Here is a 144,179-nt window from a genome sequence, read left to right as displayed (position 1 = left end):
AAATACGTTTCTGGGGTTTGTTAACAGAATATGTAATGTAAAAACTTGGTTCCAGTTAAGGCAATTTAGTATCTGTAGCTCTTTGTAAATACCTTCCAGACACACACCTTGTGTGTGGTTCATACAGCTATTAGAAACCAAACCAGAATATATCAAAGCACCAGAAATAGTGATGGAAGATGCCAATGAGTTAATAGTCGAGGACAAAGATCCTGGATAAACATGACCACAAGTAAATCTTAGATTTACTGTTTTCTTCTGTACTTTCTGAGATGGTGATTTGCCCTGCACAGCAGAACAGATCTTGGCCTTTGTTTTCACTTACTAGAGGATTTGCAGAGCAGGAAAAGAGGATTATAATTCCTCTCAGCAGAAAGTAGTCCTTTTATGCTAGGTATGTCAGCATTCATTGAGAAGTGTGGGAAAGTGCATGCTACTTAAAATACTTGACAGGTCTCAGAGAAACGTGGTGGCAGGAAGATGGGAACAAAGCCCCCAGTCATCATTACAATGGCCCACAAATTAGAGACTGTTGGAGGGAGCAGTGAGTGAGGGAGCATCAGTGGACTTATTTTAATATTTATCCAACTTGGTCAATTCACAGTGTTAAAGTCCAGAATTATAACCTAGAGTGGTATTTGTTCATTCAAAACTAATAGCAAATAAATTTTGACTTTACAAGGTCACTTCAGTGAGATGGTGGCCCCGTCTTGTAATTTTACAGTGCATCACTAGCATGTTAGTGAGGTGGCCCCCATAAACTGATGGATCTGCTATACCTGATACATATTCTGAGCAACATATAGTTCCTTCAGTATATATCTGTTCTGTTCAGAAAGTTATAATCTGATTATAATGGTCACACCAACCCAAGATAGATTCTATAAATGAGTTTCATAGTATAGTTTTTGGAGTCTGAGGACCTGAATGGAGACATTATCAGCACCTTTATCATCATGGGATGATGAGTAAGGTCAGAAACTATTCTAGACTTGGTTGTTAAAAAGTAATTCAGGATTAATATGTAAGGATGAAGTTGAAAAGTACCTGGAATCCAGATAAACCTCACCTGAGCAGCTGATGAGATCCTACAGACAAGGCAATGACACAAAAACTATTGGGGGTTAAAAAACCTTTGAAGTCATATGAAAAAAGGTAAAAAAAAATGGGCAGGAATACAGTGATGGAAAATACACACTGAGAACTATCTGAGGTACAGCTGCAGACGAATTAAACAAATTAAATTTAAACCCCCCCCCCCCCATTTCTAATAAAGCAACATAAAGCGTAATAGCTGACACAAAGGGCTTGAAAACACTGGGAAAGAGAACAATTGTGAAAATACAAAATTAAGTGGAAAGTTAACAGAAGAAGAGAAACAAAGCAACAAATTGCATAAAATAGCTGAAGATATTATCGGGCAGTTTATAGTGTATTTGTAAGAGCATAATAGCCTCATATCTGCTGTAATGGAATGCAATTTTATTCACCCTGATTTAGCACAGGACAGTCAACACAGTCATTTTAAATCTGTTGTTCACTATCCAAGATAGCATCTTGACAGCTATTAACAAAGTGTTTCATAATGCAGACTGCTGGGGACAAGTGAAAGAACCAAACCCAGGGTCAGCAGTGGAATACATAAAATACACTTCTTTCAGGAATGTTTCGCACAAGATATCTTTATTCTTTCATATTTTAAAAATCTGCATTTCAGTTTTGCTGACATTATACATAACTCCCCCATTTTGTTCAGTAGACTGAATTCCCTCCTCCCCACCTCATCCTCAAAGCTTCTTATTTCTGCAGCCTGAGTGACAACTGCAGGTGCCTCTATAGTGGTTATTGTAGTGCAAACCAGTATTTAAATGGCCTGCTTTGGCTAAATGGTTCTTTGCATGTAACTACTTTCCTCATGTTCCCTCCTAACAAATATTGTCCATATGGCTGGAATAGAAAGGCTTGGAAGTGCTCACATGGGGAAGTACTTACTGAGGCTCAGATCCCAGGATACATGGAGAGGCTTTTCTATGTTTTAGGGTGGCTGTTCAGAGAGTGGCAAAGACAACCATTTCTCATCTGTCTCCACTTTACTACAAAAACATTATTTTTCTCTGACTTTTATTTTAAGTCAATATTTAAAGTACAGTAGTTAAAATAGCCAGTGAAGCCTGGAAACTTACCACTGTAGGCAGAATGCATTTTGCAAACACTGAAGCTACTTCACTGCCAATCCCAAGAGGTCACTCTGTGAGCCACCTGCAGAGGCCATCCTGTTGAGATGGATGATGTGCTTATGAGGGAGAAACGTTCAGATGGAGGAATGGGAAAAAGGAAGGGAACATTAATCACCTTAATCATGAGAGTTAATTACACCTGTATTGGAGAGTGCACCACTCCATTACCACAGCTGCAGCAGGGAAATACCATCTCAACAGGTTTCTGCCAGATCTGCTTCACATTCCATTAGACAAAGGAAGACTGACAGTGCCAGCAGCACGGGGGGGAAGCTGTGCATGGACCTCTACCTCAAAGGATCACCCGTCTTTGGGAGCACATCTCTGCTCAAAGGGCTTATTTTCTCACTGAACTACTCAGTATTCATAGAATCATAGAATCATAGAATAGCTAGGGTTGGAAAGGACCTCAAGATCATCTAGTCCCAACCCCCTTGCCACAGGCAGGGACACCTCACACTAAAGCATCCCACCCAAGGCCTCATCCAACCTGGCCCTGAACACCGCCAGGGATGGAGCACTCACAACCCCCCTGGGCAACCAATTCCAGTGCCTCACCACCCTAACAGGAAAGAATTTCCTCCTTATAGCCGATCTAAATAAAAATAAAGTGCTTAATCTAGTAACACCCTCCTTGATTAATAAAGGGACACATAGAATCATAGGATGGTCCCAGTTGGAAGGAACCTTAAATACCATCTAGTTCCAACCCTATTATATTGTTAAGTTTTGAATAAAAATTAAAATTCTTAATCGAGGAATACAGGTTATTCAGAGGAAAACAGAAAAATAGTTTCCACGTCTTTATTTTCATTGTTCTTCCTTCCAGCTTCAGCTGGAAGAATACAACATAATAGGAAATTGTTTGGAGGAAAAATGCTTAAAAATATATTTTTTTTTCAATTAATTTTCTGTAATTTGATTTATTTTCCACTCTTGCTGTTGAAAGAAACCAGCTTTGCTTCCCTCACTTCCACCTTTAGAAGTTGCGGCTGCTTCAACCCCGGCAGTGTTCAAGTTGGATGGGGGTTTGAGCCACCAGGTGTAGCGGAAGGCATCCCTGCCCATGGCAGGGGGTTGGAACTGAATGATCTTTAAGGTCCCTTCCAACCCAAACCATTCTGTGATTCTATGATTTCACTTGCACTGTTGAAGTTAAGGGCAGTTCACCTGGAAGCTGGGGAATGCTCCCAGACCTCATTTAAAGCTACATCACGTCCATTCTTCTTGTATTTCAGAGTTGTTTTGAAAGCCTTAAGCTTCACATCCACACTGCATAAGTAAATGTTTAAATTACTTGAGGATGAAGGGAAGCTGTGGCTGCCCCATCCTTGGCAGCGTTCAAGGCCAGGTTGGATGGGGCTTTGAGCAGCCTGGTCTAGTGGAAGGCATCGCTGCCAATGTCAGGGGGCTGGAACTGGATGATCTTAAGGTCCTTTTCAACCCAGATCAGTTCAAGATTCTATAAAAGTGTATTCCACCAGACAAGACCGCTCCTTTCACACTGACGGCCGTTGCCATGTGAGGGGGGTGCAGCAAACCACCGACGACACTGGATGTTGCCAGGGGACCCCTCAGAGGACCACGATCTCACAGGAGCATCCCGACAGCCTCGACCTATCCCCAGCCAGGGCACACGGGATGCCCCGTCCCCATCTCGCCTTTCCCGCAGCCACTGCCGGCCGGCTCCACCCCCCGGCTCCTCCTCCATCCTGCTTCTCCTCCTCCCGTGGCAGGGCGGGCGGTTCCCTACGCCATGGTGCGGCGCGGACGGCGACGGCGGGAGGCGGCGGCGGCGGCGGCGGCGGTGGTGGTAGCTGTGAGCCGCGGGGAGGTGAGGCGGTCGGCGGGTTGCGCGGGCCGGGCAATGCACGGCCGCTGGGGGAGGACGCCGGCCTGCCCGTTCTCCGCCTGCCCGGGGCAGCGGCGGCCTTTGTCTGCTCCCCGCGCCGCCGCGGTCCCAGTGAGCGTGGAGGCCCCTTAGTCCCGCCGGGCGCCCTCCACGTGGCGCGGGGGCTCTGAGATCGCAGAGCTCCGGGAAGGGTTTGGAGACCGTCTCTGGGGCGGTGAGAAAGCCTCTGCGGTGATGGGTCCTGCAGCGTGTCTAGTAAGGGCCAAGCGTAGGTTGCTGGGGAGGAGCTTTGTAAATTAATTACCCTGTGTGTGTAAGCTTGAGGGCGTCACTTTAAAATAGCTAATTTTTAATATTTTATTTTAATTCTGTTCTTTTTTTGTTGAAATGGCGCGATGCCACAAGCATTTATTTGAGTTGCGTGAGTATACACGTGTGTTGGTAAGGCTGGAGGCTTAGGGACAAACGCAGGCGTGCTTCCAGAGAAGCTGTGGCTGCCCCATCCCTGGCAGTGTTCAAGGCCAGGTTGGACGGGGCTTTGACCAACTTGGTCAAGTGGGAGGTGTTCCTGACCATGGCAGGGGGATTGGAACTGGATAGTTTTTAAGGTCTCTTCCAACCCAAACCATTCTATGATTTTATCTCTGCACCCAACTATGGTCTGGTCCATGCCTGGTTCACACTTGCATCAGGCAGTTTTCGTGGTTCCAGTCTTGGGAAGTGGTGTGGTGAGTCTTTCAAGTAGTGGGAAGGAGGGAGACTATCAGCATCTCTGGTCAGCTCTTGCTGATGGAAAGTTAGGGCTTTATGTGAATTTTTGTTAACAGGAGGGTTGTAGTGACACTGAAACATCCATTAGGACCTCTGTCCTCTCAGGGACTTTGTAAAGCTTCCACCTCTGTATGACCTCATGTTTGCCATTTGCAGTGGGGAGATAAAGACACTAGAACATTTTGGGAGAAATCTGATTGACATGGTACAATAGAAGCAAATGACACTTCTCTGGTGCTGTAATGAGAGGCTCTTACTGTCTACTACTCACCTTTCTGCTGCACAGGTAAAATGGTGCACATCATGATTCTTGTAAGGCTCAGCAAAGGGGAGAAGGACACAGGCTGTTCTCAGTACTGTTTCTCATGGAAGCTTGTTTTTAGCTATCTTTGCTGGCTCTTGCTCCTCTTTATGGCACACTGGTGAGCAGCAGGGATGTAAAGGTAAAGGTTTTCTTGTCCCTAAAGTCACAGGTCTGCTGACTGGTGGGCTAGCTTGAGAATTTGTGCCTCCATTTAAAGCAATAGCCAAGGAAGTCAGCAGTACAAACTTGCTTCAGACCTGCAGTTACATTTCCCATCCCAGGGTCCAATTTCCCATTCCAGGGTCTAATTGCTGTGCTGTCCTTGCACAGCAGTTTCAGCACATGGAGCTTGTTAAAGGACTGCTCAGAAAATATGAATGCTAGTAATCCAGACATGAAGAAGGTACATGTTGCATGCCTGTTGCACAAAAGTATTTTCCTTGGAATGCCTGGGGCTCAGGTAGTAACTAGGCACCACCACAGAGGAAAGGGATGCTGTTGAGTCATGCAGAATTAATTCTGAAATAGGTGTTAATATTGTATGTATCTGTGAGATACTAGATAATACAAAAGAAGGGACAGTAGTAGCTAACAGAACATTTGGACTGTGTTTGTATGCAGCATGCTGATATTCCCATTATTATCAGTGTTTTTGAAAAGTAGGGGATAGTTTCCAGGTAGGTATTGTCTGTAGAAGGTAACATTTTAAGTAACTTGCCTTGTGATTATGATGGTTGGGCATCCTATACTGTAGGATAAAGTAGCTTGATGGATTTTAGTTTATTTAATTATCAGTTTAAATGAAGCATTGTAAAAACCATACTGTTCTGAAAATAGCTGAGTTTACTAAAATTTCATGGAGTACTTGGCTTTAGCAGTAGGTTGACTGGAGTGAAAATTGCCATAACTTTTCACAGGGACAGGTGGAACCACCCTGGAAGTTCCAGGAGTTGTTGCTGTGACAGATATACAGGCACAGGCAATATCTATCTTCACCTTCCGTGGAATCAAAGTATCCCTGCAAAGATTATAAAACTGATTCATTTTATCACGTGTTCCTTCTCTCTGTACACTCACTTGACTTTCACCCTGCTGTCACTTGTGCTAGGAATATACTGCTCTGACCAGCAGGTTTTGGGTTTTTTGCTCTGGTGCTGTTGAGAAATTGTGGAGCTCTTCTGGGATCTCCTGGCCTTCCTAAATTGCATTGTTGCCCTCAAGTTTCAGGCCGGCTAGTGCTGACAGTCCTTTTGACTGTACATCTAGTTGTGTGATTCTTTTGCACTGCAGTACATGCCTTTGCCTCTCTTTGCCTTCCACATCACACATTTGTATGATGTTTAAAATTAAGCTTTTGTACAATGTTGTTTGCCTTTTATGATTCCAGTGAAAGACCAGGATCTTGACTTATAAGTAGTTTTGGGGTTTTGGTTTGGCAGCTGTCGGCATTCTGTCTGGGGCCCTCTATTCTTGTAGTGCTGCCCATAATTGTCAGCCTTGGAGTGCTTCTCCATTTGGTTGTTATTTTGGGGCTATGAGTTGCAGACCCAGTAACCTAGTAATGCAGTTCCAGTGGCTGTAACCCATGGGTGGCATGCCTTGGGCTTACTTCCATACTGAACCTGGGACAAGCATTTCCAGTGTGTGTTGAAGGTGTGACTTTGCACAAGTTTGGTTTGTGTGAGTACTTGTTGGAGAATAAACTTGGATAATTTCAGTTTGAACATTACTGAAATTATATGTCCTCTGCTTCAAATAGGAATGCCCATGCATTGTGCAAACTTGAATGAGGGGAACACAGCACAACTGATTTTTTTTTCCCATGGTAGGAGCAAAAAAATAGAGAATTACATCTAACCCTGCTTCTTCCACAGTATGTTCCCCTGATACATTGTCAGGGAAGGATGTGCTGGTGTGACAATTGGCAATGGAAGTGACATGTACAAATATCTCTTAAAAATACCAAAGAGGGTGGACAGTGATGTAGAAATAACTCTGATGCTTCCCGCTGAAGCTCTGGGCATGCACACACAGAAGCAGTTATCTCCTCACAGTCTGCCGGAGAGTTGCCTTGCAGAAGGTCAAATTGCATCTGTTTTGGATTTGGTATCAGGAAAGTTGCTTTTTCACTTGAGACACCAGGATTCTTCCTGTTGATGTGGAAAGTAAATAACCTCAGGCTTTTCTTTTTCTCCTTGCCTAACAAAGGGGGTGGAATTTGTGGGGATGGCAATAAGAAAAACATTGGTTTGACTGGAGGGGGACCTTAGGTGCCTTTTTTCTCCCATCACTCATGTGGATGTGTGGGAGCATTGCTGAAACAGGTCTGACATCCGTCATCCTTCACCCTTGGTGCCAGACTTACCAGCCCCCACAGGCACGCACAGGCTGTCTGCTCCCAATTCTGCAGGAGCAGTAACTCTCCTTCATGCGGCCCAACAAATCCTGGTGCATTCCTGGGTGAATGGGCAGTATTTTGAGAAATTTAGAGATGGGGAAACTGAGAGATGGGGATGTCTTGAACCTTGATCTTCCGTATGAAAAACTTAGATGGTTATTCTTGCAATAGTTGGATTGGGGGTCATTTGTAGCAGGGAATGTTTTCCATTGCTTTTGAAAAGTACCTTGTGGGTGTTTTAAACAAGTAAGTGTTTTTTATGTGCAAAAATAACTGCGCTCAATAGGTATAAAATTTCCTACTTTGACTTTTTCAGCAGCAAGTAATTGTTTCCAGCTTTTACTGGGTTTTCAGTACTTAGCTTTTGACTAGTAACTTTAAAACATAGTATTTCTCACATCTCTGCAGCATTTCAGCAGACCACTGTGTCTGAACCTGTGGTCTGTTCAGGTTGAAATATTTTTCCTGAGCAAGCCTGAAATGTGCATTGCCTTTCTGCCTTTGTGTCTTCAGGGGTTTAGTGCCAAAAGGTTCCTCTCCTGAAGTACCTGGATTTTTAGGTCCCTTCCAACCCAAACTGTTTTAATCTTCTGTAATTCTGTGATCTTTCAAGTGTTTAAACATGAATATTTTGACATTTTGTTTAGGCAGATATGTATTTTCTTTCTTGGTATATGCTACTTTGTTGACAGTGTTATAGTGCTAGGCTCTTATGTTGATTATAAATCAGTTTCTGAATGTTGTAATTGAAAAAATGCAAATGTCTGTGGCTTTTAGAACTACACGATAACAGTAAAACAGTGCATCATCGCAGAGGTGGTTAGTGCAAGCTCATCCTTGATGTTTGTCTGCTGATGGCAATGGATGCTGGGAATAAAGTCAAGGATGCTCTTTTTGAACTTGTAGAGTATGCCCACCTCATGTGTCAGGTGTTGTCTATTGTTAGCCTAGGCCTTTTCAGCGAAAGGGAGACTTATCAATGACTGAATGAGATTCTTCATAGTTGGGCTACAGGGAGCAAGGCGCAAACTAAAAATATTTTAAATTCTGCAATAAGTTACTTACATCAGTATCTTAGTGTTTGGGAATGCATAAAGATCAAAAAAAGGTGTTCTATTGGGAAAGAATTTTTTGGTTTCTTTCTTTGTTTAAAATCTGTAATTACACCCCCATAATGGCTCCTCTGGTGCAGATCTAGAAGTAATAGACAAAGAAGAAATTAGTTAGGCATAAAGTAATCACAGCAGTGGCTAACTTGGCTGTACAATAGCACAAGAATTAATGTAGTGGCTCCTGGAAGCAGTTTATTCATAGCAGTGAGGCTCAGAGCTCCTTATATGTTTTTCCATTAAAATGCATAGTGCTTTATTTTTAATGCTGCTCTGGACCGAGTGAATTTCAAGGGAGGTGGATTCTGGCCATTTGTGTAAGAGGTGGGGGTAAGGGAACATCCAAAGGGGTTCAAATGTGGGCAACACAACTTCTGCAGTGCATTGGATCGTGCAGTACATTGGGTTGTGCATTCTGCTCTTGCTCAAGCAACGGTGAATCAGCTTTGCATCAGTCTACACCAGCTTAATAAAAGTGGTTCAGGAACAAAGTTAAGCCCATGTATACCCATTAGTGTAGCTTGTTTCAGAGAGTGAAGCTTTGGTCAAGGTGCTGTTTGCTCTTTTAATGGGGAAGGAATATTGTCAACAACATTACTTCTTGGAGAGTGAGCTGCCTTTGGGCCATGTGTCTTGGCATAAATAAATAAAGGATAAAATAATAGTAGAAACAATCGTTGTACAAGGCCCTGTATGAGCAGCCTTGGTTGTCTGTGATAGTGGACTGGACTTCATGTTGGGGATTTTTGCTTGAATATTTAGGGTTAGAAACTACCTCCTTTGGAAGAGGAACTGGCCTCTCTCACCAAGCAGCTCTTGATCTCATGTTTGTGAGAGTTAATGAGAGGAGTGGGAAATCCATGTATGACTTTAGCACACAGCAAACAGCAGAAAGGCTTGCTTCGATTAAGAGTATCATGTGACGTGTACATGTGGTCCTGGGGATGTAGAAGATAGATGTCTGGGTGCTGTTGAGTGATACAGGCACTTTTCTCCCCAAGCATTCCTGAACGACTGAATGGTTTTTCGGATGATACTGGGTGTGTAAAACCATGTTCTGAAACTTGGCAAAATGCCTTCTGCCTCCATTTTTAAGGCTGGATTTGTTCACCCTGTCCTTCCACACACCAAATCCTAAAAACAAGCTAGGTGGAAGCTGTCTGAAGGTGACTGGCTTCAGGTAAGCCTCTCCATGTAATGAGCTAGCCTGTTACATAGAGAGGCTTACCTGAAGTGCTTGTTCAATGCATGTGGTTAGAGGGAATGGTCAGATGTGGTGATATGAGTCTCCTGTGCTAGGATCAGACTTCTTGAACTCTGAAGTTGGAACCTTGGTCACATCAGAAAGTGCCTCTCCCTGCCTTTGGCAGTGCTTCCTCCTGGTGGGGTACACTGTGGGCTTCTTGCAAACAAGAAGTAGTTTTGGTTAAAATAGGTCTTCACTTCTTACCAAGTGTTGTGGAAAAAGCTCTGCAGCAGTACTGACAAAAGAGAATGGGTTGCATTGGTTTTATTTTGGGAGTTAGCCAAGTGTCTGCTAAAATACGTAATGGTACTGTTATTGCATCTAATATTAAGGTTTCTATGTACTTGATTAGGATTTTGTTACATTTGAAGGTGCATTGCTCACCATTGAGAGGAGGAACGGTGGTGGGTTTTACTATGGATAAAGGATGCACTGAGCATATGCTTGCAAAGATGAGACATACGTAGTTTTGCATCTGAATGCTGTTCTGTGGAGTCGAACACCCTGCATATCGCATCCCCTCCCTAGCCCCAAATCTGGAGTCTGTATTTAGGGATTAAAACAGTCTGTACTGAGTTTTCCTGGAGTTTAGCTAAATAAGGCACAGTTTATGCATAGCATATTTCGTGAAACAGATTTGCATTTGCATAAGAGTATAAAAGTAAGTTGAACTGTTGCTATTTTGAGTTTTCCTAATAAGTTGGCATGTCTGACTCATATCTTCTCTCTTGTTTTGAATCAGAAGCAGCTACCCAAGGATGTGGCTGACATTTTTAATGCCCCCAGTGACAGTGAAGATTTTCTGGGCTTCCAAGATGATGCTTCCAGACAGAGGTTGTTATCAGAAGACACCTATGCTAATTGTGATTCCCTGGAGCCAGGAAAAAAGGTAGGAAGAGATTGCATTGGCCCAGTTACGCTTTCTGGGTGCAGTAGTACTCTGAGCCTGTGTCAAGGCTGTTACTCTCCGCAGACCCCGTAATTTGCAGTTGTCATATTAAAAATGAATGTCAACAAACTTGCTATGTTTTTTAGGGTTCAGTGATTGCTTTTAAAAACTGTTTAATTATAAAAAAAGGAAAATGAGTTTCATTAAAAGGCAGATTTAAGTGAAGCAAATAGGAAAGAGAGAATTATCCTGGGCTGATACGTTCTCTGACTACGTACAACAGTGGAAATGGATGATAATAGAGGGGCATTTGTGAGTATGCGGACTTCAAGGTATTTCTTCCAGAAGTTTATCTCGGTTCTGTTTCTGCACTGAAATCACATTTTAGTGGTGGTGACCCACAGAAACTACCAGCTCCAGCTGACGATTGTGAGATTTGCTGGATCTCTGCTGTCTTAATGGTGAAGTAGCTAGATCAGCGTAATGGTTTGTACCTGCTTAAGAGGTGCTGAAGACAAGGATGATGACTTGTGTTAGCAAAGGAAACAGAATGAGGCTTGTATGAGTGTATACTATTTCTGAGCCTTTGTAGGCAAATGGCCTCGGGAGAGTGTAGAAGCCTTTTGGGGGTAGAGCCACAGTCTGCTATGAAGAAAGACAATGGCTAAAAAGTAGTGAAATGGGTTCTAAATTGCTTTGTAGTGTTGTTGCTAGATGGGAGTACTGGTAACTTCAGAAAACCAAAAGGTGGCTTGCTGCTGTATTTGTGGCTTTGTGTGGAGCAGAAGGATAAATAAAGAGGTGGTGATGGAGCAGAGTCTTGTGTGGGAGCCTGAGCTTCTGCTGCCTGCTTGGAACAACTGGCACCTTACTTTACTTCTCTCTGCCTCGGTTTCTCAACCTGAGAGATGGAGATTATGATAATGATCTTTGCTACAAATTTTTCAAATGGAAAATGCTGTGGAAGTGTTATGCACTGTTAGTTTAAAATGTGTTACTGGGAACCCCATTGAGACATGTTCCAAATTTACAGCTGGCACTGCATTCTTCCTTACTATTCGTGTGTTTCCCTTGGGCTGAGAATTATTTTAAATCTCCATCAGTATTAACTCCTTTACCACTAAATGGTACAATAAACACACATTAAGAGCAAAGCAATGGGAAATTCAGAAAAATCGGGCAGTTATTAGGAGAAGAACTGCCCTGCTAGGGGGTGAATGGGATCTTGATGCATCAGGTGTTCTCTTGGATGCTGATGTGCAAATGTACTAATAAGTAGCAACCTCTGCATGTCTGCTTTTCCGTAGGGCTTTCTGCAGTTCTCCTTCCATGATCGCTATGCTTTCGTGGAGTTTCAGCCATTTCTCCTGCAGTTATCCCTGATGCCTTTTTTGTGTTGTGTAGACCATTCTTCATAGGTGTAACAGCATAGCTCTAGGTGTGTTATTTTCAGTCACTTCAGCTAACAAACAGTTTATTTCCCTCCTCCCTTTCATTGCGGAATTTCATGAAAAACCAGAATGCATAACAACTTTGGTTTCCCTCCAGGAAACGCAATTTAACTTTAAAGTGACTTCCCTATTGTGTTTGGTCCGTTCTCAAGCAGCTGCACTGCAGCTATCAACAAAAGAATAAAGCAATTTTGCTCAGGGAAAACTTATTCCAATTACCCATAATAATTTGTAGGAGATGTTTAAGTGCAAAAAACCAGCATATGCACTAGTTCTCCCCTCCCATTCCCGTCTTAAGTTTTTTCACCCGTGTATTGTATCTGTTTTTCACCAGACATTTTAAGGTAAAGAAGGGTGTAATTAAAGTCATGGAAGGGAGAGAATTGAAAGGAATAATAAAGATATTTAGTAAGTGTATTGTATGAAAGGTGATTTTTGTATCTCGCATGAGAGGAAGAAGTAGCAGAAGAAAACTGGGGAAACTAGTGTTGCTGGCTTTCAAGAGGCAGGTGTGGTGTGAACATGAGTTATGTTCCTATTGCGAACAAGTTTTTCAGGAGACTAATGGGCAAGTTGGCAGATGGTCTTCTACTAATTCTGACTGGGAGTATGGAAGTACATTACAGATTTAGTAAATGCATTGTGTTTAATTCATATATTATGTGCATATTGTGAAGAGTGTTTTAATGAAATTTTAGTTTCTTTTTCATGGGCTGAATTTTCACTGCCTAGTCTGTAGGCAGAAATTTAGGATCTCTATACCCTAGAATATGTTTGAATGATAAACTGCACCGTTGAAACAGTTGAACAGTTGGAAAGTGGAAGGATATTAGTAAGGCTGTTCAAAGCTCTGTGGTTTTGTGTTGGTATCTTGTCACTTCAGTGATGGTGTACCAGCATAAGAAGGAGCAGATGCCATCTCGGAGACCCTTGAGTGCTGCTGCAGCAAGCCCAGAGGAGAGGCTTTTTTATTTTAATTTTTTTAACTGTGTTTGTGGTTCATATTTTCTTCCATTTGTCCATGATTCAGCACTAACAGTTGTTTCTCCTTTTTAGTAGCTGTTGCAGTGCTGTTTTGGCTTCAGTCTGAGAACAATGTTGATAACACATCAGTGTTTTAGTTGTTGCTCAGTAGTACTTATCCTTATTAAGGACTCTTCAGTCTCTCATGCTCCGCCAATGCGAAGGGGCGCAAGAAGCCAGGAGAGAGCAGAGACAGGGCATCTGACCCACACTATACCACAGCACATCATGCCCAGTTTGTAAACTGGGGGCAGTTACCTGGAAGGGCAGATCTCTGCTTGGGTCAGGCTGGGTGTCAGTCAGCAGGTGGTGAGCAATTGCATTGTGCATCACTGCTGGTTATTGTTGGGTTTTTTTTTCCTTCCCTTTTTAGTTTCATATTTTCTCCCTTTGTTATTTCCCTTATTATAATTATTAGTGGTAGTTTTGTATTGTACTTTAGTTGGTGAACTGTTCTTATCTCAGCCTCCGGGGTTTACATTCTTTTGATTATCCTTCCTGTTCCACCAAGAGCTGGGGAGGAGGAAAGGGGGAAGTGAGTGAGAGGCTTCGTGATTCTGAGCTACCAGCTGGGCTTAAATTACAACACCATTCAAGGCCTGTTTTTTTAGATCCAGAAGAAAGCACAGCATGATAATTTACACATTAAAAAGCAGATAGTTTATTTTCATTGGGTAGTACTGAAGGAGAAAGAGACAAAGAAGAAAGTTTTCCCTGCAAGAAGCAGCTCAATTAAAGCCCTGTGCTCAAAATGAAGGGGGAAGAAGATAAATCCTAAGCTAAATAACTTAGTGCTGAAATTGTATGTCTTCTGCTTTCTTCTTTCCACAGGCTTTGCCTGCAAAGTGCTTTCACTTTGCAGTATGTGCCATCTAATTGGTATCTTCTTGAACCTCAGAACCTGTTTATTGTGACTGTGAGACTACTGTGTATCTGACTGTCTCTCATAGCTACTGGCTGGTGTTTTTAACAGGGGGTTCAGTTTCAGTCCAGATACCTCACTGCAGAGCTGCAGAGGATTTTTACAGAAGACACTGATTCTGAAATGGAAACATTTGAAGGCTTTGGTTCAAGTGAGGTGGATGTGAATAAAAAAGGAGTTCTGGTAAGGCAGTTACGTACTTGTGAATGTATATGTTGACTTCTGTTTTTTTCTGTTTCTTCTGTGTAAAGCTCCTGTTCTAGTAGGAGTGTTTCTGATACACTGTGATGTTCTTTCTTCATGCTGAAGAAAAATATTTTAAAAGAGATAAAAAGCTTTATTTAGTGTAATATCACATATGAGACACGAGGACTTCTTCTCCTGCTTGTAGACTGTGCTGGGCAAGAATGTTCCTTTGAAGACAACCATGTTTGTATCAGACTATTAATATGTAGATTTTGTATCGGTCTCTGCACAGGGAGAAGTGGTGTACTGTGAACTTCTAAACATTTGTTGGTTTAGGTGAATTTATGACTGTGCCTTTGGGTGGTGAGGCTGCTGCCTAGAATTAGTGATTTAAAAATGACCTTTTTTGTGTCACAGCCAATAATGTATCATGGGGTTCTTCCTGCCTCCAGGTAGCAGAGTCGGTTTTGAGTGATGAAGAACGTGATAACTTATTGGGTAGCGAGGAAGAAGAGGAGGAAGAGGTGAAGAAGAAAATTTCCACCAAAAGAAAAAGCTTTGGCCTCCGTGTTGCCTTACAGTTTCCTACCAGAAAGTTGTCTGAGAAAAAAGTTCCTGAACAGGAGTTTTCTAACTTGCCTCTAAAGGAAAGTGAATCCCTCGCACCTCATTCAAAACAAATAAGCTGTAAGTGGTGGGATAAACTAGAGGGCTCTGCTTCAGAGTCTGAAGAAGACATGAAAGAAACACAGGAGGAAAGTTCCAGTGCGCTGCTTAAAAGAGCCATGAATATTAAAGAAAATAAAGCTATGGTAAGACTTAGAGGACTTAATGTCCTCTAATATTTACATCCTAATACTTAGCTTCAGCACAGTTGAATGCTGGGGTCCTTGCTGGTGCTGTGCTGGGACTTTGGGAAAATCTTGTGGTGGTTTGTGTTTGAACTTTTCTGCCTGGAAAGACCCTAGAGGACCAACAGCATCCAGACATTAACCCCTAAAATAGCCTCAAGTAGGACTAGCCTGCTAAGACCAGTCATTTTGCGTGTGGATGTGAACAAAGTTACAGATGCCTGAGCTGTAGTCTCATTCAGAACATGTCAGAAAAACAGCATGTCCCTTCAAATGGTTCATGGTATCATTTGCACAGCAGAGTTTATACTTTTCATTTGTGTCTGACAGATCTGCTGCAGTTAGTGATTGAAAAGCCAGCTAAAAACTGCTAAGGATGCTAAAATGTAATTTTTCAGTTGTGTGGGATGCGTTTACAATTATGCTTTGCTTTAAAACTACTGAAAGTGTGTGTTTGTGTGTGTGTAGGTCCGGAAAAGAAAGACATTGATCATTACCTAATCCTTTTTCCTCCGTTGTCCATCATGCCACCAGCTCTCTATCACACAGCCATGTAGATCCAAGTTGATGTTGGGTCCTCAGTGGTCCCTTTAGTTTTACTATATTCCTGGAAAAGTTGTGGCTGCCCGAGTACAAGTACACCTCTTGGGTGTGTAGGCCTCTGTGTAAAAACTTCTTTTAGTTTTGTACCTGTGTTTCTAATGTGTTTTGTATCCTCACTGCTGTTTGTGTTGGTCTTGCTGCTTTTCCACTATTCTCACTCGTCTAGTTCAACCATTGTGAAATTCATTGGCATCCTAGTTGCAGTACTGCAGTGACATTGAATAGGTCTTAGTAAATGCCACACTGAAGTATTTACTGAGAAATGCTGCATCCATTAGCATTACTGTCTGTGGTTTGCAACATTTGTGAAATCAGTGCTATCTGTCATGGTTGAAAAAAGGGATGTTCCTAGTCTTTGCTAGTAAGGACTACTGAAAAATTATAAGGAAAGTTCCTCTGCTGCAGTGTCACTGTTTAAAGGGATACTCACCCTGGCAAAAAGCACAGGTGTATCAGCAGTCATTCAGAAAAATAGCCCATAGGGAACATTCAATGGTCTTCTGGTCAAGGGCACCCTGTCTTCCTTCTCTCCCTCCTGTCATGGACTGTGATTTTCTTATTATTTGTCATAGATGTTGTAACTGTGTTGTAATGTGCTGCTTCAGTGCTGTTTTGACAAGATTGGGTGTTATTCTAGCTAATTCAAAATCCCAGTAAGAATTAATGGGAGCTGTGAAGGTAGTGCTACCTGCAGAGTTTTGCTTGTTCAGGGGTAAATTAACTGCTTTTATGAGCCCCACTTAAATAAAGTGCCTCCAGAAAGATTTAATGCGAAAACCTGAAACTTCATGTGTTTAGATATAATTCAGAGTGTATGTGAGGAGCGGATGATTGGTGTTGCTTGCTTGCAAGTTTGCAGTGAGTTTTCAATGTGGCATCACTGTTGATTTCAGCTTGCTCAGCTGCTGGCAGAACTGAATTCTATACCTGAACTGTTCCCAGTGAAAACCCCCACCTCAACTCCTTCGGTAAGTCTCTGCTACTGGCTGGAGGTGACAGTCGTTTTGCTAGACTTATGATTAATGTGTTACCTGATGAAATGCTTTCACCATGATTGTTTTGGTTTTCTTTAGTTTAGTGAAGCAATTGAACCACTTCAACATGAACCAAGAATGATACTAATATTATTTCAACTGACTTTTCTTGACTAGAAGCAGAGACGTGGGAAAATATGAATATTTAGCTTATGAAGAGCAGTGAGAGCTAGCTTCTGCCTTAATATGCCATACATAAAATTTTGGTACTGTTCTGTGGTATTAATTGGAATAGAATTAGACTGTTATTCTTCTCTTTCTAGAAACAGAAGAAAATCCCAAGGAGGACATTTTCGGAAGGCCAGCTAGCACGTCGCATGAACCCAACCAGAAATGCTCGTCCACCAGAAAAATTTGCCTTGGAAAAGTTTACTGTGTCAGCTATCAAATTTGCAGAACAATTCAGTAGCTATAGACAACAAAACCTCCTGAAGAAGAGACTCAGTGTGGTATTTGCCAGACTTTGACATCTCCAGTAGTCAGGGATTAGGAAACATTTAAATTGTTGGCCGGCACTTAATCAGGCACCACATCCTACAGAAAGTTAATGAGAAGCTTTGGTTGGGATTAGCTACAGAAAAGTTATCTTCAGGCCTTCCTGCCTCATCTTTCACCTATTAACTGGGCTCTACTTGTGACCTGTGTTGTCCAAACATGACAAGGCAGTTTATAAGGTCTATTATTTATTCATTATTTGAAAATTACTAGAGCACACAATGTAGAAGGCCTTTGAGTGGCAAGGCAGTGGGGCTGGTGGAGGTGGCAAAGGAGATCTTCTCTATCTTCAGACTCAGCAAAAAAAATAACAAATAGAGGTAGAAGTTATATAGCTGAACCGAGAATAAATGAAGGGAATTGCACCAACAAACTGCTGCCGTACTGGTTGGCTGTTCAAGAATTGTAGGTTTTATTCTTTCCCACTTAAAATCTGGTTTTTTTTCTCCTTTGGCTTATGGTGGTCGTTTGTCTTGGTTATATTTATTGTATAGCTTTTATGAGGAAGTTTGCATCTGCACAGGCTGGATTCCAGTTCTGCTTGTAGGAATGAGAGCTCGGCATAGTTGAAGCATTATAGAGGGAACGTGTCTATTAAGAAAATGGAGTAGCATTAAATGAAGAACCTGGGCTGGTAAATAGCTACTTTGGAGAGAAAAGAGCTGATCTTGGGTGGAGGATAAATGAGGTGTTAAAGAGTGGGATAGGGAGAAAGCTAAGGATCAGATGAAAGTCGTACATGAATAGGGGTCAAAGAGAATGATATTTGGAAGGAAAAAACCACTTACATAATAGTGAATGGAGGACTCCCTTCTAAATAACAAGCAGGATAGTAAGAAATTGTTATTGGAGAAAGCAATTAGAGAGTATGCTGGGAGTATGGTGGGAGACTGAAGGAGCAGAGAATGGGAAGGCAGAAGATTATAGTTCCCTCTTTTAAGAGGAAAGAAACGGAGTATGAAAAGTTACAGTAGACATGTGCAGGGAATGCAAAGAAAAGGATGTAGCAGAAAAATATGTTAGGGATTGTAGAAATAGAAGTAGTAATGGTGGGAAGAAAGAACACAGAATGAATAGTAAGTGGAGTATAGAAAAGATTACGGAGGAGGGGGAGAGAAAGAGGTGGTGATGATTTGGAAACTCTATTCGCTGTTCCCACTGTGGTCCATGATCCACCCCCTCTAGACTGCATACACATTATAAATGAAAGAATGTGTCACCAAGTGTGGTGACAGAATCTTCATAACACCAGACAAAAAGTGTTGAGATGAGTTTGTTTAGCAGGGGAATTGTGGAGTGCGCAAAAGGAGGAGATCATCAAAGTATCCATCCCACCGTCCAATAGAGGATATTACTGAGGAGGACTTGGACAACATTGCAATCACTGTTAAAGATAAAATCTATGACAAAGTTCTAGTAAGTGGCTGCTGTTCTTGAGTGTGACCATGTGCTTAAAAATGAAAGTTCTTAATAGTTCACTGGTATTTGCTAAAAGGTATGCTTTCCTGCATTAGAGAGAGCAGCTTGGCACTGTAATATTACACAAGCACAACTTTGAAAGCTTTGCCAGGCTTCTGTGGTCTTGCCTCTGCTAGTTGATATGCCCCACCAACTTTTTCCTCAGCAAGGAAGTACTTTCTTCATTGAGCTGCTAAGTGGGATTTGCTATAGCTGAGTCACCACTGATGAAAGTCGACATCCCTTTGATCTCTTATTCTCAGTATAAATGTGGTGGTGGTTGAACTATTAAATAATAGTGATCCCTGCTGCTCATTATACCCCATATACAGACATTTCTGTATGGTTTGGGTAGTTTCCACAGCTCTTGATGAAGCTTGTACTTCCTTTCTTTCATTGGGTTTGGCTATTATTAATTGTCTTAAAGATCTAGATGGTCAGCTTGCTATTTCATGCCACATTACATTTGCAGAAGTGAGTCACAAGGTCATTTTCTGAATAGTATTAGCTCTTTCCAAGATAGATAAAGGATCAGAACTGTGACATGAGGTTTGAGTTTGAGACTCCCAGTGCAGCTGAGGCTGGGCACTGTAAAATTCCTAGCATCTCTCCAGAGATTAGTTGTAATAACAGAACTTATTGTTATGACTGAAAATCTGCTGAATTTGACTTCAAATTGCTGAATTTGACTTCAAATTGCTGAATTTGACTTCAAATTGCTGAATTTGAATTGAAAACAGAAGTTTGTGCTTTGCTATCAGCAGATATACTAGCAAAGGTCAGCAGGGAGCATTTAAGATGTCTTTCGGACATACATGTTTCTCCTCCTTTCCAACTTTAGGGTAGTACTTGCCACCAGTGTCGACAAAAGACAACTGATACAAAGACAGTCTGTCGCAACCACGGCTGTGGTGGAGTAAGGGGACAATTCTGTGGACCATGTCTTCGAAATCGATATGGGGAGGATGTGAAATCAGCACTGCTTGATCCAGTAAGTATTTCCAGGGCTTGAAAGAAAGTGTAATGAATATCGTTTTGTCAATAAGCTGAGGAGCACTTGCTCATGATAACATAGAGTTCAAAGCTTTTTGCCATGAGAATATCTGTAGTTACTGTTAAAACTGACACTGATCTTGTTGGAGCTCAAGTGGAACATGCTGAACCTGGGTTACAATCCATCCATCTTCCTGCTTTGAAGCTCCCATTTCTTACCAGATAGTGGAGGGAAAGCATGACAGCTTTTAAAAAAAGAAATCTGTCCCCTTTCAGAAGAATGCCAAAACATTCCCTTTTTTTAATGCTCTCAGTCATGTGACATGCAAAGCAGGTTCCTTGGTTTAGATTCCAGTTTTTAAATATGAAAAAAAAAAGGAAAAGGATACCTAGAAGTCTTAGGGTTGGTTCACTCTTCTCTGTTGTCCCCCAAGGCTCTGAGGAAGGAGGAAGCGCAGGCTGCTGCTAGAGAATGAGGCATGTGGTTACACAAAAAACCCTCTGCAGAATAGTCCTCCCTGTGTTCAGCTTGTTCTGGGGCCTCTTCTCACCCTCCTCTGCTTTAGATCTGGGTTTCTGGACTGTTCTGAAAGACAGTGGAGGGAGTAATGGTTCTGATTTACTAGCCCAGTGTAGCAATGGCTGCAATTCCGTAATGCAGGCTGTTAGAACTTGCCTGTCAAATTGCTGAGCAGCTGGGAGATCTTTAACTTCATGTACATTCTGGGTAGTTCAATCCCAGGAATCATGCTATACCAGCAGGCAGAGCCAAAGAAACCTGTCACAAGGGGTTACTTGTCTTTGCTAGGCAGTTCGCTGCAGTCAGCCTAGCACAGATGAGTTACTATTAGGCATTGCGGATGCCTTTAGTCTATTTGAAAATCAATACTTGAGTACATCTGAGAACCTGAGTCTTCAGAATTTAGAAGTATTCAAGCAAACAGGGTAATACTTAATCATTTATTTAATCTGCACAATTTGGAAAGTGTTCATAAGATTGGTTGGCTGGTTGATAGAGGTTTTTAAAACCTTGTGTCTGAGTAATGGGAAGGTGACTGTAACCTTACTCATGTCTTGCCTTTACTTCCGCCTTCCACCCTCACCCCCTTGCAGGCCTGGATCTGTCCTCCTTGTCGCGGGGTGTGCAACTGCAGCTACTGCCGTCGGCGGGATGGACGCTGTGCCACCGGCATGCTTATCCACTTGGCCAAGTTCTATGGCTACAACAATGTTAAGGAGTACCTGGAAAGGTGAGGGTTGAGCCCCATGGTTATTTTCTTTTAAACTGTTGTAGCCCTTTAAACTATACCTGACTTCTGTGTCCTGGGGCAGATCCTGGACCTATGCAAAAGAAATCTTTTGGACTTGAAATCAGCTTCAGTAAAGTGAGTCATATTGTCTGTAAACAACTGATTTCCTTAAAAGATTGAAATGCATTTGTCAATTTGAAATCTGTATTGATTGCTTGGAGCATATAGAAGTGCTATTTTGAAAGTTGTCAGCTTCATCTGTGGTAATTTTCTGTTTATGGAGAACCAGAGTTTCCTAGAAAGCACTAACACTGTTTTCTCACATTTTCTAGTTTACAGAAACAACTGGAGAATGACAAATGAGAACTCTGAGCTCAGCGTGTGCCTGCAACTGATTAATATGTTGACAATATTTGACTTCAGAAGGTTATTACCATGTTTTATAAAAGATAGAATTGTAGGGTAGAGTATATGCATTTCTTCATTTAGAACTTTGATTGATGTGGTCTTATGCAAAAGATCTCTCAGGAAAATATTTTGGTAGAAAAATCTACATGCACAGACCTATATGTTAAGTAAAATGGCACTCTTGAACTGTGAGTGGTTAATTTTTTATAGAGCTACACAACCACATGATTGAGAACTTGGTTAATTTGAGCAGTATTTTCATTTATATAATTGTGCAAGTTTCCAGAAAGGGTGTTTAATAACTACCTGTAAAGCATATCCTGTCTTTAAAGAAACAAAACGCCCTTTGTGTTACAGCTTGACCCTAAAGATTCAGTTTTCCAAACCTTTCTGAACCTACTCCAGCACCTGTGGTTTATGGAACTTTCCATGCAAAGAAGCTAAGGGTGCTTTCATTTGAATGCCATAATATTTCAGCCAAAGCTGATGCAGCTTGCCCGTGGGGGATGATTTATTATTTTTTCATTCCAAAGTGCAATTAGTAACTGAAACATGAAAATGGAAGAGTCTTTTGAAAAAAAAAATAAAAAAAAAAAAAATTAAAGAATTTTAAACATCATCCCAGTCATCCCAATACAGAAAGAGAATTGTTCACCTATGATTTTCATGCGATGTACCTGCTGCCTGAACCAACTACCTTGCAGCAGCTGGAACTGGTTAACTGGTTTAAATCACAGAGTTCAGGATTACTTTTTTTACGTACATATCGTATTTAGATGGTTTTTTCCTATGTACAACCAAACTTTCAAACTTTTTTTAAATGCAACATGTTTGTATTGCAGTATGGTTATGTTAAATTCTTGTAAGATACATGTTTCATTTTACGTAGAGAGAATAAAAAGTAATGACAAAGAGTAATCTGTGAGTTGAACTACACCCACATGCTAATGTCTCCCATTTATTTTCCATAGCTGCTGTAATGAAGGAATGTTTGCAGATCAGTAATAATTATGTGAAAAAAAACATGAACACAACACTGACAGATGAGGATATAACAACATAGAGCACATAGAGTGTTATAGGAAAGATTGTGGTTTTGGAAGGCAAATCTGCTCCAGTTGATTATGAAAAATACCTCCTTTTGCTTTAACTTAACCTTGGCAGGTTAAGAAAGCAGTACATAGTAGGGAAAGCTTAGTACTAAACTGCCAAAAATAAAGCTACATCTGCTTAGAGCCCATTTAGGTGGCTTCTTCTTGCTTTTTGTAGTGAAAGTCCAAACATAAGTTGGCCCTCTGCTTTTGGTTTTAGTAATTGGACATGGAATGTGAATCGGAATATAACACACCCATTTTACCAGTAAAGAAAGCAGATGGGAAAAGCTATAGGCTAGTTCAAGATTTAAGAGCAATAAATAAAATAGTAGAAGATATTCACCCTGTGGTGGCTAATCCATATACTTTATTGACCAAACTAAAACTAAATCAGAAATGGTTTGCCGTCCTGGATTTAAAGGACGCTTTCTTTTGCTTGCCATTAGCCAAAGAAAGCCAAAATTTATTTGCTTTTGAATGGGAAAATCCTGATACAGGAAGAAAAACCCAATTAACTTGGACGGTATTACCTCAGGGGTTTAAAAACAGTCCAACAATTTTTGGAAATCAGTTAGCACGAGAACTAGAATCCTGGAAGCCACCTACTCAGACGGGGACTCTGTTACAATACGTGGATGACATGTTAATTGCTACAGAAACAAAGGAAGAATGTATCCAGTGGACAGTGGAATTATTGAATTTTCTGGGACTGAATGGTTATCGGGTATCCAGACAAAAAGCCCAACTAATCCAAACCCGAGTTTCCTATCTAGGATATGAAATAACAGGAGGACAGAGAGAACTTGGAACTGCCAGAAAAGAAGCCGTTTGCCAGACTCCTCGACCATCAACTGTCAAGGAGCTCCGGACATTCCTGGGAATGACTGGATGGTGCAGACTTTGGATCCATGATTATGGAGTTCTGGTAAGACCGCTATACGAACTGTTGAAGGGAAACCCTCCCTCTTTGGACTGGACTGATAAAGCAGAGGGGGCTTTTAGAAATTTAAAGATAGAGCTAATGGGAGCTCCAGCTCTGGGACTTCCGGATGTAACTAAACCATTTTGGCTATATTCCTATGAAAAACAAGGAATAGCCTTGGGGGTCCTTGCTCAGAAACTAGGACCATACAGAAGAGCAGTGGCGTATTTTTCAAAACAACTGGATGAAGCGAGCAAAGGATGGCCCGGATGCCTAAGAGCTGTGGCCGCAGTCATCATAAATATTGAAGAGGCTCGCAAATTCACCTTGGGACAGAAGATTACTGTGCTAGTGTCCCATGCGGTATCAGCAGTCCTGGAGCAGAAAGGAGCCCACTGGTTATCTCCTTCACGTTTTTTAAAATACCAGGCCACCCTTGTAGAACAGGACGATATAGAAATTGTGGTCACTAATGTTGTGAATCCAGCATCCTTTTTGCAGGAACAATCAACAGAACCACTAACACACGACTGCTTGGCCACCATAGAGACTGTCTATTCAAGCCGGCCAGACTTGAAAGAAAAACCTCTGGAAGATGCTGATTCTTGGTTCACTGATGGCAGTAGCTTTGTGAAAAATGGTGAACGAAAGGCAGGATATGCCATTACCACCACTTCACAGGTAATAGAAGCTAAGCCTTTACCTGCAAACACCTCTGCCCAGAAGGCAGAAATAATAGCATTAACGAGAGCCCTGGAATTGGCTAAAGATCAAAGGATAAATATTTGGACTGATTCTAAGTACGCATTTGGCGTGGTACATGCACATGGAGCTATCTGGAAAGAACGAGGACTTTTGAACACACAAGGGAAACAGATTAAACATGCGGCAGAAATTCTACAATTGCTAGAAGCTGTTCAGCTACCTGAAGAAGTAGCTATTATGTACTGTAAAGGACATCAACAAGGTGACTCTGATCAGGAAATTGGAAATAATTTGGCTGATTTTGAAGCCAAATGAGTAGCTGAACAATCTCAAATCATGTCCTTAATCCCTGATGGCAAATTAATAATTGAAAAATCTAAACCTAGATATTCAAAAGAGGATAGAAAATTGATTGAAGATTTAAAGGGACAAGAAAATAAAGAGGGTTGGGTTCAAATACCTGATGGGCGAATTGTAATCCCCTATAACCAACTCTGGAAGTTAGTTCAGGAAGAACATAATAAAACTCATTGGGGTAGCAACTCTTTACATAAATATTTAGATAAACAAATTGTAGGAAGGAATCTATACACCACAGTTCAATTAGTAACAAAACAATGTCAGCTATGTCTTAAGAATAATCCTAAAACTGAAAATAGAAATCAAATTGGGACAATTGGGAAAGGAAATTATCCGGGACAGCAGTGGCAAATAGATTTTTCTGAATTACCAAGAAAAGGGGGTTATCGATATTTGTTGGTGTTAACAGATACTTTTTCAGGCTGGCCAGAAGCATTCCCTTGTAGGATAAGTAATGCAAGACAGGTGATTAAGACATTATTAAATGAAATAATACCTCGTTTTGGGGTACCAGTGACAATATCTTCCGACCAGGGTTCACACTTTAGTGCAAAATTGTTACAAGAAATTAGCAAAAAATTAGAAATCGATTGGCAACTACATGTTCCATACAGGCCTCAAGCCAGTGGGCAAGTAGAAAAAATGAACCATCTGATTAAACAACAGATTAGTAAAATATGTCAAGAAACAAATTTATATTGGTACCAGGCGTTACCACTGGCTCTATTAAGAATTCGAACTAAACCTCGGTCGAAAGAAGAGGTTAGCCCATTTGAGATTTTGTATGGAAGACCATATCAATCCCAGTTTAAAGGGGAAAGTCTTCAGGAAGTGGGAGAAGGCTATCTCCGACAGTTTTTGATTAATTTAGGAAAACAATTGGAAGAGATAAGTAAGAGAATAGTAGGGACAAGAGCAAGAGGTTTGGATTATCCAGTTCACCCTTTCAGATCTGGAGACTGGGTTTATGTTAAGAATTTTTCAGGAGATCCTCTACAGGAGAAGTGGAGTGGACTGTACCAGATATTACTGACCACCTTTGCAGCAGTGAAGATAAAGGAACAACCTGCTTGGATACATTATTCAAGAGTAAAGAAAGCACCAGAGCCACGGAAAACATGGCAGATCGAACCTTCAGGACCCTTACATATGAGATTGTGTCGATCATGATTTGGACTTATGTGATAACTGGCGCACAAGCTTGGGACCAGATTTGTACCTGAAATTAGTGCAGAATGTTACTAATATTTTTAATCGTAGTGACTGTTGGGTATGTGCACGGTTGCCTAAATCAGGAGAAAGCCTGGATCTCCCATTGATTGGAATTCCAATTCATAACACTGTCTCATGGGCAAATTTGTGGGTGAACACTAGTAATCTGTATCTGAAAGAAAGGTTAAAATTTGGAATAGTTAATCCAAGTAATAAATATTACACCTGTGCACAAAGATGTATTACACCAGGAACCAGGGTAGGAAATCATGCTTGTTCAAATGCCACAGATGTAGGTCACCATTCAAAATGCAATCATACTATTATTATAGATGGTATCATAGTTCAGTGGTGGCCTGTTCCTAAAGGGAAAGGATGGTATTGGTTATGTGGAGAAAATGCTTATAAGATTCTACCCCCCAACTGGAAAGGAGCATGCACATTAGGTGCTGTAATACCTAATTTTACTATTATCGACAGGTATCCTTCCGGGACCTGGATTAGAAGTTTTGCTAAACGGATTAAGCGAGGATTTAACCCTATTATTGAACTGCACACTGCATTTCATAGTTTTATAAGAGGGCTAATTCCATCTTTAGGAGTAAGTGAATTAGAAAAAGCAATTGTAAATATCTCAGCAACTATAGAGGAAATGGAAAATAAAAACACTGATATAATCCAGGCAGAACAACAAGAGATAACCAGCCTATCCAAAGTGGTGTTACAAAATCGAATGGCTCTAGATATGTTATTGGCATCACAAGGAGGGGTTTGTTCCATAATCAATGAAAGCTGTTGTTCCTATATAGACCAAAGTGGTAGAATTGAAACAGACCTGGAGGAAATTTGGAAACAAACTAAGATATTTCATGAAATGGCCATGGATGACACCTCCTGGGGTTTTGAAGAGATATGGAAAAGGTTAACTTCATGGTTACCCAATCTCTCCTGGTTAAGGCAACTGGTTGCAGGAATATTGATGTTGATTACTTTAATATTGATTACTTGTGGTATGATACAATGTTCCCTCTGGTATTGCAAACGATCTATGATAAATTATGAAGATTGGAAAAGAAATGAAATTAAGCACCAAGTAGAAACAGGAAATTATTTCAAAAAGATTTTTGATGGTAATGGTAATATATAAAATGTTGCAAAAGAATTTGCAAAAGGACAGAAAAAGGGGGGAGTTTGAGACAAGGGGGGGCACAAAATTACAAAATGGAATATATATAAACCTTTAGAATTAGTTTTGAGTAATGTTAAGTTTAGTAGCTTTGTAACAGTAGCAGTGGAAAATTACTGAGGTGCAGGAAGAAAAAAATAGAGTACAACTAAAGAACACACTGAGAATTCTCTCACAAGATAAATCGTTATAGTTGACATAGTTTTAAGAAAAATAGTCCAGAAAAACAGGATACAGGGATAAGGAGTATCTGGGAACGCCAGGTGTCCAGGATGGGCTACAGCTAAACTAACTGATAAGTAGGAGGATAGGAGTCTCTGGTGCTAACGAACCAATTAAACTGTTATAAACATCTACTGCGCATGCTTCAAAGGCTGCCAGAAGTGATGAAGATTGTTGGAAGAAGTAAACGACCCTCAGAGACCACCACCACAATTCTGTACGCATGCGGGGAGCTTTCTGGAAAATGATGTAATCAATATGTAGCCTCATGAATATGTATGTATGCCCAGTGACTATAAAAGGACAGTGTGTGTGGCAACTGGAGAGACACACGTTAGCTGGAGCTATCCCCGGTGTCTCTCGGCACCGCAATAAAGAATACCTGCTTGTCAGCTTGAAAACTTAGTGCTGTTCACAGGATTGCAACACTTTAGTCCAACTCCTGATGGAACTTACCTACCTAATAAAGGGAGTTACAGTCCTGAACTAGGTTACTGAGATCAAGCAATTTAAGCTTATTTCTTTCCTTACACAAAAAGCCCACAGATACAAGCTCCTTCCCTTGGTGGGTAGGCATAATCTTTGGTCTTTCGGGTAGCACCTGCAGTCAAGCACACCTTATCCAAAGGCCAGTTGTTCTTGCATGCCATGCTGTGCAGTACAGCTTTAAAAAATAATACTTTCAATAACTCAATATTCAGACAGCAATTTTAATGTCAGAACTGTTAATGTGCACCTCTTGGACCAGTAGTGCTCAAGCCTGAGACTGGCTGGGGTTTGGTTTGGTTTATTTTTCCTTTGGCTGTTATTTGAAGGAAGGCAGAAAAGCTGTGTGAATGCAATTATTTGGAAACAAAATATTCTGAACAATACAGAACAAACAAAAACTACCATGACATATGCACTGAATTGGTTAAATAAATAATGGTAGGAAAACTCTCACTCTGCCTTTTTTAAACTATAAAATTCAAGGTTTCTTTTCCTTAGCTGCTTTTTCTTCACACCTGATTAGGCTGAAGACAAGTCTTGATTGGTGCTCCTGCTTTCAGGAGATGATGGTCATTCTGATATTTAGGTGATTTTTCTCTTTTAATTAGACTGTGCTCAACTCTCCAAACAGCATCACAAACGCAGCTAACACCAATGGTGAGAAAAATCAATGGCAGTGAAACCATGACACCAAGTCCTTACAACCATCACTGCTTACCTGTCAGAAAGCACAGGGTTAGAAAGCACAGGGTTGAACAAGCCAGAAAGCCAGACCACTGCTGGCAGCGCAAGGTGCTGTGTCCAGAGGTGAAGTTCTCTTTTAACACATGAGATCGGGAACCCTAAAAGTGGCAATAGCTTCTGACTTAATCTGTATGTGCCACTTTTTTAACATATAAATAAATCACAGACTTCAAGTGTAAGTTCCTTTGTCTACAAGAAAAAGTACATGGCTGAAATAACCAGAAAGTACATGCTTGCATAAGCACAAGGTCATGGATTTAAGGGGATTTGCTGTTCCCCTGATGCCCAAAATTAGCTGTAGAAGGTGATCAGCATGTGGCAGGTTGCTGGTAACAGAGTGTGAGTATGATCAGACCTGTAAAACTTGTTGTCTTGGGGAAAAACCTGAACATGACCATCAGTCAAGTTAACACCATGAAAGTGTTATTCAGAAACTGTTAAAAATTGGTAACAACAGTTGTTGTTTCTTAAATGTAAATTGTCTCATACCATTTTCAGTAGTGCATTTAAACTTCCAGTAAGTCAGAGCAAAATACAAATTAGGAGCACAAGAGAGTCCGACAGATGTTGAATAATGGCATGCTGCGGCATACACTGCCAAGATATCAGAGGAATTTCCAAAACACTGCCTATTTTATCCATATCTAACCACCTGCAAGGGGATATTGCTGGTGACAGGGAACTGGAAAAGGAATCCTACAAAATGCTGAACATCCCTAGTACTTAGGATAAAGGGAGGTGACAAAGCCTTCACTTTAGCCAAGTGCTTGGCATTTTTGCAAAACACACTTCACGGTAAAAATGACTTGCATTACAGCAAAATTTAGACAAAAAAGTAAATGGAACAACGCTGCTGGATTTAGATCACTGGAATAGCTCTGTCCATAGTAGTTAAACCCTGTTACTGTTACTGAAGGGTACTTGCCAATGGGAAAGGTAACATGCTAGTTTAGTCCATAAGTCTGGCACAGCATCATAGAAGAGTGCAGATTGTGGGGAGACACATCAACTCCAAAAAACATACTAGCATCATAAAGAATAGCTATTCCATTTCCAAAAAAAAAAAAAATCCCACAACAAAAATCCCTAAAATACATAGAACAGCAACAGTAGCGTTAAAAAAGTCACTTGCCTTCAGCCAAGTCCAGCTGTTTAAAGAGACTTATGCATCTCTGAAAGGAGAAGATTCATCCACTCACACCCTTGATGGCAAATAAAGGTGTAAAGCCTACAGGCAGTAGTGCTCTGCATGATTCTGCTATACTAAACTCCTTGGGAAGCATCTGCAGAATATCATCCGGGATGTTCTTAACCTGTCCAGACCAGTAAAAACAGCCATTAGAAATCACTGCAATCAACTCATTTTGACTGTTCTACTTTGAAGTCTGATTTCTTCTCCAGGAGAGAGCAAACATCCTATTTTCTTAGGCAGATAAAAACCAGAGATTCTCTCCCACCTTTGCTGTCTCTTTGACAACAACATTGAGAGAAATGACTGCAAACTTGTTAACACTTGGCGACTTCTATTTAGCTTTATAGTTTCAAGTAACATCAACCACCTGTGAGAGACTGATCTGAAATTAGACTCCACTGTCCATTGTCTCAAAGACTGATACGCGAAGTGGAGATTGAATTCCACCAATGCATTGTCTCAGAGATGGGTAGGAGGATTTGAGATAAGACTCCAATATCCATTGCCTGGGAGAAGGGTGTGAGGAGCTGGACTGGGACTCCACTTGCCTGAGGGATAAGTGGGAAAGAGCTGAGATAAAACTCTTCCATCCATTACCTCTAGGACTGGTGTGAGGAATTGCTGCCCATTATCCCAAGAATTGCTGATGACATGCGCAGTTGAAGATCTGGCTTTAAGACCAGGGAAACTGGTCCACCAGGAATGTGTAATATGTGACATGAAGAACATTAGAACTCATTATAAAAGGGCAAAAAGGTAATCATGAAGAGGAGCCATTGCCATGAGGAATACTCCAAGAAGGACCATAAGGACAGTCCCCACCAATGACTACTATGGACCCTGAGGGACTCCTTCCATGAGACATCACCATGAGGGCAACTCCATCAGGACACCTCCAAGGGTACCTTCAAGGGGATGACTCCAGAAGGACACCTCCAAGAGGACTCCCACCTCTGACAACTACTACAGACTCTTGGGGGACACTCTGCTCCAATACCGACTACGAACCCTGAACCATCACCACCTCTGACGATGGATCCCCGGGACACCACTGGATCCACAGTGGTGACTATCTCTCTCTGTCTCTGCAACCCAAATTCTTGCTTCATTTCCACCGTTTTTCCAATCTGTCCTATTGCTATCTCCCTCCCTTATTACCGTAATTTCCCTTTTTAATAACAATTGTCTTTTTGTAATAAACCAACTGATCAATTATGGTACTTGACCTCATTTGCATCTTAATTTCATTCTTGGGATCATGAATGAAACAGGGTCTGACACTCGGGTTTTCTCCAATCAGACCCTGGCACTGCCAAAGCAAACCAATACGTCAACCCTGGTTTGGGATTACTGCTGTTACAAGGATGAACCCTGTGATTGCCTTGGGTTTCAGTTGTGTGATTAGTAGTTTGTGTTTCTACAGTACTTAATAGCTTCACCACTTCCTCCACCACCCACAGTCATTACTGTCTCAGGCATTAGGCAAAATAAAATGCAGGCACACACACACGTCTCACCCCCCAGAAGAGCCTCTCTCCCTCCCCACAGGCCTACTCTGGAACTGAGATAGATAGAACATAAATGAAGAACAACTCATAATGGTACTAATGAGCAGGAACAGATATCACAATGTCAGTGCAGCTCAGCCTCCATCAACCCTAGTGAGCTGTACACTCACTCCTCTCTTTTCCTCCCCGGGTGGGATGGGGGGGAGACTCGAAAGAATGTAAATCCCATGGGTTGAGATAAGAACATTCCAGTAACTACAGTATAATACAAAACTACCACTAATGATAAGGAAAATAACAAAGGGAAAGAATATAAAACTAAAAGGGGAAAGGAAAAAAAAACAACAATAAACACAAGTGATTCACTGCCTGCTGACTGATACCCTGCCTGACTCGAGCAACGATCTGCCCTTCTGAGTGACTCCCCTCAGTTTATATACCGGGCATGATGTTCTGTGGTATGGAATACCCCTTTGGCTAGTTTGGGTCAGCTGTCTTGCGTCTGCTTCCTCCTGGCTTCTTGTGCCCCTCTTCACTGGCAGAGCATGAGATCAGGATAAGTGCTACTGAGCAACAACTAAAACATCAGTGTGTTATCAGCATTGGTATCAGACTATAGGTAAAACACAGCACTTCAGCAGCTACAAGAAAGGTGAAAAAAATAACCGTCACAGCCAAAACCAGGATATTTGGCTACTTGCATGCAGAGCTGTCATGTTCCCTCCTGCAAAACCTCCATGATCTGATGGTGAGAAGAGGAAAAATAAAAACAGCATCCAGAGGAAAATGAGAGAGTAAAGAAAGAGATGGAGAACTGCAGAACAAGGGTGGCAGTCATGGGGGAGTTCCCATTTTCTGCAGTATTGACATACTGTCGCTGCTTCCTTCATGAGGGTGCCTGAATTTATTTTAAGCACTGTCACTACAGAGACGAGTATTTTTTAAGTACTGAATTTCTGCATCCCCTCAGCACACAAGCAAGGATTATGATGCCATTTTGCAGGTGAGAGTCTGAGACACACAGGACAGAGTCACACAGGAAACCTGCAGGAGAGGAGAACTGGAGCCTCAGCTCACCTGAACTCCCATCCTAATACATAAACCACAAGATTAATGCTATTTAGTGTATCGTTAATTAGGGGCTTTACACAAACAATGTGTAATTATAATGTGTAATCATAATAACCTTAAAGGGGTCACAGGGAGAGGCAGGTAAATGAGGCAGGTAAATGAGACAGGTAAGTGGAGTGTGGATAGCACATGTCAGTAATCTCATATTGTCAGAAACAATGATCCCATTTCACTTTCCACAGAAATGGTGCCACTTAGAACATTTCTTTATGTGTTGATGTTCTTTCCTTTCACAGTCAGGACATTTCTTTATGTGTTGATGTTCCTTCTTATCTCTTCTGCCTAACTGTTAACACCCAGGAGCTGGAACAGAAATGAAAAAAAAACTACTCCACTACATCTCTCTAAATGTAGGAGTCTTGTACATGGTTTTGTACTGCTGCTTTAGCCTCAGTGAGATAGACGGTGGTGATAATTTTCACAGCAGAAAAAATTAAGATCTCAGTCAGCTCAGTATTGAACCAAATACTATTAACTGCACTATTCTTACAGAACAGACAGGTCCTATCCCTGTCAGGACCTTAAAGATAAGACTCAGGGTTTTGGAGCAGCTCAAGAATTAAATAGGTATACAGAGGGCTATGGTGAGATATACTTTTGGTGGGCTGCTTTCCTACTGACATCACATTTATTTTCCAGGCTCCTCCAGCTCCTTCACTGTAAGGACTTCACTGGATTCAAAGTTTCTCTGAACTTATTGTCATAGGGCTGTCTGGGATTTAAACCAGACTTGCAAGTTGTTTTCTGCTGAAAAATATTTCTGGCTCTAGGTGGTACTTTTCACGGAAGCTATTTCTTCCTAATGCTGGGCCCACTCCACAGAATCACTATAAAACTTAACAGCTTCTGGCATTTAGAACAGTCAACAACAAGCTGCTTCTCACAATACCCCATTAAGCACTTATTTCTGAAGTAATTTTTGGTTCTGCAACCAGCCATTTATCTGCACCTGAACCTGCACCCCTAACCTCACCCACAATGAGCTATGTCTGAAGACGTCACTTTAAAGTAGTGCCGAGGTATTGAAAAAGTCCTGTTATTTACCTCGAGTGGAAGATCAATTCCGTCAGACAATCTGTACTTACCAGACTCTCTGCTGGCACTTAAATCAGGTTTTACTGTATTTGTGAGAGTCATGCACGCAGAGGGAGACAGCAGGTTACAGAGGTTCATAGCAGGAACTAGCTCCCCTTCTGTCCTTATGACAGATCCCAGATGAGGTACAGCAAAGCTGACACATAGTGGTTTATCCTAATGCACCTCTTGGAATGAATTTAAGCTAAAAGAACTCATTAGCAATACAAATAGGTAAAAGAGAGGGTAGCCTCCCAGCAAATACAAAGTGCCAGCACTGATGAAAGGCATTGTCATCTTGTTTGCATTCATTTGGCAGCCAGTCAATGAATGATTTCCTGGTTTTGCTGGTAATTCAGGGCTCTAACATTTTCCAATTATGGCAGAAAACTTGGAAAGATATCTCCCTGCTTAAAATACCAGTGGATTCACACTCGGGATTGGGTCCCTAAACTTTCCTAAGGCTGTAAGAATAGCAGTGATTCTGCTCAGGTTTCACCACCTATACTTATTTTACAATTATTTGAATGAAAGTTCAGGCTTGTGAAGGTTAATGGACTGCCTAAACTGGAAGCAGTAATTCTTTACTTATCCATAGGCTAGAGGCAGAGCCAGAGCTGGCAGGATGAGCTTCCCATCATGGCCCCGTGACCTCAGCTGTCATTTGGAGAAATCACCCTCCACCGAGGTCAGTAGTACAGTGGTGTTTCGCCTTTCCATCTCCATGGCAACTTACTTTTGGGCATCTTCTTCTGAGCAGTTACTTCCAAATGCCTTCATCTGAGTGTGGCTCTATGACATATGAAAACCCACTTGTTAGGGACCGAGGAGACACCAGCAAGCTTATCTTGCTCACAACCAAAAGTCAGCTTCAGCTGCATTGCCAAGGGTGAAACCAAAGTTGCTCAGAATAGATGCTGTTAAGAGAAACAAAAGAAATTGAAGTACTGCCTTTCAGTAAGCTTCATGGTTATATATTCACATTGATAGGTTTTGTTTATTTAGCAAATAACTACATTGAAACACAGATTTCTTTTATTTGAATCCAGTGAGAGGTATCTATATATATTGCAATGAAAATATCAACTTTGTGACTAAAATTCAGTAACAGTATGAAGTGTATCATTTGAGCGTTATGTCATGTTTTCTACCTTATTCCTTAGAAAGCTTTTAAGAGAAAAGTACATTTTCAAAACACCGCACGATATAAAAGAACATAACTCATTAACAAGTGCATGTATTTTCCCAAACAGACTTTTAAAAACATAATCTTCATGAGTGACAGGAAGGTAACCTACTGTGCCTTTCTTTGAAGAGAAATAAAAAACTTGTATCTGATTGCAGTCTTTTATATCTCCTCACTAGGAAGCACTCAGTAACAGAAATTCTACATTATTTGAATTTGGGAAGTATTCAAGAACTTTGATAAAAATTGAATTAATATTAATCCCATTGCCATTACATCACATAAGCATTATGGTTATTGTAGAACTCTAGTCATAATGCCACTGTTGTAGCATGTGGTTAACAATAGTAAAATATTTGATTCAAAGAACTACCTTCTTTCTCTTTTATTTGGCTTCACAGAGCTGGAAGCTTCTTTTTTTGCTACCCTTTCGTTTGCAAAATATCATAAAATCATAGAATCATACAATAGTTAGGGTTGGAAAGGACCTTAAGGTCATCTAGTTCCAACTCCCCTGCCATGGGCAGGGACACCTCTCACTAAACCATGTCACCCAAGGCTCTGTCCAACCGGGCCTTGAACGCCACCAGGAATGGAGCATTCACAACTTCCCTCAGCAACTCATTCCAGTGCCTCACCACCCTTACAGTAGAGAACTTCTTCCTTATATCCAATATAAACTTCCCCTGTTGAAGTTTGAACCCATTACCCCTTGTCCTATCACTACAGTCCCTAATGAAGAATCCTTGTCCAGCATTCCTATAGGCTCCCTTCAGATACTGGAAGGCTGCTATGAGGTCTCCACGCAGCCTTCTCTTCTCCAGGCTGAACAGACCCAACTTTCTCAGCCTATCTTCATACGGGAGGTGCTCCAGTCCCCTGATCATCCTCGTGGCCCTCCTCTGGACTTGTTCCAACAGTTCCATGTCCTTTTTATGTTGAGGACACCAGAACTGCACACAGTACTCCAAGAGAGGTCTCATGAGAGCAGAGTAGAGGTGCAGGATCACCTCCTTCGACCTGCTGGTCACGTTCCTTTTGATGCAGCCCAGGATACAGTTGGCTTCCTGGGCTGCAAGCGCATGCTGCCGGCTCATGTTCATTTTCTCATCGACCAGCACCCCCAAGTCCTTCTCCGCAGGGCTGCTCTGAATCTCTTCTTTGCCCAACCTGTAGCTGTGCCTGGGATTGCTCCAACCCAGGTGTAGGACCTTACAGTTGGCATGGTTAAACTTCACAACATCAGCCCACCTTATAAACGTGTTGAGGTCCCTCTGGATGGCATTCCTTCCCTCCAGCGTATCAGCCGAACCACAAAGCTTGGTGTCATCGGCAAACTTGCTGAGGGTGCACTCAATCCCACTGTCCATGTCAGCGACAAAGATGTTGAACAAGACTGGTCCCAACACCGATCCCTGAGGGACACCACTCATTACTGGTCTCCAGCCAGACATCGAACCATGACCACAACTCTTTGCATGCGGCCATCCAGCCAGTTCTTTATCCACTGAATGGTCCATCTATCAAATTGATATCTCTCCAGTTGAGAGACAAGGATGTTGTGTGGGACAGTGTTGAACGCTTTGCTCAAGTCCAGGTAGATGATGTCAACTGCTCTACCCCGTCCATCAGTTCTGTAACCCCATCGTAGAAGGTCATCAAATTGGTCAGGCAGGTTTTCTCCCTTAGTGAAGCCATGCTGGCTGTCACCAAGCACCTTGTTGTTTTTCACGTGCCTTAGCAAGTCTTCCAGGAGAATCTGCTCCAAGATTTTGTCAGGCACAGCGGTGAGACTGACTGGTCTGTAACTTCCTGGGTCTTCCATTTTCCCCTTCTTGAAATTGGGGGTTATATTTTCCTTTTTCCAGTCGTCAGGAACTTCACCTGACTGCCATGATCTTTCAAATATGATGGACAGTGGCTCAGCAACTTCATTCGCCAGCTCCTTCAGGACCCGCAGATGGATTTCATCAGGTCCCATGGACTTGTGCACATTCTTAAGATGGTCTTGAACCAGATCCTCTCCTACAGTGGGCCCAAGGTCTTCATTCTCACAGTCCCTGCATCTACCTTCTAAGACTTGGGTGGTGTGATCAGAGCCTTTGCCAGTGAAGACTGAGGCAAAGAAGTCATTCAGAACCTCAGCCTTCACCAAATCTAGGGTAGCCAGTTCTCCTGATAGCTTCCTCAGGGGGCCTATGTTGTCCCTAGTCTGCCTTTTATTTGCAATGTACCTATAGAATCCCTTCCTGTTATCTTTAACATCCCTAGCCAAGTTTAATTCTAACTGGGACATAGCTCTCCTAACCTGGTCCCTAGCTTCCCGGACAACATCCCTGTACTCTACCCAGGCCGCCTGTCCTTGCTTCCGCCTTTTATAAGCCTCTTTTTTCCTTTGAATTTTCCTCATTGGCTCCTTATCCATTCAAGGAGGTCTCCTGGCCCTCATGCTGCCCTTTCTTCTGGTTGGGATGCAACACTTCTGAGTTTGCAGTAGGTGATCCTTGAATGTCAACCAACAGTCTTGGGCCCCCTGCCCTCTAGAGCTATATCCCATGGAACCTTACTAAGTGGGTTCCTGAAGAGGCCAAAGTCTCCTCTCTTGAATTCCAGGGCAGTGAGCTTGATTCACACTCTTCTCACTGTCCTGAGGATCTCTACCACCTTATGACCACTGCAGCCAAGGCTGCCCTGGAGCGTCACATTTCCAACCCTCCCTTCCCTGTTGGTGAGCATGAGGTCAGTTTGTGATGAAGCCTTTCCAGACAGGAACCTTTACACCTCTGGGGGCACTATTTGCCTCCCAAAAGTTCAAGTAAAAAAATTAGAGTCTTTAAATACTGCATGATGTGACAGAACAGAACAAGTAAAATAGCTGCAGCTATTCCAACCTGCTTGCTACAAGTTTATTTCCATTTGAATATATGAAACTCGAATCCATCTTTTTTTTTTTTTTTTTTTAAACTGTTTTGAAGAGAATGATAAAAGAAATAAAAAAGAAAAAAAAAAAAGAAAGAAAGAAAAAAGGCACTGGAATATAATATGTAATGCTGCATGCTGGTGATGGGAAGCCTGAACAGACAATCTCTGTCAAAAATACCAACAACTTGGGTTTAGAAGGAAACATTCTTCCAGTTAGAATAAACCCACTTTTCTCTTCATTGACAACAGAAACACATTTAATATTTTTCTAATTTTGTATATATTTATCTCAGGAAATGGCTTTTTCCTTTGTGCTGTAGAAGAGTATTTCAATATCCTCAGTACAAGCTCCTACAGCTGCACACTTCTGGGGCACTGATTACACAGAGATAATCAAAGCTAGTGAAATAAAATGGACATTTTTGCTAGTGTGAGAGAACTGAGAAGTTTGCATTAGAAATATTTTGGTCTGTCAGGTTTACATAATTGCCACTGCAGTCTCCAGAAAACTGGTCTGCTGGACGAAAAAAACCACTGAGCCATTGCTCAGTGAATGGATATGGTGAAGATGGAGTTCACACTCCCTTCATAATGTCAAACAATAACTCTATGAATATGCGTGTGGGGATCAGAAGGCAGAGGGGAAGAGTGGGACAATGAGGCAGGATCAGGCACCTTCACCTGAGATCTCAATTTTCAGAAGTGAGTGTGGTGGACTTCGTCTTAGCAACAGAAAAATGGGTTAAGGCAATTTGAGATGCAGAAGATTAAATATTCTCAGGGAAGCACATAAACTGGTACAAGTGATTATGAAGGTAAGGCAATTTCCACTAGCTGGTAGGCTAGCTCAGGTTTCCCAGTTTATGCTTTCTGGTCAATCTTTAATTGGCTTAAGCAAAGTTGTCCCTAGAGGATACTCAACTGGGAGATTTTTTTGTTTATAAATCTGTATATAGATATGTATATGTACACACAGTCATAAACATGTTTATGTACATACAAGGTTATGTTTTACAAAATTATAATCTCTCCTCTCTCTGGTATCTCTGTTAAAAAAATGCTTGTAAAGCAAAAGGTAATGAATCACTTACCAATGCAATGAGAAGGGCCAGTAAGTCCTCCCTGCCATCAGAATCCTCCTTTTCATTAATTAGCAAAATTAATTATCCAGCTTATGAATTCTGGTTGGAAAAGAACGGAGCTTAAACAGCAAGATTTGCTAGCAAAGAAAAGTAAGGGTTGGAATAAGGTTATTTTATAGACTTGCTTTCTAAATGGAATGCATTATTAAATCATCATTATAAAATTAAGAAATTATTTCACTATGACACCAAATACAACAGAAAGGAAAAACAGTTTCATGTTCTATTAGCTAAATAAAGGTCAGTAGCTTAAGAAGAAAAAAGGAAAATTAATTTCTAAGAGTAAATACAAGTTGGGAGATATGGAGAAAACCATGTCATCAGTGGGTGACATTACCCTCTCTTTTTTTATTTATAAATCTTTCTTAAATTTCTTTAGCTACTAGAATAGGAGGATCTATTTAGTATTATCCTATATCATTCAGTAATAAATAATTATTGCCTTTATTTAGGCATTTCATATACAGAACTTATACAAATTACCTCAACTGAGTATTTAAACTATGTAAGTGTGAAATATGCTGTAGCTCAGAAATCACTCATCTACCCTTAACTTTAACTCAATGGGAATATTACTGAGGAAGTCACAAGGTGACATCCTTAATACATAATAATGACACATGCAGGAAATGGACCATTATTTATACATGTGATGTGCTGTAAATTGCTTCCATCATCAGAACTAATTGTAGTGATTATTAATGCAGTGTTGTGAACTGTCAGAATTGCTGTATGTAATTACATTTGTGCAAATGCTTCATTACCTACCTAATGAATTTGGCATATATGCACATGTAAACCACTGTTTTTGTTAACATAATGAAGGGCATTTTTTTCCCCCTTAGCTACTGATGTGGAAATGGTTTGACCTATATTACAAAGTTCAAGCATCCACTGCCAGAAAACCCACCACACCCCCTTTGATCTGGTTTATTTTCATACTTGGCAATGGCATTGTATAATGCCAGCCGCTTAAATAGCAGTTTCAGAGAAAGAATTATGTCCCACTCATTCAGTACAAACAGCTGACCGAGTTGAAATAACCTTGGTGTATGGTTACCTGACCAATGTAGGGGTCTCTAAGTAGTTGCAGAGGACAGTCATACAGATGGTGAGATCTCTAGCACTGAGCAGGTTCCTTTCATTCCAGCCCCAAAGGCCGAACTGCAGTCTCCCAACAACACAGTGTGAAAATAGTGCACAGAAAAAAAAAAAGGACACTTTTAAATTCCACTTCTCTGATGCACAGTTCAAGGGTATCCTGCCAAAGACAAAAGGAATACATTTATCCAGTTAACAGCTGGCAGCATTATTGATAGCTGTGCCTGCCTCAGCTGCTGAAAGGGAGCACTTATAAGCCTGGAGTCTGAAGGAGAGCGTGAATCAGATTTCTTAGTGATCAGTGACTATTAGGCAGTATTTTCTGTAGCAGTTCCCAGACACAGAAGTGTTGATGGGTTACCTTTTTATTTCCAAATGTCCATTAGGAAAGGAGAACTGTTGTGCTACTGAAACAAATAAAAATAGAGACTTTAACTAGAACTCTATAGATATTACTCATATAACCGCTATAGTTTCCTAGCATAAATCATCCATAGGTTTTATCCAAAGTTGCCAGTTTAACATTTATTAAAAAGCATACTATTCCTTCAAATTTTAAGCTGTTTTTCAAAGAGTTATGTTTGAAATTTAAGTTTAATAATACTTTTTTTGCCTCCTTTGTTTATAGTGTTAGTAGAGAATCTCAGCAAGATGAAATTGTGTGCAGGGCTTCATCTGGTTTTTAAATTACCGAGATGAACTAATTGACATTTGCCTATAAAACACGCAGAAATTAATTCTTTATTTTCTGACAGTTTTCTAAAGTGTATCTTTTAGTTTAAGAAGTAATTGACATTACAAGGTGACTTTTGATGCCCTTAAAAACACAAATCTCTGGAAGAAACTTCAGAGGGATAAATTCATAGCTGTCAAAAGGAAATAGGTCATCCTGAACTGAACAACATGTAGCAAAGCCTGCATAAAGGTGAAGAGTTTTATGTATGACAAAAACCCTCCTTAAATCAGAATCCTGAGTTTAACTGTGAAGCATACAACACAAGTTTCTATGCTGGAGAAAGCCAGAAAACATTCCACCTGGATTAGGCATAGTTTAATTTTCTTATTACACCCCCGCTTAACCAGAAACTTATTAATGATATTAAAGACAGTGTCTACACAGAAATTTGTAGTAGGCCACAAACAGTTATGGTTCAAAATAATGGAGGAGAAAAGAGAGTTCTCTAAAGTATCAAGCTTAGAATATGGCTACTTAAAATACATTTATAATGTTGATATTATTTACATAATTTTATATATATTATTTATATTTTATACATTTTATATATATATATAAATTTCTTGACCTGAACCAGCCTGAATTGGGACAACAGTATGTATGGATTGTCTTTATCAAAAACTTTGTCTAGGTTTTTCATGTTTCCATTAAAAATATTATTATAATAAGTTACAAAATCCATTGAAAATATTGTTACAAAAAAAGGAAGAAAATTGCTGCATTAATAGTTGTTTGTTTAGCTACACAGCCACAGCCATTCATTCTACAGAAGTACTTTTCCAAATCCCCTCATATCACCAAAATCTATCCATTTCTAGCCAAGGTAACTTTGACACAGATGTTTTATTGCACAACTCTTTTTTTCTAGGCATTGGTTAGCAGAGTTCCCTTCAAAATAAACTCTTACCCTTTTCTCTTACCCCAGGCTCTGCCTTCATGTGTCCTGTGCCCAAATAAATACATGTGAATACATTGTTGGAAGACTAACGTACGCAGTTACGGTCACCTTCGTCATGGTCTGCTTTGCTGGCATGAAATATGGGAGTATCAAGAGAAAGGTTTACAATGTGGCTGGGCTACAGCTGTTTTCATCCCTCCTTTAGCCCACACTTTTATTTGTTACAGTATTAGCACTTCGACTCAAATTGCAGCTCAGCCATGCAGTTTCTGTCTGGCTCTTCACTGCTGTGCCAGAACCTACTGACTGCACTGGCTTCTATCTATGTGCATTGCAAAAGGAATTGCAACTCCATACACCAGCCAAGGAATATAACATATCAGTCATGCTCTGGCTGCTGTATCACTTTATCAAGAGACCAAATAAAAGTGTATTCCCAAATTGTTCCTTGACATGTGGTGTCGTGGTTTAAATACAGTAATCCATAAATCACACAGTTGCTCTCTCACTCCCCCACTTCTTGCCTTCCCCCTGCTCCCGGAGGGACAGAGAGGAGAATCGAAAAGAATGCAACTCCCACGGGTTGAGATAAGAACAGTTTAGTAACTAAGGTATAACACAAATCACTACTGCTACCACCAATAATAATAATGGTAAAGGAAATAACAAGAGGAAAGATTACAACACCTCAACACCAGCCGACCAATAACTTGTCCCAATCCCCCCAGCCAAGCACCGACTGATACCTCGTCCAACCCTGCAGTCCCCATGCCCTTCTGGGTAACTCCCAGTTACATCCTGGGCATGACATGCTGTGGTATGGAATACCTCTTTGGCTAGCTTGGGTCAGGTGTCCTGTCTCTGCTTCCTCCCAGCTTCCCCTCCTCCCTGGCAGAGCATGAGACTCAGAAAGTCCTTGGCCAGACCAAACATTTGAGCAGCAACTAAAAACATCAGCGTTATCAACACTGTTCCCAGGCCAAAAGTCAAAACACAGTGTTGCACCAGCTACTAAGAAGGAGAAAAATAACTGCTACTGCTGAACCCAGGACATGTGGAAAAAAGAATAGGGGAATAAAAAGAGAAGAAGACTTCCATATCACATCACATTACATGATATCAGCCTGGCGGTGCCTACATTTTCATATAGGCTATGTCCATCCACGGCAAAGTGGAAGTGATTCAAGCCTTAATATAATAACAAAATAACCATTTGATATATCAGGTGTGTGAGTCTGAGAAATTATTAAGAGTGATAGAAGAGTTAAACCTGTTACCAAAAGGTTTCAAGCCAGTCTTTTTCTGCCATTTTACTAACCTCTGTGCCAACTGGTTTTGCTAGATCTGAAGCCGAAGGAATTTTTAAAGTATTACCTAGGTCATTCAGAATAGCATTTTTTTTAAAAAACATAATACAGCCCCTAGCCTCAAACAAAATGCATACTAAAATACATCATCTTTTTGCTCCGGGATTTTTTTTTTAAGCACAAACATGTAGGGCTTTTTGGACCAAACCCCAGAAGACTGAAGCTCAACAAGGAGTGAGTACATCCAAATCCCTGTAGCTCCTGCTAGCTTAGCGCCATTAGGGATTTGGTCCAACAGCTTTATGTAGTCTCCCCTAGGAATTTCCCCAATCTTTTATCATCAAAAATCTTCACAGCAAAACCATCACCTCCCTCCTGTCTCAGAACCCAGGCATAACAGGCAGGACAATGGAGCAGGTCTGTGACACTAGGCGCCTCTCAGGTGTTTCCCACGTATCCCTGTGGCTTCAGACACACAACACTGCTGATTCCCATTCTGCCACCTCCCATTTTTTTGCCCTGTCCCCAGAGCAGCTGAGAACTATGAAATTCTCCTAAAACCCATCTCTGCTCTTTCCTTCACAGCAACATTTCTCTACTTACTAACAGAAAAGCAGGGTCATTTTCAGATTGCATGACTAGCTTACTCGTGTGGAATCTGGTTAAAGAATTCTTCCAGTTTCACTGTTGATGAAAGAGATGTTTTGTGTCTGTTTGCACAACACCTAGCACACCAAGGCCCCTCACTAATCCCTTGGAGGTTTTATTTCATCTGGCAACAACACTAAGTCTAGCCCATCCCTCCATTTGTTGCAGGCAACTTGGTTGATAGCCAAACATCACTGAGGTTAAAATGAGGAGGGAATCACCCCAGTCCCATGACCTCCTTAATATCAAGGCCTGGAACATACATTTCTTGTTTGGCTTCAGGGGAAAGGGATTGCTACAAATGTCCATTGGCTATTTTGCATAAAGCGGTGATTTTAGCAGTATTAACAACTGCAGTGCTCCTGCCCACTTAATAGTTGTGCCAGGAACCACAGCTCACCAGGAAATTGCACTGATCTTTGTGTTTTCTGCAGAGTGGGTTCTCAGTCCATATAATACTGGCCAAAGCTGTGGCTGCTATCTCAGAAAAGCAGGACTCAGGGTTCATTACACAACATCCCAAGGGGGAGTCAGACCCAGTTCACTCAAGTCTCCACTATGGCCCAGTCAATGGAATAGGGCTCTTAATTATATGGGGAAAGCGTATGTGTGATGCTAGTCCTACTACCCACCACAGGATTTCTGTTGTACCTCTCTTGCTCCTCCTGGGAAGGTGAGGAGTGTTCAGCAAAACATGACATACATTTTATTAATATGTTTATCCTGTTGCAGTCACAAGTGAAAAGGAGCAAGATTATTTGTTGCTTAAAATGTTTGCCTTAACCCACTGATTGTTTTGTTTGTGTTCTGGGAATATCCCTCCTATTGAGGAGATAGTCCCTGTCAGAAGGGCTGTTTGACACTTGGAAAAGAATGCAATGGTCATGTCTGGCAGCCTTCCCAGTTGCCTCCTCTGCAACCATCTCCTGCCCTTGTCCTAGAGAGATATTAAAATCTTCCAGAGTCTACAGTGAACTCAAGTTTTTTGCCTGTAAAAGAAATAACTGGGGAAGGGTGAGTGACAGAGAAGGAGGAGACATAAAAATTTGCAAAGCAGAAAGGAAAAAGAATGATAATGCCCCCATTAATTTCACTATCACTTGTGCAATGCATAGTACTTCTTCTGAAGCACTTCACTAAATCGTTACAATTTCAACAAGCAAAATTGCGAGCTCTCAACAGTGGCCTTATTGCTGGCTTTAGAAAAAGACTGCAGAAATCTGTTCCCTTGGTTTTAAGATAATGAACATTTTGACATTTTGATAGATGCTCAGCATTGTTACTGAGCTTTAGAAACTCTTACAGGGAGTACATAGTAATTCCCTTATGAAAAAGAGCAACATGTGGTAGCTATCACATCAGTTTTTTAACTGATTGGTTCAGTGGGTAAATGCACAAGCCTCTCACCTTGTGAGGCCTGAGTTTAAATTGAGCACAGTGAGGTCACAGCTGTATTAACCTGGTATTCTCACTATTGTCTGTGGGGAATAGTAATCCTAAGTATAAAGCCACAGAGCCCTATACAATTGAATATAGTTTGTATAATGACCATTATTTAGTCACAGGGGGCACAAGATTACATGAGCATGAAGAAAATTGCCCTCTGGCCCTCATCTAGTCAAAAGGTAGAGAACAGTACAAAGGAAACCTGCATTATGCCAAGGAGAGGAATAATACTTGGTCTAAAAATTTCTTCATACCATAGTACTTATAGCCTTACACTTTTCATCCACCCCATTTACCATGAATATGGGGGTGTGGGGTGGAGGAGAAACTTTAGAGCTTGAATCTTCTTCTGAAAATAAACTGTGCTCAACTTTCCCATAGTAATGTATACTCCACTGTAGTGACAGATGATTCCAGAAGACTTTGTTCTGCTTAGTAAAAATACGCTCATACTCATACGTGTGTATGAGTACATACACACAAGTATATAATCACATACCAATTTATCTACATTTCCAGACCTGCATGCTCCATTTCACTTTCAAGGTCAATTTTTCTTTCTTTAATGGGAGGCCAGCTGAATAATTCTTGCACAAGAAGCAAATAAGAGGCTTACTTAGTGTTTCAATATCTTCAAGTGTGTCTGCTCCTGGAGACAAAATGAATAACACAGGAATAGCTGAACTACTCTCTTCATCGGATGCTGCTAAACACATCCTTGTGCTTTCCATGTATCTTGAGCCAAGCTTTTCCTCCCCAGAGTTCCTATACATGTGAAAAACCATGCACTAAACACCAAAAACATTCCCTGATACAGGCTTCAAGCCTGCACCATTCTCAGACTTGAGCAGCTGACGGAGATGGACAAATAGTCATTTCATCAACGAAATTTTCGGGGAAGTGAACTGAAGACAAGAAGGGGAGGCAGGTGGTGAAGCAAGGGAGAAGAGAGTCATTCCCATTTCTTTGGGATAGCAGCCATGCAACAGAAAACAGCAACTTCTGAATGAGAAGACCTCTTCAACAATTGAGTCCAGTAAGTCCTTATATGCAAGCAATACTGCCACATAAGGCTGGGCAAAATATATACTCAGGACACAAACCCTGCATTCTCAGAAGGCATGCACATGGATAAAATTTGTGATGGTGGGGTGTGGAGCATCAGGTCTATGAGGCCAACTCTTGGGATTAAAAGATCAAAACAGTATAACTGGAAAACAGTTGAGAGAAGATTTGTAAGTATCCACAGCTGAATCTTTCTTGGTGTAACAGAATTTTCAGGAAGGGTGTGCCAGTGACACTAGATAATGGTTCGTGGTGAAACACACAAAAATAGAAAAGTACTGTTTGGCATGGCTTGTGGGAACATAGCCTTGAAAATAGGGGAGTTAACACCATTGTTAACAAAAGAGAGTCTCATACCAGTTGCAAGACGCATGAGATAATGGTCCGTGATGGCTCCTCCCCAAAAATCTCCTAAAAGTCCCGACCCCCAGAGACCATTTTTGTACAGCTGGCTACTCCTGATGTAGGCTGGGCCCCCTACATTGGAATGAGTGTGCTCTTTTGCTAGCATAAAAGCCCAAGCCTCATGCAATGCAGAGAGGCAGAACCTCTTATCACCCAGGTCAACACTGCCTTCGCGGGGACATCCAATAAGGTTGAGCCTGCCACCTTGCACTGTGATGATGTCTCTTGGAGATGGTTTCCTGATCGTCATCACGTGTTCTTCAGGATTGGTAAGATAAACACTCACCAAAAATATACATCACTGTTTCTTTTGCCCTTTGCTGGCTCTTCCTCCCTATCTTTTCCTATAGTAATAAACTAGTTGTCTTTTTATCCATTGTGTCTTGCTTCCCTCTCAACCTGGAATCCTCAAACTCTGGAACAAAGGGAGTCCTGGAAAATTGTCATTCCATGGGGGTAGCTACCAGCCCTAATGGCATAATTAGAACTAACACTTAGAAATATTTTTTTAGCTATTAATAGCATAACTTAGTATATTTCCATTTATTAATACTCACTCTCCTACATGCAATCTAAAAGAAATCACAAGCATGTTCTCCGAATATGCTGAGACTCATGTCTTACCACAGTACCTCTTCATAAACTCTTCACCAGCAGAACAGGCTAAGAATCACACTTACTGATTTCAAATTCTGATTGATCACCAAGTTTTCTAAGTTATTTGGCTAAGATCTGAGTTTTCTCTGTGGTGACACATACAAGCCACTCTCACACACATCTGCCCTGAAAGACATGCCCCTCAGATTTCATACCTAAGTGCATATGACATTCTATCCAGGTGGGGTGCCCTCAGTACAACTAGCTTCTGAAGAAAACTTTTGTTTGTCCATTTCTGGGGAAGCTTTTCCTTTTCTGGACATTGTGAGTCTACCCACTTCTTTCACCTCTTGGTGGATCTTTCAGTGTCTATCTATCCTCCTAATATATCCATCACTGCCATAGACTGGAAGCATGTTAAAGACAAATACAGATTGTGTACCTTCTGTGTGAAGACTGAAATGGGAAGACAAATGCAGATACTTTTGGGAGTACATAAAAAAACTTAATTTAACCAATTACAAAGGACTCAAGATTTAGCTTAAAATACTAAATTACGTATATATATATACATGCACATAAAAATAATATTATTGATAAGAGTTTACTTTGGTCAGTATTGCCATACTGTCTGCTTGTTAAACATCAAGGTATGACAAAGTGGAAACCTCACATGAAACATTTATTACAGTGAGGAGTCGTATGAAGATCAGAATTTTATTTTAAGGAACTGGACAAATGATGGCAAACCAGAATTTCCTCACAACGCACAATGCACTATGTCTCAGGAAAAATACGCTTTTTAAGTGTATTTAAGAGAAGTGTTCTTATGCAAGGACAGCTCCTCTTTAAAAGCATCACTAGTTCTACCAAAAATTATGGCGGAATGTATGGCTTTATCTGAAATTGTCTACCTGTAGCATGCCTTCAGAAATAACATCAGAAAGGATTTAAGAACTGAAAAGCAATTTTCCCAGCAGACCTTAATAGCACTCCATGACTGAGTAGTTAAGAAGTCAACAGGACTCTTGCAGGTGTGTTCAACTCTGAATCAAAGAAGGAAATCCAGTTCAAGGAGTTCGATCTCTTTAATTCTTAGAAGAATCTTCACAGCATACAAAATTGAGAAAGGTCAACTTGCTTCAGAGCCATTTCTGCCTTAAAGTATTCACTGCTCAAAGTATTCCTGAATAGGGAGCTCAAAGCAGCAAGGATTTCTATGGCTGCATTTTTTTGAAACTCCGACATAAGAATTTACATCTTGTCTCAATGATATTTTGAAATATTTGTTTGAAATCTATTGCAAATGGAATTATATTCTTAGAAATTAGTTACCAAAGGGTGTGACAATTTTTTTTCAGAACCATTCCTATATACAAAAAGAGCTGAATTTTCCTTTACTTTTTAAAAATGACACCATGAAAACCAACGACAACCTGCCAGTGAAGACTTTTTTGCAGAAAATATAACTGCATATATATCATATATACATATATACACACAATATATTTTTTTATATGAGAATACATTTACGTACTGAAAGACAAATTCATTGAAATTTTAAGATGAGCTAACCAACAACAGCAGTTATTTAGCTTGTGGGAACCAACAAACATAAATATGTAAATCTTGCACACTGAAGTTAGACTTAGACAAATTTAGTTACAATTATTTTATGCTAATACTACTGAAAAAGTACAGATTTCTGAATTCCACCTAATTATCTCTATGTATCCTTCTCCTGTCTCGGAAGATAGAAAGAAGAACAAATAGTGCACAGCTGTTTCTATCACCATTCTAAGCCTCTTCAGACTGCAACTTTTCACAAAGCTTTTGGGAAATTTGCTAATCATGAGTGGTTTTCGTTGTTGAGTTTTGTTTGGGGTTTTTTGGGGATTGTTTTACACTGAAGCAGTTCCAGCACATGAGCTGTATGTATAGTGAAGAAAACTCCAGGTTTCTATGAGATTTTTTTTAGTTTTTTTGTCACTTTAACCATATATAGTGGGAAAAAGAGACACCTTTTGCATGATACCACACATTCTCTTTCCTTTTTGATATAAATATATTCATCTATCAAAAGCCTCCTCTCTTTCTAATTAAAAATATATTTAATAAATCAGAAGTTTATTATGCCCTTTACTCTGTTTTCTGTGTACCCTGTAATTGGGATTGAGTTAACTTTTCAGTTGCTGCACAGATTTCCATTTGTACTACTGCTACAAAAAAAAAAACCAACATTTAAGCCGCACAGTACTACGAAACTCAGTGATATGAGTAAATCCATCTGTACCATGATGCAGAGAAGTCATCACCAGTTTTGTCTTTCCCTTCACCTTTTTTCTCCTTTCTCTTCCAGACATTTCTGTCTGCTTTTTATGCCCTTTTATGTACTGTGTAGAGTGACTTAATTTTTTCTATCCCCCTTCAGATCAGATTCCTCAATTTTTTGCCTTCTTCCCAAATTGTTGGTTTCTAGTTTAATTCCTACATCTGTAGTAACAGAGGCAGCAACCATCTCTGTGATATAACCTCTTTTGGAGCAAGCTTTTCAGGGTAAAACCTGCCCCCAGTATGACTGAGCCCTGTTTTTTTGGTTTTTTTTTTTTTTTTTTTTTTTTTTCCAGAGCATAGAGATACTAAAGTTAAAAAGAAAAATAACACCCTGAACGTGGTATGGATATGTATTATTTACTGAATTCTTACTTTACATGTCACATCAGTTTCAACCCTAAGTATCCAACCAAAAGCAGATAAGTCATGCCATTTATCCTCAGTGTAGCTTTGTGAAGTGATTGCAGCATTTTAAATCAAAAGAATTACATAAAAGCATCTTTGGAATTTCTGCAGTTATTACTGATACTGAAGCAGCAGTCACATGGTGTGAAGAACTACGCAGCTACAAGGCAACAAGATAACTTGTTTGGGCAGAGGTATTACATTGTAGTGAAGAAACAACAAAGCCAGTAAATATCAACATCATCGATCTGAAAATTTTTCGTCACCTGAGAAGGTGTTTGGGCTAAGGAACTGAGCTGATCCTTTTCAAAATGTCCTTGGCTTGTGAAAAGAAAGGCTGAATATGTGACAACTTCTGTCAGGTTAGAGATATGGCACTGAATATCCTCTAATTTTTCAGCCTGCTTAATTTGTGGGAGACTGCATTGAAGGCCTGAAAATAAGTACAATTATTTTAATTTATTTGAATTCTGTTTTTTTTCTTTTTTACCTGTAAGATAAGCTGACTGCAGGCTTCTAAGAAGAGCTGGCATAAGCAATCTAAAATGCAAAGTACTTCTGCCAAGAGGCTTTTGAGGAAGTTTTCTACAAAACAGTGGTGAGGGCTGCAAATGCCAATACTCTTCTGCTTCCTTGTTTAGTTCAGTAAGCAGAACCTTTCACTTAAGCAAGCTGCTAATTTTGCAGTGGGTGATCTCCATTCCTCATAGCATTAGATCATTTGGTAGATTTGCCACAGTGAATACAGAATCTCTCAAAACTCTTCCTATCTGACCCTGCTGGATAACTTAATGTAAGGAAAGTAAACTTTGCAAGAGCAGTCAGAAAGCACTGTCAGAATAAAGGCAGTTGACAAAGACATCTGTGGGAATGTACTGCATTCCTATGAATGCTGTATGAATAGCGGGAGGTCACATCATGTTCTCCTTTGTCAGACACACAGACCTGAAAATGTGAACATCTGGTACAATTGATAACTAATATATCAGACAACACTGCTGGAAGCGGAATTCTGTTCCTTGCACTTTGAAACCGAATACAGCAAGATGATAAATTTTTACCTTCAGTGAAAACTGGTAGATGGGGTTTGAGCTGCCCAGGCTGCTACTAGCAAAGTAAAGAATGGACACTCTTACAGCTGTTGGTCTGTAGTGCTCTCTTGTCATGTTAATCTGAGCTTCATTTTCTTTGGCTTCAGCTTTCTATAGGATGATAATTGTGTTTAGTTTTTAGTGCACCACGATTATCCCACACAATTACCAACATTTTCCTATCCATACAAAAATGCATATAGACATACTCTAGAAAACTTGACTTTTTTTTCACAAAGTATTTAAGGTAATCAAGCTTTTTATCTTAGACAAACATTAAAGAACAACTGTTTTCTGCAGCAATATGCCTGTTTACCTGTGAAATTATGGTAATCATATATGAATACATTTGTTTATATTCCATGCTGATACTTACTTCTTTTATGAGTTCTGACTCAAGCACTTAAGTCAAAAAGAAAACCACCCGTGAATATGTGACAATTACATACCATAAATATGGAACTCTGAATAAGTGGGTGGACAGTCCTTGCTGTACAGAGACGGATTTGAGTCTTCTTAGCTTATAAAAATGCTTCATTAAAATAATTACTAGCACACATCTTACAGCTGACTTCAGGTGGTTAAAAGTAGTTCCATTGTTATTACCTTGTGCTGTATTTCTGCTGCAGTTGACTTTGTTGATTTGAGTTTCTGTACAAGTTCACTGTTGTCTAAGAAACTGCCCTGGGAAGCTGACAGGCTGAGCACCATGCCATTCGCCAGTGGCCTGAGCTCAGTCTTGAAATTATTCTGCTGCTTGGCCAGGATGGACTAGCAGAGGGAATGAAAACACTGCATTTAAACAACCACAGCCAGAAATTCTCATTTATACCATTTGTGAGCTATAATTTCTGTTTAATTACATCATTTGATTTGATTTAATTTAATTTCTGAAAGAGACAGTTTATCTTCTGTCCCAAAACACTAGAGCTAAGGTTCTGAGACACCCAAAGAGAGATATTCTAGGTCAACACAGACCAATACTCTAGCTCTCTCCTAGCGTCCTTCCTCCTCAGACCACACGAAAGGACTGGTCTCTTACCAGAGATGGAAAGTGGTGATCTATGTGGCAGCTGAGAAAATCAACAGTAGCACAAGGCTGGAAAACCCCACTTCATCCGCAAGCAGTGTGGGAATGCATGGTCATAGCTCTGCTGTCCTGACCTTCTGACAGTTAGATAGTCTTATAGCTAAATCTCCATCAGACTCTGACCCTCACACCAAACCCCCCTCGGTGATACAGGTGCTGTAAGCATACAGCCCCATGTAGAACAACATGCAGATACAGAGGAACATGGCTTTCAGATCATGTTCCCAAATATATGGCTTTCAGTCTGCAAGGGGTAATTAAACCTCTCTGACCCAGTTTAAATTTGCATGAAGCAGCAGTACCTCAAAGAAGTATAGCAAATCTTTGTGGATGAGGCTAGTAAATTACATGAGATACCTGGAAAGACACACTAGAGAAACAGGAAGTGTTCTTATTCATTTCACACCCTTAAGTGTTTTTTTTTTCATTTCTTTATCTCATAGATCACAGTCTGCTCAAAGTCCTTTCTATAACCAGCTATAAAAGTGTTTCTCTTCATAAGTTAGTGTACACTGGCATGCCTGCTGCAGCCACAGAACTGCATCTTTGCAGGAATAAATTATGATGTATTAATCAAGTGCCCCAGGTCCTAACAGTGCCATCATATCTTTTTATGGACTGGCATGAAATTTTATTCACTCTTACTGTCTCAAGATCACTGAAGCACAAAGCACGGCAGAGGGTTTTAATCCTGCACTGTAAATGAAATGCAATGCACAGAGCAAACCAAGCAGTAGAGAGAATTGTGAGCATAAGACCATAAATTTAATTTCTAGCAGAGCTTTAGGTCAAGTCTAACCCTCTGGGAGCATGGATTTGAGCAAATCAGTAGAAGTACCTGCTACATGTTGCAGAATCTGGTCCTTAAAATCTTTCTAATATGTGGGTTACTAACAATTACTGTACAGCAGGTCCAAACAGGCACCTTAATACTAGTCTCAAAATCTCAGGAGGGGCAATGGACAGGTCAAAATATAGTCTTTACCTTACATTTTTCTAAGTCTGGCCTTTCAGCACTGACAGTCTCATCCAGCAGCTGGTCTTCTAGCCCATCCCTGGTGACAGTGAAATTAATGAGGATGGTCTAAGTCTGCAGTTCTGGCTTGTAGAGAGGGTTAGCCAGTTTAGTGTGAAGGATGAGATCAAAATTCTTGTAGAATTCATATTCTTTGCTTTCAATCTTCATATATCTGGGAAGGAATAAAATTAATGTGAGTGAAGATCTCAGTGAATTTAAAAATCATAAATAGCTTGCAAAAGATGGACACCATACAATCTTGGCAGCGTGGGAAGTGGATACAACCCAAAATTTAGGTTCCTGCAGCTTAAGAAACAAAATAACAATGGTTAAAACACATCAAATTCTATGAAGAATACACAAACCGTTTCTTAATTGGCATCAGTTCATTTGCATATTCAGCAGATACCAGTAGATTATTCACTGCTGTACTGAAGAGTCTGTGGCTTAGGGGTAAACGTCTATCTTCATTACTTACCAAAAACTTATGAAAGTTTTCAAACAACCCTTAATGAGATGATTGTAAGAACTAAGTTATTTCCTTGAATATAACTTACATTTCCATCTTTTGAAACATTTTAGCAGTAAATCCTAAAAACTAACCAGATGTATATACTTATATCAAACTGGTAGTAAGTACAGGAGAGAAAAAGGCTGGTGACTGAAATAACAAAAATACTTTTTAAGGCCATCTGCTAAATGTTGTGTTCCAAAACAAGTATTTGCTGGGTGAAAGAATGAATTATACCAGGTTCTCTTTTTAGTCACTGGACACAATGCCTTACTCTAGACATGACATTTCCTGACCCCTTGCCTTCCATGAGAGTTGTCAGCCTGTCCCATACAGCAACACTACTACTGCTGAAATACCAGTAGTATGTCCTACTTCTATGGCTCAGCACCTAAAAAATGGAAAGGCTGCTTATAGACTGCAGTGTGTGCTACAGAGCAGGTGCCACAACTTTCTGTCATCTGCTTGCACAGAATGCCAGTCTTCAGCCATTGCCTGTCACGCATGAGCACAAGTACTCTATTTTATGTACAACAATGGCTTTGAATGTTCTCTGCCATAAAAGAAGATCCAAACATTAGCTACAAAATTCTGTTTAGAAGAAGTCAATGGAACATTTATACAATGGAACATAGGTAGATGCAAACCCTTTTCAGAAAATTCAAATTGCTATTTGTTAAGTTAAATCAGTCTTGAAAGTGGTTGCAATAGTGTAGATACTAAACACTTAAAATGCAATTCATGAAATGAAACTCACATCAGAACATGCATAAAAGTATTTTCCGTACAAATTTTAAGTCAGGAAAGTATATTTCAGCTCTTAGCATCCTTGCCTGCTTCTGACATCCCCTTAGCCAGAAGACACAGGCTAGATGAAATGGTATGCTGCAAGTACTTTGGCACTTCACCAAGGATCAGGAAGAAAAGACAGTCACTTGTGGTATACTACAAGTGAAGTCCTAAAAATAGTCTACTATGCATAGTTCTAGGAAACCCATGACTCTACATAACTCAGTATCAGATGTGTATCTTATATAGTACTGCCATGCAAACTACTGTAGATGAGTTTTCCTGGCTTATGCTTGTATAATTACGAAATAATTTAGTCATGCAGTCATGTCCTTCAGACAATACAACTTTTCTCAGCTGGACATGAATTAACCTTTCAATTCTGATACTGTGGTCTCTCCACAGCTTTCAAAATGAACTACAGCTGGAAGGAACTTATCGGTAGAGCTTGACGCACAGAGAGAAATTTTTCCTCGCTTTCAATACGTATGCAGAGAGACAAGAGACAAGAGACAAGAAGAGATCTGACACAAGACAACTTTTTCAGTTTGCTTTGCCAGGGCAAAAGCCCTCGCTAAGGAAGTCACACTGTGTTTCAGAAGGTCTATGTAGCAACATAATAAGCTTTAGAGTTCTGGATTCCAGTTCTTTATGGGTTCAATTAGCAGAAGCAATAAATTACTAATTTCTGCGATTATCATCTATGAAAGGCAAAAACTACATAATGACTCTGTGGGTTTTATTACTGCAGCTGTTCTAGGTTTTCTGTTAATTACAGATATGGGAAAAATAAATGTTTTGTTATTGCTTTCACACGGTTCAAGGAGGATAAGCAACAGCGATAAACAGAGAGGTGTGGAAACCCAGTAGAACAGCTTCATTTTTTTCTAGTGAAATGTATCTATTTAGAGATTTAGAGGTTAATTCTGAAGAAATGTAGCAGAGGCACTATTTATGGACCATGATAGAAGGCACATTTACATATATAAAAAAAAGGTCACCAAAGAAGTTCCTAAAGACAAATTCTACTTTGGTGATTTTTCTACATAATCTTCATTTCTTCATTCCCCCAGCAGAGGCAGATAGCATGGACTGAATTAATGCACCATTTTACCCAGAAGAAAACAGAGCCTCTTTCGTGTGAGCTCTATCTCCCTGTTATTTAAGAACACACACAGCAAATTAAAAAAAGATTGTTCTCCACAAGTTTTGGTTTTATTTTCTGAGAAATTTTTGTAGACCTTGAAATAAGGGAATCACAAAGCACTTCAAAAATCCTGTATGCACTTTGAGGAGTAACAGATTTTTAGCAAAAAAAAAAAAAAAAAAAACAAACACCAAAACCCAAACAAATTTCAGAAGCTAACACAACTATTAAACTCTCAGCTATGAGAAGTCTGGGAACAGTGGAACATCTTGTCTGATCTGTCAAAATCTGAGTTATCAGCACAAAGACCTGCTTTTCTTTTGCATATGTGCTGCCTAAGCAAACATTGCCTAGGTCTTTCAAAGACGGGATCTCATGAAGACAAAAAAAATACTGAGTATAGGAACATGACTTCATGTCATGAAATGCCACAATAGTTTATACAAAAGCTTTTCTTAGCAGATACTTTAATGCAACTCAAAAGGACTGTCTTTCAAGGCTGATGTTCTCCGAAATATTCCATGACTCTAAGTGGCAGACAGTAGGGTAGCTCCCCATAGCTAAAAGTTTTCTATAATCTCAGCAAGAATGAAAAGAAGTGATAAAATTTTGGACAGAAAAAGAAAGGGAAACAATATTTTTCAGTGTGAAGAAAGAGTGATAAACAGATTTTCCAAAGGGGCCTTCTTTCGGTTCCTGCTGCTTAAAATTAAAAGCTTCTGGAACCAACCTGCAAAATCCAACAAGAAATGTAGAGAATGAAGTTGAATAAATTGAGTGGAAACAAGTGCAGAATGGAGCTGTTACTAGGCAATCTCAGTAGGCAAATGGTGCAAGCTGGTCAAACTAGTTCAGTGGAAAAAGCACTGTCTTAAAGTTGCACAGCTGGCGAGATATTCAAGGCAAGGAAAGCTTCTCCCTGTGGAGAAACAGAGTGAATTGTCTTGCTGTTCCATGAATAATAGTCATGCCTCATAAGAATGGAAACTTGTTCATGCAAGCTACATTTGCACATAAATCAAATTTCAAGGCATTTTAAAGAATCTTGTAATAAGCTAATCTTGCAGCTGACGAGGTGGACTACCACCTTGCGAATGTGCAAAGGATTTGAGCAGGTGTAACAGCTCATGTGAATGCAAATAGGGGCCTTCTGAACAGTGAATTTATTCCTCTATCTGCTTTCCTATGAGTCAAAATGAAATTGATTTATGATAGTTAATGTTTATATCCAGTGATCTCCAAAACAATAGTGCTGGGGAGATAGGAAACACACAGATGATCCTCAAATATTAGAGCCTACCTGTACCAAACCTATTCAATGGCATCATTCCTCTTAGAGCAGGCAAGGACCAAAACCCAACACCGTACGGAACTGGCACCTGTTTATTTGACTTATCTGTTTCAGAAAATCTAAGTACATGCATTTAAAATCATTTTTGTATACAATGCTAATAAGTTGCATCCAAATTTTACTTACTTTTTTTATTGTGACTTTCATGCTTATACAAAGCTGTATAATACAATCAATATTTTTTTTAAATTATTTTATTCTCTTTTGTCTTTTCTCCCTCTTCTTAAAATATTCTAAAATATTTTAATAAAAATCTTAGTATTTTAAAAACATTTTGAACATGAGGTCACAGTTTAAAGTGTATTAAGACACACTGAGCAGGTTGGGAGCTCCAAAATTAAAATCTTAAAAAATCTAAATTTGAACACCTAAGCTTGTTAGGCTTCTAAATATATACTAAGGCAGTAAACAAGAACTCTGATTTTCAGGTAACAAGTACCTGTATTTCAGCCTATGATCACCCATGTTTTGAGGAAAATAAAAATGTATGTATATTTGAAGTTCTCTGAAGTTGAGAATTTCTTTTGCAGGTTTTATTCAGAAAAAATATCAGAATATGGCATTACAGAATATCAACGAGTCCAACACAAGAACAATCTTGGTAAACAAGGAAGAAGGAGAAAGATACTTTTATGAAGCTGCTTCACAGATCAGTAAGTTCTCTAAGATGCAGGCTAGTAATTTGCTTTGTAAGAAGTACAAGTTGATAGATCTCCCTTACTATGCTTCCTGTCTATTGATATAAGACACATTTTACTTAAAATTAGGATTGTCTGAAGCTCAGTGGATTTAATTATTTGTAATTATCCAGTTGTTGTCAGTATGTGGCCATTTTATGACAGTGGTATCTACTGTGTGGGTCAGATTCGACTGTATATCTTTTCAAATACAGAATTAATGTACTATTGATGAAACCATTACTAGAACCAAATTAAAGTCTGGGCTGATGTATTGGTCTACAGGGTGCTGTCAGACATGAAAGGAGTAATTAGTATTCATTACTTCATACTCTGCAACGTTCCAATTATTAATGAACTTCAACTGCTGAACTGCACCATATCTATCACAAATACCTTTCTAGTCTTTTTTTATTAGGACAAAAAAAAAAAAAAAAATTCAAAGTACCTGACACAACTAGTAAAACAAACAAATTACAAAATTTAATCCAGAACAAGGAAAACTCTGCTTATTTGTTAATAAAGGGGTATATACATTATTAGTGCCCCATAAAAAAGACCTGCTTCATCATCAGTGAGCCACAGAATTCTAGGTCATGTAATGCCGCTTAAAATATTCACCAGAAGAACCTATATTTAAATAGCTCCATGTATTTGTGCTTGTGTGTACAGCTCTGTTGTGCTATATGGAAATCTTTGCTAAGTGAATGCAAAATTATATTGTTGCTATATTTCTTCTTTTCAATCCAACTTCTTTTTATTGATTTATATCCTTCTCATGTCTTAAGGAACTGTTACCCTGAGCAACTTCTGATCTCTCTTTTAGACCAGTATAATTCAAATTTTCAGTAAAGTTTTTTCACTACAGATACTAAAAAGCAATCTACATGGTCTTACTCTGAAGTACCCCAAATACCACTGCAGAAAAATGTAACAAAGAGGAATCATTTCAAGATGCCACAGTGCAGGGAAAAAGTGGATCTTCCAGGAGCTTCATGTGTGCAAGAAGATTTGAGCTGCTGTGTATTGCTTAGGTTTACTGTGCAGGCACCGACGCTTGAAGCATGGAGGGGAAGGAGGCAGCGATAGCTTGGGTAATCTGTCCAAAACTAGATATAATTTTTATTTCACTTTTCTTTCATATTTTCTCTTTTAAAAGCCTGAAACTATGCAAGCACTCTAAACACTCTTTGAATAACATTTGACACTCATCCAGAAATACTTCAGCGGTATTCTCTGACTTTTCTCAGAATAAGCGTTGTATTCTTCAACATCACACACAAAAGGTCGGAACATAATGTTACTTTCCCTTGTACAATCTACCAATCCTACCACTCCTACCACTGCAGTGTCAGAATAGGGAAAACACTAATTCAGTCTTGCATTACCAAATTCAAATCTGAATTTCCCACATGAACACCCAGCTACAGACCTCTGAGGTGGAGCTCACATGGGCATCAATGTTGTAAGCCCTTCCATCGGGAGGGAGAGGTCAGAGCAGCCCCTGCACTCAGGTCTGTGGAGTACTTGCACAAGAGTTCACAAGAGTTTTGATGCTAGCAGACTAGGTTTCTGGGTAAAACTAGAAAGACAGTAACACCACAATAATATCTGTCTCAATGGATTTGTGAACAATGTCAAATGGAGTGGTTTGACTCATGGCACGTTGGCAGCAATACTGATGGAAAGAGCCCCCCTCTCTAGCTTGCTTATTTCTGCCCTGTATTGTTTGTATTTTAAACCAGTTCGCTGATCTGGTTTCAGTGTTTCACAGAGCGGCCCAGAAATCAGCTATGGCAACAAACTGCAAAGTAGAGGCACAGTTTTCTTAAGCTGATATTAAAGCTGGCAAACCTTATATTGTTAAATCTAAATCAGGCTAGATTTAACCATTTCCAATACTCTCCTTTTGCTAAAGATGCATAACATGGAAATGAAATAATTTATGTTGAGACAAATTGTAATATATACTCCTTGTTTTGTTCCTTTTTTGAAGTAAAATTAAAGAGAAAAGATTTTCACTTTATATTGAGAAACTCACATGCATGTCTATATTGTATTCAGGCCAAACTTGTAAACTGGGAAGAGAATTTTGTTATCGAATAAGATACAGATGCTAACATTTTACTACCTACTCATCATCAGTTTTCAGCCATTGCATTTTAAAAAGAACTTCACGAAGTGTTATGAAGCAGTAAGCAAAATATGGCAATCAAGGAAAGGTAGATCTGGTTGTCATGGCAAAATTCTGACTACTCAAGTATACTTACTTTCCCTTTTTAACTGTTTGTCTTCCATGCAAGTATGGGATCAATAGTTTCACACATGTTTTTGATTAGTACAGTCTCTCCACAAGCCAAAGCTCTTTCAATGGTCTTTAGAAAGCTTACTATGAAAAATAAAAAAAACCTCCCTCAAATATTAGATAAATGATAGTTATAGAAAGATTTCACTTATATAATAAGAGTTTTTCTAAAAGAACATGGTTAAATCATGCGAAACTGTTCACAAATAATTTCCCAGGGGTTAAGGGTTTGACAGTTTTGAATTCAAATTCTTTCTACCTATGCTCTTGCTAGTCCTCATATTAAACAAAATATATCGCTGGGGCTTTTCTTATAATAAAATACCAGGATATAGCTCCACATTGAAGACATTAGAATTAACAGACAGAGGTTGAGGGTGTACATATATCATTAAGCTTTTATTTTTTTTTCATTTTTTTTGTTGTTTTGTTATAGCTTTTGATATATTCTCATCTAAACAATAAACACTCTCTTGAAGGGTTAGAATCTAAATGACTTGGGAGAACTCTGTCTCAATAGGCACTGAGAATACAGTAGATAATAGTGGAAGGATAAGAAAGCAGACAATATAGCTTTACAGAGAGGTACAGGGCATAACAGAAAAGAGCTCATCCAGAGGAGCAGACAGGTTAAATGATTAACATTTGTTTAAAAAATAAGTGCATTACTCTGACCATTTACTATGCTGTGTAAACATGTGTTACATCTGGAATTCAGTAAAATAAACTTAGATAGCTCTTTGAAATGGAGCAGTTAAATCTTATCTACTTGGCTCCCTATACTAAAGTAAACATGAGAAAAGATATGAACAGATTAATTACCCGCAAGAGCTATCAACTTACATGTAATTCAGTAATAGCAATGAGAATCAAAACTACGTTTGTTTACCAGGAAAGGACCTGATACTGGCTTTTGCCTTGAATGCCATACACTGGAATGAATCTTTCCCTCTGTAAGATGCATGTGCTGTGTTCTGCTGACTAAATTGGGCAGCATAAGTAAGGTAATAGCATCAGGCTTTGCACCTTACCTATTGAAAAAGCGATTTGCCCCTCACAAGAACAGCATTTCATCTTCCACTCTATTTTCTTCTCAATGCTTGAAAACATCATTAAAAAGGTCCCCCTTCAAGCATCATTTTAAATGGGAAATAATGATATGGATAAATAAGCAGTGGTGCTGTAATATTTCAAATGCAGAAGTAAGTCCATTCCAACAAACGCCAATCCCTTACAAAAATTAGGGAACTTGGGGGCAGTAAAACGTGAAAGCCAATTCTTCAGCATGCACATATACTTCCTGTACTCGGCGTACAACATTAAGGTCAACTCCATATTTATTCTTTATCCATTTAATTCCCTGTTGCTGGGGATCTATCATCAGAGGGCAGCACTCACAGTTTGTTAGAATAGTGACGTTTTCTGCTCACATCCTGTCACTGGGCAGCCGCTCATTACTCAATGCCGCAATCATAGCATCATCCATCAACGTGGCAATTGTGTCCAGACCCTTCATCACAGGAACAGAAACCTGTGAATCAGAGTGGAATATAATCATCCAGCAAGGTTACCAGGTAGCAAGACATGACTCAGTGCAATGCACAGGATAACTGGGCTGATATAAATTAGGCTTTCTAGGCAGCAAAGTAAGGAAGATCCCTGTAGAGTTTTAGATGCAAAAGGATATACTAGAAAATGTGATGAGAAGTGGTTTATCATATTTATAACAGATTTAATAAAAGAAAAAATGTTTTCATTTAAGATATTTATATCATAAAAATACTTACAGTTTGGTAAAGTTTCAAACCCACCATATATTATCAATTTCAGTGTATACAGTTACTGATATTGCAAATTCAATGATCATGTATGCTCTTGAGCAGGTATTTCTGGAACCATAAATCAGTATCCACCCAAAAATTATAGAGCCAGTATTCCCATGGTACCTTATTAATGTAGTTTGGTGATGTGTTAACAAGCTTAAAAGCCAGAGAGAGAAAACCATCTCTGAGAGCAGAGGCAGCCTCAGAGCTCCCTGAAGGGAACCAGCTGTGGCAATGCTAACATGTGAGTGCCTGCTCACTAAGGAAGAGGCTGTGATCTCCATGTACACTAGAGCAGCTGTCAGACTGCAGGCTTGCTGGATACTAAATTGTCACAGATACTTTCAAGGAGATGAAATCAAAAAGAAATGGAACATCTGAAATAAGGGCTTTCTGAATGGGTGTGGGTTGGAAGGGAAATGCCTAACACACAGAGTGAGAGTGAATACCTAAGATATTTGGAAAAGAAAAATGGCTAGTGGAAACATAAAAAGACCTATACCGGATGATGCCTGGAATTACTGAAACAAAGGCCAAAGCCCCAGCAATTCCTTCATGATGTTATTCCAGGCTTCCTTATTTGTGATTTCAGGATTGAATTCTAAATCCACAAATAAAACCACAGCATCATCAGTATTTAGCCTGAACTACCTTCTATACTATTCAGAAGTGTTTTAAAAACTCTTCTGTCAAAATTTTCCTCTTCCTTAGACATGCATAACCCCACGTACTGGTTTGTAGACTGGAGACTTATTTTAAAAGTGCACATTGAAACAAAACAAAACATCTAAATCTGGTGGTTGTTTATAATGAAAATCATTACATATATTTAAATTGAGCCAAATTTGCACAATTATTAACAATAAGAAGAATGGCACCATACCTCTAGTGCAGTTTCTGTGGCACAACAATATAGTTAACGTATTATTATGAAATGTATACCACTTTAAAATTGTCTAACCCCCAATTTTAATCACAGTGCCCAAAATAAACCTTACTTTTTATAACTTGCTGAAAATACAAGTACAAAAAGACCAAAAGGCATATACTCCCCTCCCCAAACAAGCAGTATACTTATTTCCCATGTGTAACACATGTATCTAAATACACCAGAAGACTGGTGTATTTAGACTGTAAGACAAACAATGGACTTGTAAGACAAACAATACAATAATTTCCATGAGCTGGACTGTAAGACAAGCAATACAATAATTTCCATGAGCTGAAATATTTCCTTGTGGAAAACACTAGCATTGGGGTATTACGATGGTTTCTAATACATTTTTCACACAGTACAAGAAAAATATTTTAATATATAGATACATCTATTGTTATCATATCTGCACAAACCTTCGTGACATAGAACTTCGTGTTCCTTCTAAAAAGGACTATTAATAAATATCAATTTTTAACATCACTATGCAAATGTATTTCTCTCCTCTTTTCCACTCTTCCTCACTTGCAGCAAAACAATCAATCAAAACCTAAACAAGGTATTTTTTATCACTGCTGTTCAGTGCAAGCATTTGAAAAGTAAGAAGTTACAGTATGAATTATTTTCTATTTATAAAAATTTCAGAGGATTCTTAAAAGAGCTAAGAATGACATTTATTTCCAGGGTCCTGTTATTGAAAATAAAAAACATATTGGTGTAATTTTTTTTTACCTATCAGCATTAGTCTGCAAGGTAGAAGGAGGTTTTTGAGAAAGAACTTCATCTGCAGACAAAGTTTTGGTGGAAAAGAACAGGGAGATGTTCCAGGCAAAACAAAGCTCCATAGAAATTGATGACTGTTAAACTCTCGCACAAAATAAACATCTATAGAAAGATATCCCTGCAGTTCTGACTGCTGACCTTTCAAAGCATGGATTTGGCTTTAATGGCATTTCAAATGTCCCAGGCAAATCAGCTGGCCTGCTGTGTCTTAGCCTTGTGAATTAAAATGGGATAAGAGTAGAATAAACTCCATTAATTGTGATATAATTCTATGATTTGTGGCACACGAGAAATAAAAAATTAGGAAGAGGTGAGGAACATTTGCAGCAGTAAGGAGGAAAGGAGCAGTCCAAAGCTTCACAAGGAAGAATGGAGAAAGCTTTGCAGAGACCACTCCAAGGGTTAGAGCCTCTACAAATTTATTGAGTGCTATCACAGTTTCCTCCATGTACAAGAGAAATGGGGATTATCATAAATACATGCTCTTACTAGAGCTGAAAAGCTAAGCAGAATAGGTCTCCCTATACACACCTTTCACTATAGCATTTGCTGTTACACAGGTGTTAGAAGGGACAGAATTTGGCACTGAGAATTGGAAAGGGAAGGGATTTTTTTTTTTTTTTTTTTTGGTCAAAGAGAACTCAGTTTCTCTCTCTGATTCCCCTGAGTATGTACCTGTAATCTGAGGGAAGCATGTATGCATATATGTACTGGAAAACAAACACCTGCAAAAAGCCACTTTAAAATATTGTTTTGTGCTTCAGATTCTTGAATGCAGCAATTTTAGAAAACCAGACTTTTCACAGGAGACTCTCATTTTATACAGTAAATTTTACCTTTCATGACTTTTGAAAAGGAATCCAGAAATGTTCCTTCAATTCTTGGTGATACTGTTTTGTGAAGGATGCAAAGACACAAATGCTGCTGTTAAGAAGCTGTCACTACATAAAGGTTTGTTTTGTGCTTTGAGAGTTTCAACAGACTGGGTCCAATGTATGCTTTTAGACTACAAAGCAAAATTAGAAAATGTTATCTCCTGAACAACTTGGAAATGACAGAATGTTTGGTCTCCACATTAAAAAACAGAGTACAATAATACAAGTAGTGTCAGCAAGAGATACCCTTCCTAACACCTCAAGGCTGGGAACAATCCATTCTCTCTGGTATGATGATTTGAGACCTATGAAGCTGCAAAAATAGAACAGAGCTCTTAATCAAACATTCCATGTCCTTCCCCTGCTTGATTATTACAATAATTGGTGCTTTTGTCTCAACCAGATACAGTATGGCAGACACATGGCAATACTGGCAGAATTTGGCATAATACTGTGAGGTACAGTATGACACTACTGCCTTGTGCAAAGTGCAGTCATTTTCAGCAAGATTCAGGAAAGGCAAGGAAACAAGAATATTAGAAGGAAATAAAAAAAAAAATAAAAAAAAAGGAAAGGAAAGGACAAAAAGCTGTTTTGGTCTTAGCAAAGATATGAAGACTTCTTATTCTTCATGCTTTTTCCCAAGGGAAAACACAAGGCAGAAGAGTTGCTGGGCTTTTTTCTTATTATTTGTCTGGCTTGTTCTACCTACTAGCCACAGAAGTTTTACTGCATTAAAAGCCAAAATAATTTGGAATTTTGACAGGAGGAAAGAAGAGGGTGGTCAAACACACAGGTTTGCATAGAGAGGCTATGGAATTTCCAACCTGGGTGATGTTCAAAACCTGACTGGACATGATTCTGGGCAGTCTGGTCTAACCAACACACTCTGAGCAGTAGTGATGGACTAGATGACCTCAGAAGGTTCCTTCTAGCCTCAATGATTATATCAGAGTTTAACTCTAGAAATTGTTTTCGTCGTTTATTATTTTTCCCCACAGAGAGTCCTGATTTCTGGAATCCCTTGCGCACTTGGCAGAGTTCATCTTAACCACACTTTCCCTCGGATATTTTGGATGACTAGTCAGGATCAGTCTAAAATATTGATGATTTCTTATTAGTAGCTACATGGAAAGCTGCTATTTTATTCCAGTTATGTTTTAAAGACAGCCTATTTAAAATGTTAAATGGTGACTAAAGAATTCCAGGGAAATGAAAGCATCTTCTGTAAAGGAAGCTAATATTTAAGATATAGATCAAATCATCATCTTTGTTTCAAATGGATCATATGACATGGTGTAAAAACCAAATTAACTGTATTTGGCACATGATACTTTGATTGTTGTGTGTATACAATCCCCAGTAAAGGAATGAATATATGATGCATGTATGCTCAAATAGTTTCATCATGGAAAGGAAGGTAAAAATTGATCATCCATTAGAGTCATCTTCAATCTGATGAAATTCTAGATGTAAAATTAGAATAGACCACTGTAAACCCTTCTTCCTTGCTTGTACTGTTTGAAATAAATACTCAGGATAAAAGTTTGTTCATTTGACAGGGAAACCTCAGGAAACCATTCTTCAGTGTACAGAGGGACTGAAGCAAAAAAAGAGCCAGTATGAAAGAAGGAAAGCACACTGCTGAGCAACTTATAATCACTGTCTTTTGCCCGCTGTCATACAGACAATTATTTTTCATAACAATGTCAGTAATCAAAACATATACTTCCAGGCCTTCACACGATGTAATCATAATCAATGAAAATCACTGAATGGAATGCATCCTTCATATTTCAAATATGCATTTCACTGGTGCTAGCTGCTTGAGAGCCTTAAAAATGTATAAAATCAATCTCAAATAACAGCTCATTATAAACATAAGTTTCTATATGTACAAAACCAAAATAACAAACTGTTAAATTTGATATTCATGAAGATTTTTTCCATCTATATTTTTCAGAAAATTCAGTAATATTTACTGTAATAGTTAAACATCCTATCCGGTAAAAACAGACACAGATATCAGAAGTCTCAAACTCTCCTGTTATAAAACAGGAATATAAAATATTCACTAATAAAATTGAAGTACTTTTGATTAAAGTACCATGCTTTAAAAAGTTAGCATTTAAATGCTTCAGTGTAAATGCAAGACTTGGTGATTGTGAAGGCCTCTTAAACCCCAGTTACATTCATAAGAGATGCCCAACAAGTGACAAGCAAAGGACTATTCCTGTTGAAAGGTCTAACAGCAATTTTTGTAATGTAACAATTTTGTTTTGAAGTATTTTAGAAATACATTTTTGCCTATGGAAATCATTGGATTTTTCTTTAAACCATTAACTGAAGGCAACAAGACAATAAATACATTAATTTAAAAGAGGGCTGTTTGATTTATCCATTCTCTCCTCTTGTCACTGACTGGTAAGTCATAAACAATACCCGTCTCATTCTCCAAAATAGCTTTGAAATTTGAAGATTTACTGAACATAGAATGATTGTCTATTTAAATCTTCAGTAATTTTGCCATACCACCCAGCACCATAAATCACTAGTGACAATGGCTAGCAAGGGTTTAAGAGCTGGAACATGCAGTGTAATAAATTTCCAGACAGTTAAAAATCACTATAATTTTATTCTAATGCATTATAGATTGCCTGTAATGTCATCCTGCCTGGGGTGGCCCATTTCTAATTTTGAACAGCTGTTCAGCTCGGGAGTTAGTTAATGATTAAATATAAATTGCCTGATTTATTAGTCTGAATAGTTGAGCTTCCAGGTCAATGATATATAGACAAAAACATCAGTCCTGATGCTTTTCAGAAGTTAACTGTCTCCTGTTATAGTCAAAAAGAATTTATTCTCAGAGAAAAATACTTGATGTTCTAAATGAATCCTTTTAAATATTTTCCCTCTTAACTTACACAATAAGATCACTAACAAAAACTCAAATCTTGGAGAAAAGCTTCTTCTGACTATGTATAAACCTTCAAATCCAAGACTCAGAGACTACCCTATGGAAGGTCATTGGCTTCCACAATGCTTCCAAAGACTTTTGAGGTTTGCAGGATCAGGCCAACAGTGACCATCTCAGGTGTCTTGGGCAAATAAAAGTTTTCATATGCAGATAGCAATATTGACTCCACTATCTTTCTACCAAAGACAAGATTATTTGCACATTTTACATTTCTGGGCATATAAATTTCAGAATCAAGGATCAAACCCTAGTCTATTTTAATTACACTGGTGTTTTTTGATTAGTTATATACTCTTACAATATTTCTTTCCAAACTGATTAAACCTTGGTTACTAATTTCTGCTGAGAGATTTGCAGAAACAAAAGTAATCACACTCTGATTGTAGAAAGCAAGGTCACAGGGAATATAGGAAAACCAACTTAAAATATTTATTCAGACTGCCTTAGGAACTCAAAAAGCAGTTTTAATATTATTTGTACTTTTCATTTCCTGTAATTTACACTTATTTGTCAAGAAGGAATGATTAAAATTGTGGATGATGAATTGAGACAGCATGATTTCAGTGAAGACCTAGGAAAGACTGCACAGGAATGCTGTGGCTGACTTGAATGTATACCGACTGTTAAATAAGCATGTGTTAGCTTTAATGATGTTTGCCTGGAAATAAAGCTAATAAGCACACTGAAATATATATAATTTTAAAATAAGTACATTTCATTCTTCTTTAAAAATTAATAGTTTCTGCAAAAGGAAGAAAACAAAAGCAAGTAACAAATATATCATTGGTGCCTTCCACTTATTTGCGATATAAAGTGCAATGCTGGCAGATACAGGGTGACTCCATCCTTACCTAAAGGATTATTCAGTCTTTCTGCTCATTAACTAGAGGCTGTCCAGGCTGTCACAGTGTGTTCACAGTTGTGTATAAATGTGGTGACTTAGTTATCGAGACTTCTCTCTAGCAATCACGTCAACATCAGTTGCTCAGAAACATGTGATTTTTAGGAAATGCAATTGTGGTGCAGTAGATTTTACTCTCCAGGATTTTATTATAAGGTTTATTTGTTGTTTGGTTTGGGGTTTTTGTTGTGGATTTTTGGGGTTTTGTTTTTTTCCTTTTTTTTTTTATTTTTTTCTATTTAAATTTTTTCTAATGAGGGTTATCTTGTTGCTTGTGCCACCTTCCAGCCTATTTTCCCTACACATAATCCTCAAAAAATTAAGTTTAACCTCATAGTCAACAAAATATTTCAAATATTTTAAAACTCACACTAGGCTGAATATTCAGGCAAATTCTTCTTACCTCAAATCATTTGACCAATCTATTGGCCAGTTCAATAGTTCTGGTGGTTTGTTTCACATCATCTTGACATTGGACTTTCTCTGCAATTTTCTCAAGTGAAGATGCAAGCTTATGCATATTCACATTGCTATTCAGAACCTATTCAGAAAAGGGATTGGTAAATATTATACCTTAAGATTTGTTGGGTTTTCTGGTGGGTTTTGGTTTTGTTTTTTTGGGATTTTTTTTTTTGTTGTTGTTGTTGTTTTATTTTTGGGGTAGGGAGGGAAAGAGGTTTATTAGGTTTTGGGTTTTTAGGGGTTCTTTTTTAAATTTTTAATTTAAATAATATTTTGAAAAATTCTAATGAGAATAGGTGCATAATTGCAGACAGTACCTCTAAGTCTGAAGGATATAAACTTTAGAGGAAAGTTTTATTGTGCAATATTGTTGTTCTTTCTACAGATCCTGACGCAACAAAGCTATGTTAACTAACAACAATTTGGAACAAAATCACCATTAGAATCCTCTACCAAATATCCATTTAAATGGTGGAGATCACCTGCTTGGAGATAATAGCAGAAGTGTTTCTGCTTGATGACAATAGTCTGTATTGAAATGGCCAGATCAGCAGGTCCCAGATAAAAGTGCAAGTTTCTTGTGCTAAGTTCAGTAACAAACATCCTAGAACACAGTAACTATGTCCTGTGTATTCTGGAGCATTTAAAAATGTAGTGGTGGAAGAAAAAAAGCAAGAACAGGATTGTTATTTTCATTTTGTATATCAGCCTGCTAGCATAAGAAGGTCCAGCAATTTACTCTTGGGCAGACAGGATGGTTTCAGTAATAGCAGAAAACAAGCAGATCTCCTGCATGATGATCCATACCTTCACCCAAGATCTTGAACCACACTTGTATGCACTCTGCTCAAAAGGCAGCAACATGACCTCTCTCTGCTTTCAGGGCTTTCATACTGGATGTACCTCAACTCGGTAGCAGCTGCTACCCACCATCAGTGAGCTCCTGCAAATTCTCCCTTAGACTTTGGAATTTTCACTCTTTATTAGGCTCTTTATTTTCTTCAGTCTCTATCACTCCTGCCATATGACAGGTTGCAGCAGAAAAGCTGCAGCATTTTCTCCAGATTCTTTGAAGTGAGCAGTTAGGATAACATGTGATTTTTAGATAAAATAATTTAAAATTGTTTCTGTTAGTGCCTATTTCTCTAAAACAGTTGAAAGATGCTCAGATGAGGAACTACCTTGTTATCATTGTTGAAGATACAATTCCCCATCTTTCTGAAAAAGACTAAAATACTGTAATAGTCAAGAATAGGCAACAATAATTACACACTGAAATGGTGGGTGAGGGTGAATCACAAGTTTCTTCTGCTTGTAAAAATAAAAACTCTGAACTGTTGTGTTTGTTCATCAAAAAGAGCTTAAAAGAAGCCACCCACAATGTGTTTATGTCACTTTTCCCTTTCATAAGCAAGATAGATAAACACATTCTTTCCTACTCTATTAAAAAAAAAATAAATAATTCTCTCCATTTCAGTAAGCTAAGAACTAATGAATAGAAAGCTGCTAAAAGAGTCAGATAGTGAGTAATGAAAATTTAAGAGGTTAGCATCTTGAAAACTACTGGTTTTACAAGTGATTAGATGAGGCAAAAATTGAATACAAGAACAGATCTTGAAAGACTATTTTGAAAAAAAATAAACATAAGACAACAGTGGCAAGACAGCATTCAAGTTGCTTGAAACTGTTTTGTTTCTAGAGAGTAACTACAGAACTAACAACAGTGAGTTCCCCTTTAGAACAAAATTCTCCTGCTTCAGGTATAATAGAAAAAATGCAACAGGAGCAAGGAGTGTGAACCCCCACTAAAGCTTAGCGGATTTGCAGGATCAAAGATCTACACCTCATCTGCCAAGTTTGGTGTTTGAATTGTTGGTGTGCAATAAAAAAAATTAAAAAATATACAAATTAAAAACAGTAAATTAATCGGCAAAGGGAAAAATATGAAATCACAACTTGGAGCTTAATAAAGAAGGTTGGCTTGATTTCTTAGGGATGATGAGGCAGCCAATCCACTTTTTAATGGTGATGGATCATAAATTGAGAGACTAATGAGGAGTTCTGCTCAATAAGGGCATCTTACAGAGATGGACTATAATATTTCATCAGTCTAGCATGCAAGGTGTAAGAAGAAAGAAGACACAGTTCTTTACTCTTTATTTCTTTAATTAGTTTTTAAAGAGAGACATTTCTAGACATCTCAGATTTGCCTGCATGATTAACATAGATCTGACCATAGTTCAGGTACACTCATCCACCAAAGTCTCAAGCACTAAAGATGGCAAGGACATTCTTCTGCAGTGTGATACTACGCTGTAGCTGCTTATGTGAACTTCAGGATGGGGGGCCGAGAGATGGTGAAAGCTATCTTTGTTTACCCATTAAATCTGAATCTCCTTCAGAATAAGAAAAAAAATAAATAGATACTACACTAGAAGGAAGAAAAACATGAAACTGGTAAAATAATGAAATTCTAAGACAGCATAACTCACAGATTTCTAAGTTTCAGTAAAACTGCATTTTGCTCATTCTCTTAAATTCTTAACTCAAGAGAAAACAGTGAAAATAATCCCCATACTACAGATTTGTTCAGCCTTCATTTATTGCTTGATTTCTTAAATTGTGAGATTTCAGATCTAAATATTACCAACAAAAAAGTCTTAACCTAAGTCAAAGCCTTCTAAACCTAATTAATGCCATATCTTTCAAACCAGCTGAAGCTCTCTTTGCTAAGTAGTGGTGATTAGCTTGCAGCAAAAACTCCTTCCACCTGCCATCTCCCAAGACACCATGGCATGTCTTTGTTTCAAGAGTGCTTTGTGTTGCAGGTGTCCATTAAATGAATTCTTAATAAACAACAAATAATCTCTCTCAAAACTTCAAGAGGCGCTTGGTGGCAAATGTGGTCTTCAATTCAATCCTAAACTCAAAAAGATGTTTGTCAGTAAAGGACTGATCTAAGTTTCCACTTCTACATGGATGTGTGCACACATGGGTGTATGTCTTTGGAGATCTTTCAAAAAATCAAGGAGATTTGATGTAATTTTATGATAAACACACATAAGCATGAGCTTCCAAATCCCTTTCTGGCAGTTATTCCTATATTCCAATAGGTCATTACTCATATAAACATTTGTCGTATACCCCTTGTAAAAATCACAGCCACTTACTAACATCAAATAACATTTCAGTTTACTAATCAATTGGTTATAACATGCCTAGATGCATTTGAAGAAATCCAGTAATTTCTGATTAACAGCTTTATGTGCTACCACCTAAACTCTGGAATGTTTTTTAGTAGGTATGTGGGGAAAATAGTGATAATCCCCAATGAAAACATATCTTTAATACTTACGCTAGGATATAATTAAATCAATAAAATAAAACAACAAAATAAAATAAATAAAATTAAGTGGGTTCAATATATTAGAAAAGAATGCTTATTAATCAAGCAGTACTTATAAGAAGCTTTGTCCTGACGATTTCCGGTTTTTCTGTAGCTGCTGCTAATCCATCATTTGCTTGGGCCAATGCGGAATATTTTGGTTCTAGCTCAAAATACACCTTGAAAAAGACATACAATATAATTACATCAGAAAAGAAGCTGGTCTCACATTCATTATAAAAACAAAAATGATGAAAGACTTTCAGATAAAACTTGTAGTCTCTCATTACATGCTTTAGAGCCATCTTTCTACACAATAGTGAGATATGTAGAGATTTCTTTCATTACTGACATAAACACTACAAGAGATTTCTTTATAGCTTATATAAGGATATCTTAAGCAGAACTGAATGCATCCTTAGTGGGTCTACTCTCCAACTAAAATTAATTTATATGTATCACTTTCATAGTTTAAGAATAAAGGTGGAAATCAGACAGGAACTAAGTTTGAGCAGATTTTAACTAAAATTGATTAGGTTTTTACTATTTTGCAATTAAATTACAACAGGCTACAATACTAGGATGAACTACCTATCTTTCTTCATCGCTGAACTTTCCTATATTGACACCCAGGCACAGAGACCAGCTGCTGCAAAGGATTTTGTATGAACATAATCTGGGTTAAAATCTGGATCCTTCAAGCAATGTTCCTTGACTTTCAGGCAATTCAGAGGAATATGCTCCTTACCACAGTTGATTAAATCTTGCAAGAAGTTGCAATGCATCAACCCTTTTCCATTTTCAAGAATCAGAAGTGAGCACCTACTTTCATCACAAAAGTAAAACTGGAATGCTTCACTAGCTTATTGTTTTAGAAATATTATGCAGTACAAAGCAAAAATATTTATCCCAAAAGCCTTAAATACCCACCCTCACATACACATTTTGAGATTTTATTATTTGCTTGAGGAATTTGGCAGACATGAGGTAAATATTAGGAAATGTTCTCCCTTTAACTTTTCTTCTGGTTTTGCAATTAATATATTCCAGTGGCACACATTAAAAAACAGTGCAAATTGAAAGAAAATGAAGTTGCATTTTAGTTTCTTTGGCTCTAATTTCTATCCTTTTGAGCTCCCATCTTAGGTATTCTATGATGTCCCATTGATCATTACCTTTCCCATAAAGACTTTTGTGGCTTTCCAGCTTTGGTCTTTGGGCACTTTCCCTTTATATGTCTGTAAAACTGTTACTGCAGCAGTAACACCAATTACAGCCATTGGTAGGTTGGTGAAGGCTTTCACTTCTGTAAGACTAATCTGAAAAAAGATCAAAGGAACAGGTACAGAGCTGTGCAACAACAGTCAATTTATTCTATTGAAGCTTTCTGATTACCAGCATACAACTCTCAGCTCTTCAAAGACTATTACTAATTATTTTATGTGGTGAAAGTTCTAATGATCACAGTTCTTCCTTGGCTCTGCAAACCTACTGCATCTTGGTCAAGTAGGGTTAATTCCTCAGTTTCAAGTCTGAAACTGTAGGCCTCAACAACAGAGAAAACAAGAAAAATGGAAATATTCTGTGAAAACATTGTACTTAATTTCAGGCTTGGAAATTAAACAAATACCAATCTAAGCAGATTTGTCAAAATACTCAGTTGGGCTTAACAGTGGTTTAAATCAGTGACTTTATATCAGCTAGCATCAGTTTTAAGTGAAATTTGAGTGCCTCCACAACTTTTTGCAATGATTTAGTTATCTGCATAAAGCTATTATTTCACCGGTGCGAATCTGTCAGGTAGAGTAACCCTGAAGGGCGTTCTGTATCATCTGCAGTTGCTTATTTGGAAGATTATCATACACATTTTTAAGAATACCTTGCTTGGGGCTGAAGTTAGTTATATTTAGTTCATCTTGATCCTTCTACCACGTGCTTATCTCACAGGCTTATTTCCTGTCAGGTCTTACTTAAACAAAGTCTAATTACAGAGAAAAATAATATTACAGTGATCAAGATGTTAATGCTTGGACAAAGCACTAAGTATTGACAGTAACACGCCTCTGTAAGAATTTAAGATCCTTACAAAACATCTTTCTATAATTGTTGGGGCACTTTCCATGCCTACATTTGTTGCATGGGACACACACAAACACTGCTTGTGGAAATAACAAAGATTAAAACTCAATATGCGTTACATTATAAATGACAAGTTACTAATGAAGTTAAATATTTCCTCACCTATTGTGATGCAGCTTTTAGGATGAAATTCCCAGTATTTATTGGTTTGCATCCTAGTCACAACATATTTTTAAAATTAAATACTGCATATACACTGCTTTGGTTTCTATTTTCTCTAATATTGTTTGAGACCTATTTTATTGAAATTAATTTAAAGCAAATACTTTGAACCAAACAGAGACAAATGCTCCTTCTGTTACAGTTTTTAAGGATGTAACCAGGTGAACAAGTATTACATTTACATTACGTAGTGATTCTAACATGACAAGGTGTTTTCCATTAAAAAAACAGTTAAAGTCACATGAGTTGCATTATAGTTCTGTGTCTCTTTATTTTTATGCTTAGTTATTCTTTGCTTACTGATACTGGGACAAGGGTTTTTTTTAAGGGAGGAAAAATCAAACCAAGCAGATAAGCCTTAGGACAGTATTTCTCGAATCTGCTTCCTCTCACAGTGAAATGGAGGAGCTTTTTATCCCTGTTTCCATAAATTTAGTACCCTTCACCCATATACATACCTACACCATGCTCTGAATGTTTTCTTCCTTTGAAGTGCGGGTCCCATTTTGAAAGGCAATGGCATATGCATCTCCATCTGTAAAGCACTCTGGCCGGCATCATTCAGAGCACACAGATTGCAGAAAATGACAGCAGTGTAACTGCCCACTATTTTAAAACCTTTGCAGTGTCACATTCATAGTCAGACCCTTGTTGACTACTATACAGATATGTAGTTTGCCACATTTATGGGGCATCCAAACTGACACCACTTTTCCTGACGGGTCTCATCTGAAGTTGACTTCCACTCTTTGCCTTTTCTTAAGTAATGCTTCGCTCTAAGGCAATATCTCTAAGGTATTTACTGGCTTAATGTTGTAACACTCAAAAAAAAAACCAAAAAAACCTTATAAACTCCCACTTGAAATCTATAGAATAGGAAAGCCAAATGAATTTTTTAAAGGGTGACAAATTTTAATCAGTTATGAAGAATAATCACAAATTACTTAGCTGGAAAATGTATTCTCATTTACTATTTTCATTTTATAACAAAAATTATAGAAGACTAATATTTAGAAACTATAATGACCCTTATGAAATAGTTTTAGATTCATGGTAGCACAAAATGACACTTTCATTTCTGATGAAAACATTTCAGAAGTGCAATAAAACAATGAATAGGGGAGTACAGTAATCATTAGTATCGTGTGCTGAACTTAATTCCTGAAATGAAGTGGCCCAAAGATGTGACTATCCCATGATAATCACTCTGTGTGTTTCACCTAGTTGCTTAATGAAGTAATTAGAATTGTGTTAAGGGTGTATTTTAATAATCCAAATCCATCAGAAACATGTGGAGCAAATGTAGGAAAAGAACCACTGAAAAGCGGTTGGTAGGATGTTGAGCTGTTGGATCCAATTTGTGCAAGTTTAATTAATTGCACTATTTGGACTTTAAAATTCATAGAAAATTTTAAGTCCTGTATAAGAGATGGATCATCACAAATCCATAATTAGCATAATCCATAGACATGTAAAGTCTTGATCTAGTCTTACCACTTTTCCCTCAATAAAATTAGGATAAGACACAAGGTCATTAGAACAATATTAAACATCACCTAATAATAATAAACCTTAGAGAACCAAACCAGAAGAGAATAAAAGACCATTCTGGTTGCTCAGACAGCATAGTTTCCCCTGTTCATCGGTATCTAAAAACTGTTTACGAAGTTTTTGGCAACTTGAAGTTTCCATAGATAAAAATCAGGCATTAACAATTACTAGAAGTCAATTGAAAATTTCTTTCTGCAGTATTGATAAATGACATGATGTACATCATATTTCATAGTAAAATGGCAGAGCTGAATGAGCCCATCATTCTTCAGCGGCAGAGGAATCTCAGTTTGCAGCATTCCTTACAGCTGTTTTATTTCAAAAGCCTTTCTTGCAACAGTAGATTAAAATTTTAGAGTCCAGATGAAATGATGCATATATAGAATTAATAGAATAATTCTGTGGTGAGGACTAATGCATGCAAACGTCTGTTTCCAGCATGGATGTTGATAACTAATGTTACTAGGCTGAAGTGAGAGCAAAAAGGAGTTCGACACTGATGTCACATATTACTAGCAATGTTATTATAATCTTAAAATTCAAGGTTTGCACATTCCAATATTGCAGGATACTGGAATGAACTTCTGTACCAATTGAGTTGTTCAATTTACCTATAGCCTCAATGCCTTTAGAAATCTGAAGGGCTCAGAGATGACTCTCTGACATTTACTGTATTACAAATAGGTTTGATTCTCAAGATCCACATCCATTAAATGCTTGAATGAGCTCAGTATTTATTGTTCTTTCATCTCATTAAAATAGCTAAAAGGTTGGGAAACGACATAATGTAAAGAAAGGTCAAGTGGTAATCACAATGTGAAATGCCATTACATGTGTAAGTATAATAATTATTTTGATTTTATACTCCCTGGAGAGGAAGTTGTTCAAAACTGTTCACCTGAAAAGGTTTATTTTGTGCTAAATATAGCTCAACAGCACTAAATGGAGGAATTAGACTGACCTTTTGCTCCTCAGTGTCTGCAGTGGCTCTTTCTAGGCTCACATTCTCAGTCTGAAACCCTGTCTTAGCTATCAAAGCTTCAGCATCTTGATTTCTCAGTTGCAGTTCTGCCTCTTGAGAAGCAAGTTTGGATTTTAGATCTTCTACCTACAGGTAATGCACTACTTGGGACAAAGGTCGTTAGCTGTGGTTCTGGAAAGATTATACCACATGAGCCGCAAAAAGCTGAACTGAAAACAAAATTCGTGTTTTGTGGGTCTCAGTACTAAATGTGTTGACTTTTCCCTTTTTTGTTGACAGATCCTTGTTTGCAGCTCACAGAATTTTGTTGACATGAAGAATTTGATAAGAACAGCCTAACTGTTCCCACAAGGGGCCCCACAGCTCATCTGAGATGCTCAGATCCAGCTATTGAGGCTGTGTTTGTAATTAAATGTCTCAGCTGTGCAACAAGGCCCAGCTCAGCATCCAGCAAAAATACAAATGGAAAAGCAAAAGGCATTGTGGAAAACAATTAGTGATCACTGTGAGCAGGTAATTCCAGCAGAGGCTTGCTGAAAGTTTAAGACAGACTCAGAGACTGATGAACAAAGTCTACCGGTCAGTTTGCTGAAATAGCAACTTATTTCCTGCCAGGAGAGAAACCCTCATCAAAATATCCAGTGAAATTATCTTTCCATGTTTTTAGGAATTGTTTCCGATGCCTGTTTTTTTTTTTATTTTTTCCCCACTGCTCTAAGCATTTTATTTGGCAACCATCCGTGATAAAAAGTTATACTTTAACCAAAGGGGGTTCTCATTAACTGGATCTGATAGGCATGATAAGACAAATATTAGAGGGCTTAAGCTTTCATCACATGGAAGATCTTGAGGACTTTTCTTTGGCAGGCTCCTGAAATCTTATAAAACCTACAAAATCTACCTTTTCAAAATTTAACCATTTTGAAATGATAAGACAAAGCTGTGATACTGAGTTGTAACAGATGACTGTAAAGATCCCAAATCTCTCCACTCAGTTAACTTTTCAACTTATTTGAGTTGACTTTATGTCTTTTTCTTTCTGAGGAATCCCTAAATGGTGCTGCATTTGATAATCTTGTGTAGAGCTCTGGAGTGCAGGATAAAAAAGGCTTGATATTCAAGCACCTTGCTAGATAGGAGCTGTAGCTCTGCCTGCTGGCACAGCATACAGCACTTAAAATTGTCAAATTATCTTTTGATCATCAACAAATTAGAATTCAGGGGAAAAGAGTGCTTTAATAACTTGCTAGCACAGGATACTTCATTAAAAATAGAATTTAAAAAAACAGTCACTTTTCTTCCCTTGACCATTTATTTTTGTAGGTCTTCAAATGGCAAAGGGGAAACAGGGCAGCCAGCTCACATTATTAATCTCATGGAGTAGCTCCAAGATGCAACATTACACAAAGACTGCATCTGAGGAGTTCATTTGAAGTTTTTTATAAAAAGACACAGACTTTAACTTTTAATTAAGAAATCTCTGGATTACAGCTATTCTACAGCATGTGCGAAAGGGATCATGAAACACCCATGTGGGTGAGATGGGGGGATGCCTTCAAAGCAGCTTTCCGTCCCTTCTGTCGTTGTTGACTGCCCAGCCACAAAAGAACTGTAAGCAGAAGCACTGGCTGGGGGCTAAGTGGCCCTAGCCACACATGGAGGTGATAGCTGATGGAAAGACTCTACACTTGTTTCTGCTGCTTTCATCACCCTTCAACTGGTCACTAGCCACACACAAAATCCTTTTTTACAGAACTGCATCTTCTTTCTCCATGGTTTGGCTTTTACTGCATCACTCAGTTCCCTTTCCACCCTTTACTGTGGCCCCACTACACTCCCTTTTCCTCCAGACTGTCCTTGCTGAAATGGACCTCTCTTTCCAAAGACAGCTGAAGAGCTCAGAGAGCTTGCACATGAATTAAAAAATACACCCCAGCTTCCAAAATCAGATTTCAATGAAACGCAAAAATGCCACCTCACAACTTACCAGTCTAATGAAAAGGTTCTGCAACAACTATTTTATTTGCAATAAACCCAGGGTTATTTTATAAAGAATGAAAGAAAAGTTTGTGACTTTCACAGTTTGCCTGAAAAGCTGATGCCTTCAGCTTCTGCATGGCATTCAAGAAGTGCTCCATTGTCTGACATCTCCTTACTTTTCTTCTCTAGAAGGATCTCGTAAAGCATGGTTTGCTCCAGAAAACTCTTCAGAGTGGTGTAGTTGTTTCACATAAAAGATGACTCATCCCCAAAATCAGTCTATTCCAAACACAATTTTGTCAGCATGTAAAAAACATTAAAGCAAAGTGAGCTTTCGCCAACATTTTTGCATGTAAATTAACTAATTCTGCACTGGCATTCATTAAGTCTTCATCACCACAGAAGATCAGTGCTTCAATATACTTTGTTTCTTTGTTTGTTTTTAATAAGCACTCCTAAATGCTAAAACCAGAGATTAAATCAGTCACAATGCTACTATATACACAGTTAATACTGTATGGATTTTCTCTTTCACCTCTGGAAAACCTGTATAGGTTAAAGAAAATCAATAGAAGGGTTACTCTATTCATACCGATCCCCACATAGTTCATGTACCATCAAGTTTCTATTCGGAATGAGTGTATTTATGCCATTAACTTCAGATTGAACAGAATTGGACTCCATGATTTAGATTTATGAAGTTGTACAAGTCCCTGGTCATCTGTGCTTGTCAAAGTCAGTGATAAATTATTATGAGGGCAGGATGCAACCAGTGTGGAGTGCTTCTGAAAGCCGAATCTCTACATACCATAAAACATGAGAAAATCAGCAACACTTCTGTGTTGAAAAAACCTTCCATCAGTTTCCGGGGGTATCTGACCAGAAAAGTAGTTATGACTTAACAGAGTTTAGAGTCACTCTGAGATGTGACAGTTGCCACTCTACCTTATTTACCACACAGGCACCAAACCATAAAATGTACCTCAAGCTCCAAATGAATCTCAGCACGCTGTAGGAAGGACTCCAGAGTGGTCCTATGACCCCAAGGGGCTGAGCTGGGTGCCACACAGCATTGCATGGTGTTTCCCTCTCATCACAGGGAGGAAAACACAGCAGTGAGACTGGAAAACTCTTTACACACTATGTGACCATACAGTCTAGGCATATTTAAAACACCTCCAGATGGTCATTTAGCCATGTATTTCTGAGCAAAATGCAGAGATAAAATATCTGTCTTTATTCACCTCTCATAGCAAAAAGAAAGGTAGTTTCAGGACTGAGGTTCAAAGGTCCTTTTTCTAATTTTTTTGAAAATTGGATTAGCAAATACAAGATACTTCACAACTACTATGAAATAGAGTATACCTCAGGATAAAGGTAAAATAAAAACACCCCAAATTAATTTTTGTTTCTTTTAAGGGATGCTATCTAACTATATTGCTAGAATATAGGCATACACATGTGTCAGCAAGAGTGCCGTATGTGCAAAATTGCCAGGGAAATACTAAGAAAACCCATTTAACTCCATTACTGTAACTAACTTCCATTTGTCCTCTATGACTTCCAGCATACTTAAACTTTATAATTTGTGGAGTCATATCTCCCTCATTTTAATGATTATTTATTGCATTCTGTACATGACAAACCCAGTTCAATTAATCAAGGGAAGCCTAAAAATCAATTAATATGAATTAAATGAGCTACACCAACTCTTAGGAAAGTCACACATAATTTACCAAAGCATTGTCAATAATGCTTAGGGAACTTTGGGAAAATTGCTCATGAGTGGCTGTTGATGTAGTTACATGTTTTAAAACTACATCATTAATATTACAATTAGGTTGGTGCAGAAAGACTTGCCATTTTTCTCAGTAAGAAACCTCATTATTTTCTTGTGATTTTTAAAAGCTAGTTTAGAAGAATATTTATTTCACCTGTGATTACAAAACCAGAAATTAAAATAAGAACTAAATAATGATTTGCATTTAGGGAAAGCAGAAATAAATTGCTTTACAAATTTAAAAAATCAGAATATCATTAGAGGAGGCAAAGCTAGCATAAATTAATTTTACAAAGATGGGTTGTAAAAGCAAGGCTAGTCAGCAGGAGCAGCAGGAATGGACATTTTATGCAGATTTGAGCAGTGCTTGTCTTACAACTGAAATGTGTTTCAGCCTTTTTCTCCTTTTTCCATTGTTTGTGACAAATAATGCACCCTGCAGTACAGCTCTTCCTAGTGAAAGACAACCTCCTTACACATGATCCTTATGAGAGGTCTCCACTCAGCAGCCCTGAAAAGCCTTCTAACAACAGTTTCGTTTGTAAATCAGTGAGGGAAGAAGTGGGTTCCGGTAGAGCTGGAAGTGGCCCTAGACAGCTTGTCTCAATGGGGTAAAATAACTATTGTTATCAAGCTTAACAAAATGGCACAGCATGGTAGACAAGCCGAGCCAGAGAGCAGCGGGTTGTAATTCACACTGGTTTTCAGAAAACACTAATCGTTCCCGAACAGACCTCTTCAAGGGTTGGTCTTCCCTGCATTTTCAATTTGTCACTTTCTGTTATGATAAGGTCAGCTGTGACAGCACTTCCTGACATTAACAGCTGTGGCTTTTAAAAGGGTCATTGTGGAACTACTAATTGCAGTAATTTCATTAGCATAAATTATTTATTCTGACATTCATTTGTTTCCAGGTTGGTTTTCATTTTTTTAATACTACGTTGTACTTTTCAATATATGCCCATTCAGGGTTGTAGGAAAGCAAATTATTATTGCTAATTTGGCCTTCTTTATTAAAAGAACAAATAAACAAAAAGCATTGATACAGTAACAAAATCTGATTTAACTGCAGATCACTAGGAAGCATAAAGTAGTTTGAAGCCAGTAATGAAGATTAGGCTGGTACAAATCAAAACCATTCAATAGTCCTAAAGACATTTGAGCAGTAAGTCTATATACAATCTGAAACAGAACATAAGGGTGAAGTCTGCTCATTGACCAATATCCTTCCCAGTGAAAAGGGGCTCATGAGATTCATTTACAATAGGTACCGTAATTAGGGAGGATCATAAGTTCTTTCCGTTCAGATACTTTCAATACAGGGCAGAAGGGACATTCAGAGCATCCTTCAACAGCACACACAGAAGCTGAAGCTTTCCATCTCCCTGCTGAGACCAATCTGTCCCCTTCTTTCTCTGGATAAACTGTATCTTCCTAGAAATGTACCTTGTTTTGAAGATAAAGAGTTGGAGAATCTAAACTTCCTTCTCAACTCTCATATACACCATGAATTTTTTATGGCTTTCTCTCAGCATTTAAACCCAGAAATTTTTGATATTTTGTTAAAGCAATGTAGATATGGTGTCATATTTGTACTGCACCTTTAGGAGGAAAAACCCAAAGCTCATTTGCTTAACTTCAAGCTACCCTAATTAAAAATAATCTGTAATATTCCTATAAAGTGATGAACAAACAAACAAATCTATCAATTACTATTTCTGTATTTTTGGAAACAATGAAAAAGAGCAATTAAGAGCTAAGTGTCAATTATGCCAAAAGAATCACTTAGTGACAGACCTCACTCCACTCATCGTAAGGGATAGCATGATACAGTATGTTTCAGAAGTCTAGAAATACATGAGCTCTAGCTATATAAGTTTTCTGTACTAAGAGAGAAAAAAAAGGCTTTCCTGAAATATCTAAAATGGAGCAAGGGAAATGACGTATTAACACACCAGCATTAGGGATGAGAGAAGGAAAGGAAACCACCTCCCATAAATCTTCAGTGGAGAGGGAGTGGCAGACTAAGGCTGAGATTCCTTCTTCTTCAGGTCATCTTCTTCCACCACATCACTCTCATTCTTTTCATAATCTAATACACCTCTGCAGCTCTCCTGTCCACCCTGTCTTTACTAACTGTTTTTCAGTGGTCATTCTCCCTTCATGTACCTTTTAGTCCTCCTCAGGCTCTTTGCTGCACCCCTCTCCTACATTCCTGGTTCAGTTTTGTTTTTCTTCTGCCTCTCTCCTGCCATAACACTGTCATAGTTTCTCTGTTATTTCAACAACTCTGTCTTGGTTCAGTTCTTCCATCACTTTCAAATCTTTCCCCTGCCTCCTCCTACTACGTTTTTGCGTTCTGTTGTTTTGTCTGACATGACTCAGACACCCATTACTTCTTTAAATATGTTGATGACACACAAACCTTAACTTGTTTTCAATAGACTAACAAAATGTTATTTTGTTAGCTACCATTTATTTCCCTTACTGGGAACTGAACAGGAAAGATATTTAAAAGGAGCAGTAAACACCAATGTGAAAAAGAAACTCATCAACAGTTGCTTGGATTGGTGAAATCTCTCTTAAATACCTAAAAAAATAATTATGAAGGAATGCAATACTTAAATTTAAAGACAGTTTAAAAACCCTAAAAAAAGGCTTCAATATTAAAAATTAATTCTGATGAATAGGAGAAAAATGTAATTAGTCAAGGATCTGAAAAAATAATATAAAGTCAAAATAAATTCTATTATCTTTTCTCCACATAACCTATCATTTTCTCTTAAATAAATGGGAATCTGTAAGTTGGCATGACATTAAAAATTAATCCAAGTGGATTTCACACCCACGTAGCTCATCAGACAACAAATAAGTGTCTTAATAACACTTCAAGTCGCTTATGAGCTATTAAAATAAAGCAGAAGGAACGGATGGAAAATACGAATGCAAGGATTTGCAAACATCTCTCTTTCGCTTGCTTTCCTACAGGAGGCATCCGTGTGCCGCTGGAGCATGGGTAGGAGACAGCAGCGAGGGAGCCTCTGGAGGAGGGTCCATAGGGTACCCTGGAAGCAGCCTCAGGCGTCCCTGCAGATTTCCCCTCTCCTTCACCTTCATTTCAGGATAACTCCATTGGTTTTGTACGGGTTTGAATGGAGGACAAATGCTGTAAATGCATAGTCTCTTATGCAGAGATTTGCCTGGGTACTGATGCTACCATTGACTAAAACCAGATGGTTAAAGCCAGACAGTTTAAACATTGGGCATTCCTGAAATCTCCAGTCTCTTATGATTAAAAATCCCCCATACAAATAAATGGTCCCAAATACAATAGCACTGCAGAATGAAACTACTGCAACTGCAGTCACTGAAGGAAAGTAAATCCTTTCTAGATCTATGTGAATTACTCCACCAGCAAATACCTGAGCAGTCTCATTGCCAGCATGACAGAATTGCCCAATGCTGAGTGGGACAAGAGAGGCAGCTGGCTGAAACTCTTAGAAGAATATGAGAATATTCCTTTTACCTGAAAGGAAACTCACTAATGCACGACTTTTTTTTTTTTTTTTTCCTGGAAACCAACGAGTTACACTCCAGATCAATTGGGAAGAAAAAGAGAATAATTGCCCAGATACTAAAACTCTAAATGTATTTCCCATGTGGTTACAGAGGAAATTTCTACCTGCTTAGTTGCTGAACAGAAGGAAAGCACTTTTTTATTTAGCCCGGACTGTGCACTGTAATATTTCACTTGCTACAGCACCAGTGAATATATTTAACTGCATTGAAAAGGGTTAAATAAATTCTGTATCTATAAGAACCAAAAAAGCCTAGAACTGAAGGATTCTGCTATGAATTACGTATGTCTCTTCGTTACCCTTCACTTCTCTGCCTGCATTAGACAGCCCTCTAAACTGCTGAAGGATCTGGGCAGTGACATGGCATAAAAATTTAGCTTTAGCTGGGTGAGCTCAAGCAACACTGAAGGGAACAAGTATGCAAGAAGGACTAAAAGCAGCATTGTCTTTTTCAGCTTACTCAGTTACTGATCTTTCAATGATCTGTTGCTTTCTTAGAAGACTGGTGAGCTTGAAACGCTGTATTTTGACCCCCTCAGCTTCCTCAATGAACCTCCTGCTGACAGTGTAGACAGTGTGATGGAGCCTCCTGCTGCCAGTCATGAAACCAGTCAATTGTGGTGCAGTTAACTACGGCTGGGAACTTCTGAGCAATCTTTCTGAGTGTGGCACTGGTGGGAGAGAAACAGAATGATCTGCGGAGAGGAGGGAGGGAAAAGGGAGAGAAAACAATCCCACAGCAACTTGAGGCAATCAAAGGCAGGCACTCAATGAACCATGGGCTGGTGCTGGCCAGTGCACCACAAGGCTCCAAACCAAAGTTGGCAGTTAATAAATTTCACCAGCTACCTTGCATAAATAGGTTTTACTGCCTTTCCACTGTACTAACACAGCTTCCTTCACCTCTGTCCTGGTTTCAGCTAGGATAGAGTTCATTTTCTTCCTAGTAGTTGCTGCAGTGCTGTGTTTTGGCTTCAGTCTGAGAACAATGCTGATAACACACCAATGTTTAACTTGTTGCTCAATAGCACTTTGATCAAGAACTTTTCAGTTCCTGGCAGTGAGGAGGGGCATAAGAAGCTGAGAGGAAGCAGAGACAGAACAAACTAGCCAGAGGTATTCCATACCACAGCACTTCATGCCTGGTGTATAAACTGGGGGCAGTTAGCCGGAAGAGACTGACAAGTATCGGCCAGCAGGTGGTGAGCTATTGCACTGTGCATCATTGCTGTCTACTGGGTTTTTACTTTCTCATTTTAGTTTTATATTCCTTCCCCTTGTTATTTCCCTTATCATTATTATCATTAGTAGTAGTAATAATATGTTGTACCTTAGTTAGTAAACTATCTTATCGCAACCTGTGGGTTTTACGTTCCTTTGGTTCTTCTCCCCATCCCACCCTGGGGAGGGAAGACGTGGATAAGGCTGCATGGTGCTGAGTTTACCAGCTGGGTCTAAAGCACAACACCTTCTTTCCACATTGGTACCACTCAATTTGATAGTTATAAATAATAATGCAATCACAGGGTCTGGATGGCACGCAGTCAGCCAGAATGTGCACATTCAGCTGGTCATGGTGACACAAAACCAGGTCTTCAGTTTCTAGATCTATTCAGACTACTTCCTGCCACTTTAATAAGCACTGGAACCCTGTTTAAAGAACAGGTAGAAGAGGAGATCTGGATCTTAGTTTGTATGTGAATTTTTAGGGGCTATTCTTTAAAAAAGTGGAAAGGGGTATCTGAACAAGGATAGGCTAAAATATTCAAAGGAAAATAAATCTGCGATTGGCTGTTAATGTCACCAGGCCTACTCAAATTAACTCACATTTGGGAAGGAAGGATTATCCTGGTCTCTCAGTTGTATCTGCGGACCTACTTAACGCAGTTGACATGTGCTTTGGCCATTGTATTTGCTTTTGGCTAAATAGCATAATGATAGACATCAGGCTGTTAAGGCAGGACGGGAGTCATTCCTATTTACTTCTTTTTAAATGAACTGTATTTGCTATATGGGGCTTCTAAAGCCATATGGCATCAATATTATTAATTCCAAAACATCCAAATGGTATCAGAAGGGTTTATCATTTTCCCAACAGCCACAAGAGTCAGGACAGAGCCCAGTCAGGCAGCCATTGAAGTGATGGGTTTATTCTGCCTCTGGAGTAATCTGAAATAGCCATTACCTGTTGAGAGGTATGTTGAGAGGTACCTGTATGAAAAAGGAAGAAGTGCAGAAAGTTGAAAGAAAATAAGGAAAAAAAAAAAAAAAAAAAAGAAGACAGGAGGTTGACCTGTGACGATACTTCACTGGGGACTGGGTTTTAAAGCAGTTAGAGAGGGGAGAGAAAGTGATGAGAAGATAATGAAAGGTGAGGCGCTGGAATGGGTTGCCCAGGGAAGTTATGAATGCTCCATCCTTGGTGATGTTCAAGGTCAGGTTGGACAAAGCCTTGGGTGACATGGTTTAGTGGGAGGTATCCCTGCCAATGGAAGGGGATTTGGAGCTATATGATGTTAAGGTCCTTTCCAACCCTAACTATTCTATGATTCTATGATTCTATAGTAACAGTGGAAAAAGGTTCTGTGGTATCTGGAAAGAAGATTACATAGAAAATGGAAAAGACTTGCCACTCTCTCATGGTTTCTAAAAATATACCTCTACACTGGAAAATGCAAGTCAACAATTTCTGTAATTAAGCTTTAGTTATGAGCAAAGATGAATAAGTTCTGGTAGAACTAAGTCAAAACAAGAAAACCTTTTGCCATTATTCAGAAAAACCTCCTGCAGGGAAACTGTTTCCTGAGACATTTATACATGTTGTAAAGCTGGGATTTTATGCCGAATCACAGGGTATGTTCTTTTTTTTATTCCCACCCTTTTTTAGCCAAATCAATTAGGAAACAGCCTCTGGTCACAAGCACTGGTCAGGCTGTATCTCACAAAATACTTCTTCCTCATGGCTGCACAAACTGAATGGGATTTTAAGATTATTGAAAGCTTCATATCAGTAACACCATTTTCAGAAGTGTGTAATATGGCCAAGTGTAACTGCAAGAAAATCACAAGGGACACCCTCTGTTAGGAACCACTGTGGAAAGAGAGGAGGTGAAAGTCATAAGATGTGTGAAAATATCAAAAGACAAAAAACGAAGACCTGAAAAATGATGAGGGGAAGAAGCAAGGCAAAGAGAAGCAATGATAGTGTCTGTCGTGGTTTAAACCCTGCCACACAGCTCGTTCACTCATCCCTCACACCCCCCCCCCCCCCTTGCCCTCCCCCTGCTCCTGGAGGGATGGGAAGGAGAATTGAAAGAATGCAACTCACACTAGTTAAGATAAGAACAGTTTAGTAACTAATGGGTTACCTCCCTGAGCATGACATGCTGTGGTATGGAATACCACAGCTTGGGTCAGGTGTCCTGCCTCTGCTTCCTCCCAGCTTCCACTCCTCCCTGTCAGAGCATGAGACTCATAAAGTCCATAGTCAGGGTAAACATTACTTAGCAACAACTGAAAACATCGGTGTTATCAGCTATGTTCCCAGGCTGAAAGTCAAAACACAACGCTGCACCAGCTGCTAAGAAGGATTAAAACTGCTACTGCTGAACCCAGGACAGTATCCACCCCTTATTCTATACCATTCACGTCATGCTCAGATCCCACATTTTCAATATACCATCACTCTTATCTCAGTGCACTCTTAGTGCATAGACCAGTCCCTATAAAGCTGCTGAGTCCATCTGGTCCATGATGTCAGGCTCCATCTCTTGTAACAGCCTCTCAGAGCAGGAGAGGCTGGGTGCAGTGTTCACACTCGTGAATAACCTGGGCAATGGTGTCCATTGCTAAGTCCACCCCTCGATCACGAGTCCATCTCTATGTTGCATCTCTGCCCTGATGGCCTGAAGTGCCATGGGCCCACCAGGCTCAAAATAATTCACTGTCCCCTTCAGCAGTTTCTGCAGCTTGTTGCTGGGGACTCCATACAGCTGCCTTCCATCTCTGACGCTTCCAAAGCACTGGAGGGGCCCAGTGGACTAGATACTCGCTCATACTGTCCCACACACCCTGCCACTCATGACTGTCCAGCCTTGGGGAAAATCTTCTGGTCCTCCTATATAGTCATGTAACTCTAGACAAGAAGCAAACCCGACTGCTTAACTTTTGAGATCAGACAAAATGGTGGTGGGTAGAACACCCTCTGTGTGTGTGCCAACATGCTGATCCCCATCACAATCAGCAGGCAGGTCTCAAAGGTACCCAAAGGCCATTCAAACCCTTCAGAACTCTCCAGTGATGCTGCTGTACTTGTCCCTGGGACTGGTGTAGCTGCTGTGCTTGTCGGCTTTCCCACCACCAGCTTCTCTTTTCCTGGGTGCAGCTCTTCCTCCTCTGCCTTGCTGGGAAATGCTGCGTGGGCTCCTGCATCCTCCTGGGGCTCGGCGGGCGGCTGCCGGGGGATGCTCTCGGCCCGCCGCGGGGCTGGGCTCCTCCGCGGGGCTCGGCTCCTCCGCCGCCTCCTCCCGCTGCTCACCAGCAGCCTTCCTCCCGGTCTCCGGCCCCGCTGCCGCCGCTGTCTGGTCCCCAGGGCCGCTCTCCCGGGCTGCTTCGGCCGCCGCCGGCTCCCGGGGCCGCTCCCCCTCGGCTCCCTGCAGCCTCACGAAGACGGAGGCGAGGACAAGGGCCAGGATGGTGAAGAGCAGCGGGACGGCCAGGTACAAGTCCATGGCCACGTCCATCCCTGTCTGCTGCCGGAGCCCGCCCATATTACAAGTCATTGCCATAAATGACAGTGAAACAAGAACCTTAAATCAAGCCCCACACTTGATAAACACTAACACAGCAAATACCGGCTCTAAGTAATATACAATATTCTGAAACTGTGAGATCAAGAGGAACAACTTTGAGAGCCAATAAATCAGCATTGTGATGAGTGACTATTAATCCGTTCAGATTTGTCGTTATCTCAACCCTTTGTGCCCCACGTGGGGAGTCAAGAAGAACTGTCGTGGTTTAAACCCTGCCACACAGCTCATTCACTCTCTCTCACACACACACACACACACACACACACACCACTCTTGCCCTCCCCCTGCTCCTGGAGGGATGGGAAGGAGAATTGAAAGAATGCAACTCACACTGGTTAAGATAAGAACAGTTTAGTAACTAATGGGTAACTCCCAGTTACTTCCTTGAGCATGACATGCTGTGGTATGGAATACCTCTTTGGCTAGCTTGGGTCAGGTGTCCTGTCTCTGCTTCCTTCCAGCCTCCCCTCCTCCCTGTCAGAGCATGAGACTCATAAAGTCCATAGTCAGGGTAAACATTACTTAGCAACAACTGAAAACATTGGTGATATCAGCTCTGTTCCCAGGCTGAAAGTCAAAACACAACATTGCACCAGCTGCTAAGAAGGAGAAAAACTGCTACTGCTGAACCCAGGACAGTGTCCCATGTTGTCACAATGATGCTATGTTGTGACAGGCATGAAGAGGAATGATGCAGAATAAAATACTAAATGGGGCATAAGAGAGAAGAATTTACTGAAATCTTTACTGGCGAGTGAAAAATAAACACTCAACAAATTAAAGCCCCCAAGCCCATGTTTTAGACTGCACTGTGAATTAACTGCATGTTCCAACACTTTTTATTCCATTTATTTCTTTATATTTCTAAATGGAGGGTATCCATCAGTACCTATTCCATTTCCAACATGCTTACCAGCTTCCCAAAGATGCAAGATCTCATAGTACATTTTATGTCTGTCTCATGGAATCAACATAGAGAACTATTTCATGTTAAAAAAGAGGTTTGGATTGATGTAGTTATTGTGGTCCCCCTACTGATCTCATTTACTACCAAACAGATAAAAATACCTCTCTTACATGAACGTAAAAATTCTTCTAACCACAGGTAGTGGTTCTTCTAACCACAGGTCTAGGAAGTACTTGAGAATTTGTCAGCAAGAGAAACAACTGGTTTTAAATCACTTGTGACCTTTGACTCTTGCAAGAATTACAAACAGCAGTGCATGGCTTCATATTTGCAAGAAAGTAATGTTCTCTTTCATCTTCAAGAATTTAGAAATGTAGACACCCATGCAAAAATGCAATGGAGTCCAGGTTGTCCAGGGTTGTTAAAAAGACAAGTGAAAGAGCAAGTTAGTCTAAGTCTTCTACAGAAGAAAAGGTCATTTACTTTGAATGTGTTCATCATGAAGAGGCAAATAGCAGAAAGGTCCATGCAGAAGTCCATTCTAGTCAAGTGATGAAAACTACACTAAAATTGTACAAAGATCAAAGAAAGATCTTAGAGGTTACAGGAAATTTTTATCAGGCTGATGAGAAAAAAGGGCAAAACCAGAAGAAACAGAATACAAGAATACAAGGATAAGTGGTCTCTATTCCAAGACTCTGAATCAGAGAAGAAATGCACCTGAAGAAGAAATTAAGAACCTGCTAAGTTTGTTCACAGTTCTAAAAGATCTTGAACACTTCTGTGAGTTTTCTTAAATTTCTTCTCTGTTACTGCGATGTAACCTTCAATTAGACATTGTCTCTCCATCTTATTTATGTCACCTCATTTTTCAAGTTCTATATTCAGTTATAATATCAGTGGCATGCTGAGCAATATCGATGCTTGGGACACCTCATTCTCTCCTCTCTTATTCCTCTAATAGCCACCTTTTCAGATCTGCATTACTGCAATGGTAGTAGCAGTAACAGAGAACCTCAAGATATCTGTGTCATGCTTCTCACAAGTTCCCTTGCTACAGCAGTTGTGCCAGACTGAATCTATCACACCTCCAAAGCTGCAAACCATACACAGTCTTGCTAGAAGTTACATCTTCTACACCCTCCTACACTGCTCACATTGCCCATATTTGGACTTAAACATTTAAACACTGGACTGCAAGAAGGGTCCAAATCAAAGTCTTGGGCCATTTGACAAACACAAATAAAAATACAGTGTTTTCTTTGTCTTGTACCCTCATTTTATAATCCCTATATATTCAAATTTTGTTTGGAATGATTCTTATTTATTCCATATTTATATCAATCTTTTGTGGAACTTCAGGGAATCATAGAGTCATAGAATCAGAATAGTTAGATTGGAAAGAACTTTAAGATCATCTAGTTCTAACCCCATGGGCAGGGACACCACACACTAAACCATGTCACCCAAGGCTTTGTCTAGTCTGGCCTTGAACGCTCCCAGGGATGGAGCATTCACAGCTTCCCTCAGCAACCCATTCCAATGCCTCACCACCCTTACAGTAAAGAACTTCCCTATACCCAATCTAAACTTCCCCTGTTTAAGTTTTAACCTGTTACCCCTTATCCTGTCACTACAGTCCCTAATGAACAGTCCCTCCCCAGCATCCCTATAGCCCCCTTCAGATACTGGAAGGATGCTATGAGGTCCCCACGCAGCCTTCTCTTCTCCAGGCTGAACAGACCCAACTTTCTCAGCCTGTCTTCATAGGGGAGGTGCTTCAGTCCCCTGATCATCCTCGTGGCCCTCTTCTGGACTTGTTCCAACAGTTCCATGTCCTTTTTATGTTGAGGACACCAGAACTGCACACGATACACCAAGTGATGTCTCACAAGGGCAGAGTAGAGGGGCAGGATCACCTCCTTTGACTGCTGGGTCACACTCCTTTTGATGCAGCCCAGGGTACAGTTGACTTTCTGGGCTGCAAGCACACACTGCCGACTCACGTTTTTCAAAGAAATAATACATACAAATATATTGCACAATATACTACAGTAGTAGCAGATGCAATGTTATCAGGGTTTGACAGCATTTTCACATAAATTACTGTGACCCCTCTGGGCTTGTTCCAACAGTTCCATGTGCTTTTTTATGTTGAGGACATCAGAACTGCACACAATACTCCAGGGGAGGTCTCAGGAGAGCAGAGTAGAGGAGCAGGATCACCTCCTTCGATGGCAGCCCGGGACGCGGTTGGCTTTCTGGGCTGCGAGCGCACACTGCCGGCTCATGTTAAGTTTCTCATTGACCCACACCCCCAAGTCCTTCTCCGTAGAGCTGCTCTGAATCTCTTCTTTGCCCAGCCTGTAGCTGTGCCTGGGATTGCTCTGACCCAGGTGTAGGACCTTGTGCTTGGCATGGTTAAACTTCATAAGGTTGGCATCAGCCCACCTCACAAGTGTGTCAAGGTCCCTCTATTATTTTATAATAATATATAATAAAGCTTACAGAGTATACTTGGAAAGGTAGTCATAAAAAGAAGGTACCTAGACCCTTGCCATGTCACGATCTTTCTACCTCCTTTAGCTTTAATGAAGTTTGGTAAAATCACAGCAGGCATGGATCTGATGTGGCATATTTTCAATGTTTATTTGCATTCCCCAGTGAATTCCCAGTATTATAAAGGACCTTGTGCACTGTTTGCTTTGCACACAGAATAATGAAGATTCCATGTGATCTGATATCAAGAAAGGAAAAATGAGTCATTATTCCTGACTAGATTTTTAACAATCTTTGCTTAAGCAAGAATGTCATATTTTGAAAACATTTATCATCTGTGTAGGCCATAAATGACAATCTACCATCTGTGTAGGCCATAAATGACAATCTAATTTGACAGAGGGGAAAAAAATATAGGAAATGTTCAAAATGCTTCATTTCTTGCAAGGCAATTAGGATATAAATATTAGAGTATTTCATATAACAATAAAAATATTCAGGAAGTTCTCAAAGATAGATCCATCCCTTTTTTCGAAAGAAATAGGATTGTGAGGGACTATGCAAGAGTCTTTCATCTGACATTTTTCAGATTTAAATTTGCACAACTGAATACTGAAGACATTGGATGTGGAGAACAGAACTGATATAATGTGAAATTAATATCAAGTTCCATGTAGGACTCACTACTCCACTTGAGCCTCACACTCACTTGTCACTTGCAGTACAGGTGTGTCTCTTGCATGTGTTTTTCATCTCAACCCCCTCCTGTTTATCCCAGGTATGCAAGCTTTCTAGGTTTACTAAGTGCTTCAAACAGAGCAAGACAGACAACAGTTTATCTTAATACTAACAAACTAAAGAGTGTCTTGGTACATGGTTGACAACTGGACAGACAGGGCTCATCCTGTTTAAGTGTTAGCACACTCGCATGGTTTTCCCATGTGAAACTAAGCAATGCCATAGCAAGAATAAGGAGCTGTACCTTCCTAACGAGCTCTAAACCACTGCTATCATTTTCTGAGTAGAGTAAAGCGAAAGCTAAGCAATGTGGATGCCAGCCGTATCATGCTACTAGTCTTCAGAACCACAAAGCACACCTCATAAATTTACTAACATAGATGTATCCTTAAAAATCAGCTCTGTAAGTACTCAAGAAGAGGTGGCTGACATCAAAATGAGAAAAGCCTGGAGCTTTTCATAGAGAAGGAAGAACTCTGTAAGAGCCTGCCAACTGCAAAAGCAGCTGGCTTATGTGCTTCTATGAACACAGAAGTCCTCAATAGCTTCTTTGCTGTCTGATAAAATAACTGAGCCTTCATTCCATGGAGGGGCAGTAACTGTGTCTGCTGTCCCTGATCCATTTGTTTCCTTGGTGGCAACTGGTTGACAAACTCAGAAATTATTTAGGAGGTGAGACTGATGAAGTGATCATAGAATCACAGAATAGTTTAGGTTGGAAGGGACATTCAAAGGTCATAATGGTGCAATCCACTATCTTCAGCTGACATACTTCCAACTTACACTGACAAATTTGCACCTACATACTGCATGTTCTCAGTACATTAGCAACAGAATTGATTGCAAGTTCCAGATTGAAAACAAAATCAACACAAAACCAAAGAACCATGGTGGTTCGAAGAATACCACTGTGTAGTTTTGGTTCCTGAGCTAGAGACTCCTCATCATAAACAGAACTGCAGGATATAAGATGAAGAGTGAGCACAAGGAAAACGTGGCTTAATGTAGGATGTTGTTTTTTTTTTTTTTTTTAAATTAAATGGAAAAATGAGACTATATCACTTCACTGAGCTTTAACATTCTGAAACTAAATTCCCCCTTTTGTTCCCTCACATTTTATTAGTCTTTTATTCTTCAAATCTAGGGAAAGGAAGAGGTGATAGGTCACCTAGTGCTAACTAAAGGTCCATACAGATATCTACCAGTGTGCTAACTCATTAAATTTATGTCTCTGCTTCCCTGCAACATGAACAGATATATCCAGTTCTTGCCTTCAGAAATGTTAATTTGCACAGTGGGGGACTGGTGAAATGGTTGCAAGGTAAAAGGCATTTGAAAACTGGCTTTCAAAAAGGTCTCAAAAAAAAAAAAAAGAAGAAAAAGAAGAAATTGTTGGGGGAATAAGGAAAATGCAAAGGGAAAAAAATGAACAAGAAGAAAATAGAGATGCTAGACATCATATTTTTTCTCCTATCTTAAAAAATGTACACAAATGTAATAGTCATGAAACAGACACAAACAGCACTGAATAGAAATATACATACACAAAGTAAACACCGTTATTGACTATGTCACTGAAGTCTAGAAAAGTGAAAACAATACAGAATATGTCTCTCATACAAGTCTCCACTGGCCTTTAAGTTACAGAATAAATTTGTGGAGGGGCTTCAGTAATGGCAACAAATTTAGAGAGGAAGGTATATCAGCAAAACTAAAGCAGGATAAGAAAAAGAGAGATGATAAGGGGAAAAAAAGATGAAGTGATATGTTATAAAATGTGATCACTTTAACACACAAAGTATGAAGCAAACGTTCCTTTCAAAATGTTCTCTTTCTAAGCAGTTAATGCTTTTCAGGCACCTGATTTCCCTATCAGCTACGTACATGTTTCAGATGATGCATTAAACTGAAGCCTGCACAAACTGAAAGCTCCTAGAGATGCCACTCTAAATCTAGTGTTCCCAGCTTCTGCTTTCCAGCTTTCAGAAGAGAACTACAGTCTGCCTTAACAACATTTCCTCTAAAATTAAGTTTAAGAGAGACAGTTGTTGCAATTGTGATATCATGTTAACGTACGTTGCTAAACTGCTTTCAACCTGAAAACAGCTACATGGATATTTTTATTTTCCCCAGTTTTAATTGCCATAGGAAAAGTAGAGAGAATTAACATTAACTGTAAAATTTCAATTATTATTTTGAAATATTTAAGAGTTCACTACACATACAGAATTACTGTATGTGTAATTAGGTAACATATTTACAATTGCACTAACTACACCATTAACTCCTCACCAGCACCTCACTTCTCTCTCAAATGCATTGTTATATTCAAAACATGTAAGACTATGAAACTAAGACACAGAGTAGCTATGTAAGTTTCCTGTGAACAGATCAGAAATCAGTAATAGCCAGATCTAGGAGTAAACCTCAGTGTACACAGAGCCTCCACCTGAAGACAGTTGTTTCAGGGGTAACATGAGAGAGGCAAATTCGGTGTCACATGTTAACGAGTAAGATGTCAAAAGGAGTATGAGACAACTGAACTGTGTTATTTTGACCAACTCAGCACTGGCTCTTGGCCCTGAAATATACCTTATTTTTAACTGCAGCCTTACTTGACTCAAGAACCACCTCTGGCAGCATTCTCTGGTGATCATCAGGCCCAGGGCTTGGACTTCTTTTCTAACGCTCTTTAAAGTTCGATAAAACCACAGATCATTTGTCATTGGAAAAGACCTGTCAAGAAATGTGTTGGTCTAATCACTTGATGCCAGCAAGTCATCACTCAGCACAAGAAAGCGTTCATCTGAAACCTGGACATCTGTCAGCAAAAACACTGTGGGCATGTTCTTGGCACCCGTCTTGATGTACAAACTGGCCAGATCTGCCTGTAAGGAAAGGAGGCAATCATTCATATTCTGTTGAAACATTGATGCAGAAAAAGCATGAAATGCATGTTAGTCCATGAACAGCAACACATTGCTGAATTCTCCTTTTTTCAATTTATTTACATATCATTAATCTGCTGTATAAAATCCAAAGGGAAAAAACAGTTTGCCTCTGTTTTCCATATAAAACACTGAGGTTTTGACATGACAGTGGTAAAGATCAAAGCAGATTAATAATAAAGGAAATCCCTTATGAATGTACTAAAAAAAGAAAGCTATCGCAGCCACAAAAGTCCCCATCAAGAACAGCCATAAAACCATGCCAGTAACATCTGGGAATTGCATCGAAGAGTCAGGTCAATTTCTGCAAGATTTTTTTTCATTTAAGTGAATATTTTAGGAAAGCTTTCTTTGGGGGATGAGGGTGGGCAGTGGGCAGGGGGAAAGACTGAGTAATGCAGAGTAATACACTGGTACAGTTATTTTTGCCATCACATATGGGTGGCCCAGAGAGAGACATGGCATGGGACCATTGTGCTAGCAGTGGTACAAACATGGAATGCTTTTTGGCATGGGATTCCAGAAAAAAACAACACATATCAGTTGAACTCAAGTGTAGTCACATTTGAAATGCAGAATAAGGTCAATTCTGATTGATGTGAACAACCACACAACCTAGCAGAAAGCAATGCACAGGCTTGTTAACAGAGGCTTAGAAGTTTGACCACTTGTAACAGCATGGGGGAAAAGGCCAGTTGAGCCCATGTCTTACACTGCACTTCATCTACCCAGGGAAGAAGGACACAAGAAGTTAGACACCATATAAAACACTGAAGAACACACGGAACTTTTCCAACACAGAGCAGCATGTAGCTCCTTCTGAAAACTGATACTTTAGGCTGCACACACTGTTGTGGTTTGGCCATGTCCTCAGGGCTAACAGAACAGCTTTCTGAAGACAACCATAAACCATATTTGACCATAAACAGATCTTTCTTTAGTGGTGTCTGAGATTCAAAAGCTTCACTTGTCCACATGGAATGAAGAGGAAGAAAATGTTACCTCCTTCCCTGCTTGCTCACATATTCAGCCTTGCAAGGTCCTGAAGTCTGTAAACTTGATTGAGCACCTCTCTCAACTATATTCCTTATATTTGTGTATGACCAGTTTAAGTGATAAAATGACACACATGAAATGAGGCCAAAATTTTGCCCTGTGTTCACCCACAACAGTTTTATGCTACAAAATCAATACACATGTAGTGACATCCAAAAATTTGTAAGAAATGCTAACTTTAAATACCAGAACTCCAACCACATCTTTGTAGTGTGTGAGGTAGCTGCCTTGGAAAAAGTGGAGAAAGTAACAAAATTCTGTGAAGCATATAAACTAAGATATCTTTTGACCACCCATTTTTCAGACATAAAGAAAACAAAAGGTACAACTGGAAAACAGAGGACCCACAGGAGTTGTTACCGTAAATTATACTGTTTCGCCTGTGATTTTATCAAGCCTGTGCAACAACAAAACAATATATTGAAGTAGTAAACTCACAGACTCAAACAATACCTATTAGTTTACCCTCAGATATGGGATCCCATAGTCTTTTTGTGGTGTGATTTGGAAAACCTTCACAGAACAGATGTATGCTGCCAGCCTCAACAAGCCTTGTTTGCCAATACCACCAACTCCATCAGAAATGCATAACTCCATGGTGCTTCTAGGATATGACTGATCCAGCATCTAATGACAAAAATCTAATAACGTAACACAGACTTCAACTATTTTGTCTATTTTTGTTATAATGTGTTACTGACACTTTAAGGCACATTATCTTCATATCAGCATTTTGTTTCTTTACACTATTTGAGCAACCAGAAAGAAAAGCTGTTTTCCCTTGTCAAATACTAAAGATCTGCAGTGAACTCAACAATGACCAGAGCTGTCTGGTTGCTCATGCCATATACTGAGCTGCTCCAAAGCATCATTCCAAGATCCTGATGGACCCCGACTGGAGTAAGAATAAAGACCTAGTTAGATTGAAGGGAGATTGATGAAGCCCTAGGAGGACATGACAATTTCACATCTGGCAGTTTGCATGAAAAATATGAATAGAACTTTAATTTATTCATAAAATATCTAGCCCAGACTGTTTCAGGCTTGCTTTTATTTACTGCTCATGTAATACCATAACATTATGAGAATCTGACCCAAAATTAGAAAAGATGTAGTTGCTGGAATTTTCAAATGTAAACATTGAGGTGATTCAAACTATGCTTGAGATATTAAAAGAAATCTCTTGCAGTTGGTATTTTAATCATTTGTATAAGCACCTATAATTACTTTCTGAATTTCATTTTTTACATTGAGATGCAGATTCTAAGGGATTACAGCCTAGTATCAACAGACCAGAGATTAGAGAGAGCATGCTGGATCTTTTGCTTCATTTTTCTTCCATGTATCACTTGAAAATAACCCAAAAACCAATCTTTTCATTCTCTTTATGTGTCACACCCCTGAAAAAACATTGATGAGAACCTTCTTAAACAAAGGGATAATGTTTCTATTCTGGTTTCAGATCTAATAAAGAGGTAGTAACATGCTCAGCAAAACCAATACTGGAAGCCAATTCTCTTTGTTTGACTTCACTGTAGAACATTGCCAGCTCTTTTTTTTTTTTTTTTTTTAATGGATCCATTGTGAAATCAACATAAAAGGTGCAGAAAAAATGCACAGGATTTAACTTCAGGTACACTTTTCCAGGACTGCTAAATTGTAAGGCTGAGAAACTTTGTCACTTTGTTTGCTGAACTGCTGAACTACTCTCAGTCTTTAGACTTCAGAGAGAAGATAAGGGCTTACCAACATTTTCAAGCAAGACTAGCAATGCTCGAGAAGGCTTCTGTCTGCAATCCTGATGATTATCACATCAACCTCTACATCAGCAGAACAAAATCTACAGTCCGTATGAAAGATCCATACGATTATCTTTGTAATTTAAGCTCTTTTTTAATCCTCTTGGAAACTTTTACATTAGACTGCTTTGTCAACAGTGCCTTCTCTTCTATAGCTCCTGCCGGAATATGTGCGAAGTGAAAAACAATGACACTGAAATCCTAGTCCAACGCAATAAGAAGAAAATGTTCTGTGTTAAATTATCTTACACTACAAATAATAGACACTGCTTTAACAAAACTGAGCTCTGCCAGCACAGGCCTCTGTCTCTTTCTGGAAATCACTGGTATTACAAATGACCAGAATGACTGTATATGTTGAAGAAAGATTACAAAAAATGACAAGGGGCAACAATGAAGTCTGTACCTCACTTATTCAGCAAAATCTTTATTTCAACTTCTGAAAACTGGCTGGTTTTCTTCCATGCAGGAAAACAAAGCAAATGTAGTTAATCAGATTTCAAAACAGAAATTGAGATTTTGGGGCAATGACGGACACTAAGATGTTGCCTGACATGAAAAAAATAATTACACTGAACTGAAACAAGGCAAGACTACATATGAAAAAATCTATAGAAAAATAAAATAAAAAAATTAAAACTAAGCTAAATCTATGATGACACTTAGAAGTCTGGGCTGGTTTAGGTTTTTAAAAACACAAGTTTAGGCATCAAAATAACCAAGTCTGCAATGCAGTGGTATAATTAAGTATATGCTTAAGGTATTACTTATCATTTTCTGAATTAATGTAATTTTATAAGCATATTCCCTTTCTTGGAAAGGAAACTTATTTTCTTTTTTAATAATCAAACATACATATGTTTAATCTGTTCATTTTAGTTCATGTTTTTGCTGTGTTTTGTTTGCTGCAAAATGAGTATTGTAAGTGAAGAGTTTTTGAAGGGCATTTTTGTGGTTCTCCCCAGTTAATTCATCCTTAACATTGGCACCAACACACATTAATTCCAGAAGAAACTATATATGCACTGGTACTATATCATCCATGACATTATTTTGTCCTCCTTGTGCCATATTTGATACAGTGAGCAATACTGAGAGGTACTACAATTCAAATTTAAAGAAACAAGAAACGTACATAGTAAAACTTAACAGAGAACATTAAGGCAAAGGAACATATCAGATTAGGACTGACATTTTAAAAATAAGAGAAACACCACAACTTCTATCACATAGTATTTTGTTCTACTTTTTTGTTGAAGATATTGCATTCTCACAAAACATTCTGATGATGATTGAGATTTTTTTTTTTTTTAAATGGAACAGGCTCCAAACTTGGATGAGTACAACATGGTCAAAGAAAGTTCAAATAAATTTGAGAATGCACACCACCATCAGAGTTAAGAGCAGAGAAAATTAACAGCAAAGATCACAACAGAGTATGAGGTGGCATGCCTTGATTTGCAGCATCGTCCAATAGATACTGTTTCTGGCTGTCCAGGTGACACAGCTCCAGGTGAATTAAAAAGGAGGCCACTTGAAAAAAAGAAAGAAAAAAGAAAAAGAGATATTAAATTGAGGCTTTCAGTAGCTGTTACTTTGAGTTCCAATTGCCCAAACTTGAAGACAGTCTTGCTTCATTAAAAGTTACTGTACAACTGAAGTAGACCAAACAGGTACCATCTTTAAAAAAACTCCAAAAGGATAACTCATAAATAATGCAGCCATTCCCTGCTTAAATCAACAAATCCTCCCCAGAACTTCATAGTATAATGAGTTCTCTTTCTTTCCATGCATTTGCAACAAGTTTTACTATATTTTAGAATTCTCAAATTATCATTTAAAATTCCTAACAAGTCAAATTTTTTTCCTAATTTAATCTGTTTGTAAAATGAGGATTTTTAATTTTTGGTTTGGTTTTGTTTCTTTTGAAACAATTAAAAAAAAAAAAAAGAAGCATCAACAGTTTTAAACAGTAGGGTCTTTTAGGATTTGAAGCTTGAAATATTTGTGAGAAGACAAAAAGATTCCTTGCTGGAATAGCATACAGCTCTAGGAAGAAAACAGAAGAACACTGAGACACTAACTTTGTATGTCACTGAATTAGACATGATTGATTTCTCTGAGCTAGAGATGCTACAGATTTGAGCACTCACTTCCTTTTCTCCTCTTTACATCTTGCTCCTTAACAAGATATACAGCTGACACCTAGTGTCATTCCTTCATGAGATAAAGTATGACCTAGTGAAATAGTTTATACAATTCAACTGCAAAATATGCAAGAACACAGTACAGTTTATTGCCTCACCTTGGTCACAGTTATAGTCAGATTGCAACGCACATGCTAGTGAAAAGAAACTTTCTATAAAAAAGAAAAATTAAGGGCATGGGTAAAATCCTTGAACACCTAGTGAAGAATCAGAGAACTGAGTAGGTATGTTTAGCATCCTCATAGCACTGAAGTATGGCTGCTTTTGTGTGTGGAGTGCCTGCCCATCTGTCTGTGCACCTCCTTTTTATGATATACAGACAGATAACTTTGTATATTTAGCTTGCATTTAAATGCCCAATTCATTATTTGCTTTACTCACCAGATCATTCACAATGAATTCTTTGTCTCTCACATTTTCTTCACGTCACGTAAAAATGACACGCTTGTATGTGAACAAGAATCTAACGTGCAATTATAATAATAATGAAATATTTACACAAGATAAAGATCCTCCTGTAACAGAATCAAACACTAATCAGTTGATTTTAAACCAAAACCTTTATTTTCCACAGACTCTGTTGAAAGGATACTAGCATATTTTGTCTGCCAAAAAATTAAATTTTCCTTTGGAGAGTAAGAAGGGAATTACCTTAATTACCCAATTCAATTATCCTCCAGTGACCATCTGTGGTTTTCTTCTCATGGCAGAGAGAAAGCATTCATTTGAACCAGCATCATAAAGTTTCTGTGGATTTTGTCTGCTGTTTCTACAGGGTGATGACAAGATAAAAGGTGGTATAGGCTAAGTACCTGGAAAGCTGTAATTTAGGGAATAAATTTCTGTATCTCAAGACACCCCTGTTCTCATCAGGTCAACCAGTGGGGTCAACATAGATCAGCTCCATCAGGAGTAGCTGAAGGATACTTTCCTTTGAAGACTCTTGATAGCTCCTTGTCTTTGTGCTTCTCTTTTCTAAAACTGTTTATAGCCTCCAGGGAGAGAATGCTTTTCCGTTTAAGGAATTCACTTTGAAGCTTTCTGTTCCTATGTGGAACAGGGATCCTATCATGGACCGCAATATGGAAAGTAAGCAGATAGAAAGTGAAAGTAAGCTGGAGTACAAGACAGAAATATAGAATCTCAACACATTTGCAATTGGATGGTCATAAATTTGGAGAAAAAAAAAAAAAGCCATGGCTGCACTTATCCTGCTTTTCTACCACAGAAGGAAAAAAATCTTTTGCAGAAACTATGTACATATGAAATGTTTGTATTAGTTACCCTAAAAATCTTGAAGATTTTTTCTTTCTTTAGTTCAATACATACATACCTGTACTTTCAAACCCTACATTAGGATGATTCTTAACCTTATCTAAGCTTTAAATAATGTCCACAATTATAATCAATTACTCTTGTTTCAGTTTTTTGTGTTGCTTTTTTTCTAATACTCCATTATTACAATACAAAAAGAAAAAGTATTTTACTAAACCCCACTGTACATAAATATTTATGCAAATTTCTTCTCTGTGGCAGTATTTCAGACTTAGTAGTATCGAAGACCCCAGACTTAGTGTACCAATATTAGTTTGCACCAAAATCTGCCTCCACCAAGTAACATTCTGAAATCTGCTGTTCTAGAAGCAGAACGGGTGAGTCATATGCCTAGAAGGAATGCTAAATAAAACCCAACACAACAAGCTAAGCCTACCTACTCTAGCAGATGCCTCAAAAAAGTTATGTGGACACAGATGAGATGGGAGCTGGCAGAAAATGATGCAGAAGTGATATGGTCTGTAATAAAAATATTTTAACCTCTAAACTATGGAAAAAACATGGCAATTTAGTGAATAACTATACTTCAACGAGTGCAGCTCTTAAGCTCTTCCTTTTGAACTGAGGCTTAAATTTCTCAATTGTATAATTGGATGTAAAAGTCTCTTTCCATTTAAAGAAAAAAAAAAAATCCAAAAATTTGATTGTTCCAAACAGTTGCTTGGAATTGTAGCTTAAAACACATGAAGGCATTTCAGTGTATCACTTGAATACATTTTATAGGAGGAAGCATTGGTACACACAGACAAAAATAACAGAAAGGGCAGTCATTTTGAGCTAGATGTGACAGTACAAAATCATTCCATCACAGCGCACCAAAAAAAAAATATTGTAAACGCAACAGAAAGCGAACAAAATATATTTGTTTCTGAGGTGTCACACAGTTCTTTGCATCTGTGATTAGTGGAGGGACTTCCTAGCAGAGCATTTAGCAAGAGAGACTTGGCTGAAGAGCAGTGGACAGCAGGAAGAGCTGCGGAGTTGACTTCTTTGTTCATCTCTTAATGTTTCTTAGAAGGAGCAGTTGATGTTTTACAGCACCGACTTAAAATCTGAAGGACTATTACTAACATTTCACAGTAAAACCTTAAAGGTTCATAAATTTGTAAATTTTATGCCACAGGAGAATTGACATGTGTGATACACTTGCAGAGAAAACCCCTGTGATGCTGACCTCACCTATTTTAAGAGTTTTTCTGCAAGAATAATACGTAACTTTTGCAGCCTAAGAGTTTTTGTTAGCGTAGGAACGAACACATAACCACCAGAATGGTTATATGAGGTGCTTTATTGCAGCGCTGGGAAACCAGGGGTACACACCCAAATCTGGTTCCAACCTTGTCACATCGCGTCCGCAATTTATATCCTAAAAGTTCCACAATAAATACATATTCAACATAGGTTACAACATTTAATACATATGCATTAAGGATTGCCACATCAGTCTATTACGTCAGCCTCTTCTACGCTTGCGCAGCCCCCTCTGGTGGTCGCCTGGTGGTCGTTCCGGTGAAGTAAGAGTCTTCCTCAGATGGAACTAAGAAGTCTTCCTCAGGTTGTCCTCTTCACCTTTCCCTTACTTGAGCATATTCCAGTCCTTGTGTGGACGCTAGCATTTTCTTATCTTCCTTTGACTGCCTCTGGCATGCTCTTCTGGCTATCTTATGCACAGGTTCTACTTGGGTATATTCTCCAGTACATATTTTTCTAAATCCACCCATATACCTTTCACCATATATGGTTATGTTAGGTTTTTACTAAGACTACCATTGCAACACTGGTTACAGAACTGCCGTGATACAAAACTACAAAGATATAACATTTTCTAATATACAAAACCTCACTATTGATTTATAAATTTCTCAAACATAATAATTTCTAGTATTTTATATAATTGTTTTTATTATACAAAATTCTGCTCTTTTCATCAGCTTTTGTTTGCAATGGAAAGTGTTCTGTTTTTTGCTTTAGTGTGTTGGTCATGGATCCTGCTGCAATGGCAATCATTAGCTAAAAAATCCCTCTCTAATCAGAGGAATACTTGAAAAATTTTTAAGGCTGATTCCCCATTAAAACAGCTATGACAGTTTACAACAGCTCATGACCTCACTCTGACGCACAGCAAATTTCTTTTCTCCTAATCTCACCATTCATTTTAAGGGGAAAAAAAAGGCGATTAAGTTCTATTAATGCAGGATTTAATGTTAATGTGAATTTGGAAACACTTCAAAGAATAAACCCATGTACTAACTAGACTGAAAGTGGGATTTTTTTATCTGACCTGAATACAAAAAGAAAGAAATCAACATGAGAATGGAAAGAAAAAAATAGCATAAAAACTTATTCAATGGAGATTTGTTGGTTTACACTTACATTTTTAAGCCTAGTGACAATTTGATCTATTAGCAGCAATGTAGACTGGCTATAAAATTTAAAAAGTTGATCATGAAAGTAGTTAAATTAATCATTAAGCAAACTTAAATACTTCTAAAGATTTTATCTGAAGAGTTGTTCAATTTGAGGGATTTTAAAAAACTGAGGAATTATTTTCTGTATCTTCTCCCAAACATATGAAAGAATAAGCCTATTGGCTGGAAACACTGTTTTTTCTACTCTGTCATTTCCAAAGAACATGACTAGTTTGCCTTTTGTTAGGAATAAATCAATAAAATATTTAAGACATGCAGTCTCAGATGTATGAATAAAGATTGCCTGAAATTGAAAAGGAAAAGAAACATCGAACACTTGCACTACACAGTTTAGTTTTAAAAGCAAACAATGATTTCTGTCTCTGGTCTAGGACTGAATTTTAAAAGGCAATGAAACAGGATACACCAATATCTCAAAAATTATTACTAGAACAAAATGTTGTACTGGTTTATTTCTCACACAACATTTGTACTTGAAAATTTATTTTCAATTTCTTCTAGTAGGAAAATTCTGAAATCAGGCTGCAGCTGAAATTCATTGGTTCCATCTCAACATTTAAGAATGCCAATCTCCCCAAAACTGACAGTGAAACAAAGGATGATGCAACAGGTAGATGGTTTAATTTTTTAGTTAGTATTTCCATTTACTTTTACAAGCTTTTCCAGCCTATTTTCTAAATTGCCCTTCTCAGGACAAAGAAGCTGAGTGAATTTTTGGCTGTTCACCAAGGCTATCTCCCTACACATCTAGCCCAAATATTCTATTTCTTAAAACTTCTAAATTCAGATTAAATTTATATAGCTGCGACTCCACTGAAGTTACTTGCTTTCAGCAAGACCTTCCTACGTATGTTCACAGAACAGTAAGTCTTTTTGGAGGATATGAAAACATATGTTAATATGACTCAAAAGATCTTCCCAGTCTGTGATGCAATAACATGCTGCTTCCCATTCTTCAACTCGGACAAGATGCTCCTTTACCTATGGATGATGCAATGTATAAATTTGTTCCTTCACAAAGGCTTAATCTAATTTAAACAGCAGTAAACCCAAAAGTATGTTTTAGTTTTTAAGAGGCAAGTATGATTAGATATTTCTCAAGAAATCAAGATTTATCTAAGCAAAATGGAAACTACTGAAAAGTAGAGTTTTAGAACTTTTTCTCAAACTTTATGTAGCATCACAACAAAAAAAAAAAATCTCAGTAAAGGGAATGCATTGTAATGCCTTGCTTGTATCTACATTTCTCAGTATAAACCCAGTAAGTGAGATTAAATATACATCTCTCCAGCTCTTCAAAAAATGCTTTAATTTTGGTAGGCTAGAACCTCATTACTTTCTTGTTGCTTGCCAGGGGCTTTAGTATAGAAAAAAAACTACAACAGATAACACTTTCTTAAGTAAACACATCTTCTCTATGCACAGTAAATGACCCTACATCAAGTCTTCACTGTAAGCAGTTAGCTCCCTCCCATCAAGTTGGTTCATTTACAGATGACCTCAGACTGCTAAAGTAGACAGTACTACAGGCCAACATATCAAATGCACAGGCCATTGCTCTGTGCCCCTATCAGTATTAGTGAGTAGAAACCTGCATATACATACAAACACATGCACATATGTATTTACATCTGTTTAAATATGTAGGGAGATATGTGTATATATATATCTCTTTTTCAAGCACAGTGAGATACTGTGGTCATATTCATTAACTTACCTGATATTGAGAGAATGCACCACCAACCCCCAAATACAAGCAAAGACAGAATGCATCTCATAGAACATTTCAAGGCAATCCATTGTTACATTTTCAGGAGTCAGCAAACAGTCCAGCAGAGAACAGAATGTCTGCAATGAATAAATACATGAAGAGAGTGACCTGAGAGTCTTACTCTGTAGGAAGTTGACAGTGACCTCAAGAAGATATTTAAAATTTAAGTAGCGAGACTGCAGCTCCTTGTTGTGCTTTGTTTTTGTCTAGGAGCTCCTTTCACAGGTCAAAGGCATGAAGAGGTGTCCTGGTAAAAGGTAGCAAAATACCTTCATTCGACATTAATTAAAGCAAGATATATGAAGAAGATGACACAGTTCAGGCATGCCTATTACGGCAAACTCTTAACACACATACTCAATAATTAGTTTTCTCCTCTTACATTGACTTTTTAGAAGCAGGCAAACACTCAAAGAGTTTAGAATAACAAGGCATATTAAGTAAATTTAAAATGTCCACATATGGATGTGCAGTATCAGATCATTTATATATGAGGCAGAGCTCAGCTCCATACTTTAATAACGTTTAATAATGTAGGGCCTCATTATCAGAGTATGGAAGTAATTGATGTTAATGAATTTAGTGAGAATTTAATTAGAGAAGTAGAACGCGTGCACAGAGAGATGAAATGGCCAGCCCTAAGTTAAGACATTGCTAACAGAAGCAATACAAGAACTGAGAAGTCTGGGAATTGCGTGCAGTGCCATAAACACACTACATTTCTTCTTGTTACAATGGACAGGTGCGATATGAAACCTTTGAATCCTTGTAAGTCTCCAAAATAAGTGTCCAGGTTTGAAACATAAGAACATCTCAATTTCATTTCACATACATTTCAGATAAAGAGTATTTTTAAGCATTTTTACTCCTGCATAGGACCACCTGCCTAGTGGGTATTTTAGAAATACTGTTTCTTAAAATATAAATAGTTTTAGTCATAATGCATACCTGAACTCTATTCTCAAGAATAGGAGTAACAGTTTCAAATCTTGTTATGAGTTCCTCTAAATAAGGAAGCACACATTTATCAAAGCCTTTTCAGATTGATATCTCCTTGTTTCTTACCAGCTGGCAACATACCTGCAAAAGAAATTGGAAAGAAGCCATTTTTTTTTTATCAAAGAGAAGTTAAAAAAACCACAAAATTTCTTCCTTCTAGCTTTGAAATGCAAACTTTTGTTGACTTCTGAGAATTATTTGTGACTGCCTCTAGTGCAATTCACTAATACTACTGTGCTGGCTCTAAGTCAAATGTAAGTGCCACCAGCCTTGCAATACTTTTATTTGTGCATGCAAAGGTCATCAACCTGCAGCATTTCTAAAAGCTATACGACGGTTGAGCACACTGGCATATGGCTGTAAGCCTTTTTCTTGACTGCATTCTTTATTCCAGGAAGGTCAGGGAGAGAGGACCTAGATGATACTTTGCTTCTGCTTTCACAGGGCGGCACTACCACAAAGCAACTGGGAGCAAGGATACTGCATTTGCTTTATGTTGCTTGACCGGAAATTATCCAAAATATCAGCATGTAAATTGCACACAAGACCAAGGATCATGTGACACCCAAATTCAACACAACCTCCATTGCAGATATCAAAATTACCTCAACCTTAGCAGCAATCTAGCCCTTCCGGGTAACTCCCCCCCCAGTTTATATACTGGGCATGACATGCTGTGGTATGGAATACCCCTTTGGCTAGTTTGAATCAGGTGTCCTGTCTCTGCTTCCTCTCGACCTCCCCTCCTCCCTGGCAGAGCATGAGACTCAGAAAGTCCTTGGTCAGACTAAACATTACCTAGCAGCAACTAAAAACATCAGTGTTATAACGTTGTTCCCAGGCTGAAAGTCAAAACCACAGCACTACGTCAGCTACTAAGAAGGAGGAAAAATGACTGCTACTGCTGAACCCAGGACAGTGTCCACCCCTTATTCCATACCATTCATGTCATGCTCAGATCCCACATTTTTCAATATACCATCTGTCTTATATATATACGCATGAACACACACACACACAAAGAGAGAGATATCATTCCACTAGTCCATGGACTAATCCCTATAAAGCTACTGAATTCATCCAGTCCATGATGACAGGCTCCATCTCTTCTAACAGTCTTTCAGAGCAGGAGAGATGATGTGCAGGGTTGGGCTGTTGCCTGCTGATGACATCACAGAACTCATCTGGTCACTGCTGAGCTCTTCTGGTTTCACCAAAGTGCATTCTTTGCTGGGATGATGATCGGAGGGAAGTCAGGGCCAGTCGCTGGTGACCTGAAGACATCTAGTTGGTGGGCTATAAAAGTGCTACATAGCAGGCAACAGCATATAATTGAGTTCATTGGCTGTTTTCCCCTAAAATCACACTGGACTTCCCGTCTTCCTGCATTACTCACCAGGTATATCCAGGTCCCTGAGCAAAAGCAATCCCATGAGTGGGTTTGCCTTTACTTGGAGCAGGAATAACCCAGACTGTCTTCCCCAGCAAATTATTTATGTGCACCACAGGAACTTTGTCCCCCTCTACAGTATGTAAAAGTTCTGACTGGGCTGGGCCAGCCCTGTTGGCAGATCCTCTGGCGTTGCCCAATCAGGTGACTTTTGATAAATGTGTATCCCAGTGTTGGAAAGTCCCACCACACATTGCTCTCAGTGTAGTTTTTAACAGCCCATTGTACTGTTCAATTTTCCCAGAGGCTGGTGCATGGTATGGGATGTGATATACCCAGTCAATGCCATGTTCTTTGGCCCAAGTGTCTATAAGGTTGTTCCGGAAATGAGTCCCATTTGACTCAATTCTCTCTGGGATGCTGTGTTGCCACAAAATTTGTTTCTCAAAGCCCATGATAGTGTTCCAGGCAGTGGCATGGGGCACAGAGTATATTTCCAGCCATCCGGTGGTTACTTCCACCATGGTAAGCACATAGCGCTTGCCTTGGTGGGTTGCTGGGAGTGTCATGTAGTCAATCTGCCAGGACTCCCCATATTTCTACTTCAGCCATCGTCCTCCATACCAAGGAGGCTTTAGCCATTTGGCTTGCTTAATTGCAGTACATGTTTCACAGTTGTGAATAACCTGGGCAATAGTGTCCATTGTTAAGTCCACCCCTCGATCACAAGCCCATCTGTATGTTGCATCTCTGCCCTGATGGCCTGAAGTGCCAAGGGCCCACTGGGCCAAAAATAATTCACCCTTATGTTGCCAATCTAAGTCCATCTGAGCCACTTCAATCTTAGCAGCTTTATCCACTTGTTGGTTGTTCTGGTGTTCCTCAGTGGCCCAACTCTTGGGTATATGAGCATCTACGTGCACACCTTCACCACCAGGTTCTGCACCAGGGCAGCAGTGTCTTTCCACAGTGCAGCAGCCCAGATGGGTTTACCTCTGCATTGCCAGTTGCTCTGCTTCCATTGCTGCAACCACCCCCACAGGGCATTTGCCACCATCCATGAGTCAGTATAGAGATGAAGTACTGGCCACTTTTCTCATTCAGTAATGTCCAAGGCCAGCTGGATGGCTTCCACCTCAGCAAACTGACTCGAGTCACCCTCTCCTTCAGCAGTTTCTGCAACTTGTCATAGGGGACTCCATGCAGTTGCCTTCCATCTCCAACGCTTTCCCACAATACAGCAGAACCCATCAGTAAACAAGGTATATTGCTTTTCACTTTCTGACAGTTTATTATATGGTGGGGCCTCTTCAGCACACATCACCTCCTCCTCTGGCAACATTCCAAAAATCTCTTCACTCTGGCCAGTCCATGATGACTTTTAGAATTCCTGGATGACTGCGATTTCCTATTTGAACTTGTTGTGTAATTAGTGCAGCCCACTTACTCCGTGTAGGATCAGTTGCATGATGTGTAGAGGAGACCCTGCCTTTGAACATCCAGCCCAGCATGGGCAACCGGGGTGCCCGGAGAAGCTGTGCTTAAAGCCAATCACTTCTGAAGCAGCTCGAACCCCTTCATATGCTGCCAGCATCTCTTTTTCAGTTGGGTATAGCTGGCCTCACATCCTTTGTATCCCTGACTCCAAAAGCTGAGGGGTCAACCTTGAGTCTCCCCATGAGCTTTCTGCCAGACTCCAGGTAGGACCATTCTTCCCAGCTGCAATTTAGAGCACATTTTTTACATATGGCCTGGTCCAAACTGGTCCAAGGGCTACTGCATGAACTATTATCTCCTTTAATTTGCTCAAAGGCTTGTTGTTGCTCAGGGCCCCATTTAAAATCATTCTTCTTCCGGGTCACACAATAGAGAGAGCTTACAATCAAACTGTAATTTGGGATGTGCATTCTCCAGAACCCACAACACCCAAGAAAGCTTGTGTTTCTTTCTTAGTAGTTGGTGGAGACATTGCAGTTATCTTGTTGATCACATCTGTGGGGATCTGTCTACGTCCATCTTGCCATTTTATTCCCAAAAACTGAATCTCCTGTGCAGGTCCCTTGACCTTACTCCCTGTCGTGGTTTAAACCCAACCACAAACCTCTTTTGCTCACTCCCCCCCTTCTTGCCCTCCCCCTGCTCCTGGAGAGACGGAGAGGAGAATCGAAAAGAATGCAACTCCCACGGGCTGAGATAAGAACAGTTTAGTAACTAAGGTAGAACACAAATCACTACTGCTACCACCAATAATAATAATAATGATAAAGGAAATAACAAGGGAAGAGAATACAACACCTTAGCACCAGCCAACAGATAACTCGCCCCACTCCCCCCAGCCAAGCACTGACCGATACCTCGTCCAACCCTCCAGTCCCTCTAGCCCTTCCGGGTAACTCCCCGTTACATCCTGGGCATGACGTGCTGTGGTATGGAATACCTCTTTGGTCAGTTTGGGTCAGGTGTCCTGTCTCTGCTTCCTCCCAGCCTCCCCTCCTCCCTGGCAGAGCATGAGGCTCAGAAAGTCCTTGGCCAGACCAAACATTCGAGCAGCAACCGAAAACATTGGCGTTATCAGCACTGTTCCCAGGCCAAAAGATCAAAACACAGCACTGTACTAGCTCCTAAGAAGGAGAAAACTGACTGCTGCTGCTCAAACCAGGACACTCCCTTTTATGGCAAAACCAGCTTTCAGCAGGATTTGGATTATTTTCCTCCCTTTCTCAAAAACTTCTTCTGCTGTATCACCCCACATGATAATGTCATCAATGTATTGCAGGTGTTCTGGAGCTTGCCCCTGTTCCAGTACAGTCTGGATCAGTCCAAGGCAGATGGTAGGGCTGTGTTTCCACCCCTGGGGCAGTTGGTTCCAAGTGCACTGGACGCCCCTTCAAGTAAAAGCGAACTGTGGACTGCACTCTGCTGCCAAAGGAATTGAGAAAATGCATTGGCAATATCAGTTGTGCCATACTACTTGGCTGCCTTTGACTCCAGTTCATATTGAAGTCCTAGCATGTGTGGTATGGCAGCATTCAATGGTGGTGTGACATCATTCAGGCCACAATAGTCTACTGTTAGTCTCCACTCTCCGTTAGACTTTTGCACTGGCCACATGGGGCTATTAAAGGGTGAACAGGTCTTACGGATCACTTCTTGGCTCTCTAGTGGACGGATCAGTTTATGGATGGGTATCAGGGAGTCTCAGCTGGTGTCATACAGTGCACTGTTGTGGTCAAGAATGGCACTTGTTGTTCTTCGACCTTCAGCAACCACACAACACAAGGATCCTCTGAGAGACCAGGCAAGGTGGACAGCTGCTGAATTCTCTCTGTCTCCAAAGTAGCAATACCAAAAGCCCATCGGTACCCTTTTGGGTCTTTGAAGTACCCTCTCCTGAGGTAGTCTATGCCGAGGATGCATGGAGCCTCTGGACCAGTCACAATGGGGTGCTTTTGCCACTTCCTCCCAGTCAGGCTGATTTCAGCCTCAGGTACAGTCAACTCTTGGGATCCTTCTGTCACTCCAGAAATATAAACGGGTTCCGCCCCTTGACAGCTTGATGGCATCAGGGTACATTGTGCACTGGTATCTACTAGAGCCTTATACTTCTGTGGGACTGATGTGCCAGGCCACCTGATCCACACAGTCCAGAAAATCTGATTGTCCCTTACCTCCACCTGGCTAGGTGCAGGGCCCCTCTAATAGTGATCACAATATTGGTCACTTACGTCTTGTAGACAGGGATTAGTCTTCTTTATCACAGGAGCTGGAGTAAAATCAGCTCTTCCACTCCATCTGAGAACCTGCTCACCAGAGGCTGAAGTCGCAGCTTTCATGGGATGATCATCCTTGACCTTTGTTCTCCTCGTCAATTCACACACCTGTTCCTCCAGAGCTGAGGTAGGCTTTCCATCACACTTTCTCATGTCTTCTCAGTGATCCCACAGATAAAACCTTAGGGCGGCATGTGGCGTATACCTTCTATATCTTCTCTCTCGAGCAGTAGGATGCCTTTTGTTAATAGCTGAGACATGGCTTGGTACATGTGGGGAGATGGATAGATCAGATAGGGACAGTTTTTCCACAGCTGAAATGATGGAAAGGGTGAGATTGTCTTTGAATGCTCAGAGTTGACAAATCACTTCATCCACTGTTGGTGGTACTACATCATGCCAAGTTATTGATGCCAGTGACTGGGCATACGATGATGGTGCACTCTGTGTAAGTTTCCACCACATGGGTCTTGTACAGACTTCATATGGATCTAAAGATTCATTCCTGGCATCCTGCCTACAACAGATCATCTCTACAATGGCTGATTCCCTCAGAGACTGGTTGCCTTTCTCTACTGTGGTCCAGTTGGCAGACCGACTCATAACATCATCCTTGTAGGGAAATCTTTCTTTCACAGCTGCCAAGAGCCACCTCCAAAGGCTGAGGGACCATTTCTCTTTTGCAATCACTTTGTAAATTTCCCCTTCCCTAGCAAGTGATCCTAGTTTCTTGGCTTCCCTACCTTATAGTTTGTGAAGGTCAGCCCCATTATCACTGTGGTTGGAGTGTCTGCAGTATCTGTTGTCAGGGCAGGTGCAGCCGCTGTGCTTGGGGTTTGAGTAGCACCAGCAGCTGCACTGTCTGTTGCTGTCGGGGTTTGGGTAGCTGCTGTGCTTGTTGCTGGGGTTGGTGTAGTTGCTGTGCTGGGAGTTGGAGTGTCTGCATTGTCTTTTGTAGTCAGAGTCTGAGTAGCTGCTGTACTTGTCACTGGGGTTGGTGTAGCTGCTGTACTTAGAGTTGAAATAGCTGCATTGTCTGTTTTTTCCTTTGAAGGTGCTGGACAGTGTTGAACAGGGCTCTGTAAGTGTAGACCAAACCCCAACATGTTGCCATGATATGTCTCTCTTTGGTATGACCAGGATGACAACACACCTCATTTAAGTGTTTTACTAGTTTTTTCTGGATTTTGCACTTGTTCAGTGGTGAAGTTCCAAAGCACTGGAGAGGCCCACTGGCCTAGATACTTGTCTATACTATCCCACACACCCTGCCCCTCATGACTGTCCGGCCTCAGGGAAAATCTCTTGCTCCTCCTATACCACCATCGTCTAACCCTAGACAAGACCCAAACACAACTCTGCTTAACTTTTGAGATCAGAAAAAATAGTTGTGGATAAAACACACTCTGTATGTGTGCCAACATGGTGATCCCCATCACAATCAGCAGGCAGGTCTCAAGGGCATCCAAAGACCATTAAAATCCTTCAGAACTCTCAAATGATGCTGTAAATAGTCTGGTGGTGGAGCTGGGGGTGTGAGGGAATGTCTCCTTCATAGGCTGACCACCCAAGGAGGGAAAACAAGATATGTAATTGCTAAGCACTTCCATTATATACCTCCCAAAGTACTGAGGTGATGATCACACTGGGAACACAAGCCAGAGCAGTTTCATGATCAATGAGTCTACTGTATTACAAGTCATTACCATAAAGTACAGTGAAACAAGAACCTTAGCCCAGGCCCCCCAGCTGATAAACACTAAACCAGCAAACACTGACTGTAAGGTACAACATGCTGAAACTCTGAGATCAAGGATGTGTGGTCCCATGGAGTGAGAAGCCCATGATGGATCAGGTTTGCTGCAGGACTTCAGACCCTGCAGGGAACTGATGATGGAGCAGTCTGTTCCCAAGGGACGACACCCCGTGGAAGGCACCTAAAATGCAGCAGCTCAGGAAGAACTGCAGCCTGTGGGAAGGACTGGGAGGAAGTTCAAGGAGGATTGTCTCCTGGGGGAGGGACCCCACACTAGAGCAGGGGAAGAGTGTGAGGGGCCCTCCCGCCCTGAGGAGGAAGGAGCATTAGAGACAATGTGTGAAGAGCTGACCCCCATTCGCTGTCCTGCTGTACTGTTCTCAGAGGAAGGAGGTAGAGAATTCAGGAGTGAAATTGAAGGGAGATGTAGGGGGAAGGTGGTTTAAGATTTGCTTTTATGTCTCATTACCCTACTCTGATTTTGACTGGTAGTAAATGATATTAATTTCCCCAAGTTGAGTCAGTTTTGCCCATTACAGCAGTTGCCGAGTGATCTCCCTGTCTTTATCTGAACCCACAAACCTTTTGTCACGGTTTTCTCTCCCTTGTCCAGCTAAGGAGGGGGAGTGATAGAGCAGCCTGTTAGGCAGATGGCATCCAGCCAGGGTCAGCCCACCACTCCACTACTCCACTGCTCTGATTAAGCAGCATGCATAAGAGGGTAAAATAACTGATGGTGAAATTTTCTCAACTGCATATTTGAGAATATACATGGCTACCAACTAACTCATCCCACTATTATCAGAATAAAAAACTAGAAGGAAGAACTAATAAACCCATTAATTTTCAAGATATATCATAAAACCATTAACTAATATCATGAGATTCTCACCCATTCCACCGCCAGGTCCCTAGTGTTCAGATGAAGAATGCCAGCTCTGGATAATACTGTAGCTGGGGTTGCAGTTCTTCAAAGGCATACCTCAAATAACAGCCACACTGACAGAGTCACAGGGACATGTTCATTGCTTGTAAAGGTCAGAACCTAGAAATCATTAGTAAATTTTTCAGCAAAAGCAAGCTAAGGTACACTGTCTAAAAGAACATGATCAGGGCAATCATATTCCATCCCTGCAAAGGAGCGACACAATGCATATTATACACTATTTCTCAAACTTAGCTAAAAACTTTATTCAAACTTTGCTATAGTTTTTTGTTGGTTTGTTTGGAGGTTTTTTTTGTTACTTCAGAAACACAGAGGAAGACAAATTCAAGAGGTTTTACTTGATCTTGTATGAGTTTTTCCACAATTTAATTCAAAGGATGACTAGCCTGCTTCACCAATGTGAGGTCTCCTGAAAGCTGCTAAAAGCAGGGGAGGTAAAGTCCCTCATTGTCAATGGAAAGAAACAGAAAACTATTCAGAGCAGGAACCTAAACTTAGGTGCTCTGGAATGTCCCTTGGAAAAGCCACTTTCTACCCATTAGCTAAAGTTAGGGTATGTGGCTAGCCCCAGATAGACACCTTGATGAGTAACCAAAGACCGTGTCACTAAATAAGCTTTCCTATCTTAAAAAACATAAATGTAAGAGAACGAGTTAACTACAATCACCTTCCTAAAGTTACATTCAGATTTTAGATTTATATTTCATTACATTACAGCATTTCAGACATCCAACCAAACTAATTTAGCTGAATAATGACTAAGAAGGGAATAAGAAATCTGAATATTACTGCTAGTTCTTAAATTGACTCATTTAATTTCCTAACACCAGCCTTCCTTAGGACAATGATGTGAGGACTTCACCAATGGAAACTTATATCTGTTTTACTGTGAGTCTTTCCGAATACCAGTTTCAAGAATTACATGGTGGACATCTTGATTTACATCAACTTATACACTAGGAGGCACAATCACCCTTACAGTATACTTACGCTATTATAAGACCTTTCTGTTGTACAAAATAAGCAAGGCACTGTGTATTAAACAGATGCTAAAATATTAGTAAGCAATAATAATAAAGTGAAAAACAATTTATAAGAACAGAAGAAAAAAAGGAATGCATACTGCAAACTATTCACAGGAAAAAAAAAAAAAGAGGAAAATGTAAAAACAGGTAGAGTGGAAGCCATTGTCCTTAACTTCTCACCTTGTTACCATCCATAAGTGTTGTGTGACTCAGCCCACATAGGATCTATACACCCATATAAAACTGACCATTTAGGCACCTCATAGCTAATATTAGTTTGCTCTCTTAGAAGAGATGACAGGAGACCTGCAAACTATATTTCAACAGAAGAGCACCACTTTAGTGCTTAAATAACAACACTGCACTGCAGTTTAAACTTCAGAATAATCACTGAAAAAGAAGCTTTTGTAGCATCAAACCCATGTTTTTTTCCTTTGCTTGCTTATTAGGTCACTATTCAAAGTAAAATGAAAAAAATGTTTTCAGTGAACACTTGATACAGCAAAATGGCTGCATTTTATGTAATAATGACCTATTTCTGTTTTGATTACAGGAGAGTATGGCATTAGTCTTAATGATATGGGTGAGAAAGGGGAGGTTTCAAGGGTCTGGGGAGAAAATAACTCCCCCTTTAATGCAGCTGAATCAGCACTCTTCAGGCTAGTATTTTTCTGCCTACTAGCATCTTGCCCTGCCTTCCCATCCAGTTGTTCCACAACCACCAGTGTTATGCACCCACATCTCATTGCATCAGAACACAGAAAAAACAGAAGAATTCAGTACACCACCTTCTCTGAACCCTAGCATTGTCCATTTCTGATGGAGAATGGCCCCAGGAACAGGTCAAATAAAAAGGTTTGCTATTTGCCATCTTTCTATTCTTGGGTTGCATGGTGTATCAAACCAAACAGTTCATCAGCTGATGGAACTTTTGGGTTAAGGTCATTCTGCACAAGTTTTTCGTTCATGTTCATGTATGTGTGATGAAGAATTTTCAGCATCTGAAGCAGAGGAACAGGCTGCACATTAGTGACTTAATTTTGATACAACAGGAATCTTTCTTGACTTTCTTCTGAGCTGTGTCTCTGATTGAAAATCTCTGGCCTTAGTCAACTCTTCACCTTGATTCATTCACGCCTCTGTCCTAGCTTAGTCCCATATTTCCATTAAGACTAAGGGGTTCCCATTCTGATATGGCTGTACTCTGCAGTTGATTCCAATAGGAAGTGTTAAATGGAGAATAAAATCCATGCAGCTGCCAAAATTTAGCAGCAGAAATAGGCAAGCATTATCTATTAGAAGTATTTGTCTAGTGTTTTGGCAATACATTCCACTATTTCTGTCTAGAAACCTAATTAAACTATCTAGATGTTTCTTTCAGAAAAAAGTATTACTTAGCTTATCTGTCAAATTGAATGCTCATTACTTGGTGCCACGATTATTTTTCCTCTGGGACATGCTAACACCACAACATGTAGAATTTACTTGCAATGTTTGAGCTTTGCCACTTCGCATCATGTGGTTGATTGGGTGGCCTGAACAGGCTGCTACTACACTGCAGTCGAAGTCAAGAGCAGCACACAGAACATTTTCTGCAAGAGCCATGGCAATTTCTTCACACTGTAAGATAGAACACACACTGCATAGGTAGGCAGGTACCTCACTCTTTCTAGTCCCTGTATTTCCAAAAACACACACAGAGCAACACACTGCCAGTAGCTCCTCCAGCTGAACAGCCTACCACACAGAAGGGATATACAGTGAGTGCTATTCCTCTCCTGTTGTCTTTCTGATTAGAGACATAATTATTCACAAAAATTACCTTCCCCTCCACTTTCCTATTCCCTTTAACAGGAAAAAATGAACTTACACGTTCTTTGGCAGATTGGCCTCTGCTCAGCTGATGTTGCATCAAGCAACATTGTCTCTCAGAAAATAGGAAGAGAATTGGCTTAAGAAATGCAATTACCTCAACAACAACAAATCCTATTCTGCTAGACAGCCATACAGTCCTGTAGGATTGTGCCAACCCAGGGATAGAGGACAATCATCACAATTTTGCCATCAATTTAGCAGAGAGAATTCCACCCTTAGAACATTTGTGCAACTATATTTGGTAAAATATAGTATCAGTTCACTAAAGGAATACACTTTTTCAAATAAGTAGTACTGCAAGCCACAGAATGAAAATAGCTTGTCTGCTTATGGATTTCTGTCTTGGTGAAGAGCATACACACTGCGTTTTCTAAAGCTTACATTCTAAATCCACACCTTATTTATATATGTTTGCTCCCTTACTCTCTTTTTCTTTATAAATGATCACTAACATTTAATTTGCTATGGAGTACAAATGCTTGGTACTGTATGCAAACATGCTTGTCACTGTAAATAGATTTTTTGAACAGGATATATATTTCCTTACAGGCATATATATTTCCTTACAGGCATATATATCATAATGTCGAGCATTACTGCCATGAGAAGATGCCTTTGAAATACCGAGACACTGAAGACACCTTACCAATACTGTAACATACTCAAAAATAACCTTCATGTCTAATACAACCCTTTTGCAATTATTTTGATTGAAACTCTTAAGGGAAGTAATTAAAGGCAGTGAATTCTTTTACTTTGAGCATAAAGCTCTCTTCAGGCTGCAAATAAAGCTCCAGGGTAGATTGTTTAACCATCTGTTCAAATTGTAGGTTCTTCTTTCTCAGAACATCCAGAGCTGGAAACAGGTCACTGATCAGGTCCATGAAAATTTGAATATCATGTGGCACTATTTTAGGCAAATTGAAATCTCTTAAGGCTCTCATAAGTACCTGGAAAAGGATGGTAAACCACATGTTGTGAGAGCCTTAAATCCTTCTCTTTTTAGAATTCTGTTTTTATTCAAAGGCAAAATACAAGAAATGGCTCCTACTCTTCGATGATTTCAAGTGAAGATTTTACCTTAAGATTTCTCCTTGTTTTTCCTTTCTGGGGAACTAAAGATCCTGAGTATCTGCAATGAAAGTTAATCTCCACATCTTAGAAATGGTACAGCTTGGCAAATAAGATAAACATATAGCTGATTAGGAAAACAGGAAATTTAGGAATATACTGAGCTTAATGAATAAGGTTTTTGTTTTTTTTTCAAATATTTTGTTGGATTGCTGTCTGGTGGGTTGTTAAAGAGCAAGCTACACAATCTAAGAGCGGCCTGCTACGTGGATTGTCCTGTGTACAAGGAGTTTAAGATATCCAGGTTATTTGCTATGGCACCACAGGACCAGAAGTGTCTTCCTTCACATATGTACTGGAAGCCATGACAAATCTGTCTTGAAACAGTTTTTGTAGGCTAGGATCCTAGTGCCCCAAGGGTATATTGAGATTTAGCATTTTTGCTTGAACGCAACAATTTCCAATGTACTTCACAGGAAAAAGAAACTAAGCACCAATTTCAGTACTGCTAGGCAGAACATCTCTCACCTTGTAAACCATCTGCACACAACAGTTGAAGATGTATACCATGGCACCAAAGGCATGGCCAAAATCTTTGGTGATCTCTATTTTACCTGTGCTGGCTGGTCCTGCAGGAGCACCACTAATTGTTAGGTAGAGAGACTGAGTTAGAGTAATGTAACACCTTAATGTGAGAAAAATTATTATTAGCATTGCAAAGACCATCTACAATGTCAGGAGTTTTTTTCCTCAAGCCTTATGTGTCATGGATGATTTAGTCTGAGTTCACTTTCGCATTATAATTTAATATACTTCTTTCATGTTCATGTAAAATCATGATGTGGTACTAGTTAGGAAATGCTTATTTTAGATAACGAAAACCAACCACATCAACATTTTTTAGCAAGAAGGAACAGCTTATCACTGGTCACACATGACAGGAAACACGAGGCTTTAGTTGCTGCTTTGTCTATTTCAAATACTTGAGCTCCCAGAATTGCTCCCCCAGGACTGCTTTCTGGATCACTGATTTTGACAAGAAATTCCATTCTGAAGCCAAAACATTTCCAGAAACAGGGAAATGTGATGTGACAACAAAAAACATGATTTCTCGGGTAGCTGGTGTGAGACAGAACTATGCTTGTACGTGTTTTAAACTCCATCCTCAAAGTGGGTGGGTGAATTAGTGAGACCTCAAACACTACATATTCTGTATTATTCTTTATAATATACAAAAGCACCTACTGGTGCTGGTTTTGCTGAGACAGATTTAAAGATCCAGAAGGTAATACTCTATGCAAACAAGTTATTTGAGAATTGCAGCCTAAGCCCTAACAGATTTTGAAAATGCTTACAAAAATAAAACCAGCAGACAATTTCACCCAGTTTACTATTTTTCTGTATTATATCATGAAGGATGTATCAATAACAATGTTTTGAATGAAATTACCAAGCATCCTGAAATATCTCTGTCATCTTCCTTTCAACACACCAAAATCTCCACTTCTTTATGGCAGTGAGCTGCCATCTGCAGAGGTCCACATGATCTTTCCTAGACCACTTTTGTACAGTCTGCTACCTAATAGCTTGAGGTAGTGCCTATTAGCTCTTGTTTTATGAGAAGCAGCAAACAAAGATCAATCTTTATGCACCTTCTCAATTACAGGGATAATTTTAGATATCTCTATCAGATTTCCACCCCCTCTTTAAAGTGTCTTTCCAATTCGGTATTTCACTCCATCAGATTTTCTAGGTTGGAAAAGAACACTAAAACTACTTAAAATTTTCGCAAAGGAAGAATACCTACACCAGGACAAAAACATTCAAGAGAATCTGGAGGTAAACAAAGCTGAAGCAAAAATCAAATGACAGAAGGTGCCCTTCTGAAGTGTGACTAAAACCAATGATATTAGAAGTACACTGTTTGGTTTGACACTAACAAACCCAACAGTTTTGGTTTCCTTACACGAATATATGGGTTTAATATTTATGCGCTAGTGGTTGCACACTCTGTTCTTGCCACATAGTTGTGGTTAATGTTTGGCAGTGTCTTTCATCTCAGTTCAGAATAATCACTCAGAAAACCCAGTAATTAAGATGTGACAAAAATGCCCATGAGTTAGCAAATTGAAAGCAAAAGGTGTATTTTTTTTCAGTAGATAGTAATAGCAGTTTATTTACTGCAGGATTAAAATTATTACATATGACACTCATATCTTTTCATGAGACCATTTTCACACTGTCCTTATTTTCACAGTATCAGACAAAAAGATGATGTCCATACCTGCTTCTTCTAGCAATTCCCCAGCTCTGATGCCAAACCTTCTACCAGCTATTTCTACATCAAAACCCAGCAGATCTGTGAATTATTAAGTGGAGTGGGCTGGGTAGTCAAAGCCCCACTGTTCTCTCTGCTTCTCTTCATAGGCCAGTAATGCCTCTGTGATGCAGAGGCTTACTGTTTTGTGTACAGTTTCCTCAAGGTGTTGCAGCCAAAGCTCTACCAAGACTACCTTTTGAAGAAAATAACCCAAACATGCCTAAATTTATTCATGTAATATAAATGGTACATATATATAGTTCTGGACAATATGTATAGTTCTGGACAATCTGATCTAGTTGAAGATATCACTGCTCATTGCAGGGGGGTTGGACCAGATGACCTTTGAATCACCCTTCCAACCCAAACTATTCTATGATTCTATGAATATAGGAAGCTCATCTCACTAATCTTTACAACATATTTTCTTAATATCACCATTATTTACAAACTTGCAGTGAGAGTGGTGGTTTTACTTCTATTTTCTCTCTCCTACTGCTTCTTCAGTAGGATTTAGATCAGAGGAACCCTTTCCAGTTACTGAAATACCTGACACTGTTTTGGTTTAAATGTCCACTTGACTTGAACACACAAGCATACTGTCTTAGAGCTCCAAATATGAAAATCTGAAGGTTTTCTGTTCACACAGAGTAAGCACAGACAATACAGTCTTTCTTGTGTCTTGCTCTCAAACATAGCTGTATCTTGCAGAAACTATCTCTAAGAGACAAGCTGCATATATTTGTCCATGCAGGCTGAGGTCTCCCTGCTGAGACAATCAATCATTAGAACCACATGCAACATTGATTTTATGCAACGTGAATGCTTATCCATTCAGCACTGTTCTGAAAACAGTAAGTTATTGTCTCAGAAGCCACTGATCTGTTCTTTCTGACCTACCACTACCCAGTTAGCACATGTACTGGCTGGTCAATTAGCAAATACGAGGTTCAAAACCAGCTAAAACCCTGTTCAGCTGACAGCAGACACACGAGAGAACTGTAGGTCTGAAATGGTGTGTGCTGAAGTATGACAGAGGAGGGGATCTGAAAGTATAATGGAAGATGAAATAAAAGGACAGAAGAAGAGAGAAGCCTGATAAAGCTAATGCAACCATAGGCTTCATCAGTTCTGTGGCTTTGAGTACTTTTTTTTTCTTCTTCATTGCTCCTACCCACTAAAGTCTTTACACTACTTTAAAAACAAACAAAAAAAAAAAAAAACCCGAAACAAAACAAAAAAGCCCCCTATGTACAAAGGACAGCTAGACAATTTATTAAATTATTGGGGTCATAAAATGTTTTGGAATTCGGGAAATCACAATTGTAAGGGGGTTTTATTATTATTTTTCCTAAGTTTACATTTTTAAAAGCAACACTTCATAGAATCATAGAATAGTTAGGGTTGGAAAGGACCTCAAGATCATCTAGTTCCAAACCCCATGCCATGGGCAGGGACACCTCACACTGAACCATCCAACACAAGGCTCTGTCCAACCTGGCCTTGAACACTGCCAGGGGTGGAGCACTCACAACCTCCCTGGGCAACCGATTCCAGTGCCTCACCACCCTAACAGGAAAGAATTTCCTCTTTATACCCAATCTAAACTTCCCCTGTTTAAGTTTTAACCCATTACCCCTTGTCCTGTCACTACAGTCCCTGACAAAGAGTCCCTCCCCAGCATCCCTATAGGCCCCCTTCAGGTACTGGAAGGCTGCTATGAGGTCTCCACGCAGCCTTCTCTTCTCCAGGCTGAACAGCCCCAACTGAATGGCATCCCTTCCTTCCAGGGTATCAACCAAACCAAACAGCTTGGTGTCATCAGCAAACTTGCTGAGGGCACACTCAATCCCACTGGCCATGTCAGCGACGAAGATGTTAAACAAGACCGGTCCCAACACCGATCCCTGAGGGACACCACTCATTAGTGGTCTCCAGGCAGACATTGAGCCATTGACCACAACTCTTTGTGGACGGCCATCCAGCCAGTTCTTTATCCACTGAGTGGTCCATCCAGCCTAACAGAGCCCATAGACCTTTCAGTTTTACTTATCATCACTATGCATAGAATGCCTGAAATTTGATCAATCCGTGCCAGAACAATAGATCTGATGATCTCATTGACCTGATGTGAGGAATAGTAACGGACTAAGGAAAGGGTTAAGAGTTTTCTTCAAACTATGTATTGATTGTCTTAACTTGGTATAGGGAACAGATATGTTCTTGTTCTTGCTAGTCTTGTGGTTAAATTATAACCCAGAATAGAACAGGTAGCCAAAACACACTGTTTAAAAGCAGGGACCCTTTTCCCTCAAGAAGATGAATGCCTGACAAGAACCTGTTTCAGCTAGTCTCTATAAGACTTGGTGTTGCCAGCTGGGGAAACTGTGATAAGGGTGAAAAGTGCATGGCAAGGAAGACCTCTTACTTCATCCAGAAGACTCCAGCCCAAGACCACCACACAGCAGTGCGCAGGCATTGAGTTGAGGAGAATAGTATTAATGAGTTCTTGGAACAAATTGTAATAATCTCCTCCTATGCTTGTGAAATCTAATGAACAGGTACGTTTGTGTGTAATAAATATCTAACTTGAGTTTTCAGTGTACAAGTTAGGAGGAGCGATCCCCCTCGCACCCAGCACTGCAATAAACATACCTGCTTTATAACTGTGAGTTATAAAGTTCTGTTCCATAAATCAGACCTTTTCCAGTTCTCATTCCTGCAAACCTACCATCCAAATGTCCAAGTAAATGCAAATTGCATGTGACTAAATTGCCAGGCACACACAGCACAGGATTTGTAACACTTCTCAGAATGATGGTTTCATCTCTCCTTCCTGAATATCTTGTTCTAGGGGAGAATGTGTGTGTGTGGGGAAATGTTTACTACCTTCCTTTCACAAAGTGTTCCTATTTGTAAAGTGAATTAATACAGGTGCAATTTTATGATACTGTTGCCCCACAGTTAGATGGAAAACTTACTTGTCTTTTGTAGACAAAACAAAGTACATTGATATGCAAAGAGGCTCACCTGTTTTGGATGTGTTCCTTTTGAAAAGATGTCTAGCAAGTCTACTGAAGAAACAGGAAAAGCTGTTTATTTGGTTTCTGAATAGTCAGTGACAGCTTTTTCACAAAGCCTGAAAAGACAGAGATTTTAACATGTACTTTTAAGCACCTTATACTCAAGAATTTCCTCTCAGGTAAGGAAGAAGGAAGAAAAAAAAAACCAAAACAAATCAGACCAACGGTAAAACAGAACAATACAATCCACTTTTGATTTAAAATAATGATGAATACAACTGTAAGGAACACGGAAGGTGGCAAACCTGACATGTTTGCTTTCTAGAAGCTGAAGGGGAATATGATCTTTTTACTTATTCAGACCAAGGAACCCAAGAGAACAGAATTTTACCAGAAAAGTCCCTGAAAAGGTAAATAAGTTTGGCTAAGCAAAAATTCCCCTTCAACCTTCCAAGGAGTCTAGTCTTAAAAAGTAAGGGAAGAACAAAATTTCTTACTTGACAGGGTAGTTGTTTGCAGATAAATTTAAAAGAAAAAAGAAAAAAAAAAAAGATTTGTGTCAATGTGTCAAGCAGCTGTTGCCAGTCCATGTGAAAGGAAAACAAGGCAAATAATTACCTTGATTTTAGTAATATAGAATGCAAAATCTACTTCTGATACTCTCCCAAGTAATCCTGAGATGCTCATTCAGTGGGTTAGAAACAAGCCTATCAAAGAAATACTGAAACTAAACTCACAGTATAGTTTGATTAAAAAAATGTTTAACTACCCATTCTAAATAACTAAAATGCAAGATATAATGGACAAACCCACTAACTCTACTAACTTTGAAGTCTCTGCTGATTTCATCAGATCTGTTTACACCTTCAGGGAGCTGGTTTCTCATATCTTCAGAGACAGTGAAAACACTTTAAAATCAAAACCCCATGAGTTGAACCTCCATCCAAATGAAAATTGCAGAATCTGCCATGTTTAATTTATTTCACTAACCTTTCACTGATTCAATGAAATGAGCTACATTTCAGAATAATTTATAGCTGAACCTTGCAAAGTGAAAACCAGCAAAAACTACATTAATCAAAATAATCTATCAAACAGAGGAACTAGAGCTAATAAGTGTTTAAGAATGTCTCTTGTAACTTGTTATTACCATATATCAGAATCTTTAAACACTGCAAACGGACAGCATATTATTATTAAAAAAAAAAGGCAAACAAACAAAAAACAACACATAAAACCCCCAACAAAACCCTAACAAAATACAAGCTTAGGAAGCTGTAATTTTGTTTAACTCCTGCATGGAGACAGGAAATCTTTTAGAATATATAGTTACATAGCATACAAATAATTTCCCAGGACTAACATCTGGAGAAAACAACTCTCCGCAGTAAAGATTCAGGAAAATGTTTTAACCAACCAAGTGTATCAAGGAAGTGAATAATATTGATAGACTAATAATATTTCTATTACTTAAATCCTCACTTGATTCTTGTTTCAAACAGCTCTTCATCTGACTTTAATAAAGGAGCGATGTTGTGGTGTTCTTTCTTTGTAAGAAAATTCCATGGCAGCCCATGTTTGGCTGATTTCTGCCAAAATCTGGGACCAAGAAGAGTAGTAACAACAACTGTCTGCACATATCACATTTTGTGTTTTGAGTTGAGAACTCAAATTATTTAATTCAGAGTGATGGTAAACTATACTACAGACGAGAATTTCATTTCACTAGGCTGTGAATTTTGCTCCCCAGGTAAATCACATGAAAATATTCACTTCTATTATTAATTTATTGAAACAAAACTTAATTAAACAAATAGTTTGTTACACATTATTTAGCAAAAACTGAATGAAAAAAGGGGCAACTCTCACTTTTTAGTAGCCAACATTATCACGGCATTATCAACTATACTTTGTCCTTAATCTTCTGCTTTATGAAGGTGGAGTCCCAAGAAAGTCTGTCAAAGTAGTATCTTCTGCTACTAAAAGCCTGACCTATAAAGGAAAGGGACAGCAGAGAGCAAAATAAGTAAATTAATAAGAAAAATCAGACATAAGCATATAGCAAAGTGTTCAAACGAAATCCAAGTGAAAAAACAATGAAATAAGTTATACGCAGTCTGGATATCGGATAGACAATACTAATTTGCACCAAAACTGTGATTTTAGTCAGCCTACATAAAGTATTTCTTGATGATGTTCACGGGCTTTTTTGGTATGCCTTGTCTTGTACTGTGACGTACACTAAAAGGCAAGCTTATTTGCACCGCTGCCACTGAATCTGATGTAAGCTACAGACACAGTATTTGCAACTAGAAATCTTTGGGAGTGGAGGAGGTGCATGCCATTTTTGTCACTGTTTTGTGTGATATCAGTTAAAAAATCCTTCAAATTTTTAATCAAGGCATTGAAAAGAGAATAGTCAATTTTTTATTTCTTATTTTCTATTTTTTGGAAATCACAAAAAATTTGTACTAGGCCTGTTTAGGAGCTTTCTGCACTAAAATTACTTAAAATGTGCTTTTATTAAAACTGCATGTAAAAAATGCTTGGCGTATTGGAATAGAAACATTCTGTTATACTCTGTCTTCTATGTTTTTCTTTCAGCTTTTCAATTTTCTCCATTTCAAAAATGATTGAAAGTTGAATATATTTTTTTAGAAATCATTAAAAAAAAAATCATCCTAATTTTAAAAACTTAGGAACAAAATCCACTGAAATTCTTCCTGAGAAATTGAAATAACTTCTTTTCGGTTCATACAAATTTATTTGGCTTTACAGCTATATGATCAACAGTTGGGTAAAACAAATACATCTCTCCCCCTTCTGGGGCCCCTCTTTTTTTCCCACCTTTCTGTCCACTGTCAGGTCAACAATTTCCCTATGTACTAATTCTTAAAAAAATTACTAGGAGGCTAATATTTCAGGTGTCCTTTCTTTCCTTACCTTTCATTTCCCTCTGCCCATCATTTCATCTGTTCATTATTAAGAAACACTCTTTTGTTATCCAGGAAAGTTTCTAGCTGTGTTGCTTAATTTTCCTATAAATATTCAATGCAAATATTACAGGGAAGTAGATCCCTGTCCAAAACAAGCCAAAGAACCTTTCAAGCTTACTGTTTTTTTCAGGCTCAGCAGGTAGACTGCCAGGTGTGGAAAAACCCTCTAATTTAGCAAGCCAGGTCTGCCCTCAGAGAATTAAGTACTTTTGTCTGAGCAGAGACTGTAAATTCACTTGCCAACCCACAAGGTGCTTCTGTCTGAAGCCTAAATCTGCTCCACTTACATGTTGAATAGCTAGGAGCAGTGGCTCCACCACATGCCTGAGAGTATTTCTGCATCTATATGTAGAGCATGAAAGACCATCACCAAGGTCTCTAGCACAAGACTAGGGAAGATTTTATTTGGGTCACTGGTTTATGTGGCAGATAAAGCAAAAGCTATGGCTATGCAAATGTACTTTCCAGTATGTCACTTAAAGTAATGGAACTGTATTAACACTGTATTTGCACAGTGATTTTATGATTCCAGTTGGATCAGAGACATTTATTTTCACAGCCCTGATGATTTAAATCTAATTTTCTTACCAATTATTTTACTGCACATAAAAGTATCCATAAATTCAATACATTCAAAAACACCATTCAGGGGGGTAAAGGAGGCTCATATGCACACCATAGCATGATGGATATGACACAAGTATTATTAGATATGCTTATGGGAAAAAGCTCAGTTTACAGAAATATTCCTGGAAAGGGAATGCTGAACTTGAAATCACAGCCTGTTTAATTGGAAACCTGGTTCTAAAGCTCATCCCAGCAGAGACAACAGTGATTCCAGGTGGTCCTCCCTCACATCTTATGGAACCAGAGCAAGTCCTGGAGAAGACTGAAGTGGCTCAGATGGACTTAGATTGGCAACATAAGGGTGAATTATTTTTGGTGCCCAACGTGGGGCTCAAAGGTTTGAGATAACAGCAGATCTGACCAGAGTGTGTCTAATCGTATCTGTGATAAATATTTACTGTTTCAGATTAATAGTCACTCATTGCAATACTGATTTATTGGCTCTCAATGTTGTTGTTCTTGATCTCAGAATTTCAGCATGTCGTACCTTACTTCCAGCCAGTATTTGCTGTTTTAGTGTTTATCATGGGCAGCGATCAGCATTTTCTCTGTTCCAGAAGTTAGCATATGTGCCACAGTGCACAATGCAAAAGCAGAAGCATGCAGTTATCTTAACTCCTTCTTTGCATTTTACCATTCCTATCACAGCATGACAACCCCCAGTAGCAGAGCTGGCTACGTGTTGTCCATAATTTTTATGCAGTTTAAGCCAAGACTCCTGCTGTAAAGTCTGATTCTTCTCTTAAAGCACGGCTAATAAGGCATGCAATTCACAGAATCATGGAATCATAGAATAGTTAGGGTTAGAAAGGACCTTACGATTACCCAGTTCCAACCCCCCTGCCATGGGCAGGGACACCTTGCACTAAACCATGTCACCCAAGATTCCCAAATGAAACAAATCTGTAAAGAACTTTATACCCATTGGGTTCAAGACTTTCTTCCAATTTTCTTCCTTCCATACTCAACTACTGTGCTGTCTATGAAACCCTGCTATTCCTGTAGTGTCCTGCAAACTGTCTGGGACAGGGCTCTTTTGCTTCATACTTCCCATGCCCATTGTAACTCTCTTCTGCAGGGCTACTGTTAAAAAAACATTGCAGGGGCCTGTCATAAACCCCATCCTCTTTATTCTTTCACATACTGTCTTAGAGAAGAGACATCATGGCTTTACCATGTACCTTCATAGGGACCAGAAACCCATCCAAGAGAGTAAAGGTACTCTGCATTTGAACCATAAAAAGAAAAGCCACATAGAAACCAGTTCATTTATACTCTTGTAATAAAAATCTCCTATTAAACCACTTCTCTTTAAAGTTCGCTAATTATTAACAAATTTCTGTTATGATGTTTTAAAACGATTCATCAAATAGTCCACTTAAGACTTCTGTGTTCAAGAGCACATTACACCGAGTTTTTAAAAGAACGTGAATAAAGAATATGAGCAAGTAATCTCTTTCATTTTTATATATCAGTGAGCATATGCAACATTGTAAGGGAAACAAGAGAAACCCACATCTGGTGGTGCTAGAGCCAAACCAGCTTCTCAGGGAAAAAAAAAATGAAAAAAAAAAACCAAACAAACAAAAACCCACCAAAACCAACAAGCAACCAACCAACCACAAACCCCAAAACCAAAACCCAAAAAAAAACCCCAAACAAACTGAACAAAAAAAAGCTACAAAACCAAAACATACAAATCTCTCCCCAAAACTCTCAAATATTTTAATATGTAAACTAAAATATCATTTGATTTAGTACTGAAAAATTACAAGCAAATATGTTTTTCTGAGATTCCCCATTATCTTATCAAGATGAGCATGTGTATTTCTGAACACACACAGCAGAAATATATCATAGACACCTGTCTATGAACAAGAAATTACAGTGGAAGATTTATTTAACCACAAACTGTATCTTATGTCACAGCTTTTACTAGAATTCTTGTCAACTGTAAAGTAATTCATTTTATGGATCACTGGTAATCATATTACTATTTACACGTAATGAACTCAGTTGTTATATGTATAACCACATAAAACTTCATTCAAAAATAGTCTGGGAATCTTCCACTAATCAGAGCTTCACTCCTGCTGCTTTAACGCATTTTCAAATGTATAACGCTGACCTGGAAATAGCTTTCTCATTCAACAAATCTCCCCAAGATCTCTAGAATAAAACATTCAATAAATGCCATGAAAAAAACCACCCAAATAAAACAACGGCAAACAAAAACCAAAACCAAACAAAAAAAAAAAAAACCAACAAAAAAATCACAACCAAACAAAAAAAAATTAAAAACATCAAATAACCAGCTTATTGAATTCTTATACATAAAAAGACCCCAAGCTTAGAGTTATTCCTTTAGTGCATGTAAACATGGACACACAAACTCCATTTCGTCTAACAGTGACAAATCTCTGAGATACTCCTTAAGCATCCAACTCCATTTCTTGCTAGTGCTCATTTTGAAAGGTTCCATATCCACTTTAATTTTTCAAGTCTTCAGAGTTGCTTATCTGAACTTAAAGATTTCATAGCTGTCAATCTAGAGCAGAAGAGAAATAACTCTATACACGCCCCCAATTCTTTTCCCCCACTAAATAGCCAATTGCAAGGCTAGTTGCTTTCTTGCCTGCAATTTCAACAGTTTAACAGTTGGAGGCTGTTGAGAGACTTAATCAGTAAGAGGCATCTTTGCGGATGCTAAACCACCACCACTGAGAAGGAATTGCTTCATTAACGAGAATGGTCTTCCAGCCAGAGAGACACCTAGCTATCAAGAGGTCTTCTGTACTCCAGGGCTTTGTCAGTAACATTTGCCAGTCTCTCCTTAACCTCCTGCCTGATTTCAGACAGATCAGACATATTGTCCATATGATTCTAGCATCAGAACAAAAGTTTCATTATTTGAGTAAGTGAGACTGTAATACCAGTTGGTTAAATTTAGATGCAGATGAAAGACTGGAATTACACCCCTTTTCCTCAGAGACTGATTAACAAGAAAAATTACAATTCATTCAGCTGTTTCTATTTTGGGTTTACATTTTGTTATCTGAACACATGAAACCAAACTGAACACATATCCTTTGCAAATTATTCAAAGCTGAACTTTTAATGGACTATATCTTATTCTGAAAACCAGTTTAGAGCATACTCCCTTTACTTGTCTAAGAGATTAAATTTCCACTGTGCAGACTTACAGAATTCAACATGGCACCCAAGGTGGAAGCTCACAGCACAAGAACAGAGAGATAAATATTCAGCTAACCTCAGTTAGCTTTGCCTGAAGTGGACAACTTCATTCTGCTGCTCATGGATACTAGACACAGAAGGTTGCCTTGGCTTTTTTTTCCATATCCTAGACTATACATAGCTTTAAACAATGAAAGACTAATCTGCTAACTAGATTTCCAAGTAAGATTTCCAAGAAGAAAGCTGTGTAGGAAAGGCACAGTGCAGTCCTTTTTGTGCTCATGCACCACTCACTTTCAGAAGCACAGGATGCTTTTCCCTGGAAGCTGCATCACAGTGAGAGGAGTGATACTGGTGTCTTCTACCTTTACAACCTTAGCCACTAGTTAGAAGAAGGAAAGAAACAGTTTATCTTATGTTTATCCTTTCAGAAGCCTCAACACGACGACTTTTTTCTTTTTTTTTTTTTTTTTTTTGCTTTGCATTTAAGCTCAAGTACAAGAGCATCGGAACACCTTTTTGATGACTGGAATATAAGAAAATATGCAGGAGACATCTTTTAATTAGTATTCAGCAATTTAAGGGTAGTGATTTCAGGGCTTTTGAAGTCTGACAACTTAAAGAACCTCTGCATTTTACAAGGTAAGAGCTAACTGTCATTATTATATTCTTCCATGTGTCTCTGGGGAAACAATTTACTACTGAAACAGCCTTCTTTACTCTTTAAAGCAAGAACTCTGCCCTCAGCACATACAGGGCAACTAGATTTAGTGACTGGAAAACAAAGACAATAAAATAAGTAAGATTTATTTTTTACTCATACCTTAGTATACTACTATCATTTTATGAAGTCAAAGAGAAATATCACATACAGATTTAGTTACAATTATACATACATATCTTAGGATTGAAATTCACACTCAGGAGGTGATTTTGGGGATTATGCTTAATTACAGGTTGATCTAAACTAAACTGACAAATTTCATCCACCTGAACTTTTGATTCGCAGGAAGTCTGATTGTCATATTGATCAAGGAATTTCAACATCTCTGTGTATTTCTGAGAAATAAAACCAGCTTCCGGACTTTATAAGACTGAGGAAAAAAAAACAGACCTAATCATTTTTATTCTTTTAATTACATTTTTAAGCTATCCATAGCTTTGCCAAATTGAACTAGAAGGGGGAAAGATGCATAAAGTAAGAGGTGAGAACACTGGGAACAATTGAAACTTTGGGAACAAAAGAGAATATGCCACCCCTGCATGTTACTAGCTATGTCAGTGGTCAACAGTTCGAGTTGTTATTACTCTATAATTTAATTCAGGTGTGTCTAACACTCATACAGGAGTGTTCCATCCTTTGTGCTGCCATATAAAAGCATGCTTGCTGAAGGATCAGGAAAGGAGGAAATGGAGGACAATTTTCAAATAACTTGGATGTCTAGGTGTCCTATGAGTATCTTTGAAATTCTTGTCACCATAGAACAATAATACTGCTTACATGGGATATGTTAGTGTTGACCTGAAGCAGAGAAATTCCTGGGTTTGCTTGTTATTGACTTATCCAAACAACCATCAAGCAAATCTTAGTTATTGAAAAGCAATTCTGAGAACACTACTGAGTGCATTGTAATACAGAAACAGGAGGTTTTCAAAATACAGCAGATTTGAACTGCACACATGCACAGCATGAACGTTTAAATTTATTTGAGTAAGAGACCATATTTTGCAAAACACACTTGTTCAGTGATTAGTTATGCTTTATTTCAAGGCTGTTAACTTGCCACTAAATCAGCGGCTATGAACACTTACAGGTGAGAAAGGACCAAAATATTTATTCCTTCATTTCTTTAGGCTATTTTAGGTTTCCTCAAGTAACTGTCATATTTTTGTTAATTATTTCATTCTCTCCTTCAGTCTGCTTATTAGAATAGAAATTAGGTCATTATGAGCCAACAAGAAAATAATCTTTCATTTTTGCATTGTGCAATACTTTTTAATGTGTTTATCATGTATTTCTGCAGTAACCCAGTTTTTCATTAAACATTTCCGATGAAATACTGTAATTTAGGCTAAATGCCTCTATGATGGCAAGTTCTTCTTAAAAGCTTCCAAAGATGGTTAAATGTTTAAAAAGAAAATAAAGAAGAGAGACAAAAAAGGAAAACAAACAGCAAAGTAAGCCTTAGAGTTCTCTTTCTGTAATCTCAACTTGAAAACTCATCCAAAACACTTCTGAAGTATAAGGACTGGAACTGTACCAAGCTATACTTTCAGTATGTGCATATGCTGATAAACAGACCATATATTTCTAAATAAGCTTTGTTCCTTTGCTAAATATGTTGAAAACTGATCATCTCTGAGAAAATATTTTTTTTATTGTTGTTATTTATAGCTTGCTGCATGTCTGCTCTGTTATAGCCACTTGAAAAATAATGGAAGAAATAAACAGAAGTGCCAGTAGCGATGTTGGATGCTTGAATACAATCCAGCATCTTCGGAAAGGGATATCAAATTAACTTTTTAATTTTAGAATCTCATTTCATTCTAATCCCCTTCCCCCTCAGGTAATATGTTTTGCATTTGTTTGCACGATTTTTTTTAAACATACTGCACAAACCCACACATAGCACATGACAGGATGAATTACACGCACTTTTCTATAGCAAATAAAGAAATTCAGATTTAGTTCTGTGACTAGGTGTGATATGTATTTAATAATATATTTAACATATCAAGAATCTATTTAAGACAATCAGTCCAAGAAGCCCACATTTGTGCCCTGAAAGCTAAGCATCCTTTGGTGCTTTTGGGGGTCAGAACACACACCGCCCTCCCCCCCCGCAGTCACACCACAAACCAAACTATTGCTCTGTTCTGGATTTCAGGCAATTCCATCACATATTAACCAAACACATACTGCACACTGCCCACCCAGAAGCATGTAAAACTTGTTCTTGGAAATACATGGATGCTATTCACTATACACTATTCACTATATACTATTCAATATACACTATTCAGTATACACTGAATATATATATATTCAGTATACACTGAATAGCATGAACCTTTCAGCTTCTGACAAACAAATAACCTATAAGATGACAGCTATTGCTTGATAAAGCTTCTGATTAGTACTGTCAAACCCAGAAGCAAATAGTTTCTGAAGAACCTGGGGAAAAAAATATTTTAGCAATGACAGTAAAAGCAGCACAGTAATTGGTGCTTGGTATTCCACTTGTACTTCCTCTGTCAACACCAATCATGTATATGTGAGAAAAAGTGGCTCAAACTTGAAAACTAATACTCATTGACTGTACTTGGCACAAAGCTGAAAAGTCAACAAACTTACAATGCGGAATTGTTCAGAAGCATGCTATAAGGGTTGCTTTTGCCCTTAGTCTGTCAAGTCTCTAAAGAAGGACCCACTTCCTCAAAAATGAATCAGCTCCAACCATTTTACAATCTATGTCTGACCAAATATAAGCTGCTAGGTAAAGCACAGCAATTAACACTGCAATTCAAGCATCTCACCAACATTTACACTTACATACTGAGTACGCAGGGAATCCTCCATAGAGGTAAAGGCAAAAACAGGCAAACTATATACAGACCTGGGAAGGCATATCTTGAAACCGCATCTCCTTCAGACAAGAATGTTTCAGAGAATCCTGCTGTCACAGAAGGAAAAGAGGAAAAAGCATCAATAAGTTTTTCCTGCCGCTCACTTCTCTATTACCAGGCAGCCTTGTGCAAGAATTATCGTGAATTTTAGTGTGAGCCGTAAAGGATTTTGTCAGGAGCAATGAAATTTAGAAGTATAATATAGTGAGGCCTAACCTTAAGACATGGGATGCTTTGCTGTGGATTTAAAGCAGTAGCAGGATTTTATCCCAAAGATATTAACAACTTTGCAAGGCTTCTGCATGAATTAAACCTGTGACATTCATTTAGTTCAAATCTGGTTTATGGTCATTCTGCTAGGTTTTAAATTACCTAGATTACACCAGATATTTGCAAGAAAAATCAGTGTGTGTACACACAGAACATTTCCTACCACATCTAACAGAACAGTATATTTCTATATTCTGCTAATTATTACATTATTATTTTTATATATTATTTTAATAATATCAACAATTTTTAAAATTGGGTCTTATTCAGAAAATTTGCCTGTTAATACAACACTTCACTCATAACACATGTTCCTTGTACATGCAGTGCTCTCGCTCCTTAACACACTGCCAAAAACGCCACACAGCAGGTTGCAGCTCCTCAGGGCCAGCAAAGCTTATACTCATAGGGAGACTGAGCCCACTGCCTGCATCTGAACAAATCGAGTAGGGCTTGTGGATACAGAGATGTCAGAAGCACAGGGAAGTGGCACTTACATAGCTAGGAGGACCAGCTGGCCTGAGGATTTTGAGAGGAGGAATGGGTGTAAGTGTAAAATAAAACAAAGGTCATCCAATAGAAAATCAAATTTCATTTAAATTAAGTTCATTCAGCAAACAGATTATACGAAGTATAGTTTTAGTGTAGATTATCCCATCTGTGGTAGTAACCTTTTGGATCAGGATGCCAAAAAGAGTCACCCATTAAATCTGCTGCTGGGGCTGGGGCTGCATCATCCGCCTGTTGCTGCCTTACCTCCCCTGGCTGGGGGAAACGCCTAGGTTCACCTGCCTCCTCCTTTCATGGGGAATCAAAACATCCTGCTCCCAAAGTCAGTACTCCGCTCTACAAAGGTGCAGGGTAAAAGAAGGAAAAGAGAGGGAATTTGTCTGCCATTCTGCCAGCCATGCCAAGTGGAGCAGCAAGCAGCCTGAGGAGCAGCCTAGGGGCTGGGCCACTCAGTGGGCACTGGGACCAGAGTCTGCTCTGAAGGCCGCAAAGCCAACTGTATGAAACAGTAGGGTACTTTGTCTGAACTCATGTTGAGGAATAAATCCTGCAGAAAATACCACTTTCCGAGTTTACAGATACTTATAGCTATGAATTAAGACTGAAATCTTGAAAATTACCTCTCCCCAAAAAAATAAAGTTTATGAAAAGAACAGTAGTAAAAATTCTTTCCATTTTATCAGATACACATACTATGACTGTTAGTAAGCATAGTGCTAGGAATTATTTTAGCCATAGACATCACTACATACCACCAGCATTTTAAAAACCATCTCTTATCTTTCAAGTAGAATCTACTCATTTATTATTTACACAAGAACTGCTTATGAAATACATCCTAACACTAGGAAAATAAGCTTACAGAACCAACTGTCAGTTCTGTATATTACATGTTAATAATTAACTTTTTTTATTTTTTTAATTTTGGGCAATGTTGGTGGGGGATTTTGCTTCACTTAATCCAAATTATTTTATTCATTCCAATTCTTGGGCAAAAGCTATCTGAATGCTTCTCCACATGTGGCACTTCTAAATAATTCAGTCATCTGATCAGAAGAAAGAATACAGAAATATTTTCTCAAGAAAATTAATTTCTGGTTTAAAGAAGTGGTAGACACTTGGATGCTTATCTCATGTCTAGTTCCTTTCAGCACTATAAAATTCACAGCTTCACAACCTCCAAGTTCATAGACACTTTTAAACAAAAAGGAAATAGTAGTTTATGTGCAGGGTGCAAAATTACCAAGTTACTGTAATCTGAAGAATCACATATTCTCTTTCTGAAAACTTCACAGCCTTCCAGGAACTCTTCATTCATTCTGCAGATCTGCTCACTTAAAATTTTCCCCTTGATTCCACCCTACTCCAGCTTTTTCAGCTTTTGAAATTCCAACATGATCTAGGAGAGCTGGAATTTGGAAATGCATTTGGAAATGAATAAAAATCAATTAATGGTATGCCTTTCTAAAAAAGAGTAACAAACCTGATGTTTGAGATGGCTTTTACCTCATTTGACCTTCTCTCTTCTGGTTTGGCAGAATAAGAAGTTAAAATCTGTGCCATCTTAAATTACTAATATGAAAAAGAAGTGGAATAGCAACAAGTAATTCCAGCAAGGCTTTGTCCTGGTCGAGTCACTTATAGGGTTAGAAAGCAAGTGGAAATGAGTTGTCCCATAGAACATACAAATTTAACTCAATTTTAATTTTATCAGATTAAGTTAAAAAAGGCCTAGCAAAAAAAAAGAGCAAGCACTACTAAACACATACTTCATTGTATAAATGCACAATTTATTATCATAACACAAGATTAAAATTAAATATAAATCTTTCTCAGAGGAGTAAAATTGAATCCACTTTAATCTCCTTTGTACCATGTGCCAGATTAATTTCTATGGTCTCTGATTTCATTAGAATGCCCCAAAGGGATGAAAATAACTGGTTCCTTGTGTGTTTAGAAACATGCAACACCTCCATAGGAGCAATCCAGTCATGGGTTCCCCAGGCACGCTTCTGCTGGACAGCAGATTTAGTATTGGACTGCAGGCTCAGCATTAGGATCAACAAAGACTTTGCTCAGCTGCCTCCTCACCTTGACGGGACCTCCTTACACAGGGCAGAGCTCTCCATGGGCCCACCAGTTGTCAAGTACCAAGACTGTCAGCAAGAGACAGCTCATGTGCCATGGCTGTACACAATGCCTCTGGTGGGCATAAGAAACCATGCTTGCAAAACTAAGCATCTACAACTACCTCACAGCCAGAACACTTCAGCTTCTCTGTCTGCTGACAGACAGCCAAGCGACATGCATTCACCCCAAATCCCTTTCAGAGATCACCCTGGTAGGCACTGTCAGACACTAAGACTGGATTTCTTACTCTCTGATAGTTTTCAAAGGGACGGGGTAGAGACGTACTAGCTAAATAATTTGCAAAGTACATGATTTTCCAACTCAGACCCCAGAAGTGAACCTCCCACTTCCCAGAAGGGCACTCTAATCAGCAGCAAGTCTAGAGTCCTACTGCAACTGCTTCCAGTCTCAGGAAAGCATAAAAAAGGGCTCCAGGAGCTGGAAGAAGAACCTATGACTGCTTCCATCCTATGCAACTACCTCAACCACAGTATTAGAAAAATATCCTACACTCCTTTCCTGACCTCAGATTTTTCATCTTCACTTGCTTGTTGGCACAGATTTAAAAGGGAGATGAAAAGTACTCTGTCTCACACAAAGACTAGCCTGAAACACCACATTTTTTCTAGCTGTAAACAGAGAACTCCTTCTCAATTCTTAGGAAAAAAAAAACAGAGGCACGCATCATGCTCAGGAGAAAGTCTCAGACATGGATTGTAAAAAAGTATAGCACTTTAGTCAAGCAACTTTCAAATCAGTAGGAAGTGCTGGATTTAGGATGCACAGATGATAAGTAATACCTCTATATTCAGTAAGCAGTTGAGGAACATATCAAATCTGGGAAACAACATCTCACATCTGAAATCCCACGGTTAAATTTCTTTGCTATATGTGAAGTAATTCTCCAAACTGTTTCTGTAACTAAAGAATGAACCCTTACAGCTTTTTCAGGTAGGTTTAGCAATTTTTACACACTCCAATACTACTTCAGTTTCTTCTTTGAAAAGATTTACTGGTGAAATATACAACCTTGGAATTAAATTATGGATCTTTGGAGATTCCCATCTCCCAAAAGAGCTCAATGTATTTTCCCAGTGGTCTCAGATACAGATCAGTATTTCAGCTTCTGAAAGTTCTGTAAAAAGATAAAGGGGAAAAATGCTACAGTCTAAGAGATTATCACCTCTAAACTAACCTAGACTCAACAAGGAATGCAAAATCATCCTTTAAAATAGAAAGATATGTAGGTTTTAGGGGCATGTTACAGCTAAAGATTGCTCATGAAAATGCAGAGGTCCACCACAGGTGGCCAGGATGGTTCTCATTTAGGATTCTTAACATTGTTCTATAATCAGACTGTTGTTCCTCTCAACACTGCCAATCAGACTGAGGATAACCAGGAATGACTGCAGATGCCTAAGTCTAGGAAATGTTAAATTTCACCTTGGAACGCAATTTTTAAAAGTCTGAAGCCTGCAATAATTTTAAACAGGTGTATGTTGGGCAGGCCAGTTCTGATCATAAACGGTCAAATTATATCAACTAATACTCCTGACTAATCTGGCTCCAAGAGGCAAGTGTATCTTGCCATTTTGTAAAGGGCTGTGTGCTTGCTCCACTGCACCTTTCAGTGTCGTGTTCAATGGCTTGGTGTTTTTCAGCAAAGGGGAGAAGTGCTCCATGCCTGCTTCAAGTAGGATGCTTAACATACACCGACTTTTTCCCTTTCATAGACTGTGGAAGCTTGTGATGTTTTGCCGTTAAGCTGAAGGCACAACAGGCATGCTCTGGACTGCAATGGGGAGGATTCTGACTTGTACAAGCAGTTTGGTTTGGTCTGGTCTCTGTTAAACACAGATAAAGTCTTCTCTTTTATTGTTCAAAACTTTCATTAAAATTGAAATTAAAAATTAAAATTAAATGAAAATTAAAATTAAAATGAAAGTTTTAGAGGAACGCCAGCCACTGCAAGTGGCGAGGTCCCAGAGAAGAATGTCCTTCCATTGCCTGGTAGGTACTCCACACATCTCTGGCCTCAAAAACTCAGAAGAGACCTGAAAGTTTTTGCACTCTGTCACGGTAGACTGCTAACTAAAAGCACCTAATGAACTATAGACGTTTCAATCCTTTCTTTCAGTCATACATCAACAGAAAAGCTGTTTAAATGTATTTCAGTTCATTAATACAAAATTACCACCTCCACCAAGAAACCAAAATTTTAACACTGTGATTAAAAACTAAAAATGTAAACATGTGAGTACTGTAAGATTTTATTTCAAAACTTTAATGGTGTTCTTTAACCATGAGTAAAATAGGCAAGAGAATACTTCTGCCTGTAAGCTGTTCAGAAAGCTGGTGTCTCTTAAAGTGAATAACATTATAAAATCTGTCATTTTATTACATTCCATGAAAGTTTAATTTCATATACAAAGTAGTATATTATCTGAATATTACAGTATCTTGGCTAAATATGTCTTTATTACTGACTTATTTAATTTCTTTTAGCAGTGGAATTTATCTATCTACAGATTTACTGCAGCTAAAGTACCGAAAATTGTGCTGAAAAAATGCACACATTAATTGCCTTTGCTACTGCTGTATCTCTCACCTGGTTGCATGACATGAAAGTATCCACATGAAGTTTAAACAAACAAACAAAACCAAAACAAAAAGAAAACAAACAACAAAAAATGAGCCAGCGCAGCACACAAAGGAGCTTGCTGAGCTGTGTGCCCCTACAGCCCTGGTATATCTCACCACCATGTTTTACACTGTTATGTCAAGACAAATTACATATTATACTGTAGCGCACACACACACACACACACACCCCCCTACACACAGACAAAATATACATCTCATTCACTCTACACTTACTATCTTCTACTTCCTTGAAAATGTCCTGAAAAGCAAGATAATAGCTGCTTTCTTTGGAGATTAAGATCTTATTAAATTTTTTTTTAACAAGAGTCTGAAACTATAACAAAGGAAAAAGAAAGCAATTAAAGATCATGGCTGCCTGTCAAAAGAACATAAAGGGTAGAAAGAAGAACTCAAGCAACTTACAATTGCACTCATAGAATTAATGAACAAATGTGTTTTACATCTTCTAGCAGATCAAGGCTGATCTATGCCAGCTGAAATCTATGGAAAGGCCCCAGAAGCTTCCTAGTCATGAATGAACTGGACTCTTGGTAACATTCAATCAAAACATTGCAACGTTGCTAATAACAAGCACAGAAGCAGCAGAGAATTAAAAACACAGCTACCAACAAGATTTCATATTTCAAAAGTAAATAACCTTGCATAACTTTTTATATTAAAAAGAGCCATTTCACTTGTAATAAGCCATGATTATTATAATAAACAATAACATCACTTTCATAGCCAAATGTGATAATTGTTTCCTGAATATAGATTCTGTTCTCAGCCTCATTTTCTCCAAAGTTTGAGAAACTTCATGGGCAGAAATTTAGAAAAGATGGACAAGAACAGAATTCTTTACAGCTACATTGCCCTTCATCACTTTCAGTATCCTCTAATGTTTACCTCTGTTTATCTTTGGTAACTTATGCCAAAGTCTGATTACTCTGGGAAACCAATATAGGCTATTTGCAAAAATAGAACAACAAAAAAAGTCAGTTTGATATCTCATTTCAGAGTGCATGAGGAAGGGTAAACCAAAAGAAAGTTCTCTTTGATGTTTACAATAAAGCCTGAAATCACTTACTTGCTTATTTACATATAAAAGGTTGTCTCTTCTTCCTTTCCAGAAGTCCAGCTCAGTTTGTGGGTCTGTACTAAGGCTGTGCAGAAAGGTTCAGCAGAACCCCCATTCACACTGTGATGAATCTGATACAGCCACCTAATAACTGTTGTTTCAATGGCATGTAGCACTGCCCTGGAATTAGGATCTTGTCTGCAAAATACAAAAAAAAACCCTGAATTTCAAATCAATAAGTGTATTGTGACAGTACAGAGGTTTTCTTCTGCCTCCCCCTCCTCCCTTACATTTAAGAATGAACATCACTGAAACTTGGAATTTAGTTCTGACTAGTGGAAAATCATAAGAAAAAACCCTGAAGACAGAGATAAAAAGGCTGTTTATGAAGATGCAGGTCACACTTCCAGACGTATTTACTAATCAACACATGGCCAAACACCCTCTCTTAAACTATTGAAAGCAGAATCTTGGAATGATTCCTTGCAATTAACTCAGAGGTGAAAAATCTGCATTTTACTGTTTAATTTTCTAATAAGTAAGTTACGTGGTAATTTGGTGTTTGAATGAATGCTGATAGTTAACATAAATAATAGATTTTATGCACTATATTTTTAATACACTTTGCCAGTGTTTATAAAAAAGAATAAATAACAATACACAGCAAGGCATTTTAATAAAATATTAATGGAACATTCAAGTTTCCATTCTCCCTTTCACACTCTATCTTACCCCCTTCAGTCCTTTCATTTAAGCTAATTCATCTCAGTTTTAGCTTCATGCTTACTTCCACTATTCTGCCTGGCACACCTGTTTCACTGCCATAACATAGAGCAAGGAGCTGACCCTGAACAGAGCCTTCAAAGCATTTGTTACTGATGAGATGACAAATCTTCTCTTACCCAACAATTTATTATCTATCATTTCTGTTCACACTCTGCCCTAAACTGAAATCAAGCCTTTGGTTTACTTGAACTGTGAGCTCCCTGGGACATAGCTCTTATTATTGCTTCTCTACAGGTAACAGATTCACATCCCAGTGATTAGTGCCACATTCCTTTTTAATACTAATCTCAAAGGATGGCATCAATCTCATCAAAAACAGTAAGATGCCTTTTATGATAAGAGTTCAGTTGATATTAAATGCTCAAGACAACAGAGAAGTGCAATCTACTGGAAACACAATTAAAAGGTAACTCAACAGAATAATCCTGTTTTGTACTCTGGAAGCAGAGCTTCACATGATTCCAAATTCTGGTGACTTAATGGCCAGCTGAAGTCTTCCCTTTGAAATTTGTAAGCCCAAAATATAAATTTCTGAAAATTCTTGTTCTCGTATGACAAAGCAACTAAGGTGTTTAGAATCTAATAATTGCACAGAAAATACTTTGATACAACTTTTAATGATTAGGAAAAAATATGGGTAATAAAAATATTTGGAACACTAAACATTTAATTACTTTCTCATTAATGCAATTCACTATCAGTTTACATCTGAGACTAAAAATCACCAAAAGGATTACACTCTTTTCGCCCCTTTTTTTCCTCCCTCCAGCGTTGTATAGGTTACACAATAGTCTTTCCTTATTTATTTTCAGCATATATCTGATACAAGTCAGGCTTTACCGCAGATGTGCAAATGGGAACATGAGTTCTTCCTGACATTAGTCCTTTCACAATCTGTGGTGTACTTTTCATGATTTCCGCATGATGCTTCGTATCTTGAGAAACATAACCTGGCCAGGAGGTACATTTTTTCTGATAGCTTAGAATAGGCACTAACACCTGGAGGCAGAGGGGGAAAAGTAACGTTACAAATCAGTAAAAACAGTAACTTGGCTATTGGTGACATACTGCAAACTGCTTCTTTGAATCTGAGAAACTAATCCAAGCCACTTCTCAAACTCATGACTATTTGAATCAAAACTCAACTTTATTTTCCTTTTCTGTCAACAGAAATACGTACTCGAATCTCAAATTGTGCTGTAGATGGAAATCATGTTTTGGGGCAGTACTACTGCTCAGTCAGCTGAAAATGAATGCTGAGCAGCTTCAGAAACACAGACATTTACACCACTTTAATGATTCCTCCTCTTCTTCCCTCAGAAAACAGAGCCAGAGTAGGAAAGAGGGAAGCAGGCATAGTTCTGTATACCCTATACTCAGTATTTTCCTAACAGGAGAAATATATCCTATTAGTAACACAAATCCCTCTTTCCATGGTTGAATAGCCACTAATATATACCACTTATAGCCAGTTTCCTTGCAGGCTATAAGCTCATGTTTTAAATTACTTCCTAGAAATAGGCACCTATGATATCCTTTGGAAAGATATTTTTTCTGTGGTGCAAATACATAAGGTTGACTATGAATTTTGCTTCAGGTCACACATTTATCTCATCTTCTTTCACTACCTAAACATTTTCTAACTTTTCTCCACATTATTTGTTAAACCATGTCATTACAGAGTTCTGTTCAGGAAAGCATGTAGGAATTTGAAGTATGCTACTCTTTATCATGACAAAATTAAGCACATGGTCAAATCGAATTACTTTACTGAATTAGGTCCAAGCCATAGATTAGTTGAAACTTCACACCACCATCCCATGTGAGCTTCATGAACGAA

The 144,179-nt window shown here is 39.0% G+C and overlaps 2 protein-coding genes and 1 long non-coding RNA gene across 5 annotated transcripts in view; 1 reads left to right on the top strand and 2 right to left on the bottom strand.

The window, feature by feature from the left end:
* The first annotated feature begins 3,966 nt into the window (after positions 1 to 3,966).
* CDCA7L (cell division cycle associated 7 like) lies at positions 3,967 to 22,416 on the top strand. 3 transcript variants are annotated; one of them, XM_065666303.1, is made up of 10 exons: positions 3,967 to 4,071; positions 10,660 to 10,806; positions 14,254 to 14,385; positions 14,841 to 15,200; positions 16,736 to 16,810; positions 17,140 to 17,325; positions 18,653 to 18,787; positions 19,671 to 19,820; positions 20,936 to 21,072; positions 21,405 to 22,416. In XM_065666303.1, the coding sequence occupies exons 1-10, from the start codon at positions 3,994 to 3,996 to the stop codon at positions 21,433 to 21,435; spliced, it is 1,431 nt and encodes a 476-aa protein (XP_065522375.1). In that variant the 5' UTR covers positions 3,967 to 3,993; the 3' UTR covers positions 21,436 to 22,416. The 3 variants fall into 3 exon arrangements, with proteins under 3 accessions (XP_065522375.1, XP_065522373.1, XP_065522374.1); XM_065666301.1 differs by having other exon boundaries at positions 3,976 to 4,071; positions 10,663 to 10,806; XM_065666302.1 differs by having other exon boundaries at positions 3,976 to 4,071; positions 18,656 to 18,787.
* A 21,622-nt stretch (positions 22,417 to 44,038) lies between these two features.
* DNAH11 (dynein axonemal heavy chain 11) lies at positions 44,039 to 120,610 on the bottom strand. Its single transcript, XM_065669111.1, is given in 38 exon segments — positions 44,039 to 44,210; positions 44,212 to 44,248; positions 45,322 to 45,470; positions 46,988 to 47,178; positions 47,755 to 47,877; positions 49,778 to 49,923; positions 49,926 to 49,944; positions 50,573 to 50,713; positions 51,209 to 51,373; positions 52,678 to 52,882; positions 59,456 to 59,482; positions 59,484 to 59,571; positions 60,787 to 61,021; positions 63,867 to 63,940; positions 63,943 to 64,036; positions 68,187 to 68,294; positions 69,910 to 69,929; positions 71,704 to 71,849; positions 72,258 to 72,408; positions 72,802 to 72,949; positions 76,444 to 76,590; positions 84,271 to 84,384; positions 84,386 to 84,497; positions 95,350 to 95,645; positions 97,227 to 97,339; positions 97,342 to 97,388; positions 106,249 to 106,379; positions 107,251 to 107,336; positions 107,339 to 107,382; positions 115,005 to 115,012; positions 115,119 to 115,262; positions 116,369 to 116,384; positions 116,386 to 116,494; positions 117,057 to 117,189; positions 117,848 to 117,925; positions 118,819 to 119,013; positions 119,663 to 119,819; positions 120,585 to 120,610. Coding segments are annotated over 38 exon segments (4,395 nt in total).
* A 20,961-nt stretch (positions 120,611 to 141,571) lies between these two features.
* Positions 141,572 to 144,179, bottom strand: part of LOC136007867 (uncharacterized) — an 8,090-nt gene continuing 5,482 nt past the window's right edge. Inside the window, exons 3-4 of the long non-coding RNA XR_010609882.1 lie at positions 143,180 to 143,338; positions 141,572 to 141,751 (exon numbers count right to left, since the gene is read on the bottom strand). This is a non-coding gene — a long non-coding RNA (uncharacterized LOC136007867). The remainder of the gene's footprint in view (positions 141,752 to 143,179; positions 143,339 to 144,179) is intronic.

This window comes from Lathamus discolor, chromosome 2 (genome assembly GCF_037157495.1).
Source record: "Lathamus discolor isolate bLatDis1 chromosome 2, bLatDis1.hap1, whole genome shotgun sequence".
NCBI lineage: Eukaryota > Metazoa > Chordata > Aves > Psittaciformes > Psittacidae > Lathamus > Lathamus discolor.
This window is presented reverse-complemented; position numbering and strand designations above follow the sequence as displayed.

Excerpts from the sequence above, each read along its gene's own strand:
- CDCA7L (XM_065666303.1), top strand. The coding sequence starts at position 3,994 with ATGGTGCGGCGCGGACGGCGACGGCGGGAGGCGGCGGCGGCGGCGGCG. Across the intron at positions 14,386-14,840 it reads TGAATAAAAAAGGAGTTCTG|GTAGCAGAGTCGGTTTTGAG; the intron begins GTAAGGCAGTTA and ends TCCTGCCTCCAG. Across the intron at positions 17,326-18,652 it reads TGAAGAAGAGACTCAGTGTG|CAGGGGAATTGTGGAGTGCG; the intron begins GTATTTGCCAGA and ends GAGTTTGTTTAG.